Raw genomic sequence first — 144179 nt, 5'->3', positions numbered from 1 at the left:
CTGCACACAAAAACAACGACATTTAGATCATATTTATAAAAAGAAAGTCAAGATTTAATGTGGACAAGTTGACAACAATATACCGTCAAGCAAGACAACTCAAGTGTTTTAGTAAAGGCTAGCAGCTTACGTAATGCATAAATCAAGTGCACAATGACAGTTATTACAATGATAACTTTATTTGACTGAGTACAACAAGTTGTAACAACTTTATTGCATTAATTGAGCTCGTATGACAAAGTCTAGTACATTAATACATTAAACACATGGGAACGAAAAAGGTATATTAACGGGAAAGTGACTTCAGAGGCTTACCTCGATGTATCTGGTGTCTCCTTTCAGAAATGACAGACATAACACAAGGAAGAAAAGCTGCTCTCGGAAAGTCCCCTCCATATTGCTCAGTATCTTTGTATGGAGTCTCTATCGCACCTCAAGAACAGAACAGGGGAAAGTCTGGTCCTGCGCTCCAAGCCGCACTCCTCTTTTATAGGTGGACACACCGCGCGCGTCTCAATAAAAACGTACCCGGTACAGATCAATGGATACACTGTCCCTCATATAGGCTCTACCAACCAGATTGCGTATTTGTGGCGAGAGCAAATCAGGAATCACCGTGAGCCTGTGACTCTGTGTCAGATGAGCAGAGAGAGAGAGATGAGCAGAGAGAGAGGGGGGGGGCTTCACTTCCTAACCTCCTGCTAGAGACACATATTTCCCTCAGATTACACAGACCAATAAAGAATTTGAGATCCAATTTTGATAAACTCTCCTATCTATTAAGTTAAATACCAGTGTGTCATCACAACAGCAAGATGTGTGACCTGTTGCCACAAGAAAAGGGCAACCAGTGAAGCACAAACACCATTGTAGATACAACCCATATTTATCTGTTCATTTATTTTCCCTGTTGTACTACAACTACACAATTTGCACATTGTTACAACACTGTACATTTGAAATGTCTCTATAATTAAAAAAAAATGTGTGTGTTGTGCTTACAATTTCTCATTGTTTATTTCACTTGTGTTTATTATCTATTTCACTTGCTTTGGCAATGTAAACATAGGTTTCCATGCCAATATATCCCTTTAAAATAAATTGAATTCAGAGAGAGAGAGAGAAAAAGAAAGAGATAGAGAGCGAGAGAGACAAAGCGAGAAAGAGACAGAGAGAGAGAGAGAGAGAGAGAGAGAGAGAGAGAGAGAGAGCGAGAGAGAGAGAAAGGGGGGAGAAACACAGAGAGAGAGAGAGAGAGAGAGAGAGAGAAAGAGAGAGAGCACTTTGCACATCCTTTAGCTCAACTGTCCTGTGTTTTAAGCTGTCATCACAAGGTGTAAGGTACAGAACAATACCAGTTCAATACCAGTGTTGATCTAAAAATAGTCCTTCTGAACTGTAAAATAGTGTTACAGTTGGCAGTCATTTTGTAAGATGGCCGCTACGGCCCCTAAGGCCCATGTCTAGGGTGTCTCCACATCAGAATCTTTTCACAAAGTGAACGATTGAGTCAAATTTTACAACTTAGCCTTTCCACTTTTACCGGAAACCTCCACAGATGTATATTTTGCCATACCATTCACCTCCTTCACAGTTCTCCCTCTCATCACCTCCCTCCCTCCCACCTTCCTTCCCGACCCCCAAGCCACCAGGTCCTCCAGACGTTAAGAAAGGTCAGCTCCATCCCAGCATGGCATTTAGACCTTTCTGTACCTGTCCCTCCTGTCCTTTGTCACTCACCATCAAAACAGTGCCAGGGGGTTAAACAATGGCTGGAGGCCTTAGCCTACATCAGCTAGCTTAGCCTTGCACCATGAGTTGACCTCCGTGACTCATAGTGACTGATTTTCGAGAAGCTTGAACCTCACCGGGTTCCAACACACCGTTGCCGTGGTAAATCATTGTAGCTGATGTCTGGCTGGTTTAATTCTTCCCTCTATTGTTGTTTAAGCAGATTTCTTGGAGCACTGACGCACTTGGCAGGTCCTGGGTGTTGTCTTAGCATAAATCACTCCGTTCCCTGTGGTCTCCTCTCTCTGCCATACAGCGGGAGTGCCAGGCAGAGTACTGGATTGGGATGCTCTGTAAACAAAGACTGGCCTTGGTCCAAATGTAAATGTGTTCCTTATGGCGCTTTGAAAATGGAGAGAGTGCTATGTCTTGTTGGGTTTGTCGTTTAATTGCAACACAGGCTCAGTTTGGTTTGGTTTGGTTGGCTTTGATTTGGTGTTTGCTGAGCGTAAGTGGACACACTTGGGAAAACAAAAGGATTAATCCCACGTGGAGTTGTTTTCCCAATGTTGAAATGGAATTTATTTTTGAAAAGGTGCACAAATGCGTGTCCGTCCGTGTGCGCTCCCACGAGTGCTCTTTAAACAAGCCACCCCTGCCAAAATGCAATCGAGCTGATTACATCTAGTCCCATGTAAACACTGCATCCACCGCCTCTCTCTATCTGTAAAAACATGGTGCTCTGGCACTGGCCTACACGACATAACAGGCAGGGTCCTTGGTGGCCTTTCATTGAGAAATGTCAAGTGGGGCCTCAGGGGAGCTGATGATAGAGTAAACAATTGCTCTCCATAGTCACTGAATGGCCGTTTCAAGGTAAATGATGTTGTTAGCATCTATTAGCCATAATTGTTTCCTCTCTGTCTGCCTAGCATGTCCACAGAGAGGTAAAATACTGTAATTGCTAATGAGGTCACGTGTTCGACGGTGGACTTACACAACTCCTTGTATATTTTGGGATGCGAACACTCCGCGTGTTTGACCTGACGAAGATCCTTTTTGGATGGAAACGTCGCCAACGAAGCTATGAATTGGGAGCTTTAACAGTGTGCGGGTCTACTTGTTCTACACATTCACAGCTCCGTGAAAATAAATACGTGATTTTGTATCATCTGCATTCTATATATACATATATACATTTATGAATATGAAACATTAAGAGTCAAAGGTCCATTTCCATTAAATTTTAGGCCTTTTTAAACTGAAAAGGTAATGAACCACTTTGGAGCATTTGGAGTAAATCACTCTTCTTTGACAGTAATTTGTCCCATTTATTTACAGCAGCCATCACAGTGAAATGCTAAAGACAGGAAGACTTGTGTTAATCGTTAATTGGCCTGTTACCAAGTGTGTACATGTACGGTGCATTCAGAAAGTATTCAGACCCCTTTACTTTTTTCCAAATGTTGTGACCTTACAGCCTTATTCTACAATTGATTAAATAGCTTTTTTCCCCCTCATCAATCTACACACAATACCCCATAATCACAAAGCAAAAACAGGTTTTTAGAATGTTAGCAAATTGATTAATAATAAAAAATGAAAATTACACATAAGTATTCAGATCCTTTACTCAGTACCTTGTTGAAGCACCTTTGGCAGCGATTACAGCCTTGAGTCTTCTTGGGTATGACGCTACAAGTGTGGCACACCTGTATTTGGGAAGTTTCTCCAATTCTTCTCTGCATATCCTCTCAAGCTCTGTCAGATTGGATGGGGATCGTTGCTGCACAGCTATTTTCAGGTCTCTCCAGAGCTGTTTGATCGGGTTGAAATCCGGGCTCTGGCTGGGCCACTCAAGGACATTCAGAGACTTGTCTCGAACACACTCATGCGTTGTCTTGGCTGTGTCCTTAGAGTCGTTGTCCAGTTGGAAGGTGAACCTTTGCCCCAGTCTGAGGTCCTGAGCACTCTGGAGCAGGTTTTCATCAATGATCTCACTGTACTTTGCTCTGTTTATCTTTCCCACGATCCTGACTAGTCTCCCAGTCCCTGCTGCTGAAAAATATCTCCACAGCATGATGCTGCCACCACCATGCTTCACCGTAAGGATGGTGCCAGGTTTCATTCAGACATGATGCTTGGCATTCAGGCCAAAGAGTTCAATCTTGGTTTCATCAGACCAGAGAATATTGTTTCTCATGGTCAGAGAGTCCTCTAGGTGCCTTTTGGCAAACTCCAAGCGTGCTGTCATGTGCCTTTTACTGAGGAGTGGCTTCTGTCTGGACACCATAAAGGCCTGATTGGCGGAGTTCTGCAGAAATGGTTGCTCTTCTGGAAGGTTCTCCCTTCTCCACAGAGGAACTCTGGAGCTCTGTCAGAGTGACCATCTGGTTCTTGGTCACCTCCCTGACCAAGGCCCTTATCCCCCGATTGCTCAGTTAGGATGGGCGGCCAGCTCTTGGTGGTTCCAAACTTCTTCCATTTAAGATTGACGGAGTCCACTGTGTTCTTGGGGACATACAATGCTGCAGAAATGTTTTGGTACCCTTCCCCAGATCTGTGCCTCGACACAATCCTGTCTCGGGGGATTTGTGTCTGACAATTCCTTCGACCTCATGGCTTGGTTTTTGCGCAGTCAATTGTGGGACATACACAGTCAAATGTGGGACCTTATATAGACAGGTGTGTGCCTTTCCAAATAATGTCCAATTAATTGAATTTACCATAGGTACGTGGTAGAAATATCTCAGGGGTGATCAATGGAAACAGGATACACCTGAGCTCAATTTCGAGTCTAATACCAAAGGGTCTGAATACTTATGTAAATAATGTATTTCTGTTATTTATCTTTAATAAAGTTGCAAACATTTCTAAAAACTTGTTTTCACTTCGTCGTTATGGGGTATTGTGTGTAGATTGATAATTTGGTCAACTGTAGAATAAGGCTGTAACGTAACAAATTTTGGAAAAAGGGAAGGTGTTTGAATACTTTCCCAAAGCACTGTAATCAGAGTATGTTCAATGATAAGAAGTAGAACCTCAGTATTAAGTCAGAATAGAAACATAACTTGACCAGTCTTGATTAGTCGGCTCTGGAAGGTCATGGATCTTTACAAATGCTAATAACCGTAACACCTATTGTCCTCATATCACGCCCAAGTTCAGATCAGCAGGCAATCTACTCCAAACATTTATTTAGTAGGCCTATAACCTAGTTCATACATTTGAAAAACGCTCCCTCTAATTCTCTCTCTCTCCCTCTCCCTCCCAGAGGACCTGAGCTCTGGAACCATGCCTCAGCACTACCTGGCCTGGTGACTCTTGGCTGTCCCCAGTCCACCTGGTCTTGCTGCTGCTCCAGTTTCAACTGTTCTGCTTGCGGCTATGGAACCTTGACCTTTTTACGTGCTATGTGCTACCTTGTCCCAGACCTGCTGTTTTCGACTTTCTCTCGTTACCGCACCTGCTGTCTTGAACTCTGAATGCTTGGCTATGAAAAACCAACTGACATTTACTCCTGAGGTGTTGACCTGTTGCACCCTCTACAACCACTGTGATTATTATTATTTTATCCTGCTGGTCATCTATGAACGTTTGAACATCTTGGCCATGTACTGTTATAATCTCCACCCAGCACAGCCAGAAGAGGACTGGCCACCCCTCAGAGCCTGGTTCCTCTCTAAGTTTTCTTCTAGGTTCTTGCCTTTCTAGATAGTTTTTCCTAGCCACCGTGCTTCTACATCTGCACTGCTTGCTGTTTGGTGTTTTAGGCTGGGTTTCTGTATAGCACTTTCTGACATCGGCTGATGTACGAAGGGCTTTATAAATACATTTGTTTGATTGATCTTAATAAAAACGATAGACTATAAAGTTAATGGAGTCTATATTAATGCAATCATCCATTAAAGATGCAATATCAAATCAAACTTCAATTAAACATTTATTTGAAGTGCATTTAAAATAGCAACACATTTAAAGCAATCAAATGAAAAAACAAGCCCACAATAAAAGAGGTCAAATGTTATCAAAGAACATCAAACACAAAGGAGTGATTGATTAAAGGCCAAGCTAAAAAAAAAAAGGATTTTAACACATCAAGCAGTTTCACAGTACAATTGTTATGGTGCGTGAATGAGGACCCAAAAGCGAACTAACGTAAACAGGGCTTCTTTAATAACAAAACATACGTAGGCTCAGATGGACCGGCAGATTCCGACAGGACAGGACAAGGTTGCAGCAAACATGACGATAGTCTGGTTCAGGCATGAATAACACAAACAAGAATCCGACAAAGACAGAAACAGGAACAGAGAGAGATATAGAGGACTAATCAGAGGGAAAAAGGGAACAGGTGGGAAAAGGGGTGACGAGGTAGTTAGGAGGAGACAAGGAACAGCTGGGGGAAAGAGGGGGAGAAAAGGTAACCTAATAACGACCAGCAGAGGGAGACAGGGTGAAGGGAAAGGACAGAAACAAGACACAACATGACAATACATGACAGTACCCCCCCACTCACCGAGCGCCTCCTGGCGCACTCGAGGAGGAAACCTGGCGGCAACGGAGGAAATCATTGATCAGCGCACGGTCCAGCACGTCCCGAGAGGGAACCCAACTCCTCTCCTCAGGACCGTACCCCTCCCAATCTACTAGGTACTGATGACCACGGCCCCGAGGACGCATGTCCAAAATCCTACGGACCCTGTAGATGGGTGCGCCCTCGACAAGGATGGGGGGGGGGGGGGAAGACGAGCGGGGGCGCGAAGAACGGGCTTGACACAGGAGACATGGAAGACCGGGTGGACGCGACGAAGATATCGCGGAAGAAGAAGTCGAACTGCGACAGGATTAATGATCTGAGCAATACGGAACGGACCAATGAACCGCGGGGTCAACTTGCGAGAAGCGGTCTTAAGGGGAAGGTTCTGAGTGGAGAGCCAAACTCTCTGACCGCGACAATATCTAGGACTCTTAGTTCTGCGCTTATTAGCAGCCCTCACAGTCTGCGCCCTATAACGGCAAAGTGCAGACCTGACCCTCTTCCAGGTGCGCTCGCAACGTTGGACAAAAGCCTGAGCGGAGGGGACGCTGGACTCGGCGAACTGAGATGAGAACAGCGGAGGCTGGTACCCGAGGCTACTCTGAAAAGGAGATAGCCCGGTCGCAGACGAAGGAAGCGAGTTGTGGGCGTATTCTGCCCAGGGGAGCTGTTCTGACCAAGACGCAGGGTTGCGAAAAGAAAGACTGCGTAAGATGCGACCAATAGTCTGATTGGCCCGTTCTGCTTGACCGTTAGACTGGGGGTGAAAGCCGGAAGAGAGACTGACGGAAGCCCCAATCAAACGGCAAAACTCCCTCCAAAATTGAGACGTGAATTGCGGACCTCTGTCCGAAACGACGTCTGACGGAAGGCCATGAATTCTGAAAACATTCTCGATGATGATTTGTGCCGTCTCTTTAGCAGAAGGAAGCTTAGCAAGGGGAATAAAATGAGCCGCCTTAGAGAACCTGTCGACAACCGTAAGAATAACAGTCTTCCCCGCTGACGAAGGCAGTCCGGTGACAAAATCTAAGGCGATGTGAGACCACGGTCGAGAGGGAATGGGAAGCGGCCTGAGACGGCCGGCAGGAGGAGAGTTACCGGACTTAGTCTGCGCTCAGACCGAACAAGCAGCCACGAAGCGACGCGTGTCATGCTCCCGGGTGGGCCACCAAAAGCGCTGGCGAATGGAAGCAAGCGTACCCCGAACGCCAGGGTGGCCGGCTAACTTGGCAGAGTGAGCCCACTGAAGAACGGCCAGACGAGTAGGAACGGGAACGAAAAGAAGGTTCCTGGGACAAGCGCGCGGCGACGGAGTTTGAGTGAGTGCTTGCTTTACCTGCCTCTCAATTCCCCAGACAGTCAACCCGACAACACACCCCTCAGGGAGAATCCCCTCGGGGTCAGTGGAGGCTACTGAAGAACTGAAGAGACGAGATAAAGCATCAGGCTTGGTGTTCTTAGAGCCCGGACGATAAGAAATCACGAACTCGAAACGAGCGAAAAACAGCGCCCAGCGCGCCTGACGCGCATTAAGTCGTTTGGCAGAACGGATGTACTCAAGGTTCCTATGGTCAGTCCAAACGACAAAAGGAACGGTCGCCCCCTCCAACCACTGTCGCCATTCGCCTAGGGCTAAGCGGATGGCGAGCAGTTCGCGGTTTCCCACATCATAGTTACGTTCCGACGGCGACAGGCGATGAGAAAAATACGCGCAAGGATGGACCTTGTCGTCAGAGAAGGAGCGCTGAGAAAGAATGGCTCCCACGCCCACCTCTGACGCGTCAACCTCGACAATGAACTGTCTAGAGACGTCAGGTGTAACAAGGATAGGTGCGGATGTAAAACGATTCTTGAGGAGATCAAAAGCTCCCTGGGCGGAAACGGACCACTTAAAGCACGTCTTGACAGAAGTAAGGGCTGTGAGAGGGGCTGCCACCTGACCGAAATTACGGATGAAACGACGATAGAAGTTCGCGAAGCCGAGAAAGCGCTGCAACTCGACGCGTGACTTAGGGACGGGCCAATCAATGACAGCTTGGACCTTAGCGGGATCCATCTTAATGCCTTCAGCGGAAATAACAGAACCGAGAAATGTGACGGAGGAGGCATGAAAAGTGCACTTCTCAGCCTTCACAAAAAGACAATTCTCTAAAAGGCGCTGGAGGACACGTCGAACGTGCTGAACATGAATCTGGAGTGACGGTGAAAAAATCAGGATATCGTCAAGGTAAACGAAAACAAAGATGTTCAGCATGTCTCTCAGGACATCATTGACTAATGCCTGAAAGACAGCTGGAGCGTTAGCGAGGCCGAAAGGAAGAACCCGGTATTCAAAGTGCCCTAACGGAGTGTTAAACGCCGTCTTCCACTCGTCCCCCTCCCTGATGCGCACGAGATGGTAAGCGTTACGAAGGTCCAACTTAGTGAAAAAACCTGGCTCCCTGCAGGATCTCGAAGGCTGAAGACATAAGAGGAAGCGGATAACGATTCTTCACTGTTATGTCATTCAGCCCTCGATAATCTATGCAGGGGCGCAGGGACCCGTCCTTCTTCTTAACAAAAAAAAACCCCGCTCCGGCGGGAGAGGAGGAGGGGACTATGGTACCGGCGGCAAGAGCTACAGACAAATAATCTTCGAGAGCCTTACGTTCGGGAGCCGACAGAGAGTATAGTCTACCCCGGGGGGGAGTGGTTCCCGGAAGGAGATCAATACTACAATCATACGACCGGTGTGGAGGAAGAGAGGTGGCCCTGGACCGACTGAACACCGTGCGCAGATCGTGATATTCCTCCGGCACCCCTGTCAAATCGCCAGGCTCCTCCTGTGAAGAAGAGACAGAGGAAACAGGAGGGATAGCAGACATTAAACATTTCACATGACAAGAGACGTTCCAGGAGAGGATAGAATTACTAGACCAATTAATGGAAGGATTATGACAAACTAGCCAGGGATGGCCCAAAACAACAGGTGTAAAAGGTGAACGAAAAATTAAAAAAGAAATGGTTTCGCTATGATTACCAGAAACAGTGAGGGTTAAAGGTAGCGTCTCACGCTGAATCCTGGGGAGAGGACTACCATCCAGGGCGAACAAGGCCGTGGACTCCCTTAACTGTCTGAGAGGAATGTCATGTTCCCGAGCCCAGGTCTCGTCCATAAAACAGCCCTCCGCCCCAGAGTCTATTAAGGCACTGCAGGAAGCTGACGAACCGGTCCAGCGTAGATGGACCGACAAGGTAGTGCAGGATCTTGAAGGAGAGACAGGAGTAGTAGCGCTCACCAGTAGCCCTCCGCTTACTGATGAGCTCTGGCTTTTACTGGACATGAAGTGACAAAATGACCAGCAGAACCGCAATAGAGACAGAGGCGGTTGGTGATTCTCCGTTCCCTCTCCTTAGTCGAGATGCGGATACCTCCCAGCTGCATAGGCTCAGCACCCGAGCCGGCAGAGGAAGATGGTAGTGATGCGGAGAGGGGGGTAACGGAGAACGCGAGCTCCTTTCCACGAGCTCGGTGACGAAGATCAACCCGTCGCTCAATGCGAATAGCGAGTTCAATCAAGGAATCCACGCTGGAAGGAACCTCCCGGGAGAGAATCTCATCCTTTACCTCTGCGCGGAGACCCTCCAGAAAACGAGCGAGCAAAGCCGGCTCGTTCCAGCCACTGGAGGCAGCAAGAGTGCGAAACTCAATAGAGTAGTCTGTTATGGATCGATTACCTTGACATAGGGAAGACAGGACCCTGGAAGCCTCCTCCCCAAAAACAGATCGATCAAAAACCCGTATCATCTCCTCCTTAAAGTCCTGATACTGGTTAGTACACTCAGCCCTTGCCTCCCAGATTGCCGTGCCCCACTCACGAGCCCGTCCAGTAAGGAGAGAAATGACGTAGGCGACACGAGCAGTGCTCCTGGAGTAAGTGTTGGGCTGGAGAGAAAACACAATATCACACTGGGTGAGGAACGAGCGGCATTCAGTGGGCTCCCCAGAGTAACACGGCGGGTTATTGATTCTGGGCTCCGGAGATTCGAAAGCCCTGGAAGTGGCCGGTGGATTGAGGCGGAGATGGTGAACCTGTTCTGTGAGGTTGGAGACTTGGGTGGCCAGGGTCTCAACGGCATGTCGAGCAGCAGACAATTCCTGCTCGTGTCTGCCTAGCATCGCTCCCTGGATCTCGACGGCTGAGTGGAGAGGATCCGAAGTCGCTGGGTCCATTCTTGGTCGGATTCTTCTGTTATGGTGCGTGAATGAGGACCCAAAAGCGAACTAACGTAAACAGGGCTTCTTTAATAACAAAACATACGTAGGCTCAGATGGACCGGCAGATTCCGACAGGACAGGACAAGGTTGCAGCAAACATGACGATAGTCTGGTTCAGGCATGAATAACACAAACAAGAATCCGACAAAGACAGAAACAGGAACAGAGAGAGATATAGAGGACTAATCAGAGGGAAAAAGGGAACAGGTGGGAAAAGGGGTGACGAGGTAGTTAGGAGGAGACAAGGAACAGCTGGGGGAAAGAGGGGGAGAAAAGGTAACCTAATAACGACCAGCAGAGGGAGACAGGGTGAAGGGAAAGGACAGAAACAAGACACAACATGACAATACATGACAACAATGCAAAGTTGCATCTAAAAAATTGATAATAAAACTTTTTTTTAAAGTATGATACACGTTGTAAACCTGTTTGGGAATAGTTGGCAGCATTTTCACTTTCGGATGAAAAGCATGCCCAGAGTAAACGTCCTGCTACTCGGGCCCAGAAGCTAATATATGCATATTATTAGTAGTATTGGTTAGAAAAATTCATTAAACATTTTTTACCATTACAATTTAAGAAGTGAACAGTAGCTTTGCTCTCAAATTCCCAATGCTAGGCCCCTTGATTTCTCATAGTTTTTCCTCCAAGCAGCCTAATGCCTACAAAACAGTCCTGCGTTAAAAGGGTTACTACCACAGTCACTCTGTAGTTCTGGTAAACTGCACTTTATTCTGGCAAACTGCACTTTATCCTGGCAAACTGCACTTTATCCTGGCAAACTGCACTTTATCCTGGCAAACTGCACTTTATCTTGGCAAACTGCACTTTATCCTGGCAAACTGCACTTTATCCTGGCAAACTGCACTTTATCCTGGCAAACTGCACTTTATCCTGGCAAACTGCACTTTATCCTGGCAAACTGCACTTTATCCTGGCAAACTGCACTTTATCCTGGCAAACTGCACTTTATCCTGGCAAACTGCACTTTATCCTGGCAAACTGCACTTTATACTGGCAATATGCACAGCGGTTCATAATTCTCTGAACTGGAATACATTTTGCCTCTGAAACAGATTTCAATGCCTTGCCCCAAACCTCAACAGGGGGCTTGAAATGATATTGATTCGGATGTTTCTGGAACCAATTTACACGATCTATGATATGAGAAATTCATGTATTTTCATGTGCTGGACCAACAAGCACATCACAAGAGAACAACTGTGTTACTACGCCTGGTGTTAGTTCTGCATCTGGATGAATGTATGGTAGGCCCATCTGTCTGTCAGTGGCGAACCACTTTGCAAGTACACACCCGACAAATGGAAACTTTGACTTTGATCAGTGCTTAGAACCTCTCCCAGCATGTCTACCTCATCATGTTGTTCGGTCAGCTGTATGACGGTGAGATCTTGTTTGGATACATTCATCCGAAGACACTATTCAGATCATCGTTTTTTTCCCCACTTGTTATGACAAACAGCTCTTTACAGGGCAAATCAAATCAAATCAAATTTTATTTGTCACATACACATGGTTAGCAGATGTTAATGCGAGTGTAGCGAAATGCTTGTGCTTCTAGTTCCGACAATGCAGTAATAACAAGTAATCTAACTAACAATTCCAAAACTACTGTCTTGTACACAGTGTAAGGGGATAAAGAATATGTACATAAGGATATATGAATGAGTGATGGTACAGAGCAGCATAGGCAAGATACAGTAGATGGTATTGGGTACAGTATGTACAAATGAGATGAGTATGTAAACAAAGTGGCATAGTATAGTATAAAGTGGCTAGTGATACATGTATTACATAAGGATACCGTTGATGATATAGAGTACAGTATATACGTATGCATATGAGATGAATAATGTAGGGTAAGTAACATTTATATAAGGTAGCATTGTTTAAAGTGGCTAGTGATATATTTACATCATTTCCCATCAATTCCCATTATTAAAGTGGCTGGAGTTGAGTCAGTGTCAGTGTGTTGGCAGCAGCCACTCAGTGTTAGTGGTGGCTGTTTAACAGTCTGATGGCCTTGAGATAGAAGCTGTTTTTCAGTCTCTCGGTCCCAGCTTTGATGCACCTGTACTGACCTCGCCTTCTGGATGATAGCGGGGTGAACAGGCAGTGGCTCGGGTGGTTGATGTCCTTGATGATCTTTATGGCCTTCTTGTGACATCGGGTGGTGTAGGTGTCCTGGAGGGCAGGTAGTTTGCCCCCGGTGATGCGTTGTGCAGACCTCACTACCCTCTGGAGAGCCTTACGGTTGAGGGCGGTGCAGTTGCCATACCAGGCGGTGATACAGCCCGCCAGGATGCTCTCGATTGTGCATCTGTAGAAGTTTGTGAGTGCTTTTGGTGACAAGCCGAATTTCTTCAGCCTGAGGCGCTGCTGCGCCTTCTTCACGATGCTGTCTGTGTGAGTGGACCAATTCAGTTTGTCTGTGATGTGTATGCCAAGGAACTTAAAACTTGCTACCCTCTCCACTACTGTTCCATCGATGTGGATAGGGGGGTGTTCCCTCTGCTGTTTCCTGAAGTCCACAATCATCTCCTTAGTTTTGTTGACGTTGAGTGTGAGGTTATTTTCCTGACACCACACTCCGAGGGCCCTCACCTCCTCCCTGTAGGCCGTCTCATCGTTGTTGGTAATCAAGCCTACCACTGTTGTGTCGTCCGCAAACTTGATGATTGAGTTGGAGGCGTGCGTGGCCACGCAGTCGTGGGTGAACAGGGAGTACAGGAGAGGGCTCAGAACGCACCCTTGTGGGGCCCCAGTGTTGAGGATCAGCGGGGAGGAGATGTTGTTGCCTACCCTCACCACCTGGGGGCGGCCCGTCAGGAAGTCCAGTACCCAGTTGCACAGGGCGGGTTCGAGACCCAGGGTCTCGAGCTTGATGACGAGCTTGGAGGGTACTATGGTGTTGAATGCCGAGCTGTAGTCGATGAACAGCATTCTCACATAGGTATTCCTCTTGTCCAGATGGGTTAGGGCAGTGTGCAGTGTGGTTGAGATTGCATCGTCTGTGGACCTATTTGGGCGGTAAGCAAATTGGAGTGGGTCTAGGGTGTCAGGTAGGGTGGAGGTGATATGGTCCTTGACTAGTCTCTCAAAGCACTTCATGATGACGGATGTGAGTGCTACGGGGCGGTAGTCATTTAGCTCAGTTACCTTAGCTTTCTTGGGAACAGGAACAATGGTGGCCCTCTTGAAGCATGTGGGAACAGCAGACTGGTATAGGGATTGATTGAATATGTCCGTAAACACACCGGCCAGCTGGTCTGCGCATGCTCTGAGGGCGCGGCTGGGGATGCCATCTGGGCCTGCAGCCTTGCGAGGGTTAACACGTTTAAATGTCTTACTCACCTCGGCTGCAGTGAAAGTTGTCCGTCCAGCCCACGATGGAGTAACCTGCTTATTCACCTCATTTCCATAGGAAAGTGTCTTGTTGTCTTGCTGTTCAACTGTCCACTGATGAATGAATTTATCCTGGAACTTAGCTTCATGACAGAGTATGCTGTCTTTCCCAAAAGTCTGTGGCAGTGGATACAGTCTTTCATGGGCCAAGTCCTGGGTTTGAGATAATCTGCCTTGTGCTTTGACGTGATACTGACACTAAATCTATTTTTACAGCCAATCGTCAATAAATAATGTCAAACGTATGTAAAATGACGGTAGCACTTTACCTGACACCGAGGGACAGAACACGTTATGACATGGTCATAACCATGTCATAATATGTCACAATGGCTGACATCACCTGTCATAACCTGTTATAACACTGTCATGACACATATATTAAGACCTGTTGTGACATAAAATGCGTTATTTTATGGCTGGTTATGACACCTACATAAGAGTGTCAAAACCTACCACGGTAGTTCTTTTATTTAATGACACCCACATAAGAGTGTCAAAACCTACCAGGGTAGTTATTATATTTAATGACACCTACATAAGAGTGTCAAAACCTACCACGGTAGTTATTTTATTTAATGACACCCACATAAGAGTGTCAAAACCTACCAGGGTAGTTATTATATTTAATGACACCTACATAAGAGTGTCAAAACCTACCAGGGTAGTTATTATATTTAATGACACCTACATAAGAGTGTCAAAACCTACCACGGTAGTTATTATATTTAATGACACCTACATAAGAGTGTCAAAACCTACCAGGGTAGTTATTATATTTAATGACACCCACATAAGAGTGTCAAAACCTACCAGGGTAGTTATTATATTTAATGACACCTACATAAGAGTGTCAAAACCTACCACGGTAGTTATTTTATATAATGACACCTACATAAGAGTGTCAAAACCTACCAGGGTAGTTATTATATTTAATGACACCTACATAAGAGTGTCAAAACCTACCACGGTAGTTATTATATTTAATGACACCTACATAAGAGTGTCAAAACCTACCACGGTAGTTATTTTATTTAATGACACCCACATAAGAGTGTCAAAACCTACCACGGTAGTTATTATATTTAATGACACCTACATAAGAGTGTCAAAACCTACCAGGGTAGTTATTATATTTAATGACACCTACATAAGAGTGTCAATACCTACCACGGTAGTTATTATATTTAATGACACCTACATAAGAGTGTCAAAACCTACCACGGTAGTTATTTTATTTAATGACACCCACATAAGAGTGTCAAAACCTACCACGGTAGTTATTATATTTAATGACACCTACATAAGAGTGTCAAAACCTACCACACAAGGCAAAACATTCCATTACACCATAGCCTACGTGTCAACAGTATGTTTTTGTTATAGATATTTTAATTTTGATTTGCCATTTGAAATTATCATTGTAATTGTGCACACCAAAGCTCAGTTGCTGATGACTGGGATGAATGTAGGGGCTGATTTCAGGAGCAAGACGCCCTATTTTTGTCTAATGACTGATATAAGGGCATGTCCGTGAAAGGCTTATCTGGCTTATCCGATTATGATGGTCGTAATGCGTATTGACAATGTCATAAAGTGTATTGTTTTAGTCCAAGTGAAGTGACACAGGCTGGTCATAATGCTTCTTGACAGTGTCATACATTTGTATTTTCTGCAAGTTATTTAAAATATGGTGGGGAGAAAAATCATGAGTGTAAAGGATTCATCACAACAACAACAAAGAACATAAGAAACAAACTTTCAAACGAAAGGAAACTTCTTGGCAGTGAAAAAAATCATTTGAATGAATATGGGTTTTGACTCTCTTATGTAGGTGTTATAACCAGGCATAAAATAACGCGACATGTGTCACAACAGGTGTAAATATAGCGGTCATGAAAGTGTTTTGACCATCTTATGACAGGTTATGGCAAGTTACGTCAGCTGTTACGACATATATGGTTATGACGTGTTATAACACTTGGTGTTAAGTAAGGTGTTACCAAAATGACTGATACAGGCTTTGAGCAAAGTCTAGTGGATCTGTGCACCTAAAGCCAATGATGGTGGATAAATTAAGATGTCTTACTCAGGCTGTTTACTGTTCAAAAAATTGTCACAGTTCCGGTCCCATAGACACCAATGTGACAGCAGCTTGGTCTGGCGTACTTTTTTCATACCATAAACATTTTGCCAGTGAGATGTCTTTCTTCCTTTTCCATCTCTGCTGGGGCAGGCCATACACACAGTAATTGGGAGCAACACACACATATCACTGAATTATTTTGATAGGCCAGGAAATGTAGCTTCATGAAACACGGGCACAAACTAATCAGCCAATCAAATGCATGGGAATAGAAGGGAGGATGTCGTGATTGAAAGGTAAATAATCAAATCAAACGAAGGCGATTTTACAACTCCGCCAAGTTTTTTCAAGTTTCAAGTTTTAATGTCACATGCACAAAGAAGGTGAAATGCCTAATTTGCAAACTCAAAACCTAACAATGCAATAATCAATAACAATGTAATACTAGGGGGGAAAAACACAAGAAGTAAGAAGAAATATGAAGAACACAATAAGTGAGTAAGTAAGCATACTAGATACAGGATCAGTTCCAGTACCATATTAACAATGTGCAGGGATACGGGAGTGATGGAGGTAGATATGTATAGATGGTGTAGCCAGAGGTCAGCTTCTGTCCTCCTCTGGGTACATTGACTTCAATACAAAACCTAGGAGGCTCATGGTTCTCACCCCCTTCCATAGACTTACACAGCAATTATGACCACATCTGGCGGACGTCCTCCAACCTATCAGAGCTCTTGCACCATGAACTTGTCACACCCTGATCTGTTTCACCTGTCCTCGTGATTGTCTCCACCCCCTCCAGGTGTCGCTTGTTTTCCCCTGTGTATTTATCCCTGTGTTTCCTGTCTCTCTGTACCAGTTTGTCTTGTATGTTCAAGTCAACCAACTTGTTGTTCCTGTGCACCTGCTTTTTTCTATTCTCTTTTTGCTAGTCCTCCCCATTTTGACCCTTGCCTGTTTCTGGACTCTGTACCCGCCTGCCTGACCATTCTGCCTGCCCTGACCTCGAGCCTGCCTGCCACTCTGTACCTCCTGTACTCTAAACAGGCTTTACTTTTTGCCTGTCCACGACCATTCTCTTTCCTACTCCCTTATAGATCAATAAACATCTAAGACTCCAACCATTTGCCTCATGTGTCTGCTTCTGGGTCTCACCTTGTGCCCTGATAGAACTGACATGTAATCCACCCAATAAAGGGATCAGAGAATGTCTAGTACTGAATGCATAAGCTACAGCTAGCTAGCACTGCAGTGCATAAAATGTGATGAGTAGTTGACTCAAAGAGAGAGAAAGACAATAGTTGAACAGTTTTGAACAAATTCATTTATTCAAAACGTAAGAAGAAGCAAGAGTGAGAGCGAGAGAGAGAGCGAGAGAGTTATTTCAGCATTTTTTTAAAAACTTTCACTTACTTAGCCAGCAAATGCAGTAAGCTAGTTTAGCCTACTCAAACACCAGGCTCAAATAGAGGGATGCAATGTAGGCTAGCTGGCTATGACTATCCAACACTGGAATTCTTCCAAGTCAAGGTAAGCTTATGGTTTTACTAATTTATAACCACCGGTGCCTGCCGGTGTAACTGCGAAGCTGCTTACTGGCTGCATGATTGTAGAAGATTTACTAACTCAAATCAAATAACATTTTATTGGTCACATACACATGGTTAGCAGATGTTAATGCGAGTGTAGCAAAATGATTGTGCTTCTAGTTCTGACCATGCAGTAATATCTAACAAGTAATCTAACAATTTCACAACAACTACCTTATACACACAAGTGTAAAGGAATGAATAAGAATATGTACATATAAATATATGGATGAGTGATGGTTGAACAGCATAGGCAAGATGCAGCAGATGGTATAGAGTACAGTATATACATATGAGATGAGTAATGTATGGTATGTAAACATTATAAAGTGGCATTGTTTAAAGTGACTAGTGATACATTTATACATCCAATTTTTAATTATTAAAGTGGCTAGAGATTTGAGTAAGTATGTTGGCAGCAGCCACTCAATGTTAGTGATGGCTGTTTAACAGTCTGGTCATGAAATAGAAGCTGTTTTTCAGTCTCTTGGTCCCACCTTCGATGCACCTGTACTGATCTCACCTTCTGGATGATAGCAGGGTGACCAGACAGTGGCTCGGGTGGTTGTTGTCCTTGATGATCTTTTTGGCCTTCCTGTGACATCGGGTGGTGTAGGTGTCTTGGAGGGCAGGTAGTTTGCCCCCGGTGATGTGTTGTGCAGACCTCACTACCCTCTGGAGAGCCTTGCGGTTGTGGGCGGAGCAGTTGCCATACCAGGCGGTGATACAGCTTGACAGGATGTTCTCGATTGTGCATCTGTAAAAGTTTGAGTGTTTTGTGACCTCCTGAGGTTGAAGAGGCGCTGTTACGCCTTCTTCAACACGCTGTCTGTGTGGGTGGACCATTTCAGTTTGTCCGTGATGTGTAGGCCGAGGAACTTAAAACTTTCCACCTTCTCCACTACTGTCCCGTCGATGTGGATAGGGGGATGCTCCCTCTGCTGTTTCCTGAAGTCCACGATCATCTCCTTTGTTTTGTTGACGTTGAGTGTGAGGTTGTTTTCCTGACACCACACTCCGAGGGCCCTCACCTCCTCCCTGTAGGCTGTCTCATCGTTGTTGGTAATCAAGCCTACCAATGTAATGTTGTCTGCAAACTTGATGATTGAGTTGGAGGCGTGCATGGCCACGCGGTCATGGGTGAACAGGGAGTACAGGAGAGGGCTGAGAACGCACCCTTGTGGGGCCCCAGTGTTGAGGATCAGCGGGGTGGAGATGTTGTTTCCTACCCTCACCACCTGAGGGCGGCCCGTCAGAAAGTCCAGGACCAAGTTGTACAGGGCGGGGTCGCGACCCAGGGTTTTGAGAGCTTAATGATGAGTTTTGAGGGTACTATGATGTTAAATGCTGAGCTGTAGTCGATGAACAGCGTTCTTACATAGGTATTCCTCTTGTTCAGATGGGTTAGGGCTGTGTACAGTGTGATTGTGATTGCGTCGTCTGTGGACCTAATGAGGCGGTAAGCAAATTGGAGTGAGTCTAGGGTGTCAGGTAGGGTGGAGGTGATATGATACTTGACTAGTCTCTCAAAGCACTTCATGATGAAGAATGTGAGTGCTACGAGGTGATAATCGTTTAGCTCAGTTACCTTAGTTTTCTTGGGAACAGGAACAATGGTGGCCCTCTTGAAGCATGTGGGAACAGCAGACTGGGATAGGGATTGGTTGAATATGTCTGTAAACACACCAGACAGCTGCTCTGTGTATGCTCTGAGAACGAGGCTGGGGATGCCGTCTGGGCCGACAGCATTACGAGGGTTAACACGTTTAAATGTTTTACTCACATTGGCTGCAGTGAAGGAGAGTCCGCAGGTTTTGGTAGCAGGCCGTGTCGGTGGCACTGTATTGTCCTCAAAGCGAGGGAAGAAGTTGTTTAGTTTGTCTGGGAGCAAGACATCAGGGTCCAAGATGGGGCTGGTTTTCCTTTTGTAGTCCGTGATTGACTGTAGACCCTGCCACATTCCTCTCGTGTCTGAGCCGTTGAATTGCTACTCTACTTTGTCTCTATACTGGTGCTTAGCTTGTTTGATTGCCTTGCGGAGCGAATAGCTACACTGTTTGTATTCGGTCATGTTTCTGGTCGCCTTGCCATGATTAAAAGCAGGGGTTCGCGCTTTCAGTTTTGTGCGAATGCTGCCATCAATCCACGGTTTCTGGTTGAGGAAGGTTTTAATAGTCGCTGTTGGTACAACATCACCGATGCACTTACTAATAAACTCGCTCACCGAATCAGAGTATACATCAATGTTATTGTTCGACGCTATCCGGAACATATCCCAGTCCACGTGATCGAAGCAATCTTGAAGCGTGGAATCAGATTGGTCGGACTGGCATTGAACAGACCTGAGCACAGACGTTTCCTGTTTTAGTTTCTGTCCATATGCCCGGGAGCAACAAAATGGAGCCGTGGTCAGTTTTGCCGAAAGGAGGTCGAGGGAGGGCTTTGTATGCGTCGCGGAAGTTAGAGTAGCAATGATCCAGAATTTTCCCAGCCCGGGTCGCGCATTCGATATGCTGATAAAATTTAGGGAGCCTTGTTTTTCAAATTAGCCTTGTTAAAATCTCCAGCTACAATAAATGCAGCCTCAGGATATGTGGTTTCCAGTTTACATAGAGTCCAATGAAGTTCTTTCAGGGCCGTCGAGGTGTACACAACTGTGATTATACTCAAAGAGAATTCTCTTGGTAGATAATGCGGTCAGCATTTGATTGTAAGGAATTCTAGATCAGGTGAACAAAAGGACTTTAGTTCATGTATGTTGTTATGATCACACCACAATGTTTGTTTCTGTCGGCGCGATGCATGAAGAAACCAGGTGGCTGTAACAACTCTGATAACGTATCCCGAGTGAGCCATGTTTCTGTGAAATGGAGAATGTTGCAATCTCTGATGTCTCTCTGGAAGGCAACCCTTGTTCGAATTTTGACTACCTTGTTGTCAAGAGACTAGACGTTGGCTAGTAGTATACTCGGGAGAGGTGGGCGATGTGCCCGTCTACGGAGCCTGATCAGAAGGCTGCTCCTTCTGCGGCGCCGTTGTTTTGGGTTGCCTTTGGGATCCGATCCATTGTCCTGGGTGGTGGACCAAACAGAGGATCCGCTTCGGGAAAGTCGTATTACTGGTCGTAGTGTTGGTAAGTTGACGTTGTTCTTATGTCCAATAGTTCCTTCTGGCTGTATATAATGAGACTTAAGATTCCCTGGGGTAACAGTGTAAGAAATAATACATTAAAAAAAAAAAAATACTGCATAGTTTCCTAAGAACGCGAAGCGAGGCGGCCATCTCTGTTGGCGCCGGAATGACCTATATCGTTAGTTCTATTAGCTATTTTGACTAGGACATTAGTTTAGCTAAGATGGTGACAACGATGTAGGCTGTGTGTAGCTGCTAGAGGTTATGATATGTTTTGTCTTGGAAAGGTTTTTTCGCCTGGTCACATATAGTTGATGTGTTGTGCATTGAAGTCCACAAGCGAAGGGGAAAAGTGAGAGGAGGAGAGAGCTTAGATGCAAGAAGGACTATAACGTGGCTGAATTTGCAACTGTTGGACTAATGATTACACTCTAGATCAGCTAGATGCAGGTAAGCGTGTGCAAGGCAGTATTGAATGCGTCACTCTCTGTCATTTCAAATAAACGTTCATTCATAGGTTGTAGCATCCTCATGATGGATACAGAGAAAATGTAAGTATCATGTAGAAGCTTAAATCTATCGATGTTACATATGATTGTCCTCCCTCATCTTAAACAGCACCGACCGCCACAGATGTGTGTGCATGTTATGTCTGAGTGAGTGCAGCTATTTTGTTAGCTATTTAACAGTCTTATTGCTGGGGGATAGAAGCTGTTCAAGAGCCTGTTGGTGCCAGACTTGATGCCCCGGTACCACTTGCCGTGCGGAAGCAGAGAGAATGGTCTATTGCTTGGGTGGTTAGCGTATTTAACTATTTAACACCCCATGGTTTCCCTTATCCAACAGTCGCTGGGGAAACAAGCTTTTGAGTGTTCAGAAATAAAACAGTCTACGTGCTTCCGACTGGCATGGAAGTGGCTAGAGTCTTCAGAGGTGTAAGGATAATTAGAAGTCGGAAACTCGGGTATTTGGTGCAGTGGAAGTGAAGTGGGGGTAGGCGTGGCATTGTCACTTAGGTGATAGGCTTCATAATGTCCAGTGGGGTCCAGAATTGGCCTCTGGTATAATGGCCAGGGGCCTTTCTAGGATTTGAAGACATTGGGGGGGGGCTTAGCCCAAAGCTAGTAGTGGCCTCCGGGTGCATCCTCCCCCATCCCCCAAAAAGTAATTTCAATATCTAAATGCATGAATTCGGTGCACTTTGAGATAAGCATTGAGGATTGAAATCTTTTTCAGGTACCTTCACACCTGCCACAGCAGACACTGCCCGTACTCAATTACAGTAGATACTGTGGGTCTCTCAACTCTGGAACACTCTCTACTCCATATTCTTGAACACATACATCTACTGTACAGTGTATTGCCAAAAACCTCCATACAACTCAACCACTTCAAGCATGGACTCGGACCTGTCCAATGAGTCAAACTGATTAAAGAATCCCACAGTACCCAAAAGCCGTCTCTCTCGCTCACACACACACACACACACACACACACACACACACACACACACACACACACACACACACACACACACACACACACACACACACACACACACACACACACTTTAAGTGATACAGTCTACTGTGTGCTCACCCCATCTCTGCTTCTCTCCATCACTTTCTCTGTTTCGTCTGCTGCTGTCTCTCTTGTCTACCCTCTTCTGTTGCTGTCTCTTAGTCTTCTATGTTGCCGTCTCTTGTCTACCCTCCTCTCTCGCTCCTGTCCTGGTTGTATAAAGTGTAAAAGTAAACAATTGCTTTAATAGTCATTTCACAGGCCTTTTCACCTCAACAGCAAATTACTTTTCACAGTCTGTATTTCACCTCTTATAATTTGTGCAAATAAATGCAACTAATTAGAATCTATAGAGCAGCTAGAAGGGATACAGTCTACTGCTCAACCCACCTCTGTTCTCTCTCCATATGCCCTCTTCTGTCACTTTCTCTGTCTTGTATGTTGCTCTCTCAGGTTCTTGTTTGTTACTGTCTCCTTTGTCTATCCTCTTCTGTTATGGCCTGTTCTGTTCTTCTGGTGTCTCTCTCCATCATATCCTATTCTTCTGTTGCTGTCTTTGTCCTGTCTAGTGTGTCGATCTTCATGACCTCTTCTTCTGTTGCGGTCTCTGTGTCTTGTCTGGTGTGTCTCTCTCCATCATGTCCTACTCTTCTGTTGTAGTGTCTGTCTTGTATGGTGTCTCTCTTCGTCATCTACTCTTCTGTTGCTGTCTCTGTGTCTTGTCTGGGGTCTTAAATTTAGTTCTGCAATCCAAAACGGTCAAAGGGATATACTGGGGTAGCTTAATTTTTGGGGGGGATTGTGTCTCGGTCACCTAAATGATTATCTTCCCTTCCAGTTTCCAATGGCTGCTGCGGTTCTCATCTGGCGTCCTCCTTGGCTCATTGCAAGGTAACAAGGCGGAGGTGCAACATATCAATAGTTATTTTTAAAGTTACTGTATACTGACATGAACAGGGAAACTCAACTGTAAAGAGAAATGCAAGTGTCCGCAAAACATAGAAATACAATTCCAAACATGACAGATACAAAGCTGCGTACATAGTATGAATATAAAGACACTCTGAAATGAGCCAAAACAAAATGAGCTCTAGAATGGAATAAGTTAAAAGACCTCAATAATGAATTCAATTTTGTCAGTTCTACAAGCTAATGTGAGATTTTTAGATTACATAACATTTAAGGACACAACTTAAGGTCCTATGTCTTTTCAGTGTTTTGTTCACCTATATAATCGAACCACAAAGCTGGCCATCTTCTCCCCTTCTTTCTGGCTGCCCTCCCTCTTCCATTTAAAGTTCAAGTTTGTTTATTTGTCATATACTGTACACATGATATGCAGTGTCTTCAGAAAGTAGTCACACCCCTTGGCTTTTTCCACATTTTGTTGTGTTACAGCCTGCTTTTAAAATTGATTACATTCAGATTTTATGTCACTGATCTACACACAATACTCCATAATGTCAAAGTAGACTTGTTTTGGGATTTGTTTTTTAAATGTCTTCGGTCAATAAGCATTTGTTATGGCATGCCTAAATAACTCCAGGAGTACAAATCTGCTTAACAAGTCAGATAATAAGTTGCATGGACTCAGGGTGCAATAATGGTGTTTGACATGATTTTTGAATGACTACCCCATCACTGTACCCCACACAAACAATTATCTGTAAGGTCCTTCAGTTGAGCAGTGAATTTCAAGCACAGGTTTAACTATAAAAACTTACAGAGTCAATTTCTTTTTAAAGCTCACAGTTTATTCACTGTTAGTCAGCACCTCTACACTAAATCATTTTCTCTGTGTGCGCCAGCGCATGCTTTTATAAGCACAGGTTTAACAACAAAGCCCAAGGAGGTTTTCCAATGCCTCGCAAAGAAGGGAACTTACAGTATTGGTAGATGGGTAGAAATAAAAAAGCAGACATTGAATATCCCTTTGAGCATGGGGAAGATATTAATTGCACTTTGGATGGTGTATCAATACACCCAGTCACTACAAAGATACAGGTGTCCTTCCTAACTCAGGTGACGGAGAGGAAGGAAACTGCTCAGGGAGTTCACCATGAGGCAAATGGTGACTTTAAAACAGTTACAGAGTTTAAGGCTCTGGAGAAAACTGAGGATGGATCAACAACATTCTCAACATACTTCACAACAATAACCTAAATGACAGAATAAAAATATTCCAAAACATGAATCCTGTTGGCAATTGTAATACTGCAACAATTTGTCAGAGAAATTAACTTTTTGTCCTGAATACAAAGCATTATGTTTAGGGCAAATCTAACATAACACATCACTGAGTACCACTCTTCATATTTTCAAGCATTGTGATGGCTGCATCAGGTTATGGGTATGCTTGTCATCGGCAAGGACTAAGAAGTTTTTTTTAGGATAAAAAGAAAAGGAATAGAGCTAAGCACAGGCAAAGTCTTATAGGAAAACCTGGTTTAGTCTGTTTTGCAACAGACACTGGGAGATGAATCCACCTTTCAGCAGAACAATAACCTAAAATGCAAGGCCAAATATACACTGGAGTTACTTACCAAGACGACATTGAATGTTTCCGCCTTATTCTGAAATGGATTAAATGGTTATTTTCCCTCATCAATCTACACACAATACCCCATAATGACATCACAATACCCCATAATGACATCACAATACCCCATAATGACAAAGCAAAAACAGGTTTTTAGAAATGTTTGCAAATCTATAAAAAGTAATATACACTACCGTTCAAAAGTTTGGGGTCACTTAAAAATGTCCTTGTTTTTGAAAGAAAATACATTTTTTGTCCATTAAAATAACATCAAATTGATGAGTGTAGACATTGTTAATGTTGTAAATGACTATTATAGCTGGAAACGGCTGATTAAAATAAAATAAAAACATTTTTTAATGGAATATCTACATATAGGCCCATTATCAGCAAACATCACTCCTGTGTTCCAATGGCACGTTGTGTTAGCTAATCCAAGTTTATAATTTTAAAAGGCTAATTGATCATTAGAAAAGGATTTTGCAATTATGTTAGCACAGCTGAAAACTGTCATTTTGATTAAAGAAGCAATAAAACTGGCCTTCTTTAGTTGAGTATCTGGAGCATCGGCATTTGTGGGTTCAATTACAGGCTCAAAATGGCCAGAAACAAATAACTTTCTTCTGAAACTCGTCAGTCTATTCTTGTTCTGAGAAATGAAGGCTATTCCATGCAAGAAACTGCCAAGAAACTGAAGATCTCGTACAACGCTGTGTACTACTCCCTTCACAGAACAGCGCAAACTGTCTCTAACCAGAATTAATGAGGAGTGGGAGGCCCTGGTGCACAACTGAGCAAGAGGACAAGTAAATTAAAGTGTCTAGTTTGAGAAGCAGATGCCTCACAAGTACACAACTGGCAGCTTCATTAAATAGTAACCACAAAACACCAGACTCAACCTCAACAGTGAAAAGGCGACTCTTTTACCTATCTTAATCTTTTCATTTTATTGGGCAGTCTGATATATGGATTTTTATTTGCAACTCTGCCTAGAAGGCCAGCATCTCAGAGTTGCCTATTAAATGTTGACGTTGAGACTGGTGTTTTGCGGGTACTATTTAATGAAGCTGCCAGTTGAGGACTTGTGGGGCGTCTTTTTCTCAAACTAGACACTCTAATGTACTTGTCCTCTTAATTGAAAGACGAACTGTTGCCGGTTGTCGTGGTAATACTATGAAAGTTTAGATGCCAATCACCATATAAGTTAAAATATGAAAAAGCCTGGAAGGAGGAGAGATGACTAGAAACGATGCGGTTGACCGTTTTTATGTGTGGATTAACTGTCGGAGTAGAGGACCTTGTGCATTTCAGGTAAAATAACAACCTAATGTTTATATCCCAGGACAAATTAGCTAGCATATATTGTTGTAGCTTTTGTCACAGGGATAAACACTTTTTTTTTTTTATATGACCATCAAAAGGTTTGGGGCTGGACCAAAAACATCCCGGGCTGAAGCCCCAGAAGCCCAGGCCTAATGACGCCACTTATAATGGCTGTCATTAGCTTAGTGATTATGATGTCACTGGTTTATTACGGGAGAGATGCACATCCCACTGGGCACACACTGGCTGAATCAACTTTGTTTCCACATCATTTCAATTCAATTACGTTGAACCAACGTGGAATAGATCTGTGCCCAGGGAGATGTTTTCTCCAAAGAGGACGAGCCTCTTTTGTCTCCCTATTCCCCTTTCCTTCACAAATACGAGAAGGTACAGTTAGCAATGGGATGAGTTCTGATATCACAAACTCACTTTAATTCTTGACGTTTGTCCAACTGTCGCCAAGCGTCCAATTGCAAGGCTACGTTCAAACGTCAAATAATGCTGTCTGATGTGAGACCAGGTTCCAGCATGGGCACTTTATGAAGTTAGAGCAAAAACTATCATCTGGATGTGCAACTGTAATACTGTCACCACCAGGAAATGAAATGACAATAGCAGCTCTATGAATAGAGTTTGGTGGTCTGCACTTTGGTCACGCAAGCAGCATCTGGTTGATTTGCTCTCCACACCTACAGAATATTACCTGGCATTTCTGTTTGAGCCTAAATCACCCATGGTGTTCACAGAGACCTTGGTTTCTGGCTTGAAAACAACACTACAGTTCTCTTCAAACCAAGGCGATTGGAAAAGAAATGCAACAATCAAGTCTTGCAAAATCAACCAAAACAATAAAAAAAGCATCCACTACGATTCCAGACGCCACAATCCCTCAGAAGACTGTCTTCTCCTACACTCTCTACTCTCTCTACTATAATATACGTTTATCTATCTGATATTGTGTCTGAGTCCTGTCTCATACGATGAAGGAATAGTGGGAAAGCCTGGAGGCTAAAAGCACCGTTCAGGGATTTCATATGCACAATGTTTCTCTCTGTTGTCCAACTCACTGAAACAACAGGGTTTCAACAAGAGCTGGGAGCAGAGAGCTGCTCAGTCTCTTCGATGGAGAGAGACACACACAGAGAGTGTGTGTATTTGCGTAAAAATAGCAGATCTCCTCAGGGCATAGAGACCTGAGAGAAAGGTATTGTGACAGTTTGGATGGAGCACACAACAGCGTTGTGACATTGAACAAAGCTCAAGTCAGGATAGCTAGAACGTACAATGACTCGAACTGATTTGTTCACTCTCAAGGTAGACCAACAGCATAGATTTCATGCTGAATGTGTGTTGAGGAGCAATCAGGACAAATGGCTGTACAGTAGTTTAGTACATTTAGTACTCTTTACAGTGACATGTTCTGGTAAAAAATTATCCTATTATGTTCGATATTCACCCCCTCAATTCTAACTTTCTTAACACAAACAAATTCTGCCGTTTCACCCAACATTTCTGCATACGTTTATCTGTTTTAAACATCACCAAGCTGCCACTCATTGTCTCTGGAAATGACAGCCCCAGAGCTCAATTCAAGGTATATGGTCATACTATCTGTTGATAAGCAACCGTTTGCTAAGGTTAGGGTTAGGTTTAGAATAAGGGTTTAAATCAAAATCAATCACATTTTATTAGTTACATGCGCCGAATACAACTTTACCGTGAAATGCTTACTTACAAAGCCTTTCCCAACAATGCAGAGTTAAAAAGTACACTTTAAAAAAAAATAACAATAACGTGGCTATATACAAGGAGTACCAGCACTGAATCACTATCCTGCGGGAGTTAAATTAAGGGTTAAGGTTAGGGTAAATTAATTATAATAGATAATTCCTAAACGTAGGCGTTAGAAGGCCCAGCCAATGTCTGTGCCTTATCCTGCAGGCCAGATACAAAGCTGCTTCCAGCTGATGGTGTAGTCTACGGACAGGTTCGTTACCCATCCACATCTCTCCTTTAATCAACTCCTGTAGTTGTTTACCGACTCACTGTAATCTGACACATCACATTTACCCTCGCACAGTAAAACTTCACACCTTGCCACTACTGACACACACATACACACCCACACACCCACGGTGGGCCACTCAAACGTCACACCTTGCCTCTAATCTTCCCTAACCCAGCTGATACTCTGACGTCGTAGTGATGTGGAACACCACAGGGGATAATGGACACACACACACGCGCACACGCACACACAGATTCACACAAGGTCCACTCACATTATGCACTGATAAACTGTGATCATAGCTGTCTTTTATTAACATGGGAATATCACCACCAGTGTGCTAAAAACAGATTTAGACATAGCCCATCACACACACACAATGCAAACTCTTCTATAAGATGTAAGCTGTGTTAGTGAGTGGCCATCGGTCCTACCTATGCGTTAATATAGTAAAAGGAGAGTGAAAAACAGGGAGACGTTGCCTGGAAGACGTCTCTAACAAGGGGGGATGGCTTGAGCGTGCATGTGTGTGCGCGGCTGTGTGCGTGTGTGTAGGGCTCCCAGCTCTGATGGACAGGTCTAGTAATTGATCATAAGCAATCTGGTGCAAATACCCTCAGGTCCTTGTGGCTCTGGATGAGTCCTTCTAGATTACTGTAGGAGAAGGTCACATTATTACAGCACTGTAAAATTCACATCTGGTACTGTAGGTGCTCCGCCGATGTGCTGAAAGAAAACAGTTTACACTACAAGAAAGTCACTCCCACTCACTATGCATGCAAAACATAACTTATTTATTGTGCTGATGTTTCGACCTTTCCACCTTCGTCAGAACATTAGCATAATAAATAAGTGATGCTTTGTGAACTCCTGTGTGCCGGAGTTCCTAGTCGTTTTTTAAATTAGAGCATAACACAGAGAATAAAATAACACCAGGTTCAACATAGGGTTTTAAACATGGTTTTCTCCTGGATGCAAACACCTATTTTCGGGACTAAGGTGGGTAACTTGAGTCTGGCAATCCAAGACATCTACGTATACAGTATCTCTACTCGTACAGCTATTATGATATTAGAACTACAGTACTTTACAGTTCTATGGGCCAAATATCTATGCCACGTTTTTCTCCACCTCAGATATGTGAAACAGAACTAGTGAAAGGGAGCGTTATTCGGGTGGATTCTAGGATGGCGATGTTGTATAGGATAGGGATAGCGAGGATCCTCTGGTGAAGCTGCCATAATTCATCCTGCTGTGATGTCATTGTGCCACGTGGCGTCTGGGATTAAAAGCCAATCCCATCCATTATGTTGATATTCATTATTTAGCTGACTGACAGCTTATTCAGGGAGGATGACACCTCACCAAGATGAACTGCCTCAGGCGTCTGGAGAGCATAGGGCCAGACAGGAACTCAAGTCTCACCGACGCACGCACGCACGCAAGCACACACACCTCCCCTCAGACTCCACCCTCCCACAGCCCAGTTTCAATGCAGACGTCAGCCTCATGGCAAAGTCTCCTGACAGACAGAGCAGATTGATTTGACTCCAGCTCAGTGCCCTTCATCAGAGTACAGTCCAGTCCACTGGATACCCTTCCCAGGCTGGTTGGTAACATGGCATTCCCATCAGGGAGCTGCTGTTGTGTGTGTGTGTGTGAACTGTGAAGGACTTGTATTAAAACCTCTGTCTGACAGTTTTATCCAAGTGTCTGTTCTCATTTCAGTAATTCCTCTAGGCTACTTTTAACATTGTAGAACTAATGTAATACTTTCAAATGATCAGTACAACATAATTGGAGAGATTGGGTAAGCCAGACAGCCAAGTGGTAATCAGCATCGTTTTTGGCGGTGTGTGGGTGTAAATATGGGACAATCATCTTTTTTTACATCGGTGGTGTCCAATTCCACCACCTGGGGGTTTCATGGAATAAAATCCGATGTAATGACTTCTGAGGCCAGCATGCATCCCACACACTTGATCATGTAATGACACGCCAACAGCCTGGATTATCAGACATAAACCAAAGAGCAGAAAACCAGTTCAATATGATCCCCATCGTGTGGATCCCCAGTGACCTTCCCAATCGCTTCACACCGGGAGGACCGGAAAATACCCCTTCAAATTAGTGGATTCGGCTATTTCAGCTACACCTATTGCTGACAGGTGTAAAAAAAAATCAAGCACACAGCCATGCAATCTCCATAGACAAACATTGGCAGTAGAATGGCCTTACTGAAGAGCTCAGTCACTTTCAACGTGGCACCTTTATAGGATGCCACCTTTCCAACATGTCAGTTCGTCCAATTTATGCCCTGCTAGTACTGTATTCTGTGGAGTACTGCATTCTCACTAACGGGTGCAACAAATATAGCCTCTTACAAGGCATGCCTCAAAATGTGTTCATGAGATAGAGAGTCTTTCTCCGCCCACAACCTTTTCCCACAATGCACCATAATTCCCAGTATGCTGCTGTAAATATACAGCAACATTGCTGTAATTTTGCATCAGAGTAGTGGAATGCCATTGAGCCCCCATAATGCATTGCTCTTTACAGTACTGTAATAAAGAATTAGAGTAGCTAACAAATGTACAGCAATTTGTTACAGTGCAATGACGTACAGGATATCTCTTTTACCTCACAAAAATTTCAAAGGAGACTATTTCCAATTTTACACAGATCACATTGGGGATACTGTATTTTAAAATGTGAATATTATAATACCAACCAGCATTTTCACATTGTGGATTACCATTTCTCATTAGGAGGAGTTGTCCTACGCATGGAGAATGTCATCCACATGCAGATGCCTCCCTAAACACTGCTATTCTGGGAGATCCGGTTACAAGTATCAGCTCGAATCCCCAGCCCTCCACCCACCCTGACATCCTCTCTGTCAGCAGCGCCCACTTTACCTTTCCTCCACTCCCTACCACTATCCTCCCTTATTCCACTTCTCTCTATGGGCCAGGAGATCAGGGCCTTAATAACTAACAGGTTGATGCGAAACCTGACCAAACACTCACATGTTCCAATGTATGGAGCATGCAACACCCCCACCAGGGCCAAGTGTATCCGGACCGCTGTAGTAGTGTGGTGAATTCATTTTGACTAGGAACCAGCATGCAGAATCGGGGAAATGGGGTATCGAGTCAGTTGCACAACTGAATGCATTCAACCGAAATGGGTCTTCCTCATTTAACCCAACCCCTCTGAATCAGAGAGGTTCCCGGGGGAGGGGGGGCTGCCTTAATCAACTTCCACATCATCAGCATGCAGGGAGCTGTGTTTGTTGGGGGTTAACTGCCTTGCTCAAGGGCAGAACAACAGATTTCTCAACTTTGTCAGATCAGGGATTCAAACCAACGACTGGCCCCACTCTCTTAACCGTCAGGCTGCCTTGGGGAAACTGAAAACTGTTTGCAGGTCTACACACTTCAGTGGTCACAGCAAAAGAACTGAGGGATTAACATCTCATAGTGTGGATGACAGAAAGGGAGGGACAGGAGTCTGGAAGGAGGGAAAAGCCTAAAGACACAGGGATGGAGGAGTATGCGCTCATGTCTGTGTGTGTGTGAGAGAGAAAGAGTGGTTAAATACTACAACCACCTAAAAGAAAGCAATACCCAAACCTTCCATAACAAAGCCATCACCTACAGAGAAATAAACCTGGAGAAGAGCTCCCTAAGCAAGCTGATCCTGGGGCTCTGTTCACAAACACAAACACACCCCACAGAGCCCCAGGACAGCAACACAATTAGACCCAACCAAATCATGAGAAAACAAAAAGACAATTACTTGACATTTTGGAAATAATGAACAAAACTAATTAACACAAACTAAAATGCTATTTGGCCCTAAACAGAGAGTACACAGTGGCAGAATACCTGACCACTGTGACTGACCCAAACTTAAGGAAAGCTTTGACTATGTACAGACTCAGTGAGCATAGCCTTGCTATTGAGAAATGCCGCCGTAGGCAGACCTGGCTTTCAAGAGAAGACAGGCTATGTGCACAATGCCCACAAAATGAGGTGGAAACTGAGCTGCACTTCCTGACCTCCTGCCAAATGTATGACCATATTAGAGACACATATTTCCCTCAGATTACACAGACCCACAAAGAATTTCGAAAACAAATCCAATTTTGATAAACTCCCATATCTATTGGGTGAAATACCACAGGGGCCATCACAGCAGCAAGTTTTGTGACCTTTTGGCAAGACTTTTCCCATGACAAATAAAGCCCTTAAATTGAAATTGAGAGAGAGCGAGAGAGATGTGTGACCTGTTGCCACAAGAAAAGGGCAACCAATGAAGAACAAACACCATTGTAAATACAACCCATATTTACGTTTATTTATTTTCCCTTTTGTACTTTAACTATTTGCACATAATATGACATTTGCAGTGTCTTTATTCTTTTGGAACTTTTGTGAGTGTAATGTTTACTGTTCCTGTTTTATTGTTTATTACACTTTTGTTTATTATCTAGTTCACTTGCTTTGGCAATGTTAACATATGTTTCCCCATGCCAATAAAGCCCTTAAATTGAAGAGGGAGGTAGAGAGAGGCCCATGTGGTAGGTACTGTACTTGTCTGTATCTTGAATCCCCTTGAATGTTCAGCAGCAGCACAGTGAGGTCACGGATACGCATGGAACGCAAATACCTATTTTCTTTAACCTTGATTTAACTAGGCAAGTCAGTTAGGAACAAATTCCTATTTACAATGGCGGCCTACCTCGGCCAAACCAGGACACCACTGGGCCAATTGTATGCAGCCCTATGGGACTCCCAATCACGGCAGGATGTGATACAGCCAGGATTCGAACCAGGGACTGTAGTGACACCTCTTGCACTGAGATGCAGTGCCTTAGACCACTGCACCACTCAGGAGCCCCAATTAAGGGAGTTGGAGTGCATTAAATCTTAAAGGCTCGTGCATTACATAAATCACTCATCACACTTCCTGTGTGTGTGTGTATGTGCACACGTACCTGCACTGGGCTCCCGGGCCCTCTATGCTTCCTCCATTATCTATGCCTGTAAAATGAGTCAACTAATTAAGCCTGTATTTCCAGCCAATTAGTAGACGGCTGACATCCTCCTCTCAGTGAGTAACAGGAAGTCACATCCCTCTTCAGCACTCCGCTGTAACTCCCTTTTACATTACAATCTCTTTATTAATTTGCATGTGTGCAGTGGCGGTTCTAGCTTGTATGGCTCCCTTGGCGAACCCCCCTATATAAATATATATATACAAAAATTAAGAGTCATAAATATAAAAAAAGAAGTAACAAAGAAAAATAGAAACAAATTGTAGTATATAAATACAAATAAAAAAGAGAATGCAATTATTACACTATTACCCTATTGCTAACAAAAACACACAAATACAACTAAATTGCACAAATCCTATATCACACAAATAGAATAACACACTTTTAAAGAAGAGAACCTGATTATTACACTATTGCACTTCAAACAAGAAACGCACAACTAATTGCATTACTAATTGCATTAGTACGTGCGCTATTTGATAGATTCCCCCACTCCCGGGCTCACAAACTCAGGGCGCCCACTCCGACAAGGTTATCTGACCCACAGTCCCACACGGTGACATCACTGCCGTGACGTGCAAATCAGCAACAGAAAACTGATCGTGCAAATGTCACCATTCGGGATATATTTGATTTATTTATTCATTTGTGCGGGCGCCCCATGCCGCCCCCGGCAAGATGCCGCCCTGGGCGGCTGCCCATGTCGCCTATGCCTAAATCCGCCACTGCGTGTGTGTAAGACTCTGTGACTCTTCATTAGGACCCTGGCAGTATTCTGCTGCTGCCACTACTTGGTCTAGTAATAAAGAGGGAAAGTGTTCTACACAGGTGTTGAGAAAGAGAGGAGAGAGTGTCACTGTTAATGGAGTTTCTCACCTGTTTTTCATTTGTGTGATTTGTTGAAGTTGTTTGACTTCACTCCGGAGACGACATTTAACAGTTGTATTTCTTAATGTTTGGATTTGGAACGGTCAAAAGCTGGAAAACAAAGCTTGGCACATCATTTGATCATAACCTCAACATCAATACTTGTGATGACCCCTGCTGGTTTGTATGTGGAAGTATTTATTAAAAGAGCATTGAGTGCAGTGAGTATTTACATTTCTCCAGTCTAAATCAAATTAAGTCAAATCAAATCTAATGTTATTGGACACATACACATGGTTAGCAGATGTTAATGCGAGTGTAGCAAAATGCTTGTGCTTCTAGTTCCGACCGTGCAGTAATATCTAACATGTCATCTAACAATTTCACAACAACTACCTTATACACAAGTGTAAAGTAATGAACAAGAATATGTACATAAAAATATGGAATAACGATGGCCGAACGGCATAGGCGGATGGTATAGAGTACAGTATATGAGATGAGTAATGTAGGGTATGTAAACTATATATAAAGTGGCATTGTTTAAAGTTGCTAGTGATACATTTATTACATCCAATTTAGAATTATTAAAGTGGCTAAAGATTTGAGTCAGTATGTTGGCAGCAGCCACTCAATGTTAGTGATGGCTGTTTAACAGTCTGATGGCCTTGAGATAGAAGCTGTTTTTCAGTCTCTCGGTCCCAGCTTTGATGCACCTGTACTGACCTTGCCTTCTGGATGCCGAATTTCTTCAGTCTCCTGAGGTTGAAGATGCGCTTCTGCGCCTTGTTCACCATGCTGTCTGTGTGGGCGGACCATTTCAGTTCGTCCGTGATGTGTACGCCGAGGAACTTAAAACGTTCCACCTTCTCCACTACTGTCCCGTCGATGTGGATTGGGGGCTGCTCCCTCTCCTGTTTCCTGAAGTCCACGATCATCTTCTTTGTTTTGTTGACATTGAGTGTGAGGTCTAACAGAACGTTTTGAAAGTCGATGTGAATGATAATCGATAGCATCAGTTTTATTTGATTTTTTTTAATAGCACAAACCTCTGAGATAGCTGTGTATTTTTATTCAACCAGAGATAATCAGTTATTTCCAAACATGTAGCCTATTCTCATTCCAAACCACAGGTGGCGCCCTCTGCCAACGGTGTGCTGTTGTACCGTAGAAGAAGAAAGTGACGTAATACGTATAAAAAATAGAGGCCATGGTCGAAGTGGATTGTAAACACATCAACTGTACCAATTGTAACTCTCTTTATTATCAACAAAACATGTGGTCGGATGTGTCAGCAATGCAGGGTGGTTACAAGATGTTTATGTTCAACTTTCAGGTTGATATTCTCGGCGGAGAGAAAGGAGGGCGAGCGTCCAAGCGAGGAATACAAACGAATCGGTAAGACCATACAGCTAACTAGGCAGTTTAACCTTATCAATGAATGAAGGCGCAAACACTAATTTCAACTGTACTCTACTGATTATCCACTTAGTTCGGCCTTGGACATTTGACGAAATATATACAATTAACATTAATATACAATTACAAACAATTAATTAAACAGGCTTTTTTTTTATGCATACGTATATTCATTACGGAAACCGTTTAACGTTTAAGAACCAAACGGAAACAAACGTTGTAAACGAAACGGGAAGGGACCTACCTGAGTTTGTCAAATAGAATAGAAACACTTGTTTCCGTTTGGAGTAACGTTAAACAGTTTCAAAACATGTTGCAACAGAATCGGCGTAATGATTATCGTAAAAATACATATTATAGTAAACCCACTTCAATAAAAAAAAAATACAAATATCCCTACGGCAATCTCATGTTTTATTATTAAGTTATTGACTAGTGGCCAATTTCAAAGTTGCAAAAAAAACGTTGAGGCGACCATGGGATTAACACATTTTCCAGATATGTGTTTGTACTTTCTCAGATAATTTGACATAAAATATGATTACTTAAGAGATTAATGTGCTGGTATATGCACATGATAGCATATTTTATGTGTATTATTTGATATTTACAAATACAAATAATGTATGCTGTCAGTTGTGCCTGCATGTCACATTCACACAGTAGCAACCTGACTTGGTGAACTACAAGATAATAGATTTTGGCCATTCACAGTTCACATTAATTGAATGCATTTTGCCTCATTTTACTGTAAAATTAACCTTGCATTGTTATACATAGATGCCATTTTTGTAAATACAGAATGTAAATTACAGTAAATACATATTGTTCAAGATGATCATTACTAACGTTGCATAATATTGTAGTCTATAGTGTACATTTATACCCCAAACCATTGGTTTCCAAATATTTAATGAGTAGGCTTTGCCAGTCATTATTTTTCACGATAAATCACTGTTCCAATTAAACCCAGTTGGCTCCTATTAAGCCCACGTGGCATTGAAACACTTGGAGATGGTGTGTTGTTATCCCTAATATTCAATGAACATGAACATAAATATACTTAACAAAAATATAAACACAACATGCAACAATTTCAACAGTTTTACTGAGGTACAGTTCATATAAGGAAATCAGTCAATTTAATGTATAGATTTCACATGACTAGGCAGGAGCACAGACATGGGTGGGCCTGGGAGGGTATAGGCCCACCCACTGGGGAGCCAGGCCCAGCCAATTAATTGGTTGGCAAGAACAAAAGCCTAAGTCCATATTTGATCTCTGTGGATACTATTGGACCCCCCCTGTTATAAGTGCTACTTTCATGATGAATAGTATGGTTCAGTTTATTTTTAATATCTTTAGTGGTGATTGATATAATTAAAATTGATTATTTTAGAGGTGGGTTTATTTGGAACCCCCGCTGGGCTTAAAGGATACACTCGGTACCCATTAAGCCCAGTCTGGACTTTTCACTTGTTTTATCAAATATTTAAACATGTTATTAAAACATTTAAGTAAAGTCATAAAAATTCACGAGAGATTAATCTTTCATTTTAGTCTCCACTTTTCTTACAAAAATTAGGGCACTATATTATAGAAATGTCTAAACTTAGATTTTGTTTGGCTTATAGGTAAACTTACCCTGTGTGTCTGTGTGTGGCGCTGACACCGAACGCATGCGTACATGGTTTTGCGCATGGTCAGGTCAATTCAAAATACTTTTTTTTTTTTCAACATTCACTTTACCTGTGGCCCTGTGTGTCGATTCCAGCTGGGAGTATGGCGACAAATGGAGAGGAGGCGAGTGGAGGAGAGGATGGGTCGGAGTCCGATGTGGCTGAGCTTCGCCAGAAAGTAGAGTCGCTACAGAAGCAACTGAAAAACTGCAGAAAAGAACTGACCACATTACAGAAACAACTGACCACATTACAGAAACAACTGAGCAAGTCTGAGAGGCTTCAGAAGAACACAGAAGGCTACAACGAAGACTTGAGGAAACAGGTAGGCTAGCTGCTAAGAACAATCTAGCCATCATTGAACAAGTCTCTGAAATGCACAAATAAATGAATTTACAAATGACGCTTATGTTTTTTTCTTTGCCGTGAATTGATACAATAGGTCGACAGGCTGAGTACAGAGATTCATGAACGGAAGACAAAGGCGAAAGAGAAAGCTGAAGCTGAGACACAGACAGCAGAATATACCTGGTCAGAAACTGGTGAGCAATCATATTGTGTTTGGATGGTTGTAAAATGAACACATGATTATTTCCCAGGACCAGCAGTTTGTGAATGATTTAGTTGTTTTTTATGTTGCTCTGCTCACATACAGATACGTTGACCCTTGTCTGTGTGCGTTTCAGATTATTACAACTACTACTATGGAGGAGGCTACTACCACGGTGATGGTGTGGCAACAGACACCGAGGGGATTGTGGTAGCAGAGGGGCAGGAAGCCACTGATGCCTCAGAGATGACAGCTGCAGAATCAACCAATGACCCCGAAACATATATGATTACAGATACAATGACAGCCACAGAGACAGTTACAGAAGTGTCTCTGGAGGGTGGTGTTACTGCTGCTCAACCAGGGGTGAGTTTGGATACCGTCCCCCCCACTCATTCTGTTCTGACTGAGGACATTGAGGTCTCTTGTCTAACCAAAAATAATCTTTATTTAAAGAGCTCATTTCCCTAATACAGGACCACAATCTATTTGGCGGGGCACAAGAAATAAAGGTTTTAGGTTGATGACCGTGCAAAAACGAGTTGGGAACTTTACTTTCTTTACTTGTGTTTGTTCCAGCAAGAGGTGGATGCAGGCTCTATAGCTGACATGCTGAGAGCCACTGCTGAGCAGGCCATGACACAGACTGGCTTTGTGTTTGATGAGGCCACCGGGATGTACTACGACCACAGCACTGGCTTCTACTACGACTCGGTACTAAACCACACACGCCATTACTATGCCATTATGTAACAGTCTTTTTAATTGCGTCACTCTCTCCCTCACCTAGGCCAGTCAGTTGTACTATGATAACAACACAGGGATGTACTACTACTACGATGCAGAGAGTGGCAAGTACCAGTTCCACTCCAGGATAGAGGTCCCTACTGTACAGCCTGTCTCAGAGACCAGCCAGGAGAAAAGGAGCCTGGACAAGAAGGGCAGGAAGTGGAAGAAAGTTCCAGAGAGAGCCTCTCGTCAGGAGGATAAGGTAGGTGACTATCCTGGAGATGAAGCGCTACAGGAGAATTACAGCATATTCTGGATTTATGTTCCTTTGAAATAATGATTAAGAAGGGGTAATTGTTTTAACTAGCTACATATTTCTCATTGTTGTATATAACTGACCTGTTATCCCTACTGTTTTTGAATTGTGCTCATTGGCTGACATGAGGCTCCTGAGGCATCTCACCTTCAGAAGTTTAGTGATTGTAATGGACTTCTTTAAGATACATTTCAACTCTGATCTATGTGGTCTCAGTTTTTAGTTTTTATTTCCAGGAGTGGTTTTAGAATTTCTGCAGCTATAGCCTTGGTTATTTATCCTGCAGAGTCTACTACATTTTCGTCAGGTACAGAGTTTTAGCTATTGCTCGCTGCCATTTAGTCGACTGAATGCTATTCCTCTGGTCGTGGGTAGAAGATGTGATTCACTCACTGACTAACATGGACGATTTCCTATTTCTGGAACTCAGTTTCTCGTAGAGATACACTTTTTACACTCCTCACATCAAACTCTACTTTTTTAGCAGAAAGACCCCATGCAGACATGATGTATAGCTCCACCGCTCTAGTGCAATGAAAGGGCATGTTTCAGAGCTCAGGGATGTGGCTGCTTGGTCTGGTCAAGAGGATGCTTTTGAGGATCACTCTCATTGTGTTGCAGCTTGAGTCAATGAATTGACTGTGAAGGCAGTATAGGCCTACTGTCTTTGAAAACGGAGACCCATATATCCAAAAATGATCCCTAAACAATGCAGGGAGGTTCCGATGCGGAGCCCGCTGTCCAAATTCCTAGAAAGCCTCTTGTGTCCCGTGTCCACCTATTTAGTTCTCTGGAGATGCTTCAGGTGAATCCTCCCTTCTGATTGGTTGCATGTCTGCTCACAGGGCCTTGTAAAGGAGCTCGAGTTTGAGGAGTGGATCGAGCGGCGAATCCCCAAGAGGGGAGTGGCCTCGCGCAGGCAAAGGGGGCGGTCTGTCACTCCAGACACTCCTCCACAGAAGAAAAGCTCTTCAAAGACTCGCCGGGCAAAGAGCGCCGAACGCTTGCTGAAGAGGAAGAAGAGGAATGACTGGTCGCGCTCTGATGATGCGAGCAGCTCAAGGAGGAAGAAGGCTAAGTCGGACAGACTGGGCAGCAAGGAGGAGGCAGCTGCGTCAGGATGTGATGGCTTGCGTGGGAACAGCGAGCCTGAGGAGGGGGAGATCACCGAATCGGAGGGAGAATGGAAGTCTACTTCCTCCTCTTCTTCCCCCCCTCTTCGCACCAAATACAGCTCAGAGTCAGAGATGGAGAGTCAGGAAGGTGAGGAGAGGAGGGACACCGTTTAGGGTTATTCAGTCTGTCAACTTTTTCTCACTGTATAGCTTTCACTTTGTTAAACGTCTAACACCACCTGATTATTTGTTCATCGGTCTTCCTCAATATTTCCTGTAGTTAAAATCTTGCTCAGTATAATTGTCATGGGTATGTGATATTGTGTGCACATTCTGTCCCTAGTTGCTGAGGAGGTGTGGCCGCCCTGTGTGAGGGTGACAGTGGTCAGATCTCCTGTGTTACAGACAGGAACACTCTTCATCATCACAGCTGACTCTCCAGCCACCATTGGCAGGTCAGTACAGCACTACAGTCTCTGGGAGATTCTCAATTGGGAAAAGTCTGTCCTCAACTCCTCCGTCCTCTCTCCTCCGTGACACAGAAACTGTTAAGTGGTCGAGGAGAGTGTCAATTCGTTAGTAGGCGAACGAAGGAGTCTGATCCGCTCCTCGATTACCTACTTTGACAGAGGATAGTGTTTTAAAATACGTCACACCCACTTTGAAATAGGTGCACACGTTTAAAAATGATATGCCACTTATCCTTTAATCCAAGAGTTGTTATCACTTTACACATTTAGTTTGAGATTCCACCACTGTAAACGTCATTTGCCTGATGACCCGCGAGTGAAGGAGTCTCGTTTTTTTTCAGAGTTTCCTCCGCTCCTCGGTTACCTTTGACCTTTTTCAAAAAGGGGCGAGGACGGAGAAGAGGAGGCAAACAAAACTAGTTGGGATTCTCCCAATTATTTTGATTGAATAGGCCTATGAGTGGTCAGTTCATCAATTTCATCACAAGGGGGAGATGAGAGCTCAGATCAACACTTCTGACATAGAAGTTGAAACTACCTGTGGCATTTTGAATTACTGTTTTAACATAATTCTATATTTTCAGGGAAAAGGATATGAACCATGCCATCAGATTATCTGAAATGGGAGTCAGTAAGGTATGGCAACCTATTTCATTGATTTGTTTGATTCTGCTACATGCATTACAGGAAATCTACAGGGCTTCAAATTAGATGTGAATGGTATTGATGGGTTCTATATACAGTACCAGTCAAAGGTTTGGACACCTGCTCATTCCAGGGTTTTTCTACATTGTAGAAAAGTAGAGAAGACATCAAAACTTTGAAATAACACATAGGGAGTCATGTAGTAACCAGAAAAGTGTTAAACAAATCTAAATATATTTTATATTTGAGATTCTTCAAAGTAGCCACCCTTTGCACACTCTTGGAATTCTCTCAACCAGCTTCATGAGGAATGCTTTTCAAACAGTCTTGAAGGAGTTCCCACATGCTGAGCACTTGTTGGCTGCTTTTCCTTCACTCTGCGGTCCAACTCAACCCAAAGGGATTTTTTTTTGTTTTATGTAAAAATGTATTTAATTGAACCTTTATTTAACTAGGCACGTCAGTTAAGAACAAATTCTTATTTTACAATGACGGCCTACCCAGGCCAAACCCTCCCCTAACCCAGATGACCCTGGGCCAATTGTGCGCCACCCTAGGGGATTCCAGATCACAGCCGGTTGGGATACAGCTTGGGTTCAAACCAGGATCTGTGGTGACACCACTAGCACTGAGATGCAGTGCCTTAGATCGCTGCGCAAGGTCAGGTCATCTGATACAGCACTCCATCACTCTCCTTGGTCAAATAGCCCTTACACAGCCTAGAGGTATGTTTTGGGTCATTGTCCTGTTGAAAAATAAATGGTAGTCCCACTAAGCGCAAACCAGATGGGATGCCATATCGCTGCAGAATGTTGTGGTAGCCATGCTGGTTAAGTGTGCCTTGAATTCTAAATAAGTCACCAACCTTTTCACCAGCAAAACACCATCACACCTCCTCCTCCATGCTTCACAGTGGGAACCAAGCATGCGGAGATCATCCGTTCACCTACCAAAAATCTCAAATTTGGATTATCAGACCAAAGGACAGATTACCACCAGTCTAATGTCCATTGTTCATGTTTCTTTGCCCATGCAAGTCGTATCCTTTAGTAGTGATTTCTTTGCAGCAATTTGACCATGAAGGCCTGATTCACACAGTCTCCTCTGAACAGTTGATGTTGATGTGTCTGTTACTTGAACTCTGAAGCATTTATTTGGGCTGTAATCTGAGGTTACAGGTAACTAATGAATTTATCCTCTGCTGCAGAGGTGACTCTGGGTCTTCCTTTCCTGTGGTGGTCCTGATGATAGCCAGTTTCATCATAGCGCTTGATGGTTTTTGCAACTATGCTTGAAGAAACTTTCAAAGTTCTTGAAATGTTCTGCATTGACTGACCTTCATGTCTTAAAGTAATGATGGACTGTCATTTCGCTTTGCTTATTTGATCTGTTCTTGCCATAATATGGGCTTGGTCTTTTTCCAAATAGGGATATATTATGTATACCACCCCTTCCTTCTCACAACACAACTGATTGGCTCAAACGTGTTGAGAAGGAAAGAAATTCCACAAATTAACTTTTTAACAAGGCGCACACCTGTTAATTGAAGTGCATTCCAGGTGACTGACTACCTCATGAAGTGGGTTGAGAGAATGCCAAGAGTGTGCAAAGCTGTCAAGGCAAAGGGTGGCCACTTTGAATTATTATTATTTTTAACACTTTTTTGGTTACTACATGATTCCATGTGTCATTTCATTGTTTTGATGTCTTTACTATTATTCTACAATGTAGAAAATAGTAAAAAATAAAGAAAAATCCTGGAATGAGTAGGTGTCAACTTAAAAAAAAAAAAATGTTTAATCCCAGTTTCATGCAGAGGTGTACTTTGACCAGGACCAACAGTGCTACATGCTAGTGGACCAGGGAAGCCAGAATGGAACTGTCCTCAATGGCAACCGAATCCTTCAGGTGGGTCAGACCCACACACACACACACACCTTGGTTGGAAAGTGAGGTAGTAACAGTATTGTTTTCACTGCCCTCAGCCCAAAGCAAAGTGTGACCCTTGCCCTCTGACCCATGGGGATGAAGTGAAGATGGGAGAGACTGTTCTCTCCTTCCACATCCACTCTGGTACAGACACCTGTGACGGCTGTGAACCTGGACAGGTCATGGCTCACCTCGGCAAACACCAGAGAAACCAGCCTGAACAGACAGGTGCAGAACACAGCTGATGAATTTGCATCAATAAATGTGTTACATCCATCTCTGTATGTTGTCTGTATAAGCCTGATGCGATGCTCACACACCTAGCTACCCATGTCCCACACAGCATGATTATTAGTGTAACTAATGCTACAGCCCTGTTTATAACTTTCCGGGTGTGTCGTTCCTCAGGTCCAGCTCCAACCAAAGAGGACAAGGAGCTGCTCAGACAGAAAGAACTGAAACAGATGAAGGTCAAATATGGCCTGAAGGTAAGTGACTTGTTCATCCACTACAACTTCATCTGTTGTCCCCTTATGCTGTTATGTTAATCAGTGATGAGTGATTCCCATTTGTAATCCTTTGTTGAAAATGTCCTTGCCAATCAGATCCTGCCCTGCCTTCTCTGTGTACAAAGATGTTATCTTACAGAGGGTTTCGTCCAATTAAACGGTTCTGTTTTTGCTCGTCTCACATCTTGTTGACATGCACGTTGCAAGAGACTGAGCAGTCCCATAGCTTATGAACCTTCTTTCCTTGTCACTAACAGCAGGATATTACTATGTGTGTGTGTATATAACTGTGTTTAGTAAGTGTGTCTCCCTCTGTCCCAACAGAGCACTGAGTATGAGGAGACCAAAGCCCTGAGGAACCCCAGGTATGTTGACAGGGCCGAGTCTCGTCGTCAGACTGTGGGCAGCGAGGGAGCCTTCCAACGTGACGACGCACCCGCCTCCGTTCACATGTACGTGGTAATCTGATTGGTTCAGTTGATGGCAAGTGTGTGTGTGCACATAATGTGTGTGTGTAAGTAGAAAGACCAGGATGTGGTGACTCTGAGTCGTTGCAATGTGCCCGTTTCCCTCCTGGTACAGTGAGATCAGTGAAGTCAACAAGGGAAGGAAGATGCTGGAGAAGATGGGCTGGAAGAAAGGAGAAGGCCTGGGCAAAGATGGAGCTGGAATGAAAGACCCGGTAATCTTAACATTTTCCCTTTCTATTAGGATTTTCCTTTTTTCAGAGATGGGATTTTCCCTATTTTTAACTAGGAATTCATAAATGGCTATATTTAAATTGACCAAACCTCAGACCAATATCCTCCACTTCATTTGTCTGGTGTCATCCCAGTTCTTTCCCACTTTGCTCACACATCTGATCAGATTTTTCCCCACTATTCCGGTTTTCCCATAGATCCAGCTGAAGATCCGGAAGTCCCAGTCAGGTCTTGGGGCGGGAGCTGCTGTGTCGGTGGACGAGGCTGGGTCTCTGAGCAAGAACAAGACCCAGAGAAACTGGGAGAAGGCCAGAGAGAGGTTTAATGACACCTGCCAGCCAGATACACCCACAGTCAAGAAGGAGCAGGGCCTGGTAACCAAACCTTGGGTTAAAGGAGAAGTGACTGAATGACATCCTAGGCCAATGTTTCTCAACAGTTCTAATCTGTATCTCAGAAAGGCCGGTCACACAATCCACCATGGAGAAGTGAGTAGATGACTGGACACAGACACACAGGGTGGCCTAGTTCCAATATATTTACTGACTGAATACACTTCTTGGAATGAGAATGGTGCTGGTACTCACTTAGATGTTATTCCAACTTGCACTAAAGTGGGATATCTCTTATGTTTGCAGTCCCTTCAGAACTGTGCACTGTTAGGAATGGGCTGTTAGGAATGGGCTAAGGGCGGAAGCAGAATTGGGTATTGTATGTTAAATTGTAAAGAATTAACATGCTAAATAACCTCCTTGTAAAGCAACTGTTTGTGGGCTACCTGCGGAATCTATCAACTGTACAATCATGCCTAATAAATGTTGCTTTGATTTTGTCTGCAGTACAAGAGATGTCATTGTTGTAGGCCTGAATACGTTAGTTACATGTACATGCACTTTTCCATGGCCATAACAAGCACCCACGTAAAAACCCGATGGCATTAGGACTGCACGGATGGACTCCTGTTGCCCGCCTGAAGCGGAGCCGAAAAAGTTTCTCAGAAGTTATAACCAACCGTCTTTAAGTTCGCCAATATCTCGGGTCCTCCGCCATCCATCCGTTAACTCGATGGGCAGCACGACCGAGAACCGCGGATGCAGTTTCGCGCGTTTCTAGACAGGAATTATTCATCCCAACGTTTTACTACTCGTAAAGGACCTAACCCTGGTTCAAGACATGAGTCGGACTTCGACAGAAGAAAGTGAATTGTTCAATGGACCTCAAAAGGTAAGGCAACTGTAAACCGTTAATACTGATGAAGAGGAAACAAGGTCTCTCTTGCGCTTGAGTAGTAATCCAGAAAACGTACAGGGAAAATACGTGTAGGGATAGAGGTGCAGGCCAACTTGATTGTTATTTTTATTCAACCCATCAGGTATGCTGTGGAATTTTATACAGGTTTACCACGAATGGCTCTTGATAAGAAACGTTGCGGAATTGACCTATAAATACGTTTGGTGAATTTCAATGTGTACTGTTTTTATTATGTAAGGTAATTTATTTTACTATAGGTAGCCTAGAGCGTTGGGCCAGTAACCGTATGGGCACTGGTTCCAATCCCCGAGCCGAATAGGTGAACAATCTGTTGGTGTCCATAAGCAAGGCACTTCGACATGATCGCTCCGGTTAGTCGTTCTGAATAAAAAGCGTCTGCTAAATGACTCAACTGTAAACTGCCACTATATGCATCATTTACATAGGCTACTGGAAGCTCCATATAGATTTAATATTTTATAAGGGAAAGAAATGTTCCCCTTGAACTGATTTTGGTGACAGACATTTTGGCCTACTCACTCAATCGAGAGAGATGTATTTTATAACAGACTGTAGTCATTGGTGCAGAGAGGCGACCTTGCCGGCAGGGGGCAGCCTTCGGAGTAAGTAAGGTGAGCCTACTGAAATGTGAATTAGTATAGCAATACATACTGTATGTTTCTTCCTGTTTTGTGCATATGCACTCAGGATACATGGTTGTATTATAATTTAAGGACACATTTGAAGGTGTTAATGTGTGGATGTAACCCCACTGTTACTTTATAACCTGGTTATAATCAGATCATAAGACACAATTTGGTTCAAATCAGATTAAGGGAATCATGCAGTGTACAGCGTTTCCCCCACTGTGCCAAGAATTTGATTGTTTTGTCCTTGGTACTGTTTGATTTACACTATGTCTAAGCTAGTTGCCAGGCAATAGGCACTTCATGCCTCAAAAACATCCACAGTCCCCCCCCCCCCCCCCTCTTTCAACGACTCTCAAGTCCCTGAACACTAACCATGTGTACAAAACCAAACAAGTCAAGTCAGTAATTAATATCAAATGTGACCTTTGGACTTTAAAGGTGCAGGATATACTGTATCACCTACACACATATAGATAGCTTAGATTACCCAACACTTCCTCATCAATCAATTAATGATTGGATTTATGGAGTGTGTTTCCAGGAGCTCACAGTGGAAACTCTGTTTAGGTGGCCAACAGCTTTCCAGTAGTCCTAATTCGAATCAAATTTTATTGGTCACGTACACATATTTTGCAATGTTATTGCGGGTGTAGCGAAATGTGCAATGTCTGAGTCCGGAATATGAATGTATATGATGGTGTGTATAGACATTATGGGCAGTATATGAATAGAAAATGTGTGTACAGTAGTAATTACATAGGGTAAGACTTGACTAGAATACAGTGTATACATATGAAGTGAATTCCATTGCATTCGGCTTAGTACACACTGACGAGAGTCGCAAGTTGTTGCGTTTATCAGTACGGTGACAGTTTCAGTACAGTAGGAAGTATAACTGTACCACTGCTGTTCATGCTCTCATTTACATCGACGGGGCTGTAGAGGAGCAGGACGAGAGCTTTAAGTTCCTCCGTGTCCGCATCACTAAGGACCTATCATGGTCCAAACACGAAAGCACAGTCGTGAAGAGGGCACGACGACGCCTCTTCCCACGGAGGCTGTAAAGATTTGGCATAGCTCCCTCAGATCCTCAAAAAGTTCTACAGCTGCACCATTGAGAACATCTTGACGGGCTGCATCACCGCCTGGTACGGCAACTGCTCGCCATCCGACCACAAGGCGCTGCAGACAGTAGTGTGTACAGCCCAGTACATGTACTGGGCTCGATTTCCCAGCCATCCAGGACCTCTATACCAGGCTGTGTCAAAGACTCCAGCCACCCAGGTCATAGACTGTTCTCTCTGCTACCGCACCACAAGCGATACTGGAGCGCCAAGTCTGTGACAAAAAGGCTCCTGAACATCTACCCACAAGTTATAAGACTGCTGAACAGTTCATAAAATGGCCACCCAAACCATTTACATTGATCCCCTTTATTCTTCATTTTTTCGTATCTTTATTTTTTTGCACTGACTCTCTTGCACTGGCTCTATGCACACTCAGTAGACTACCCACACACTCACACATCCTACACTGACACTCCAACACACAGATACACACACTACGTACGCTCATACACACATGCATATTAACGCCACACACACTCGCACACAGACAACAGTTTCACACTCTTCACATGTGCTGCTGCTACTCTTATCTATCCTGATTGCCTAGTCACTTTTACCCCCGACCTACTTGGAGACGCTGTATTACCTCAATTACCTCAAACTATCTTGTACCCCTGCACATTGACTAGGCACTGGTACGCCGTTCTACTGCCAATGTTTGTCTATGGAGATCGCATGGCTGTGTGGTCAATTTGATTCACCTGTCAGCAACGGGTGTGGCTGAAATAGCTGAATCCGTTCATTTGAAGGGGTGTCCACATACTTTTTTATATATAGTGTATATAGTCTCGTTATTGTTATTTTATTGTGTTACTATTTTTCCTTCTGTATTTAGCAAATATTTGTCTTTTTAACTCTGCATTATTTGTAATGGGTTTGTAAGTAAGTATTTCATGGTAATGTCTGTTGTATTCAGCATATGTGACCAATACAATTTGACTTTATTTGACTAGGCCATCATACTTTCCTCTTGCATGTCACTGATGCGGGATACTATATGGGAGATGTAATGTAAACACCTGTTGCCATGGTGAGTGTCTACTCTGCATGATGGTTTGTGGTAGGCACACTGAGGGAAGCCACAACCTATAGAACAGACAGAATGTCAATCATACTAGCCTTGGATGTCTATTTGCTGTTATGGAAAAACAGTTTATTTTCTTGGTTTGCACCAATAGAATCAAGATATCAGATCAACTACGTTATGGACCTTGATTTACATATCACATCATCATTTCTCTGTTTTGCTCCTGTGATCCACCTACATGTGAGATGTGTGGACGTGACGTGTGACACGTGTTTGTGTGCGTGCGTGCGTGCAGCGGTGTAAAGTACTTAAGTAAAAATACTTTAAAGTACTACTTAAGTCGTTTTGGGGGTATCTATTCGAATGCTTAGTAGGATAGATTTTTTTATACAAATCACGCACTTATCAAGAGAACATCCCTGGTCATTCCTACTGCCTCTGATCTGGTAGACTCATTAAACAGAGAACATCCCTGGTCATCCCTACTGCCTCTGATCTGGAGGACTCACTAAACAGAGAACATCCCTGGTCATCCCTACTGCCTCTGATCTGGAGGACTCACTAAACAGAGAACATCCCTGGTCATCCCTACTGCCTCTGATCTGGAGGACTCACTAAACAGAGAACATCCCTGGTCATTCCTACTGCCTCTGATCTGGTAGACTCATTAAACAGAGAACATCCCTGGTCATTCCTACTGCCTCTGATCTGGCGGACTCACTAAACAGAGAACATCCCTGGTCATTCCTACTGCCTCTGATCTGGTAGACTCATTAAACAGAGAACATCCCTGGTCATCCCTACTGCCTCTGATCTGGAGGACTCACTAAACAGAGAACATCCCTGGTCATTCCTACTGCCTCTGATCTGGAGGACTCACTAAACAGAGAACATCCCTGGTCATTCCTACTGCCTCTGATCTGGTAGACTCATTAAACAGAGAACATCCCTGGTCATCCCTACTGCCTCTGATCTGGAGGACTCACTAAACAGAGAACATCCCTGGTCATTCCTACTGCCTCTGATCTGGAGGACTCACTAAACAGAGAACATCCCTGGTCATCCCTACTGCCTCTGATCTGGTGGACTCACTAAACAGAGAACATCCCTGGTCATCTCTACTGCCTCTGATCTGGAGGACTCATTAAACAGAGAACATCCCTGGTCATCCCTACTGCCTCTGATCTGGAGGACTCACTAAACAGAGAACATCCCTGGTCATCCCTACTGCCTCTGATCTGGAGGACTCATTAAACAGAGAACATCCCTGGTCATCTCTACTGCCTCTGATCTGGAGGACTCACTAAACAGAGAACATCCCTGGTCATTCCTACTGCCTCTGATCTGGTAGACTCATTAAACAGAGAACATCCCTGGTCATCCCTACTGCCTCTGATCTGGTAGACTCATTAAACAGAGAACATCCCTGGTCATCCCTACTGCCTCTGATCTGGAGGACTCATTAAACAGAGAACATCCCTGGTCATCCCTACTGCCTCTGATCTGGTAGACTCATTAAACACACAGGCTTTGTTTGTAAATTATGTCTGAGTGTTGGAGTGCGCCCCTGGCTCTCCATACATTTTAAAAACAAGAAAATTGTGCCGTCTGGTTTGCTAAATATATGGAATGTAAAATGATTTATACTTGTACTTTTTGTATTTAAGTATATTTCTGCAATTACATTTACTTTTGATACTTAAGTACATTTAAAACCAAATACTTTTCAACTTTTACTCATGTATGTCATTTACTGGGTGACTTTCACTTTTACTCGAGTCATTTTCTGTTAAGATATTTGTACTTTTACTCAAGAATGACAGTTGGGTACTTTTTCCACCACTGTGCGCATGAATGTTTGCGTGCTACGTACACTCTTAAGTAGTCTGAAGTGCTTTTTTTCATGTTATTCATTTGATGTTGAATACATGTTCTGTGTCCGTCAAGAACATTTCACAGATTTTTATGGGTTGGGACAGTTTTATTGCTTTTTTTGTAATTTGCATAAGTATTAGCCCTAAGCCCTACCTAGACACTAATCTAAGGTTATTTTTTATTTCATTTGTCCTGTAAATAGTTCAGGGTAGGATACTTAGGTAAGCTGGTCCAATATCTTTGTAAAAGGTCAGCTGCTGCCTGGAGAAGTTATTGTGGATTTATCATATGAAACACACACACACAATCTCTCTCACATGCACTCTCTCTCTCTCTCTCTCTCTCTCTCTCTCTCTCTCACCCACATTTTGTTTTATTCAAATGATTTGTCTCTTGTTATTTTCTGTGTTTGTGTATGTTTATGATTACAGTGGCAGGTGAAATTAGACAATAATTGATAGCCTAGAGACACATTTACAGATCATAAGTGCATGTGTTACTCACTACGTTTTGTCGGACGTCTACTTGACACCTATGGATATTGTTCCAGTCTTCCAATTGCTGACCAGTGGTGACCGGCTGTGATTGTGCGCACTGGAGAGGATGACAGCACAGCAGCCTATACAATCATTATTTTCCCTTTTGTGCCTTGCCTATTTGCACATCGTTACAACACTATCTAGCCCGAATATGACATTTGAAGTGTCTCTATTCCTTTTGAGCTTTTGTGAGTGTAATATTTACTGTACAATTGTTTTGTTTGTTTCACTTTTGTTTATTATCTATTTCACTTGCTTTTACCAATGTAAACATGTGTTTCCCATGCCGATAAAGCCGTTTAAAATTAATTGAATTGAAGAGTGAGAGAGAACAGAGAGAGAGAGAGAGAGAGAAGAGAAAGAGAAGACAGAGCGAGACCTCAGCCAACGAAATGCGATGGCCAGATAGTGAAGACATGAGCGAGTGTGATCCAGCGATTTCATGCGCGTTTGTCTTCTTCCAATCAAATATGATTTGGATAGGATGAGAATAGTAGCGTCTTTGTTGACATAATTTAAGGACAGCCTGGTGGTTACAGATGGTTACGTTCGCAGGCTGGGCTATAGCCTATAGGCTAGAGAAAATCATTTCATCAATCGACATTATTGCGAGCCATGATGGAATTACATAACGCCTATATGCTGCAGTCTATAATAACGTAAATTATGCTATTTTCTCACTGAACGACTGAATGTAAAACGCAGCGGCAGCTGGACAGATCACAGAGGAAATCACATTGAGCTCCACATAACGAATCGAGGAGCCGAGCGCATTGCATGAATTAACAGAGCAGAGGGCTCAGCGTCGATACTAGAGCGATGAAGGACCTTTCGTTCTCCCCTTGATGTGTTCAACCGGCCACTGGTGAGAGACAACCAGGAGCAGCCGATGCTCGGAGAGAACAGCGGCCGCAGCGCCAGACATCGGCGAGAGTGATAACTCAGCGCTGTTTACTGTCATTTGAGAGCTGGCACCGTACCCGCGGTGAGGCATGGGCTGCGCTCCCAGCATCCACGTCTCCCAGAGCGGTGTGATCTACTGCCGAGACTCGGACGAGTCCAATTCTCCGCACCAAACCACCACTATCTCGCAGGGCACCGCGGCCACCCTACATGGGCTGTTTATCAAGACGGACGCGGCCGATACCATCTCATCCGTCATCACCTACCAGAGCAGGCACTCCGGAACCAACTCTCAACGAGAGAGAAGAGAGAACAGCCGGGGACACATCTGCATCGAGGCTGAGACCCAGACCAGTCACACCAGTGTCAAGGTAGATAGATTCGCTCTTTCACAATCACAGGGAATGAATCAATCAGTTCACGTAGGCCTGTATTCTGTTCAGCCGAACTCCCGACCTATTCAGAAGGCCAAACATTGTAGTATCGTATCAATTAGCTGCTCCTAATTAAAACCAATTATCCATGAAGCTTATTCCGTCTTGCGTGGGGGTATAGCTAGACTGATATCATTCATGAATAACGTTTTGTGTTCATGGAATGTCTTATTATTGTTTGTTATCTATCTATGTGCAGTCAGTGTGTTGTGGTAGAATTAGCAAACGGGTTTTGTTTTGTTTTGGGGGCATACCCTATAGGTAGCTCGGGCATTCCTGGAGTGATTCATCGAATCATACATAAAATACAGAGATGGAAGTTGTAGTCTGGTAAGATTTGTCAGCTGGTGTCATCACAACAACTTTTCATTTCTGAAAGGTTAGGGTGAGTGAGTGAGTGAGTGAATGAGTGACACCATGGTGAAAGTACGATGCATGATAACGAACATTATAATGAACCCTAACCCTTTTGGGTAGTGTACGTTTTTTTTTAACATAACATCATTTTAGCATTATGTCATGATGAGCAAATGTTCAACTTAATAAAAAACATGTTTTCAATCTCAAGAAGTTAAATAAGAAAAATGACTATGATAAGTGCTTATTAACTGCCAAATCAAGTAACAGGGTTGATGATTTCATCTTAAATCAGCTCTTATGACAGGGTGTGTAGCTGTGTGCAACAGAGGGGCAATTGAACCTTTTACTGCAGTGGGCTAAATCAGGGTCACACAGTGTTTCTTGGTAGTCTTATACAAATCTACTTTGAAACCAAAATATACACCTCACACACATGATTATGGGCTTAAAAAAGAAGACACCTGTACCATGTCAGATATAGAGTTGAAATGTATTACATTTTGAGTTTGCGTCCCAATATTACACTTTATATACGTCACAGAAGACATACATATATATATATATATTTAAATGGACATATAAACACTAGATTTTTGGCTGTAAAAGAAAAGAAGAAAAAATAATATATATATATATATCAATAACAATCCACATTTGAGGCCACTAGTCATTTGACTGCAGGAAAGGGCCAGCTGCCAGCTTCACACAAAAAGGCATGTAGTTGTTAAAACATTTTTAGTCAGTCTATCTATGGGTAACAGGGTTTTTTACCACAAAACACCAGAAAATTGCCCCAAAAAAAGAGTAGAACCAGCTCACCCGCTCTTTCACTATAATTTGACAATTAGATGTTTGTAATGTTTCCTTTGAAAAAATATTTTAAAAGGATTCACAATATTAAAATGAGAATTCAAATATATAAGGGTAAAACGTTTTTTTTACCCCCTTTTCCTCCCAAATTTCGTGGTATCCAATTGTTCGTAGATTCTGTCTTGCCTCATCGCTACAACTCCCGTACGGGCTCAGGAGAGACGAAGGTCGAGAGCCACGCGTCCTCCGAAACACAACCCCACCAAGCCGCACTGCTTCTTAACATCCAACCCGGAAGCCAGCCGCACCAATGTGTTGGAGGAAACACCGTACACCTAGTGACCTTAATCTACTTCCCTGGAGTCAGATGAACTCATGGATACCATTTTAATGTATCTGCGTCCAGTATGACAGACGTAGAGGTAGTGTCGCAAGCCAATGCTAACTAACGTTAGTGCAATGTCCTCCAGTGAATGCGCTAACGCTAGTCGGCAATTGTGCAAACGTTAGATAGCAACTTCCTTCACACTGCACGCAGAGACGAAAATGGTCTCCAAGAGTTCACCTGACTCTGTGGACGTAGATAAAGGGCCCCATTGCCAAAATCCCGGAATGATCTCTTTAAGGATTCCAGCTTTAACATGAATCACTAATCACATTAAATAATCATCTTCCGAAATAACTTAGTCAAAGCAACAAAATAACTAGGGGCGTTATCATGAAGGTGAACACTTGTAGAAACGTTGGGGTTAAGGAGGTTTAAACCTCCCGAGAAGTCACATAGAGGTTGCACAGAGAGACATATCAAAATGCAGAATTTTGGCACAATAGCAAGTCTTTATTCAAAAAAAATAAATAAAAAAACAGATTTATTGAATTCTCCATGTGGTCTATATTAAAAGGCACTTTGTTTCATATAACAGGCTTTTAAAAACCAATATTGGTGTGCAACTTCTACTTAAAATACCTGAAGGATGAAAAAAAAGGACTCATTTCGTCAAACAACCGCTCTATGAACTCATTGCTCAAAACTGTTAAGTGACACTTTGAATCCTCTGAGGCGCAATCATGCGTAATAAAGCAGGCATAGGTTTGACATTGTTTGGTAGGTGTACTTTCTGCTCTCTGAGGGCATAGGCCTGGGTTGCTGTTATGGATTATGTGACAAATGTGTCAGGGTACAAACAGCATTATAACAATAAAACATTATTGACTAATTGATTGATAGACAAACTGACGGATTAATTAACTGACCAACTGACTGACATCTCTCATCTGTAATCAAATCAAATCAAATTGTATTTGTCACATACACATGGTTAGCAGATGTTAATGCGAGTGTAGCGAAATGCTTGTGCTTCTAGTTCCGACAATGCAGTAATAACCAACAAGTAATCTAACTAACAATTCCAAAACTACTGTCTTATACACAGTGTAAGGGGATAAAGAATATGTACATCTCCTTAGTTTTGTTGACGTTGAGTGTGAGGTTATTTTCCTGACACCACACTCCGAGGGCCCTCACCTCCACCCTGTAGGCCGTCTCGTCGTTGTTGGTAATCAAGCCTACCACTGTTGTGTCGTCCGCAAACTTGATGATTGAGTTGGAGGCGTGCGTGGCCACGCAGTCGTGGGTGAACAGGGAGTACAGGAGAGGGCTCAGAACGCACCCTTGTGGGGCCCCAGTGTTGAGGATCAGCGGGGAGGAGATGTTGTTGCCTACCCTCACCACCTGGGGGCGGCCCGTCAGGAAGTCCAGTACCCAGTTGCACAGGGCGGGGTCGAGACCCAGGGTCTCGAGCTTGATGACGAGCTTGGAGGGTACTATGGTGTTGAATGCCGAGCTGTAGTCGATGAACAGCATTCTCACATAGGTATTCCTCTTGTCCAGATGGGTTAGGGCAGTGTGCAGTGTGGTTGAGATTGCATCGTCTGTGGACCTATTTGGGTGGTAAGCAAATTGGAGTGGGTCTAGGGTGTCAGGTAGGGTGGAGGTGATATGGTCCTTGACTAGTCTCTCAAAGCACTTCATGATGACGGAAGTGAGTGCTACGGGGCGGTAGTCGTTTAGCTCAGTTACCTTAGCTTTCTTGGGAACAGGAACAATGGTGGCCCTCTTGAAGCATGTGGGAACAGCATACTGGTATAGGGATTGATTGAATATGTCCGTAAACACACCGGCCAGCTGGTCTGTGCATGCTCTGAGGGCGCGGCTGGGGATGCCGTCTGGGCCTGCAGCCTTGCGAGGGTTAACACGTTTAAATGTCTTACTCACCTCGGCTGCAGTGAAGGAGAGACCGCATGTTTTCGTTGCAGGCCGTGTCAGTGGCACTGTATTGTCCTCAAAGCGGGAAAAAAAGTTATTAAGTCTGCCTGGGAGCAGGACATCCTGGTCCGTGACTGGGCTGGATTTCTTCCTGTAGTCCGTGATTGACTGTAGACCCTGCCACATGCCTCTTGTGTCTGAGCCGTTGAATTGAGATTCTACTTTGTCTCTGTACTCACGCTTAGCTTGTTTGATAGCCTTGCGGAGGGAATAGCTGCACTGTTTGTATTCGGTCATGTTACCAGACACCTTGCCCTGATTAAAAGCAGTGGTTCGCGCTTTCAGTTTCACGCGAATGCTGCCATCAATCCACGGTTTCTGGTTAAGGAATGTTTTAATCGTTGCTATGGGAACGACATCTTCAACGCACGTTCTAATGAACTCGCACACCGAATCAGCGTATTCGTCAATGTTGTTGTCTGACGCAATACGAAACATGTCCCAGTCCACGTGATGGAAGCAGTCTTGGAGTGTGGAGTCAGCTTGGTCGGACCAGCGTTGGACAGACCTCAGCGTGGGAGCCTCTTGTTTTAGTTTCTGTCTGTAGGCAGGGATCAACAAAATGGAGTCGTGGTCAGCTTTTCCGAAAGGGGGGTGGGGCAGGGCCTTATATGCGTCGCGGAAGTTAGAGTAACAATGATCCAAGGTCTTTCCACCCCTGGTTGCGCAATCGATATGCTGATAAAATTTAGGGAGTCTTGTTTTCAGATTAGCCTTGTTAAAATCCCCAGCTACAATGGATGCAGCCTCCGGATAAATGGTTTCCAGTTTGCAAAGAGTCAAATAAAGTTCATTCAGAGCCATCGATGTGTCTGCTTGGGGGGGGATATATACGGCTGTGATTATAATCGAAGAGAATTCTCTTGGTAGATAATGCGGTCTACATTTGATTGTGAGGAATTCTAAATCAGGTGAACAGAAGGATTTGAGTTCCTGTATGTTTCTTTCATCACACCATGTCACGTTAGCCATAAGGCATACGCCCCCGCCCCTCTTCTTACCAGAAAGATGTTTGTTTCTGTCTGCGCGATGCGTGGAGAAACCCGTTGGCTGCACCGCCTCAGATAGCGTCTCTCCAGTGAGCCACGTTTCCGTGAAGCAAAGAACGTTACAGTCTCTGATGTCCCTCTGGAATGCTACCCTTGCTCAGATTTCATCAACCTTGTTGTCAAGAGACTGGACATTGGCAAGAAGAATGCTAGGGAGTGGTGCACGGTGTGCCCGTCTCCGGAGTCTGACCAGAAGACCGCCTCGTTTCCCTCTTTTTCTGAGTCGTTTTTTTGGGTCGCTGCATGGGATCCGCTCCGTTGTCCTGTTTGTAAGGCAGAACACAGGATCCGCGTTGCGAAAAACATATTCTTGGTCGTACTGATGGTGAGTTGACGCTGATCTTATATTCAGTAGTTCTTCTCGACTGTATGTAATGAAACCTAAGATGACCTGGGGTACTAATGTAAGAAATAACACGTAAAAAAACAAAAAACTGCATAGTTTCCTAGGAACGCGAAGCGAGGCGGCCATCTCTGTCGGCGCCGGAAGTAGTTGTCATCCGTCTGACACAGTGTCACGTGGGTCGTATAGAGTCTAGTGACAAAGTAACATGTGACGTGACAGGGCTGGCTGGGCTGGATGACATGTGGACATCTGAGAAACGGGTTGTAAATGTGAGGAGCATGTCAACACACGCTGTGTGTCTGTGTGTGTTTGTGATTAAAGCATGAGGGCGGACCGACGCAACGTCCTCACGTTATTGAACTCCTTTCGCCACTTCTAATGAGGCTGAGGTAACCGTTCACGTTCACATTGCGGATCGTCCTTTCCAATGGACATCAGGCCTGAATGGGGCCGATTCAGACCCACGTTTACGTAATTGTCTAGCACACTGGGAGGAAGACCTGTGAAGTGTAGTGATACACGATGGCTTATTGTCGTTACAGCCTAATAACTGAATGGCCTTTATAGATCTGTATCATGAGTTGAGGACAGGTGAGAGATAGAGAGAGGGAGACTCTTTCTCTCGCGTTCTCTCTCATGGTACGAGAAGGTATCATTGATGCTATTGAGCGTCAAAGCCCTGGTGATGAGCTCACTCTATTCCCTACAGGACCTCAGTCATGTTGTTGATAAGCCACCCAAACACTGGTGTGTACGTGTGTGCACGCATTTGTGCGTGCATGCGTGTGTGTCTGTGTAAGAACAGTTGTTGTTTACCCTTGTGGACAGAGCAACAGTGCAGTGTTGTGAAGTGAATAGTCACATGTGAGAGGGCTGATGATGTTGGGCTTTACTCTGTACACTCCAGGGCTTCTCACACAGCCTGTCCAGTAGGGAACCTCCACTCTGTGGATGCAGGGTTTTGTTACAGCCCAGCACTAACTTGAATCAAATAATCAATGGAAGATTAGTCTATTTTATTTTAAATAACAGGTGTGATATAGTGCTGTAGCTCCTTGAGCAAACTGTGTGTAACCTAACGTAGCAGGTGTAAAATAAATATATCTATTTCTGGTCCTGAGTAGGAAAAAAAACTGTTGAGGGAGGTTCTCTTCTGCACTGTTTTTTTATTTATTTTTTAAACAACATGTTTATAGATTTTTCTTCTTTAATAAGCAGAAATATGACATGAACAAAATGACAGCAAAACCACATCAAAAGTTAACAGCAACCCCAAAATAACTAATAAAGAAATAAAAATCTAAGACAGAACAAAAGTGTTACAGAAGCATAAAACCACAAAAAGGACATTTTATAGTGGTCTGATCCAATAGGATAGAACATATTTGGGACAAATTTCAGATGAAACACAGCGCCACAAGCCAATTGGATATCTCTCACCACCACCACCCTGCATGCACACAAAGCATAGTACACTACCCAGAGTTCCCTTCGTTAGCCAATATTTCACCCACCTGACTCTGCTCAACAAAATACCAAAATGGTCCCCAAACCTTTTCAAATGTGTCTTGTTTACACTTAATGTTATATTTTCCATTCTTAGGCAAGACGACATTCCCCTAAGCCATTGGGCAATACTAGGCCTGTTCACACTTTTCCAGGCAAGATCTATCAAGTGTTTTGCTTGCAACAAGCACAAGTGTTTGTACTTGGTTCTTTAGATGAGGATTGATTGGGTAGAACCCCAGGATAAACACTTTGGGATGGCGAGGCAATTTTACTGATACTATTTGGGATGTCATATGTGTTTTAAGGTTTTCTTCCGGTGAAAGAGAGGAGGACCAAAATGCAGCGTTGTTATCTCGATACATCTTTAATAAAGATAATAACGAACAATACAAAACACTAAACGTAACGTGACAAACCGAAACAGCCCTATCTGGTGCAAACAAACACAGAGACAGGAACAATCACCCACGAAACACTCAAAGAATATGGCTGCCTAAATATGGTTCCCAATCAGAGACAACGATAAACACCTGCCTCTGATTGAGAACCACTCCAGGCAACCATAGACTTTCCTAGACTACTATACCACAATCCCATAACCTACAAAAACCCCAAGACAAAACACACCACATAAATAATCCATGTCACACCCTGGCGCGGGACGTGGACCCCACTCCAACATAGTCTTAGTCCACTTACATCGCGTCCCTAGATTGGCGACCCTCGCCGCCGACCTTGGCCTAGTAACCCTAAACAAGGGCCCCACTGGACTGAGGGGCAGCTCCGGACTGAGGGACAGCTCGGGACTGAGGGGTAGCTCGGGACTGAGGGGTAGCTCGGGACTGAGAGGAAGCTCAGGACTGAGAGGAAGCTCAGGCAGGTTGATGACTCTGGTAGATCCTGGCTGACTGGCGGATCTGGCAGATCCTGGCTGACTGGCGGATCCTGGCTGAATGGCGGATCCTGGCTGACTGGCGGATCCTGGCAGATCCTGGCTGACTGGCGGATCCAGGCTGAATGGCGGATCCTGGCTGAATGGCGGATCTAGCGGATCCTGGCATACTGGCGGATCTGGCGGATCCTGGCTGACTGGCGGCTCTGGCTGCTCCATGCTGACTGGCGGCTCTGGCTGCTCCATGCTGACTGGCGGCTCCATGCATACTGGCAGCTCTGGCGGCTCCTTGCAGACTGGCAGCTCTGGCGGCTCCTTGCAGACTGGCAGCTCTGGCGGCTCCTTGCAGACTGGCAGCTCTGGCGGCTCCTTGCAGACTGGCAGCTCTGGCGGCTCCTTGCAGACTGGCAGCTCTGGCGGCTCCTTACAGACTGGCAGCTCTGGCGGCTCCTTGCAGACTGGCAGCTCTGGTGGCTCCTTGCAGACTGGCAGCTCTGGCGGCTCCTTGCAGACTGGCAGCTCTGGCTGCTCATTTGCAGACTGGCAGCTCTGGCAGCGCTGGACAGGCGGGAGACTCCGGCAGCGCTGGAGAGAAGGAAGGCTCTGGCAGCGCTGGACAGGCGTGAGACTCCGGCAGCGCTGGAGAGGAGGAAGGCTCTGGCAGCGCTGGAGAGGCGAGACGCACTGTAGGCCTGATGCGTGGTGCTGGCACTGGTGGTACTGGGCCGAGGACACGCACAGGAAGCCTGGTGCAGGGAGCTGCCACCGGAGGGCTGGTGCGTGGAGGTGGTACTGGATAGACAGGACCGTGCAGGCGCACTGGAGCTCTTAAGCACCGAGCCTGCCCAACCTTACCTGGTTGAATGCTCCCGGTCGCCCTGCCAGTGCGGCGAGGTGGAATAGCCCGCACTGGGCTATGCAGGCGAACCGGGGACACCGTGCGCAAGGCTGGTGCCATGTAAGCCGGCCCAAGGAGACGCACTGGAGACCAGATGCATAGAGCCGGCTTCATGACACTTGGCTCGATGCCCACTCTAGCCCGGCCGATACGAGGAGCTAGTATGTACCGCACCGGGCTATGCACCCGCACTGGAGACACCGTGCTCTCCACAGCATAACACGGTGCCTGCCCGGTCTTTCTAGCCCCCCGGTAAGCACAGGAAGTTGGCGCAGGTCTCCTACCTGGCTTCGCCATACTCCCTGTGTGCCCCCCCCAATACATTTATGGGGCTGACTCTCGGGCTTCCATCCACGCCGCCGTGCTCGTCTCTTCAATTCCATTCTCCTATAACCCTCCTCGCACTGCTCCAGCGAATCCTCCGGCACTCTCCCTGGGTCGACCGCCCACCTGTCTTTTTCCTCCCAAGTCGTATAGTCCATACTTCGCTGCTCCTGCTGCCGCTGCCTGTCACCACGCCGCTTGGTCCTGTTGTGGTGGGTGATTCTGTTAAGGTTTTCTTCCGGTGAAAGAGAGGAGGACCAAAATGCAGCGTTGTTATCTCGATACATCTTTAATAAAGATAATAACGAACAATACAAAACACTAAACGTAACGTGACAAACCGAAACAGCCCTATCTGGTGCAAACAAACACAGAGACAGGAACAATCACCCACGAAACACTCAAAGAATATGGCTGCCTAAATATGGTTCCCAATCAGAGACAACGATAAACACCTGCCTCTGATTGAGAACCACTCCAGGCAACCATAGACTTTCCTAGACTACTATACCACAATCCCATAACCTACAAATCCCCCAAGACAAAACACACCACATAAATCACCCATGTCACACCCTGGCCTGACCAAAATAATAAAGAAAACACAAAATACTAAGACCAGGGCGTGACAATTTTGATACCTCCTTCCAAAAATCTTGAATTTTCTCACAGCCCCACAGACAATGAACCAGAGTTCCTTTAGAGTGATTGCACTTGTAGCATATATGTGGAATTGTACTACTAAACGTATTTAACTTAGCATGGGTTACATATGTTCGTATCAACCAGTTGTATTGCAATAGTTTTAGCCGAGTATTCAGTCTGTCTGAGCCTTAATACATATACTACTCACATTCGTCCAAGACTATGTCCTCCCGAATATCTTCCTTCCAAGAGTTCAGTTTGTGCGCAGAGGATTCGGTTGAGCCAGACTCATATTGTATAGAGCGGAAATTCTACCCCTACCATTACAATGGGTTGAGATCGTATTTTCTAAAGTGGACAGAAGGGGATCTGTTAGATTTTGGTTTGGGCAGCCGTGAGGAAGCTCCTTAGCTGTAAATAAAACATTTAAAAAAATGTTTTCTAGGAATGTCATATTTTGCTATGAGTTCTTCAAATGACATAAAAATACCTTCTTTATACAGATCTTTCCTTGAACCCTTTCTGGCCCATAGTTGGAAACCCGGATCAGCTCTCCCAGGAGTGAAACTGTGGTTTCCCCAGATAGAACTAAACATGACAAAGAATGCGTTTCACCAAGGAAATTCTACATCTCATACCAAACGCTGATCGTATTAAAAACAAAGGGATTATTTTTTTGGTTTTGTCTTGATATCAGCTGAGTAAATGCAGAGGTTAAGGGGTGATTTGGGTACAACTGAAGACATTTCAATCCCCATCCACGAAGGGAGAGACTTGGAGGTAAAATAGTACATAGCAGTGCGAAGCTGAGCTGCCCAGTCGTACCACTGGATATTAGGCAAATTTCCTCCTCCTTTAGCGTCATAATTGAGGATTTTGCGTTATTTATGTTGTATCCTGAGAATGCCCCAAACGCTTTGATTAGGTCCATAAGTTTGGGTATGGAATTGCACAAGTCTGTAAGAAACAAATGTACATTGTCTGCATAAAGGGCAATTCGATGTTCCAGCTGATCTATTCTGATACCTGAACTATTGGGGTGGGACTTAACAGCTATGGCTAGAGGCTCAATGGCTAGGATAAACAGGAGAGGAGAATGAGGGTAGCCCTGCCTAGAACCCCTGCAGATGTCAAAAGGTTTAGATTTCTGAATTAGTAGTAAGGATCTCTGCAGTGGGATTTGTATATAGTATCTTCATCTATTTACAAAAGCTCTCACCACAACCACCACAAAACACTTCAAAAAGGTAGGGCCACTCAACCCTGTCGAAGGCCTTCTCTGGTCCAGCGACAGGATTGCAGTGTCTGACGAGCCAAATCTAGTATGTAGAACATTTATCACTCTCCTAACATTATGAAATCCTTCACGACCTTGAATAAAGCCATTTTGGTCTCTATCCAGCACATCCGGGAGAAAACCCTCCAACCTCCTCACAAGTGCTTTACTAAGAACCTTAGTGTCAGAATTCAAAAGTGAAATAGCACGATAGGAATCACATTTGGTATGCAGCGTTCCCGGGTTTTAGAAGCAGAGTGATCAGAGCTTCTCTTAAAGAAGGGGGCAGGAGACCATTTTCATAAGATTCCAAAAAACATCTCCAGGAGGGGAGTGCAGTTTGTTATTAAATCTCTTGTAGATGTCAATGGGCAGCCCACCTGGGCCAGATGCTCTCCCCAACTTCATACTGTCAATTGCATTGGACATTTCATCCACAGTCAGCTCAGCATTAAGAATGTCCTGAGATTCATCTGAAACATTGGGGAACTCCAATCTATCTAAAAAAATAAAAATAGCCTGGGTATCAGTTTCAGGAGGATATTCTGATGCATATCATTTTTCATAAAAGGATTTAAAGGTATTGTTCATCTCCCGAGGGTCTACCATCACAGCTCCCCCTGCATCCTGAATTGATTGCTCTCTCTGCTTGCTGCTGTTTGATTCGCCAGGCCAACAGCTTCCCAGCTTTTTCTCCCTTGTGATTTATATGATTTAATATGATTGGTTTAGTCTCAATAAGCTTGCTGCAGCTCTACCCGCAGGAATTCTGTTATATCAAACCCTGAGCAAGAGCAACACCTTGTGGAATTAGTGAGGAAAATTTCTCTCTCCACAGAGTTTTAATTTTGGTTTCGAGTAATTTCATTTTTTGTTGAGTATTTGTTGACTTGGAGCTGATGAAATTTATAATTTGACCCCTTATGAAAGCTTTACTGGCTTCCCATCTAGTACAAGTTGAAGTCTGTGTTGTATTAATTGAAAAGTATAGGTAAATTTGCTGTCCAATGTATTCTGTAAAACTTGTATCTTGCAGCCATTTAGGTTGGAAGTGCCATTTAGGTGGAACACCAACTAATTTAGAGTCTCAATATATAAGAGATGCTGGAGAGTGGTTAGAGATGACAATGCTATCATGGAAGCAATCTTCAATTTTAGAGCGTAATGCTGCAGAGATTTTTTTTTAAATAGTCAATTTGGGAACAGGTCTGGTGAGTGCAAGAGTAACAGGAGTATTCCACATCTCTGGTTTCATTTCTCTCCAAATCTCTATTAAGTTTAAATCCTTCATAAAGGATCAATTCTGGCTCCATCTCCAGAGTCTCGGGAAGCCACCGCTCTAGGAATGAGCAAGCATCGCTCCCCTCAGCGCCTCCGGGGAGATATACTATTCTCAAGTTTGATCTCCTGCTGCGGCCCTCCAAATCAACTAGTTTAGAGGTATGCGATTCAACCTTTTCCTCAAGAGAGGTGATCGTTGCCTGCAGGGGTATAATGTTGTCTTCGGCGCCAGAGATGCGTACCTCAGCCTGAGAGATTTGCCCAGCACATTCTTTGACTTCCTTAACGTTGTCTTCGGCTCCAGAGATGCGTACCTCAGCCTGAGAGATTTGAACAGCACATTCTTTGACTGCCTTTTTAACGTTGTCCACTGCAGACAGTACATTTTCAAATTTGTAGAGAATTCTGTATTCATATCTTTGATGGCTTTGAGGATATCTTTGGAGCTAATGGCACTGCACTTGTTTATCACCTCAGTCCTGCTTCCACCACTAGCACATGAAGCTAGCACGGCGCCTTTGTCCTCAGACTCTAAACTTTCACTCGTTAAGTATGGCTTTTTGGTGTGACTTTTCTTTGTCGGCATTGTGGGTTTCAGAAGCTAGTAAACTATTACTGCCTTTCCTGGCACATTAAGCTTAAGGGTGAACTTATTTCAGGATTTCTTTCAAATTTGTAGCGGAGCTAAAAAAATAGATGTGACTGATCAGTTCTGCTCCACACCAGAAGCCCTCTTCTGCACTGTTGAACAATCAAGTAAATGTGAAGGAGGAGTTAAACTGGAGTGTTGCTTTGTTAAAACTTCTTAGGGCTAGGCCCATTTTTTCTCCACTTCCTGTCTGAATGACGTGCCCAAAGTAAACTGCCTGTAGCTCAGGCCCTGAAAACACTTTGAAGTTTGTATAAATGTTACAATAATGTAGGAGAGGCCTCCCGGGTCGCGCAGTGGTCTAGGGCACTGCATCGCAGTGCTCTAGCTGTGCCACCAGAGACTCTGGGTTCGCGCCCAGGCTCTGTCGCAGCCGGCCGCGACCGGGAGGTCCGTGGTGCGATGCACAATTGGCCTAGCGTCGTCCGGGTTAGGGAGGGTTTAGCCGGTAGGGATATCCTTGTCTCATCACGCACTAGCGACTTCTGTAGTGGGCCGGGCGCAGTGCACGCTAACCATTTTAACAGGTGCACGGTGTTCCCTCCGACACATTGGTGCGGCTGGCTTCCAGGTTGGATGCACGCTGTGTTAAGAAGCAGTGCGGCTTGGTTGGGTTGGGTTGTGTTTCGGAGGACGCATGGCTTTCGACCTTCGTCTCTCCCGAGCCTGTACGGGAGTTGTAGCGAAAAGACAAGTAACTACTAACAATTGAATAACATGAAATTGGGGAGAAAAGGGAGTAAAATTTAAAAATAAAAAATATATATATAGGAGAATATACATATATATGTAGGAGAATATAAAACACAATAATTGAAAATATTGAAAATTAGGTCCCTGGATGCAATTCCTATGGCTTCCACAGGGTGTCAGCAGTCTATGTTCAAGGTTTCAGGCTTGTAACTTAAAAAACGAATAAGAAATATCAGTTATAGCAGAAGGACAGTCTTGTAAATTTGTGTTTGCTCACGACATGAAGACATTACACCTGCTAAAATCGGTTTCCTATTGAACATACTTATTTCCGTAAGAAATATTATAGTTTAATTGCATTTTAGGGTATCTGCGGAGTATATTTTGACTTGTTGAAACAAAGTTTAGGGGTAGATTTTCTGATTTCTTTCTCTGCATGTTGAACGAGTGGATTACTCAAATCGATGGTGCCAACTAAACAGACCTTTTGGGATATAAAGAAGGATTTTATCTAACAAAACGAAACTACATGTTATAGCTGGGACCCTTTGAATTAAAAATAAATAAATAAATACATTTTATTTAACCTTTATTTAAACAGGTAAGCTAGTTGAGAACAAGTTCTCATTTGCAACTGCGACCTGGCCAAGATAAAGCATAGCAGTTCGACACATACAACAACACAGAGTTACACATGGAATGAACAAAACATACAGTCAATAATACAGTAGAAAAAAGAGGGACAAAACAAAGTCTATATACAGTGAGTGCAAATTAAGTAAAATAAGGGAGTTAAGGCAATAAATAGGCCATGGTGGCGAAGTAATTACAATATGGCAATTAAACACTGGAATGGTAGATGTGCAAAAGATGGATGTGCAAGTAGAGATACTGTGGTGCAAAAGGAGGAAAATAAATAAATACAGCATGGGGATGAGGTAGATAGATGGGCTGTATACAGATGGGCTATGAACAGGTGCAGTGATCTGTGAGCTGCTCTGACAGCTGGTTCTTAAAGCTAGTGAGGGAGATGGGAATCTCCAGCTTCAGTGATTTTTGCAGTTCGTTCCAGTCAGTGGCAGCAGAGAACTGGAAGGAAAGATGACCAAAATTACAAATCAGAGTAAGATTTTCAAAAAGTAAGTGAATATTTAATTGTTATTTGTGAATGTATGAAACCTGTGGAAAAATATTTTGATGTGGGGTGCCATCATCAAACAATCGCATGGCATGTTTTCACTGTAATAGATACTGTAAATTGGAAAGTGCAGTTAGATTAACAAGAATTTAAGCTTTCAGCCGATATACCGGTAATACACTTATATGTACATAAATGTTTTATATTGTCACGTTCGTTGAATGGAGGAGACCAAAGCGCAGCGTACATCTTATTTTAATGATGACGAAGAAACACTTATACAATCTACAAAAACCACAAAACGAACGTGAAGCTAAATATAGTGCTGACACAGGCAACTAACACATAGACATAGATAATCACCCACAAAATACTCAAGGAATATGGCTGCCTAAATATGGTTCCCAATCAGAGACAACAATAAACAGCTTCCTCTAATTGAGAACCACTCTAGGCAACCATAGACATACAAAACCCCTAGACTGGTGACAACCCCATAAACATACAAAAACCCTAGACAGGGACCCATATAATCACTCATGTCACACCCTGACCTCACCAAAATAATAAAGAAAACAAAGAATACTAAGGTCAGGGCGTGACAAATATCAATAATATTTATGATTATTTATTTGAATTGCGGGCCCTCCAGCTTCACCGGAAGTTGTCCCGCTAGCGCGACTGTTATCCCTAAGAAAATCTGAAGTCGCATCATAGACTCTCTTTCCATTTCCCCTGAAATCCGGATGCATCCGGTTGTTTCCGACCCCGCAGTAAGTAATGGGTCTTGCAGGTCCATGGTCTCCAGGAGTGTTGACCTAATTTCTACCTGATATGTAACCTCTGTCACAAGCCCACAACTCATCTCTCACACAAACCCTCCATACAAGTCAGCTAGCTGCCCATCACTTTCCTGGCCCTCTCATGACTTTCTATCTCATGAATGATGTCGTTGTTGTTGTTTTTCTAAATTACTTGTCTTTTTTTTGTTGCTTTAAAACACTGCAATTATTGATGTAATGAATAGCGCGATTAAAGTTGAATAAATAATTATTTATTATTACTTCAGGAGGCTCTGTAATCGTTGCCTGACGATTCTTACATTTTAGTCGTTTTATCAGACGCTTTTATCCAGAGCTTGGGGTTAAGTGCCTTGCTCAAGGGCACATCGTCATATTTTTGTTCCTCCTAGACGTCTCGGGATTCGAACCAGTGATATTTCAATTAGTGGGAAAGTAGTGGAGGAAAAAGCAAGGGTACTTACTTTGGTCAGCGCATGCTCAGAGTACGTGCGCTGTATGTTGTGAATGTTGACCTGTTTAAAGATCTTACTCACATTGGCTACGGAGAGCGTGATCACACAGTCGTCTGCTCGTCTGTGAGGCTCGTGTCACTGGGCAGCTTGCGGCTGGGCTTCCCTTTGTAGTCCGTAATAGTTTGCAATCCCTGCCATGATCTGACGAGTGTCGGAACTGGTGTAGTACGATACAATCTTAGTCCTGTGTTGATGCTTTGCCTGTTTGATGGTTTGAAGACATCACATTTATATTTTTTTCTGAATAAACATAAAATAGCATTAAAAGTAAAAAATAATTGTAAAAAAAGTCACAAGAATTGACTTTCAAAAGTACATTTTCATAAAATAAAATAAAATAAAACAGATAAAAAGCCAGGGGTTACAGTTGTGTAAACTTATGATAGAGTTCTAAGAATACAGTGTTTTTTTGGTAATTGACTAGATCTACTAGAGAATGAAGAAATGAACAACTCATTCAGTGCTTTTGTTTTCATTTGACTAATAACATATGACGTCTTCCATCGTAAATATATGGGTCTTATTGATGAAATAAAAACTGTAAATACTTAACTCACTCCAAAATAATAGTTTCTCCTTTTTTATCACAGAAAATGCATATGTCCTTGAAATCCATGAATTTTGACAACAAGTTATTGCAAGGGTACATTTTGTGCAAGATTTTAAACCTTCTGGTTGGGCTATGTACGTACGGTCACTGTGGGTACGACATCATCGATGCACTTCTTGATGAAGCCAGTGAATGATGTGGTGTACTCCTCAATGCCATCGAAAGAATCCCAGAACATATTCCAGTCTGTGCAAGAAAAACAGTCCTGTATCTTAGCATCTGCATCATCTGACCACTTCCTTATTGAGCGAGTAACAAGTTCTTCCTGCTTTAGTTTTTGCTCGTAAGCAGGAATCAGGAGGATAGAGTCAGATTTGCCAAATAGAGGGTGAGGGAGAGCTTTGTACGTGTCTCTGTGTGTGGAGTAAAGGTGGTCCAGAGTTTTTTTCCCCTCTGGTTGCATATTTAACATGCTGATAGAAATTAGGTAAAAGAGATTTAAGTTTTCCTGCATTAAAGTCCCTGGCCTCTGGATGAGCATTTTCTACTTTGCGTAAACATGTGTTTATACTTCAATATGTTTATACTTCTGTGTACACAATTAAACAAAATCATTCATTTTAAGTATTGCAAAGGAGACATTGCGCCTGTCATTATTACTTGAGTTGGTATAGCCTAGAATTATAAATTAGGCTACAGACGGTAGGCTATGCAAGCCATTCAAAGGTAGTGTTCGTCCCTCTATAGGGCATAAGAATGAATGCCCGACACACCCAAGGTCTCTCCTGAGAGTTACTTTTAATGCGAGTAACAATGTAACGTGAGTTACCTTTAAGCGTAATGTTCCCCAACACTGTTGATGAGTGTGTTGTGTCATGCAGACCATGTAGAATCTTATCTATAACTTCACCATCTTAGATCACACTGCATGGTAAGAAGACATTGTATAATTAAAATACCATGACTACGGATAATCCTGAATTAATCCGGAATAATGATGAGTGAGAAAGTTACAGAGGGTCAAAGATCATACCTCCCCTGTTATTGGTCATGGTGAGAGGTTAGCATGTCTTGGGATTATTTGACCTGTAGCTTTGTCACTCATTATTATTCACATATCATTCAGGATGATCCGTCATCATGGTAGAATCCACATTAATGTAGAAGTGTTTAGAAACATATTATATTCTTATTTACAATAAAAGGGACTCAAAAATGACAGTACATTTTTTCCCATTCATTTCTATTGGGCCCAAAATGATTTGAAACACACCAAAACAAACAGCGAATGCATCCAAGAAGTTTGTAGAGTCACAAGCTTGATGTAGTCATTGTGTGATTAGGAATATGGGACCAAAAACTAAACTTTTGGGGACTTTTTTTATTAGACTCTTTAGTTGTGTCAATCATTTTGACCCCTGCCTTTAAAAAACAGTAAGTGAATGTCATTGTGAATGCAGTGAGAGATGTGTACCTGTCGTTATGATGCAGTAATGTGACCTTGATGGGTGCTTATGGCTTCATATTTCCTGTCATGAACACACACACACACACACACACACACACACACACACACACACACACACACACACACACACACAGGTAGATGGTGCTCTGTGTTCTCTGTTACAGTATAACACAGCCTGTTCTATATTCAGGACGGACAGACAGACAGACAGACAGACAGACAGACAGACAGACAGGCAGGCAGGCAGGCAGGCAGGCAGGCAGGCAGGCAGGGAGGCAGGGAGGGAGGCAGACAGACAGACAGGGAGGCAGACAGACAGGCAGGCTGGCAGGGAGGGAGGCAGACAGACAGGCAGGGAGGCAGACAGACAGACAGACAGACAGACAGACAGATAGACAGGGAGGCAGGCAGGCAGGTGTCAGCTACCAGGTGGTCTGATGAAAGGCTAGAAGAGATTTTAGAGTGGAGAGGATGCATCTGTTTTTTGTTTTTGTGTGAGAGAGTGTGCTAATGTATCTGAGAGCTTTCAGGGAACCATAGTGGGGTTTTTTTTTTATCTGGGCCAGCGCTACAACACACACACAGCACTGTGGACGCATATAGGCCAGAATAAGTGGCACTACATGAAAAGAGAGAGAAACAGAGAGAGAGAAACAGAGAGAGGGAAAGAGAGAGAGAGAAAAACAGAGAGAGAGGGAATTATGATCAAACCTGTCTCTGCTTGATAGTGCTGAGCTATTAGTGTTTTTTTTTTAGGTTGGTTCGGTTTCATTTAGATTATTACCAAATAATAACGTTTTTTTCGATTTCGGTTTTGATCTTTTTTTACGTGAAATGAAATAATGACACTACAATGATGTTAGAGCTTTTTAAGGGACATTTCAAAACAAAAAATTGTGAACATTCAAAACATTGAAAATATTCCATTGTCTCCGTCAGGTCCAGATTGAGTAGACATCAATTGAAAAATAGGAAATGACTATGAAATAATAAAATATTTAAGTTGTGTATATTACTTTGTTTTATTTGATGACTTTATTATTTTTAATTCCTTAAAGTCATCATCTCATCTCTGCTCAGGTAGAAGCAGTCAGCCAGCCAGACCGTCTAATGCTATCTATGTGCTCCCCATACTGTACTGTCTTTAGTCATCCTTTTTAGCTAGCCTGCCTAAGTATTCTGCAGAGCTGTCAACAACATCATTTTACTAGTTCTTCAAAGGGCTCCCAAGTGGCGCAGCAGTCTAAGGCACTGCATCTCAATGCTAGAGGTGTCACCACAGACCCTGGTTTGATTCTAGTGTTGTCCGGGTTAGGATTTGGCTGGGGTAGGCCGTCATTGTAAATAAGAAATTGTTCTTAAGGATCGGACCCTTTTTTAACCTTTTTGCCTAAAATAACAAACCCAAATCTAACTCCCTGTAGCTCAGGCCCTGAAGCAATGATATGCACATTCTTGGTCCAATTGAAAGGAAACACTTTGAAGTTTGTGGAAATGTGAAAGGAATGTAGGAGAATATAACACATTAGATCTGGTAAAGGATCATTTTTTGTTTTGTTTTGTACTATCATCTTTGAAATGCAAGAGAAAGGCCATAATGTATTATTCCAGCCCATGTGCAATTTCGATGTTGGCCACTAGATGGCAGCAGTGTATGTGCAAAGTTTCAGACTGATCCAATGAACCATTGCATTTCTGTTCAAAATGTTGTATCAAAACTACCCAAATGTGCCTAATTTGTTTATTAATAACTGTTCATGTTCAAAGCTGTGCACACACACTCAAACAATAGCATGGTCTTCTTTCACTGTAATAGCTACTGTAAATTGGACAGTGCAGTTAGATTAACAAGAATTTAAGCTTTCTGCCAATATCAGATATGTACAGTGCCTTGCGAAAGTATTCGGCCCCCTTGAACTCTGCGACCTTTTGCCACATTTCAGGCTTCAAACATAAAGATATAAAACTGTATTTTTTTGTGAAGAATCAACAACAAGTGGGACACAATCATGAAGTGGAACGACATTTATTGGATATTTCAAACCTTTTTAACAAATCAAAAACTGAAAAATTGGGCGTGCAAAATTATTCAGCCCCTTTACTTTCAGTGCAGCAAACTCTCTCCAGAAGTTCAGTGAGGATCTCTGAATGATCCAATGTTGACCTAAATGACTAATGATGATAAATACAATCCACCTGTGTGTAATCAAGTCTCCGTATAAATGCACCTGCACTGTGATAGTCTCAGAGGTCCGTTAAAAGCGCAGAGAGCATCATGAAGAACAAGGAACACACCAGGCAGGTCCGAGATACTGTTGTGAAGAAGTTTAAAGCCGGATTTGGATACAAAAATATTTCCCAAGCTTTAAACATCCCAAGGAGCACTGTGCAAGCGATAATATTGAAATGGAAGGAGTATCAGACCACTGCAAATCTACCAAGACCTGTCCGTCCCTCTAAACTTTCAGCTCATACAAGGAGAAGACTGATCAGAGATGCAGCCAAGAGGCCCATGATCACTCTGGATGAACTGCAGAGATCTACAGCTGAGGTGGGAGACTCTGTCCATAGGACAACAAGCAGTCGTATATTGCACAAATCTGGCCTTTATGGAAGAGTGGCAAGAAGAAAGCCATTTCTTAAAGATATCCATAAAAAAGTGTTGTTTAAAGTTTGCCACAAGCCACCTGGGAGACACACCAAACATGTGGAAGAAGGTGCTCTGGTCAGATGAAACCAAAATTGAACTTTTTGGCAACAATGCAAAACGTTATGTTTGGCGTAAAAGCAACACAACTGAACACACCATCCCCACTGTCAAACATGGTGGTGGCAGCATCATGGTTTGGGCCTGCTTTTCTTCAGCAGGGACAGGGAAGATGGTTAAAATTGATGGGAAGATGGATGGAGCCAAATACAGGACCATTCTGGAAGAAAACCTGATGGAGTCTGCAAAAGACCTGAGACTGGGACGGAGATTTGTCTTCCAACAAGACAATGATCCAAAACATAAAGCAAAATCTACAATGGAATGGTTCAAGAATAAACATATCCAGGTGTTAGAATGGCCAAGTCAAAGTCCAGACCTGAATCCAATCGAGAATCTGTGGAAAGAACTGAAAACTGCTGTTCACAAATGCTCTCCATCCAACCTCACTGAGCTCGAGCTGTTTTGCAAGGAGGAATGGGAAAAAAATGTCAGTCTCTCGATGTGCAAAACTGATAGAGACATACCCCAAGCGACTTACAGCTGTAATCACAGCAAAAGGTGGCGCTACAAAGTATTAACTTAAGGGGGCTGAATAATTTTGCACGCCCAATTTTTCAGTTTTTGATTTGTTAAAAAAGTTTGAAATATCCAATAAATGTATTTCCACTTCATGATTGTGTCCCACTTGTTGTTGATTTATATCTTTATGTTTGAAGCCTGAAATGTGGCAAAAGGTCGCAAAGTTCAAGGGTGCCGAATACTTTCGCAAGGCACTGTATATGGCCTGGGAAATGTTCTTGTTACTTACAACCTCATGCTAATCGCATTAGCCTACGTTAGCTCAACCGTCCCGCAGGTGACCCACCAATCCTGAAGAAGTTTTAACCTCTAAAGGTTCTAGAGTCCAGTCACTCTATGACAGTGGTTAGATGAGAGACTGCTGTGGTTTTGTCCACACACCCTCTAGTCTATACCCTTCAATACACTCTCTATACTCTCTATACACCCTTCTATACACTCTATACCCTCTCTATACACCCTTCTATACACTCTATACTCTCTATACTCTCTATACACCCTTCTATACACTCTCTATCCACTCTATGCACCCTTATATACACTCTATACACTCTTCTATACACTCTATGCACCCTTCTATACACTCTATACACCCTTTTCTGCACTCTATACACCCTTCTATGCACTCTATACACCCTTCTATGCACTCTATACACCATTCTATGCACTCTATACACCCTTCTATACACTCTCTGTACACTCTATACACTCTATACTCTCTATACACCCTTCTATACACTTTATATACACTCTATACACCCTTCTATACACTCTCTATACACTCTATACACCCTTCTATACACCCTTCAATACACTCTCTATACACTCTCAATACACTCTCTATACATGCTCTATACACTCTCTATACATTATTCTATTCCCCTCTCTGTCCTCCTACACAGACATGGTTCAGGAACCATAGGAGACACAGGGACAGGGCACAAGAGACCTGATGAGCTCATTGTTGGCACTAATCGCCATACATTGTTGGCCATACATCAGATCCTAACTGATGTCCCCACAAACAAACACAAACAGTCCCTTATCCATTGAATATGACTGCAGAGCTGGCCTCATTCAACTCTGTAAGGGAGGCCAAGAGGGACAATTAACACAGTACTGAGTCAATGAGCCGTGATGAGCTGTGATAAACAGATAATGACAGGTGTCCAGAGAGGCACAGAGACAGATATGGGTCAACGTGAAATACTGCATATGTGGAGACTTGGGTATTGGTCTGAGATGTCATTGCCACCGGTGTGGGTCGTTCAACGAAATTAGTTCCTTTTGCTTCCCTTTGGTATTTTAAGGATAAATTGTACACCAATATTGAATTTTAAGAGCCTGTTATATTAAATGAAGTGCCCTTTAATATAGGTCACATGGAGAAGTCAATACATCTGATTTTCAATATGAATAAAGACTTACTAAAGTGGCAAAATGCACCCTCGGTGACTTCTAGAAAGATTTTAAACCACTTAACTCCAGCATTTCTCCACGTGTTCACCATCATTGTAAACCCTAGTTACAGTATTTTGTTGTTTTGACAACGTCATTTCTGAAGATGGTTATTTATTCATTCACGTCTGTCCCTCATGTTTAATGTCAACCCTGTTACGTGAACTGAATTTTCATTTTAATATGATGAAACTATTCCTTTTAAAATATGTATTAAAAAAACAAACATTGAACATCAAATAGTCAAATCATAGTGTAAAAGCAGGTGAGCTGGTTCTTTTCGGCCATTTTCAAGCAGAACACGTCAACCCTCTTACCCATAGACAGACAGGCTAGGAATGGTTTTTTTTAAAGAAGAAAAAAAAGAGAGAAAAAAGCTTGCATTCAATTGCCCCTCTCTGTTGCACACAACTAGCTTCCATACCCCCTGTCACAAGGGGATTTATGGCTGATTTAAGGTGAAATGGTCAACCCTGTTACGGTCAACCCTGTTACTTTATTTGCCACTTAATAGGCACTTTTTATATTTTTTTTACCTCATGAGAGGACTAAGTGGAACATGTGTTCTTTATGACAGAATTTTAAAATGATGTGAAATCAAACATATTTTTTTTCACCAAGGCACAATTCTCAAAAGGCACCGAATTGGTGGAAGGACCCATGTGCATGTCATGTTTGAAGCTGCGTTAGCTCCAGTCTATCAACAGTGTCAGTACTGCTTCTCAACAAGGCATTACTCACATACACCTGTCTGTCTGTATCCCTTAATACTCTTTAAAGAGGCTTGTAACAGACCTGGTCTAGCTGCGTCACTAATAGTGTGAGTGTGAGCGTGGAACATCCTAAGCCGTTAGTCAATAGTCCAGTAGCCAGAAATCCTTCCTGCTATAGTTGATACAGTAACATTGTTCAGTGAGCTAACCAGCGTTTGCTCAGGAGTGTAGAGCTTCTGTTTTTTTTACTGAATACCTGCGTATGGAGTATTAGCTGGTTGAGACAGAGAGAGAAGGAAAGAGATAGAGAGAGGGGGAAAAGTGATAGCGAGAGAGAGGTTCAGGGCATGTATGGTACCTAAAATGGTAAGCAGTACTCTGTTTCCCCTGTTTCTATGTTTCATTTTTTACTCCTGCTCTCTCGTCTGTTTTTACTCTTGCTATTCATTGTTTTGTTGTTTTTGTTTGAGCTTGAACTCATTCCACCTCTCTCTCTCCGGTTGTGTTCCAGGTATCAGCTACAGAAGAATGCATAGGACCTATGAGACTGACCCAAGAACCTATTCAGGTACAACTGCACTCTTACATTCTTCTGTATTTCTCCTGATAACAGCATGCTCCAGTTTAGTGCCCACCGTCCATCAATTATCAGGAGTCTGCTATATTTTGTTATGCAATTCAGTGATGTTACATGTTGTGGTGGAGCACATCATGGGCAGTTTGTCTCTTCTTCAAGCTACTAGAGGCTTTGGAGTGGTGGCCATTTTGATTGGCCCAGAAGAGGATTTTAGGACATGATTAGAAAGCGTAATCAGAGAGATTTTGCGAAAATGACTTTTTGGGGCCTGTACATTTTATTTGCATTTCTGTTATTTAGCATGCTGTTAGCCAGAGCTGTGTAAAACCGGTGGATTCAAATAAGCAGGTTGAACAACAGCATAGAAACACATAGGAGGAATCAAATCATATCAAATCCAATTTTACTTCTCACGTGCGCCGAATACAACAGGTATTTCACCTTACCGTGAAATGCTTACTTACAAGCCCTTAACCAACAATGCAGTTCAATAAATAAAGTTGAGAAAATAATAAAGTAAAAAATGTAGTAAAAAGTAACACAATAAAATAACATTAATGATGCTACGTACAGGGGATACTGGTACTAGTCAATGTGCGGGGGTACAGGTTAGTTGAGGTCATTTGTACATGCAGGTTGGGGTAAAGGGACTCCACCAGTCATTTTTAGGGGTCATAATCCCAGAATAAAACAAATGCACAAGACAAGTACAGTGCATACGTTACAGCCTTATTCTAAAATTGTTTTGTTTTTTAAAGTCCTCATCAATCTACACACAATACAAAGCAAAGCAAAATGACAAAGCAAAAACAGGTTTTTAGAAATGTTTGCTAATTTGTTAAAAATTAAAATCAGAAATGCCTTATTTACACAAGTATTCAGACCCTTTGCTATGAGACTCGAAATTGAGCTCAGGTGCATCCATTTATCATCCTTGAGATGTTTCTACAACTTGATTGGAGTCCACCTGTGGTAAATTGTATTGATTGGACATGATTTGGAAAGGCACACAACTGTCTATATAAGGTCCCACAGTTGACAGTGCATGTCAGAGAAAATACCAAGCCATGAGGTCGAAGGAGACAGCATTGTGTTGAGGCATAGATCTGGGGAAGGGTACCAAAACATTTCTGAAGTGTTGAAGGTCCCCAAGAACACAGTGGCCTCCATCATTCTTAAATGGCAAAAGTTTGGAACCAACAAAATTCTTCCTAGAGCTGGCTGCCTGGCCAAACTGAGCAATCGGGGGAGAAGGGACTTGGTCAGAGAGCTGACCAAGAACGCGATGGTCTCTCTGACAGAACTCCAGAGTTCCTCTGTGGAGATGGGAAAACTTTCCAGAAGGACAACCATCTCTGCACCACTCCACCAATCAGGCCTTTATGGTAAAGTGGCCAGACGGAAGACACTCTTCAGTAAAAGGCACATGACAGCCAGCTTGGAGTTTGCCAAAAGGCACCAAAAGGACTCTCAGGCCATGAGAAACAAGATTCTCTGGTCTGATGAAACCAAGCTCGAACTCTTTGGCATGAATGCCAAGCGTCACATCTGGAGGAAACCTGGCACCACCCCTATGTTGAAGAAGGGTGGTGGCAGCATCATGTTGTGTGGATGTTTTTCAGTGGTCCAGCCAGAGCCCAAACTTGAACCCGATCTAACATCTCTGGAGAGACCTAAAAATAGCTGTGCAGTGACGCTCCCCATCCAACCTGACAGAGAACCTCCCCAAATACAGCTGTGCCAAGCTTGTAGCGTCATACCCAAGAAGACTCGAGGCTGTAATTGCTGCCAAAGGTGCTTCAACAAAGTACAGTAAAGGATCTGAATAAAAAAAAACTGTTTTTGCTTTGTCATTATGTGTTATTCTCTTGGCTGAGGTGGCTGCTTTTCCTTCACTCTGCGGTCCAACTCATCCCAAACCATCTCAATTGGGTTGAGGTCGGGTGATTGTGGAGGCCAGGTCATCTGATGCAGCACTCCATCACTCTCCTTCTTGGTCAAATATCTCTTACACAGCCTGGAGGAGTTGGGTCATTGTCCTGTTGAAAAACAAATAATAGTCCCACTAAGCGCAAACCAGACGGGATGGTGTATCGTTGCAGAATGCTGTGGTAGACATTCTGGTTAAGTGTGGCTTGAATCACACCTCTTCCTCCATGCTTCACGATGGGAACCACACATGCAGAGATCATCTGTTCACCTTCTCTGCGTCTCACAAAGACTCGTCGGTTGGAACCAAATATCTCAAAGTTGTACTAATCAGACCAAAGTACAGATTTCCACCGGTCTAATGTCCATTGCTCATGTTTCATGGCCTAAGCAAGTCTCTTCTTATTATTGGTGTGCTTTAGTTGTGGTTTCTTTGCAGCAATTTGACCATGAAGGTCTGATTCACACAGTCTCCTCTGAACAGTTGATGTTGAGATGTGTCTGTTACTTGAACTCGGTGAAGCATTTATTTGTGCTGCAATTTCTGAGGCTGGTAACTCTAATGAACTTGTCCTTTGCAGAAGAGGTAACTCTGGGTCTACCTTTCCTGTGGCGGTCCTCATGAGAGCCAGTTCCATCATAGCGCTTGATGGTTTTTGCGACTGCACTTGAAGAAACTTTCAAAGTTCTTGAAATTGACTGACCTTCATGTCTTCAAGTAATGATGGACTGTTGTTTCCCTTTGCTTATTTGAGCTGTTCTTGCCATAATATGGACTTCGTCTTTTTCCAAATAGGACTATCTTCTGTATACCAACCCTACCATGTCACTACACAACTGATTGGCTCAAACGCATTAAGAAGGGAAGAAATTCCACAAATTAACTTTTAACAAGGCACACCTGTTAATTGAAATGCATTCCAGGTGACTACCTCATGAAGCTGGTTGAGAGAATGCCAAGAGTATGCAAAGCTGTCATCAAGACAAAGGGTGGCTACTTTGAAGAATCTCAAATATAACATATATTTGGATATGTTTGACACTTTTTTGGTTACCACATTATTTCATAGTTTTGATATCTTCACTATTATTCTACAATGTAGAAAGTAGTCAAAAATAAAGAAAAACCCTGGAATGAGTAGGTGTGTCCAAATTTGTGACTGCTACTGTATATATTTTTTACTTGCGTCCAATTATTTGGTTTAAATGAATATAGGGGAAACACTGGAGATATCATTGCATGATAGAATGGTTTCAACATGGCGTAACAATGAGACACCACATGACACAACATGGCATGCGGCATACATGTACACTATATAACTTTTTTCACTAGGGGTTAGAACCAACAGTATTTTCCAATTGTTCCGTTCCGAACAGAAACCCTATTTCTTGGGTTCCGAACAGAAACCCTATTTCTTGGGTCCCAAACAGAAACCCTATTTCTTGGGTTCCGAACAGAAACCCTATTTCTTGGGTTCCGAACAGAAACCCTATTTCTTGGGTTCCGACCAGCATAATAAAGTTCTGAACCTGTTCAAACCCTCCAAAAAATGTATGGTTCATAAAAGTTCCATTTCATTTATATTTTAACCCGTGAAATGTACATAGTAATTACATGTAGCTTGTGAATTTACTCCACCAGTTAGTGCAGATAGAGCATTTTGGTATGGAACGGGTAAGCTAGATGTTAACATGTTTGATTGGTCAGATATGTGCAGGAACAAACAAAAAACATTATTATCCGGTTCTCAAGATTTTCAAATAACGGAGATCACTTTCGTTCGCAGTTCTGTTTCTGTTTCCTCTGAAAATGTAGTTTGTTTCCCCCCGGTTTTCAGTTGTGTTCCCTGAACTGGTTCCATCCCGGCTTTACACCCGATGGTGTGTGGGTTGGTGGTAGTTAAGTTTCCGGTAACCAGCTGTGAACAGCTGCTAGTTTGAGGTTAAGGTTGTGTCCTGTGGATTGGGATTAAGGCAGTGTGAGCCTTTGAGAAGGTCAGATTATCTCCCAGGCATTAACGCTGTTGTGTAATTTAGGGAAGGGAGTGTTAGTTACACAAGATCATAGGTGTTTTATGTTTCTTGTGCATCTAGACATCCAGGTCTCTGTCTTCTTACATCTCTGTCATTGTGCTTGATGGAGTAATGGAATAGTCCCAAAAGTGCAACCCCCCCCCCCACCATCTGGCAGGCTGAATCAAATGCTCAAAGTGTTTGAAGGAAAATACATACTGAAAGGCTCTACCCTTCATCCGTCCATCTTTATTGTGCTGAATAAAAACCTCATCCAAACCTCATATCCAGAACTCATCCATTCTTCGTTATCAGGCTGTGTGAAAGCCTCTGCTGGAGGTAGTGTCTGGCAATGTCTGGCTGAACCAGGTGGAAGGACTAGAGACTTTATTACAACCCCTCCTCCCCATACAGCCCTCAACACACGCTCCATTAAAATAACTACTCTCCTCAAGATGTGGAGCGCACCCAGACACACACACACACACTAAGAGTCACGCAAACACGCACACAAAGTCATACACACAAACAGACACACAAGGGAGCACACGCACAGAAACAGACACACACTCACACGTACAGTTGCATACACACTCACAGAGAGTCATGCACACGCACAAACAGACAGCGGAAGCGCACACACATCCGCACACACACACACACAAGTCTCGTACGCACACAGAGTCATGCACACACAAATTCTACTGTACCATGATCTAACTCCCCACTCCCTCTTTACCTCCCTCCCACTTGAACAGAGAGAACGAGATAGAAAAGAGAGAAGAAATGATAAAATGCTCCGGAGGAGAGAGTTGCGTGCTGAAAGTTCCCTCCTGACATTTATCGTTCCCTCTGAGCCCTGGAAAGACTAGGTAACTCCAAATCTACTTCTCTCCGCTCCTTCGTTTCTGCACCCTGTCACAGGACTCCTCCTCAATCAGAGGGATTATTTTCCTGAGGGCTCAGAGGGTGAACTGTTGTTGACTGTAGGCTGCAGAAGACAGTGTACAGGGTGCTCTGCTCTTACTTTGGACAGGGGACTTAGGATGGTCTCTTAACTTAAGAAACCATATGGAGAAACATGCTGTAGCCCCCACTTCAAAACACGGGAAAGCATTTACATGTTGTTCTGAGTGTGAGGAGTAAACCATGCTTATTAGGAATGATCCATCAGATTGATGACTACTAGTATGTCTCCTCCACACCGTACTCCTTGGCTCTACGCCAAGAGGAGTCCCACTGACAAGACTTGGTGTAAAGCCAGTCAGCTAGATGTCTCTCGCTATCGCTCTGAGAAACTATCTGTCTAGCTATCAGTCTAACTGTCTGTCTGTCTGTCTGTCTGTCTGTCTGTCTGTCTGTCTGTCTGTTCCATACCTTTGTTCCCCTATCTGTCTGCCTGGTCAAGGGTGTGCAGAGATGGAGGCTTAAAGGATTCTAGCTTTAACCTCTGAACTGTGATTGGCTGAGTCAGCGTAGCACAGCAGTCAGGGGTAGAGGCCCTTCTCTATGTCAGTCCTGCCTTGAGGGCCACACAGTGTGTAAACCACTTAGGGAAACCACTGGGGTTAATCACTATGAAGTGATTGTGTGTTCGAACACACTCCAACTATTTAGCACTTGGATGATAAAGATAATCATGAAAGACATCCACTCGGAGGAGGTACGATCAGTCACTTTAACTCTACCTACATGTACATATTACCTCAATTACCTCGGCTAACCGGTGCCCCCGCACATTGATTCTGTACTGGTACCGCCTCTATATAGCCTTGCTATTGTTATTTTTCTGCTGCTGTTTAATTATTTGTTACTTTTATTTTCTATGTTTTACTTATCTATTTTTTACTTAACACTTTTTTTTCTCTTAAAACTTCTTAAATCAAATCAAATTTTATTTGCCACATGCGCTAAGTACGTGTAGACCTTACAGTGAAATGCTTACTTACAAGCCCTTAACCAATAATGCAGTTTTAAGAAAAATACTTATATAATAATAAATAAATGTTAGAAATAATTAAAGAGCCGCATTAAAATAACAATAGTGAGGCTATATACAGGGGGTACCGGTACAGAGTCAATGTGGAGGCTATATACAGGGGTACCAGTACAGAGTCAATGTGGAGGCTATATACAGGGGGTACCGGTACAGAGTCAATGTGGAGGCTTTATACAGGGGGTACCGATACAGAGTCAATGTGGAGGCTATATACAGGGGGTACCGGTACAGAGTCAATGTGGAGGCTATATACAGGGGGTACCGGTACAGAGTCAATGTGGAGGCTATATACAGGGGGTACCGGTACAGAGTCAATGTGGAGGCTATATACAGGGGGTACCGGTACAGAGTCAATGTGGAGGCTATATACAGGGGTACCAGTACAGAGTCAATGTGGAGGCTATATACAGGGGGTACCGGTACAGAGTCAATGTGGAGGCTATATACAGGGGGTACCGGTACAGAGTCAATGTGGAGGCTATATACAGAGGGTACCGGTACAGAGTCAATGTGGAGGCTATATACAGGGGGTACCGGTATAGAGTCAATGTGGAGGCTATATACAGGGGGTACCGGTACAGAGTCAATGTGGAGGCTATATACAGGGGGTACCGGTACAGAGTCAATGTGGAGGCTATATACAGGGGGTACCGGTACAGAGTCAATGTGGAGGCTATATACAGGGGGTACCGGTACAGAGTCAATGTGGAGGCTATATACAGAGGGTACCGGTACAGAGTCAATGTGGAGGCTATATACAGGGGGTACCGATACAGAGTCAATGTGGAGGCTATATACAGGGGGTACCGGTACAGAGTCAATGTGGAGGCTATATACAGGGGGTACCGGTACAGAGTCAATGTGGAGGCTATATACAGGGGGTACCGGTACAGAGTCAATGTGAAGGCTATATACAGGGGGTACCGGTACAGAGTCAATGTGGAGGCTATATACAGGGGTTACCGGTACAGAGTCAATGTGGAGGCTATATACAGGGGTTACCGGTACAGAGTCAATGTGGAGGCTATATACAGAGGGTACCGGTACAGAGTCAATGTGGAGGCTATATACAGGGGGTACCGATACAGAGTCAATGTGGAGGCTATATACAGGGGGTACCGATACAGAGTCAATGTGGAGGCTATATACAGGGGGTACTGGTACAGAGTCAATGTGGAGGCTATATACAGGGGTACCAGTACAGAGTCAATGTGGAGGCTATATACAGGGGGTACCGATACAGAGTCAATGTGGAGGCTATATACAGGGGGTACCGATACAGAGTCAATGTGGAGGCTATATACAGGGGGTACCGGTACAGAGTCAATGTGGAGGCTATATACAGGGGGTACCGATACAGAGTCAATGTGGAGGCTATATACAGGGGATACCGGTACAGAGTCAATGTGGAGGCTATATACAGGGGATACCGGTACAGAGTCAATGTGGAGGCTATATACAGGGGTACCAGTACAGAGTCAATGTGGAGGCTATATACAGCGGGTACCGGTACAGAGTCAATGTGGAGGCTATATACAGGGGGTACCAGTATAGAGTCAATGTGGAGGCTATTTACAGGGGGTACCGGTATAGAGTCAATGTGGAGGCTATATACAGGGGGTACCGGTACAGAGTCAATGTGGAGGCTATATACAGGGGGTACCGGTACAGAGTCAATGTGGAGGCTATATACAGGGGGTACCGGTACAGAGTCAATGTGGAGGCTATATACAGGGGGTACCGGTACAGAGTCAATGTGGAGGCTATATACAGGGGGTACCGGTACAGAGTCAATGTGGAGGCTATATACAGGGGGTACCGGTACAGAGTCAATGTGGAGGCTATATACAGGATGTTACGGTACAGAGTCAATGTGCGGGGGCACCGGTTAGGTAATATGTACATGTAGGTAGAGTTATTAAAGTGACAATGCATATATAATAACAGAGAGTAGCAGCATCATAAAAGGGGGGGGGGGGGGCAATGCAAATAGTCTGGGTGGCCATTTGATTAGGTGTTCAGGAGTCTTATGGCGTGAGTGGTAGAAGCTGTTTAGAAGCCTCTTGGACCTAGCCTTGGGGCTAGAGCACAGTCTATGACTAGGGTGGCTGGAGTCTTTGACAATTTTTAGGGCCTTCCTCTGACACCGTCTGGTATAGAGGTCCTGGATGGCAGGAAGCTTGGCCCAAGTGATGTACTGGGCCGTACGCACTACCCTCTGTAGTGCCTTGCAGTCGGACGCCGAGCAGTTGCCTTTACTAGGCAGTGATGCAACCCGTCAGGATGCTCTCGGTGGTGCAGCTGTAGAACCTTTAGAAGATCTGAGGACCCATGCCAAATCTTTTCAGTCTCCTGAGGGGGAATAGGTTTTGTCGTGCCCTATTCACAACTGTCTTGGTGTGCTTGGACCATGTTAGTTTGTTGGTGATGTGGACACCAAGGAACTTAAAGCTCTCAACCTGCTCCACTACAGCCCTGTCGATGAGAATGGAGGCGTTCTCCTTTTCCACGTTGAGGGAGAGGTTTTTATCCTGGCACCACACTGCCAGGTCTCTGACCTCCTCCCTATAGGCTGTCTCATTGTTGTCGGTGATCAGGCCTAACACTGTTGCGTCATCGGCAAACTTAATGATGGTGTTGGAGTCGTGCCATGAAGCTGTTGTTGGTTAAGGGCTTGTAAGTAATGTGACAAATAAAATGTGATTTGATTTGATTATGTGTATGTACACGCACTCAAGCGGCAACACACACAGAACTGTGTACGTGTGGCGCCCCCTGTCTGGCCTGTGTGCGGGTGCAGGGCAGGTTGGCAGATTTTGGGACGGCGTCGCCTGAGATGTGTGTGTGTGTGTGGAATTTCACACGGCAGCTCCATGGTTACACAGCCCAGCTCGGGATCAAAGGGTGTAGACCTTTCACAGCCTCCTACCAATGCCAGCTCCTTTTCCCCCCCTTCCCTTTTCTCCTCTTCTTCTCATCCATCCTCTGCTCCCTTCGTTCCCTCATGCTCCTGCCAGTCTGTCCGGCATGACTGGCGAGACGGCTCGCTCTCTCTCATCTCCCTTCTCCTCTCTTCTTGGTCTCCCTCGGTCTGTTTCTCTTTCAATCAAATCAAAATCAAATCAAATTCTATTGGTCGGCCTACACATATTTAGCAGATGGTTTGTGCGGGCGTAGCGAAATGCTTGTGTTCCTAGCACCAACAGTGCAGTAATATCTAGCAATTAGAACACAAAGCTAAAAAGTGAAACGTAATTAAGAAATCTTTATAAATCTCTATCCCTACTTCCTTTCTCCCTGTGTTAGTTGTCCATTGGTGTATTGGTGTGTGTGTGTGTGCGTGCGTGCGTGCGTGTGTGCGTGCGTGCGTGCGTACACACACAAGTCCCTCCATTCTTGCCTCTTGTCTGTTACTGCTCTACTATAGGAGTCAAGTATTGGTAAAGTTCCCATACAGTATGAAGAACAACCGGTCGGTGTACAGTACAGGCCAGACAACTGTTGGTGTGAAATAAAGCTCTCATCAGCCATCATTAACCATCATCCACCTGGTTCCTGTTTACTCTTATACTGAACAAAAATATGAACGCAAAGCGCAACAAAAATATATAATATTTCAACTTTATTTAACCAGGTAGGCCAGTTGAGAACAAGTTCTCATTTACAACTGAGAAGATAAAGCAAAGCAGTGCGACAAAAAACAACAACACAGAGTTACACATAAACAAACATACAGTCAATAACACAAAAGAAAACATAGATTTTTCAATTTTTTCTATTACAGTTCATATGAGGAAATCAGGCAATTTAAATCAATTCATTAGGCCCTAATCTATGGATTTCACATGAATGGGCAGGGGCACAGACATGGGTGGGCTTGGGAGGGCACACTGTGCATTCGTAAACTATTCAGACCCCTTAACTTTTTTCCACATTTTGTAACATAACAAAATGTGTGAGTTGTCAAGGGGTCGGAATACTTTCCGAATGCACTGTGAGCCCACCCACTTGGGAGCCAGGCCCAGCCAATCAGAATGAGTTTTTCCCCACAAAAGGGCTTCATTACAGACCGAAATACTCCTCCGTTTCATCAGCTGTCCGGGTGGCCTGTCTCAGACCCTTCGGCAGGTGAAGAAGCCGCATGTGGAGGTCCTGGGCTGGCTTGGTTACACCTGGTACGTACATGCGGTTGTGAGAACGGTTAATCATACTGCCGAATTCTCTAATATGACGTTGGATGCGGCTTATGGTATAGAAATTAACATTAAATTATCTGGTAACAGCTGTGGTAGACATTCCTGCAGTTAGCATGCCAATTGCACGCTCCCTCAAAACTTGAGACATCTGTGGCATTGTGTTATGTAACAAAACTGCACATTTTAGAGTGGCCTTTTATTGTCCCCAGCACAAGGTGCACCTCTGTAATGATCATGCTGCTTCTTGATATGCCACACCTGTCAGGTGGATGGATTACCTTGGCAAAGGAGAAATGCTCACTAAAAGGGGTGTAAACAAATTTGTACACAACATTTTAGAGAAAAAAGCTTTTTATGTATATGAAACATTTCTGGGATCTTTTATTTCAGCTAATGAAAAATGGAACAAACATTTTACATGCTGCATTTATATTTTTGTTCTTTATAGATTAAGGAACAATAGCAGGCTTTCATCCCAGGAGATGCCTGGGAAAGTGGTGTGAAGTTGTGTGTTTGAACGGTTAATGTTGCAATATGTAACGTTTTGGGCGACCCGACCAAATTCACATAGAAATGTGAGTTACAGCTCTGTCATTCACATTAAAATCCGGTCTAAGAAGCGGTAGATATGTTCTATGTGAGCTATTTCTATGCTTCCCGTTCTCCTGTTTCGTTTTTGCATCTTTTATGTTCGGTTTTGTACACCAGCTTCAAACAGCTGAAAATTCAATATTTTTGATTATAGGAAAGATATTTCACAGCAGTTTTCTATGGTGCAATGATTATCTACGGTACAATATACATTGCTTGTTTTGTCACATAAACTGAAATTAGTCAAACTATTTGAATTTTAGCAACCAGGAAATGGCGGAGCGATTTATGCATATTGCACCTTTAATGTTTTACTATTTAATGTATTATTCTGTGTGATACTGTGCTGTATATCAACACTGATATGCTTATTAGTCTACCGGTCCTAGCTTCATGTTTGTATAAAACAACTTCAGAAAGATTATAACCACACACCATTGCTCCGACAAGCAAACAAATGATTTATTAACAAATTACTTATTAAAGTAACCAATGTTTTGGCAGCAAGCTGCCTCTGTTCAGGTAAGAGGTATTTCAGACCATCTGCTCTCTCTCTCTCTCTCTCTCTCTCTCTCTCTCTCTCTCTCTCTCTCTTCTCTCTCTTCTCTCTCTCTCTCTCTCTCTCTCTCTCTCTCTCTCTCTCTCTCTCTCTCTCTCTCTCTCTCTCTCTCCCAGGTCCTGCTGGTGTTTGCGAAGGAGGATGGTCAAAGCGATGCCTTCTGGTGGGCGTGTGACCGGGCGGGTTTCAGGTGTAACATCGCCCGAACGCCTGAGTCCGCCATCGAGTGTTTCCTGGACAAGAGCCACGAGATTGTAGTCATCGATGGACGCCACTCACGATACTTTGAGGCAGAAGCTGTCTGTCGGTAAACTCAAACTGTCTGTCTGTCTGTCTGTGATGGGCAACTTTGATGGGGCTGGGGGCCACAAAAAATCTTGCTCACAGGTCTGTGTACCCGAATCCATACCCTCACACACACACACATTGCATTGTGAGCAAAAAAAAATTGTGGTCACCATCTTGACAGTGGAGATAAAAAAAATGTTTTAAAAAGTAACTTTTGTGCAATTCCACACATTTTGCCATGGGGTGTAGAGAAAATTATGCAGTTTTATAGCACGTTTGCTGCAATTTTGCCATGGAGCAGAGTGAAGATTTTACAGTTTTAAAACTAATTTCATGCAATTCTCCACATTTTGCGATAGGGTGGAGAGAAATGTTTGCAATTTACAATATGATATCTGGGTGACACTGACGAACCAAATCAATGCCCCCCCCCCCCCACACACACAGCCGGTAATTCCACCTTGATAACAAGTTTAGATAGCTGGCCTCTAAACTAATTTAGCAATCTAAAAATGTTTAGCTGATCTATGGATTTCACATGACTTGGAATACAGATATGCATCACAGATACCTCATGATTTAAGGTATCTATTTAAACATTTAAGGGTGTGCATCATAAAACCAGTCAGTATCTGGTGTGACCACCATTTGCCTCATGCATCTCCTTTTGCATAGAGTTGATCAGGATGTTAATTGTTCATTGTTAATGTTGATTGTGGCCTGTGGAATGTTGTCCCACTGCTCTTCAATAGCTGTGCGAAGTTGCTAGATATTGGCGGGAACTGGAATACACTGTCGTACACGTCGATCCAGAGCATCCCAAACATGCTTAATGGGTGACATGTCAGGGGGGGTATACAGGCCATGGAATAACTGGGACATTTTCAGCTTGTGTACAGGTCCTTGCGACATGGTGCCGTATATTATCATGCTGAAACGTGAGGTGGCGGCGGCGGATTAATGGCAGGACAATGGGCCTCAGGAGCTTGTCACTGAACGTTCAAATTGCCTATCGATAAAATGCAATTGTGTTCATTGTCCGTAGCTTATGCCTGCTCATACAATTAACACCGCACCATGGGGCACTCTGTTCACAACATTAACATCAGCAAACCGCTCGCCCGCACTTCGCCATATACGTGGTCTGTGGTTGTTAGGCCGGTTGGAATAGTTCAATAATTATCTAACATTCAAGTCTCTGTCAACAGTTCTGGTGGACATTCCTGCAGTCAGCATGCCATTTGCATGCTCCCTCAAAACTTGAGACGTCTGTGTCATTGTGTTGTGTGACAAAACTGTACATTTTAGAGTGGCCTTTTATTGTCCCCCGCACAAGGTGCACCTGTGTAATGATTATGCTGATTAATCAGCTTCTTCATATGCCACACCTGTCAGGTAGATGGATTATCTTGGCAAAGGAGAACAGGGATATAAACAAATTTGTGCACAAAATATGAGAGAAATAAGATTTTTGTGCATATGGAAAATTTCTGCGATCATTTTTTTTGCAGCTCATGAAACATGTTGTGTTTATATTTTTGTTCAGATACACTAAAAACTCAAACTGTCCTAATAATCCCACCCAGTATTTATCATGTGGTCAGACCATCATATGCTTCTTTATACAGTATCTAGTGATTAGAGTTATTAGTCACGCATGGTAATATTTTCCCAGAAGCAGTGGCTTCTTTCTTTCTTTCTTCCTCTCTCTCGTCTCTCTCCTTACTTTCCTCCCTCCCTGCATGTCCCCTGCCAGCCAAGAGGCTTTTGCCATCACTCACATTTATCCTTTCCTCCCACTCTCTCTCCTTCTCTCTCTCTCCTTCCCTCTTTCTCCTTATCTCTCTCCTCTCTCCCTCCTTCCCTCTTTCTCCTCTCTCTAATCTCTCTCTCTCTCCTTCCCTCTCTCTCCTTCTCTCAAACTCCTTCCCTCTCCCTCTCTCCCTCCCTCCCTTCCTCCCTCCCATCCCTCCAGTACATTGTGTCCATGGTGAGCCTGTGTAAAGTAGAGAAATGTTCTCTCAAATGCCAATGACATCACTCCTCCACTGCCCACATGTTTATACTGGCAATCATTCTAAAGCCTCCTCTCGTGTTGTGTGTCTGTCAAATGAAGCGATCAACTCAATCACACTTATTGCTCTCAAACCTGCCTCGTGAGTTAGCGAGGGAATTTTTTTAAGGTAAAGCACAAAAGCACTCCAGGTCTTCGTATGTCGTCCAAAACATATATTTGATCATTTTGTGGTTGTGAAAATATATATTTTTCTTTGACCATCTGCGGGATTCCGAGCGCTTCTGTTTTTATCCGTCTCTTAGATGATCAATCTCTTGTGTTGTTGATCCAGGTTGATTCGTGCCACAAAGCGCTCAGAACACACAGTCATTCTGGCCGTTGTGCCACAGACGTAAGTACACACGTCTATCAAATCGGAATTGATTGATGGCGTTTATTGCCATTCAAGGGGATTATTTTTCTCACAACTGAAGTTACATACATATTCACACAAACACCAAATATAATGATACATGTTTTCACGTTGATGGTGATAATGACATGCAGTACATGTATGTGTATTCTATAATGATACAGTGCCTTCGTAAACTATTCACACCCCTTGACTTGTTCCACATTTTGTTCCAGCCTGTATTTAAAATGTATTACATTTACATTTTGGTTCACTGATCGACACACAATACCACATAATGTAGCCTAGTGATTAAGTTTGAATCCCCGAGCGGACTAGGTGAAAAATCTGCCGATGAGCCCTTGAGCAAGGCACTTAACCCTAATTGCTCCTGTAAGTCCCTCTGGATAAGCGTGTCTGCTCAATGACTGAAATGTATACGTCAAAGTGGAATTTTGTTTATAGAACATTTTTTAAATGAATACAAAATGAACAGCTGAAATATCTTGAGTCAATAAGTATTCAACATCTTTGTTATGACAAGCCTAAATAAGTTCAGGGGTAAAAAAATGTGCTTAGCAAATTGCATAATAAGTTGCATGGACTCATTGCATGTTCAATAACAGTGGTTAACAGGATATTTTAACAACTACCCCATCTCTGTATCCCACACATACAATTATCTGTAAGGTCTCTCAATTGAGTAGTGAAGCACAGATTCAGCCACAAAGACCAGGGAGGTTTATTCAATGCTTCGCAATGAGGGGCAACAATTGGTAGATGTGTAAAACAAACCCAGCTGAATAGCCCTTTGAGCACAGTGAAGTTATTAATTTCACTTTGGATGGTGTATCAATACACCCAATCACTACAAAGGTACAGGCATCCTACCTAACTCGGTTATCGGAGAGGAAGGAAACAGCTTAGGGATTTCACCTTGAGGCTAATGGTGATTTTAAAACAGTTACAGAGTTTAATGGCTCTGTAATGAGAAGGCTGAGGATGGATCAACAACATTGCTCCACAATACTAACCTGACTGCCTAGAGTGAAAAGAAGGAAGCCTAAAAAGAATACAAATATTCCAAAACATGCAACAAAGCACTTAAGTAATACTGCAAAATCTGTGTCAAAGAAATTCACTTTTTTCCTGAAATACAAAGCGTTATGTTTGGGGCAAATCCAACACAACACACTTCATATTTTCAAGCATGTTGGTGGCTGCATCATGTTGTGGGTATGCTTGTCATTGGCAAGGACTAGGGAGTTTTTTAGGATAAAAATAAACAGAATACAGCTATAAGCACAGGCAAAATACTAGACGAAAACCTGGTTCAGTTTGCTTTCCAACAGATACTGGGAGAGGAATTCACCTTTCAGCAGGACAATCTACACTACCAAAACAACATTGAATGTTTCTTAGTGGCCTAGTTACAGTTTTGACTTAAATCAGCTTGAAAATCTATGGCAAGACTTGAAAATGGCTGTCGAGCAATTCATTTTAAAAGAATAATGGCCACACAGCTGTAATCTTCTCCAAAGAGGCTTCTACAAAGTATTGACTTAGGGGTTTGAATACTTATGTAAATTAGATATTTATGTATTTCATTTTCAATAAATTTGCAACAATTTCTAAAAACATGTTTTCACTATGTAAATATGGGGTATTGTGTGTAGATGGGTGAGAAACAAAATATATTTATTACGTTTTGAATTCAGGCTGTAACACAACAAAATGTGAAATAAGTCAAGGGGTATGAATACTTTCTGAAGGCACTGTATATCTTATGTGAGCTGATGATGATAATGTCATAGTGTGTACTGCCTATGCTGTTCTCTCTACTCTATAGGCCTTCAGGTCAGGAGGAGCAGTCTGTTCTTCCTCTCCTCTGCGCTGGATTCAGCAGAGTATGCACTCTTCTCCTTCTACGTTCTCTATGTACTATAGGGGGAAGAGGGGATATGACTTTATATGGCATGACATCTGCCCCCACCATCTCCTCTGGAACTCTGTAAAGTGTACTGAGCCAGACAACTCAAAACACTCATCCTATCCTATCATCCATCTGCTGAGTCAGTCAGTCAGCCAGTCAGCTAGCTCATCTTATAAACACATCACAGTGTTTACCAACTGTTCTGTACTTTATTGTATGTGACCAGTCTATTTAACATGTCAGCAGGTCACAGCTCTCGTCACATGTCCTACCTCCAGGCTCATAGCTGACCTTGTTGGTCATATTTCACTTCATGTCTCTCTCTCTCTCTCTCTCTCTCTCTCTCTCTCTCTCTCTCTCTCTCTCTCTCTCTCTCTCTCTCTCTCTCTCTCTCTCTCTCTCTCTCTCTCTCTCTCACTCACTCACTCACTCACTCACTCACTCACTCACTCACTCACTCACTCACTCACTCACTCTCTCTCTGTCAGAGGTATGTGGAGAACAGCAGTGTCTCTGCCTGCTATAATGAGTTGCTCCAGATTGAACATGGAGAGGTGCGCTGCCAGTTCAAACTCAGGTACATTGGGCCTCACACACACACACACACACACATACACACACACACACACACACACACACACATACACACACACACTATGTATGACTAAACAGATCACTCTCTCTTATCTCCCTCAGGGCGTGTAACTCAGTGTTCACTGCTCTGGACCACTGTCAGGAGGCTGTGGAGATCACCAGTGAAGACCATGTGATACAGGTATACACACACACCATTGGCGTAGCGAAAACCCTGCAGCCTCCGCATGGAGGGGGCCCACAAGCTCTGGGGGCCCATGCACTGGTCATCTCATATTCACAGTTGAAGTTGGACGTTTACATGCACTTTAGCCAAGTACATTTAAACTCAGTCTTTCACAATTCCTGACATTTAATCCTAGTAAAAATTCCTTGTCTTAGGTCAGTTAGGATCAACACTTTATTTTAAGAATGTGAAATGTCAGAATAATAGTAGAGAGAATGATTTATTTCAGCTTTTATTTCTTTCATCACATTCCCAGTGGGTCAGAAGTTTACATACATTCAATTAGTATTTAGTAGGACTGCCTTTAAATTGTTTAACTTGAGTCAAACGTTTCAGGTAGCCTTCCACAAGCGTCCCACAATAAGTTGGGTGAATTTTGGCCCATTCCTCCTGACAGAACTGGTGTAACTGAGTCAGGTTTGTCGGCCTCCTGGCTCGCACACACTTTTTCAGTTCTGGCCACAAAGTTTCTATAGGATTGAGTTCAGGACTTTGTGATGGCCACTCCAACACATTGACTTTGTCATCCTTAAGCCATTTTGGCACCGGAGGAGATGGCCGCCGTTTTACGGTCTCCTAACCAATTGTGCTATTATGTGGGTTTTTTTGCGATATTTGTAGATTATTTTATACATAATGTTTCTACAACATCAGGACAGCGATCACTCACCTCGGATTAGACAAATACTTTTTTCAACAACAACAACAACAAGCAGGACTCACACGATATTCACCAAACACCCCACAGGGCAGACATCCCAATTATTCGCAAAAGGAAGCGATGCAGAGGAAGAAGAGCCGGATGCCTCGTCTGGTCCACAGAAGACGACTAGGAAAGCTGCCGTTACCGTCAATATTACTCGCCAATGTGCAATCATTGGACAATAAACTAGACGAGGTACGATCACGAATATCCTACCAACGGGACATCAAAAACTGTAATATCCTATGTTTCACGGAATCGTGGCTGAATGACGACATAGATATTCAGCTAGCGGGATACACGCTTCACCGGCAAGATAGAACAGCACACTCCGGGACGAGGGGGGGGGGCGGTCTGTGCATATTTGTGAACAACAGCTGGTGCACGAAATCTAAGGAAGTCTCTAGATTTTGGTCGCCTGAAGTAGAGTATATTGTGATAAATTGCAGGCCACACTACTTGCCTAGAGAGTTCTCAGCTATACTTTTTGTGGCTGTTTATTTACCACCACAATCAGATGCTGGCACTATAAGACCGCACTCAGTCAGCTGTATAAGGAAATAAGCAAACAGGAAACCACTCACCCAGAGGCGGTGCTCCTAGTGGCCGGAGACTTTAATGCAGGGAAACTTAAATCAGTTCTACCAAATCTCTATCAACATGTTAAATGTGCAACCAGAGGGAGAAAAGGTTACGAGTTCAAAGCTCTCCCTCGCCCTCCATTTGGTAAATCCGACCACAACTCTATCCTCCTGATTCCTGCTTACAAGCAAACATTAAAGCAGGAAGCACCAGTGACTCGGTCTATAAAAAAATGGTTAGATGAAGCAGATGCTAAACTACAGGACTGTTTTGCTGTCACAGACTGGAACATGTTCCGGGATTCTTCTGATGACATTGAGGAATACACCACATCAGTCACTGGCTTTATCAATAAGTGCATTGAGGACATCGTCCCCCACAGTGACTGTACATACATACCCCAACCAGAAGCCATGGATTACAGGCAACATTCACACTGAGCTAAAGGGTAGAGCTGCCGCTTTCAGGGTGCGGGACTCTAACCCGGAAGCTTACAAGAAATACCGCTATGCCCTGCGACGAACCATCAAACAGGCAAAGCGTCAATACAGGGCTAAGATTGAATCATACTACACTGGCTCCGATGCTCGTCGGATGTGGCAGAGCTTGCAAACTATTACAGACTACAAAGGGAAGCACAGCTGCGAGCTGCCCAGTGACACGAGCCTACCAGACGAGTTAAATCACTTCTATGCTCGCTTCGAGGCAAGCAACACTGAGGCATGCATGAGAGCATCAGCTGTTCCAGATGACTGTGTGATCACGCTCTCCGTAGCCGACGTGAGTAAGACGTTTAAACAGGTCAACATACACAAGGCTGCAGGGCCAGACGGATTACCAGGACGTGTGCTCCGGGCATGTGCTGACCAACTGGCAGGTGTCTTGACTGACATTTTCAACATGTCCCTGATTGAGTCTGTAATACCAACATGCTTCAAGCAGACCACCATAGTCCCTGTGCCCAAGAACACAAAGGCAACCTGCCTAAATGACTACAGACCCGTAGCACTCACGTCTGTAGCCATAAGTGCTTTGAAAGGCTGGTAATGGCTCACATCAACAGCATTATCCCAGAAACCCTAGACCCACTCCAATTTGCATACCGCCCAAACAGATCCACAGATGATGCAATCTCTATTGCACTCCACACTGCCCTTTCCCAACTGGACAAAAGGAACACCTATGTGAGAATGTTATTCATTGACTACAGCTCAGCGTTCAACACCATAGTACCCTGAAAGCTCATCACTAAGCTAAAGAACCTGGGACTAAACACCTCCCTCTGGAACAGGATCCTGGACTTCCTGACGGGTCACCCCCAGGTGGTGAGGGTAGGTAGCAACACATCCACCACACTGATCCTAAACACTGGAGCTCCACAGGGGTGCGTGCTCAGTCCCCTCCTGTACTCCCTGTTCACCCACGACTGCATGGCCAGGCACAACACCATCATTAAGTTTGCAGACGACACAACAGTGGTAGGCCTGATCACTGACAACGACGAGACAGCCTATAGGGAGGAGGTCAGATACCTGGCCGGGTGGTGCCAGAATAACAACCAATCCCTCAACGTAACCAAGATTAAGGAGATGATTGTGGACTACAGGAAAAGAAGCACCGAGCACGTCCCCATTCTCATCGACGGGGCTGTAGTGGAGCAGGTTGAGAGCTTCAAATTCCTTGTTGTCCACATCAACAACAAACTAGATGGTCCAAACACACCAAGACAGTCATGAAGAGGGCACGACAAAGCCTATTCCCCCTCAGGAAACTAAGTTGGTACCTGGAGTGCCAAGTCTAGGACAAAAAGGCTTCTCAACAGTTTTTACCCCGAAGCCATAAGACTTCTGAACAGGTAACCAATGGTTACCCGGACTATTTACATTGTGTGCCACCCCAATCCCTCTTTTACGCTACTGCTACTCTCTGTTTATCTTATATGCATTGTCACTTTAACTACACATCCATGTACATACTCCCTCAATTGGCCCGACCAACCAGTGCTCCTGCACATTGGCTAACTGGGCTATCTGCATTGTGTCCCACCTCCTGCCAACTCCTCCTTTTACACTACTGCTACTCTCTGTTCATCATATATGCATAGTCACTTTAACTATACCTACATGTACTGTACATACTACCTCAATAAGCCTGACTAACCGGTGTCTGTATATAGCCTTGCTACTCATATTTTCAAATGTATTTTTACTGTTGTTTTATTTATTTACTTACTTACACACACACACACACACACACACATTTTTTTCGCACTATTGGTTAGAGCCTGTAAGTAAGCATTTCACTGTAAGGTCTACACCTGTTGTATTCGGCAAACGTGACAAATAAACTTTGATTTCATTTCATTTGATGCTTGGGGTCATTGTCCATTTGGAAGACCCATTTGCGACCAAGCTTTAACTTCCTGACTGATGTCTTGAGATGTTGCCTCAATATATCCACATAATTTTCCTGCCTCATGATGCCATCTAGTTTGTGAAGTGCACCAGTCCCTCCTGCAGCAAAGCACCCCCTCAACATGATGCTGCCACCCCCGTGCTTCACGGTTGGGATGGTGTTCTTCGGCTTGCAAGCCTCCCCCTTTTTCTTCCAAACATAACGATGGTCATTATGGCCAAACAGATCTATTTTTGTTTCATCAGACCAGAGGACATTTGATTTGCACTGAGTGGTATGATGGCTGCGTGGTCCCATGGTGTTTATACTCGCGTACTATTGTATGTACAGATGAACGTGGTACCTTCAGGCATTTAGAAATTGCTTCCAAGCATGTACTAGACTTGTGGAGGTCTACAATTATGTCAATTTGCCTATCAGAAGCTTCTAAAGCCATTATATAATTTTCTGGAATTTTCCAAGCTCTTTAAAAGCACAGTCAATTTAGTGTATGTAAACTTCTGACCCACTGGAATTGTGATACAGTGAATTAGAAGTGAACTAATCTGTCTGTAAACAATTGTTGGAAAAATGACTTGTGTCATGCACAAAGTAGATGTCCTAACCGACTTGCCAAAACTATAGTTTGTTAACAAGAATTTTGTGGAGTGGTTGAAAGATGAGTTTTAATGACTCCAACCAAAGTGTGTGTAAACTTCCTACTTCAACTGTGTATATAAAAAAATATATCAATAATTTTGACAGTAACTCCCCTTTTTAATTTGCACATGTAGCAAGCCAAGTGTTTGTGTTGACGAATCTACATTGGTATGGGTGAGTCAGGCAGACAATAGTCTTCATGCATCGTGCATCTAGTTAAAAAAAGTTAAGGGAAATCAGGTCAGACTCTTGATATGGATGGAGAGTGAGTATGTTCTTCAAGATGGATAAAGACAAGGCCAGATCAAGTGGTGCACGAAAACAACGCAAGAAAGCGTTACCTGATCAAGGTCGTGCCAAATTACCGAATTACCAACTCGTCCTCAACCAACGAAACACCATCGCAGGCAGAAGCTAGTAGGCTTAGTTATGTAGCAGCCTACCAGTCCCGACCACTGTCCCCCGTCCCGGCCATTAAAGTGGCCTTCCTCCTCCTCTTCGTCCTGCCCTCGAGAACAGTGGCAGTTCCTCTAGTGAGAGTGCCAGCCCTCCTCCTCTTCCTCTTCGTCCTGCCCTCGAGAACAGTGACAGTTCCTCTAGTGAGAGTGCCGGCCCACCTCCTCCTCCTCCTCTCCCAGAAAACTAAGCTGATGACTGCCGGAGACCCAGCGGCAGCTCATGAGAGCAACCCCCCTTCTGTGAACACTGGTAAGCCTACGAGTGATGAGACGGATGGCCCTGTAGGCCCTGTAGGCCTATAGCTTCATGAAACATAAACGTTAGGCTTAACATGAGATAATGACAACCACATCATCTGATAGCATATCGATAGGCAGCCGCGTAGACGTTGCAATTTCAGAACCATGGACAGCGATCGATAGTATATGCTTTGTGAGTGGCTGAAGCGTTTTTTTTTTTTAAATGTAGGGAGGGGAGGGCCCAAACTCTGACTTTGCGGTGGTCGAGAAACTACGCTACGCCAGTGACGCACGCGCACACACACACGCGCACACAAAACGCAGTCGGTCTTGACCTTTGCTGGGTCGTTTAGGTATTCAGTGAAATGATGGTGAAATAAATAAAGTTCAAATGGAAAAACCAATCCATCTCTCTCCCTCCTCCCCCAGTATGTGAACCCGGCATTTGAGTGTATGATGGGTTACCACAAGGGAGAGTTGATAGGGAAAGAGCTGACGGAACTCCCCAAGAGTGACAAGAACCGAGCAGATCTTCTAGACACCATCAACACCTGCATCAAGAAAGGAAAGGTGAGAGAGCATTAGACACTGAAAAACCTCGGGACCTCATTGAAGAACATCCAACTATTCATCTAGATTTTTTTCCTCCTGTGTTTTCTATTCAGTTGTCCGATTGTAATTCTCTAGGAGTGTTATGGTGTCGCCTGACTGTAGCTTTCTCTAAGTCTAGGAGTGGCAGGGGATCTACTATGCCAGGAGGAAGTCGGGTGACAGTATACAGCAGCATGTCAAGATCACGCCTGTGATTGGCCAGGGAGGGTAAGTCACTGCCTTCACCCCTTCCACTTAAATAACAGAGTTTATCAACTCTGGCAAGCCGCTGTCTTCCTCAGTAGATGTGCGTGGGTAAAATCACTGGGGAAGCCAAGCCAATAAAAAAGCCAAATTGTGTCGTTTCCTGTATAATCCATTCGTTCAGACTCCACCGTGACAACAAACAAACAGTCACACAGTGGCGGTATGAATTCAACTACACATACGTTTGTTTCATCACAAAACCAGAGAGAGCAACCATTCACCTTTCCGGTGAATTCCACAAAGCAAATATTGCACATTTTGTTACGTTACAGCCTTAAATGGTTATTTTCCCTCATCAATCTACACACAATACCCCATAATGACAAAGCAAAAACAGGTTTTTAGAAATGTTTGCAAATCTATAAAAAGTCATATACACTACCGTTCAAAAGTTTGGGGTCACTTAAAAATGTCCTTGTTTTTGAAAGAAAATACATTTTTTGTCCATTAAAATAACATCACATTGATCAGAAATAAAGTGTAGACATTGTTAATGTTGTGAATTACTTTTGTTGCTGGAAACGGCTGATTTTTAATGGAGTATCTACAGAGACCCATTATCAGCAACCATCACTCTTGTGTTCCAATGGCACGTTGTGTTAACTAATCCAGGTTTATCATTTAAAAGGCTAATTGATAATTAGAAAAGTATTTTGCAATTATGTTAGCACAGCTAGAAACTGTTGTCCTGATTAAAGAAGCAATAAAACTGGCCTTCAGACTAGTTGAGTATCTGGAGCATCAGCATTTGTGGGTTCGATTACAGGCTCAAAATGGCCAGAAACAAAGAACTTTCTTCTGAAACTCGTCAGTCTATTCTTGTTCTGATAAATGAAGGCTATTCCATGCGAGAAATTGCCAAGAAACTGAAGATCTCGTACAACGCTGTGTACTACTCCCTTCACAGAACAGCGAAACTGTCTCTAACCAGAATAGAAAGAGGAGTGGGAGGCCCCGGTGCACAATTGAGCAAGAGGACAAGTACATTAGAGTGTCTAGTTTGAGAAACAAACGTCCTCAACTGGCAAAGTCCTCAACTGGCAGCTTCATTAAATAGTACCCCCAAAACACCAGTCTCAACCTCAACAGTGAATAGGCAACTCCTGGATTATGGCATTCTAGGCAGAGTTGCATAGAAAATGCCATATCTCAGACTGGCCAATAAAAAGAAAAGATTAAGATGGGCAAAAGAACCCAGACACTGGACAGATGAACTCTGCCTAGAAGGCCAGCATCCCGGAGTCGCCTCTTATGTAAATAAGGTATTTCTGTTTTTGAATATTAATACACTTGCAACAATTATGGGGTTTTGTGTGCAGATTGATGAGTATTTGTTTTTCAATTTAATCAATGTTATAATAAGGATGTAATGTAACAAAATGTGGAAATAGTGAAGGGGTCTGAATACTTTCTGAATGCACTGTATATGCTTAGTTTAATACAGTGGAAACAAAGTTTAAGATAGCAAAAACAATTTAGTCCGATCAATGTTTCTAAATATCATGTGCTGTCTGTGTGTGTGTTTGCGCACAATTGAAAAAATGATAGGCTTTTGTAGACTAGTTGAATGCCAATGCCATCCTCTTCTCTTTCATGTTGGCAAAATGGTCTATGGCTCTGTCATACAGTATGCTTTTAGTTTTCTTTTCATTGGCTACTTAGCTGAAATGCTTGCGAGCCTAACTTCCTCTCATGGGCAGCAATGAACCAGCTAAGCTAGCTAGTTAACGTGATGGTACTTGCTACATCTAGGCTACATATTGAACTTCAATCGTCTCAGGCCAGTGTCACAACATATTCATTTATGATAAGATCAGAACTGCTGTCTTAATCGTTTGGCGTATAAAGAGAATTAAGTCAAAACCACAAGTCCAAATCCACATCTCCGTCCATGGCTTAGGAACGGGCCGGTTTTGCAAGCTAATTACTGCAGGACATCAACACAAGCAGACAAGAAAGATTACATTTTGCTTAGGATGTGATTTGATTGGTGCGAAGCCAAATCCAAACAGGTCTCCCTTGGGGGGTGTTTTTCTGCGCCAGGACAACCCACAGTTGAGCTCAACGCTGATTGGCTAATTATTTTTAAATCGTTTTTTCAAGGGAGGCCAAATGCTTGCTGGCATCAATCAATCAAATGCTACAGGCGGACACATGTCATACTCTTTTGTTCCAGACAGAATCAGATACATGGGCTACACATACTGAGACAGAAGGGCGCTGTTTCCCTCGCTCGGATGATTTCTCCGGTGAGATTCAGCCACTTGCGAATTGACAGAAAACGATCATTTTTATTTTTGGGGGTCAAATATTTGTGGAAGCCTGGCTTCTCTTGGCATCCATGAATACACGCCACTGGTCTTCCTTCTAGGAGGACCGCTTACAGTTAATTGGTTGTTAACTGGTTATTAACTGGTTGTTTAAATGGTTAACTGGTGGTTGATAGGTTGTTAACTGGTAAATGGCTACATATGGTTCCCAATCTAATATGCTTTTCTTTCAATCTCTTTACAGAAAGATCCGCCATTTTGTGTCCATCAAGAGGCCCCACAGTGACAACAACAAACAGGTGAGCCATGCAGCCAGTAGTTAGATAAACAGGCATGAAAGTTTATTTTTATGTTTCATGTAACCAGAGCAGTCAAAGTGGTCTTAATCGTTGGTAGATAGCTACATTACCTATTCTTCAACTATGTGTACATAAGAGAAATATATACCCCGTCAAGTATAACTCATATGGCCTCAAGGTTTTGTGGAGCAATGGCAGCTCTATGCTGTATGGAAGGCAGGTGGTGTTTCCTGTGATTTTCCCTTATATGCTAGCATTGTAGCTAAATGGTACACATTCAACCTCAAGTGGTTCAGGGACAGCCCTATGGTAGCCATGTGAAGACCATTTTTCTACTACTGTATGATGCCTTTCATTGCAGTACAATGTGTATGGCAACTGCTCTGCATCCGACCGCAAGGCTCCCTGCCATCCAGAGGACCTCTATACCAGGCGGTGTCAGAGGAAAGACCTAAAAATTGGCAAAGACTCTAGCCACCCAAGTCACAGTCTGTTCTCTCTGCTACCACACGGCATGTGGTACCGTAGCAACAAGTCTGCGACCAAAAGGCTCCTGAACAGCTTCTATCCCAAAGCCATAAGACTGCTGAACAGTTCATTAAATAGCTACCCAGACTTTCTGCTTTTCACCCCCTACCTAAATGTACATAGTACTTCCATCAATCATCGAAACGACATGTACATATTACCTCAATCAATTACCCCAACTATCTTGTACCTCCTGCACTGACTCAGTGCTCCTTGTATACAACCAACTAGTTTATTTTGCTCTATTTGTTAATTTTCTACCTTTTTAACTGCATTGTTGGGAAATTGGCTCGTAAGTAAGCATTTCACGGTAAAGTCTACACTTGTACGTTACAAATTTCATTTAATTTGAATTTGTTGGCCTCACGTGTTCCGTACCAGTCTGACAGCCAGCACTATGCTATGTGGTAGTCATTGCTTGTCCACTCTACTGTGTATGTACAGTACCATGTGAGTAAGAGAAGGTGTCTAATGTCTGTGTAAGTTGCTTTGGCATGCTAGCATTGTTATGGCATTTATGGCATCTGTAGTCTATAGTGGCCTGTATTGTTTTGGCTTGCTCACGAGCACATGGTGCTCAGTAGGGTTGTAGGCTAAGAGCTAGTGTTCATGCTAAGCTAAGCTAGCGCTAAGCTACAATAACCATCCCCTGCTAAGGCCTTTGAGGGCTAGCAGCCAGACACCGCCAGAGCTATTAATACCTTAAGGCCAAGTTAGCTGTTCCCTGACCTGTGCTACGCTACGCTAGGCTAGCTAGCCGCTGCCTTTCATCTGCTGTCTCTGACTGGCGGTGAGTCCAATGTTTCCATCTGCATGCCAAAGCCGAGCACTGTTCTGTTCTCTCTCCTGACTCTTATCCTTGGGAATCACTAGGTTGTCTCCAGTCCTACATGTGACAGATCTCCTCATCCTATTTGTTTAGCATTATAACATTTAAAAGAGATTTGTTTTTCATCTCAATGGGGGACAGTTAGCAATTTTTTACATTCACCATCACTCTGTCAAAGGAAATATAGTATTCTTTCTAACAAAGATATCTACACTGAAAATATATACAAACGCAACATGCAACAATTTGAAAGATTTATCTGAGTTACAGTTCATATAAGGGAATCAGTCAATTGAAATACATGCATTAGGACCTGATCTATGGTTTTCACATCACTGGGAATACAGATGTGCATCTGTTGGTAACAGATACCTTAAAGATAGTGTGACCATGATTTGCCTCATGCAACGTAGCACATATCCTTCTCATAGAGTTGATCATGCTGCTGATTGTGGCCTGTGGAATGTTGTCCCACTCCCCTCCATTTGCTGTGTGAAGTTGCTAGATATTGGCCGGAACTAGAACACCCTCTCGCACACGTTGATCCAGAGCATCCCAAACAAGCTCAATGAGTGACATGTCTGAAGAGTATGCAGGCCATGGGACATTTTCAGCTTCCAGGAAATGTGTACAGATCCTTGCGACATGCGGCCGTGCATTATCATGCTGAAACATGAGGTGATGGCGGCGGATGAATGGCACGACAATGGACTTCAGGATCTCGTCACGGTATCTCTGTGCATTCAAATTGCCATCGATAAAATGCAGTTGTGTTCGTTCATTATTCCTGCCCTTACCATAAACCCACCACCACCATGGGACACTCGGTTCACAACGTTGACATCAGCAAACCGCTCGTCCACACGGCACTATACTGCCCGGTACAGTTGGAACCCAGGATTCATCAGTGAAGAGCACACTTCTCCAGTGAGCCAGTGGCCATCGAAGGTGAGCATTTGCCCACTGAAGTCGGTTATGACGCCAAATTACAGTCAGGTTAAGACTTTGGTGAGGATGACGAGCCCCCAGATGAGCATCCCTGAGACGGTTTCTGACAGTTTGTGCAGGAATTCTTTGGTTGTGCAAACCCACAGTTTCATCAGCTGTCCGGGGGGCTAGTCTCAGATGATCCTGCAGGTGAAGGCGTCAGATGTGGATGTCCTGGGCTGGTGTGGTTACACATGGTCTGCGTTTTTTTGAGGCAGGTTGGACGTAATGCCAAATTCTCTAAAATAACGTAGAGAAATTAACATTCAATTCTCTGGCAACAGCTCTGGTGAACATTCCTGCAGTCAGTGTGCTAATTGCATGCTCCCTCAAAACTTGAGACATACAGTGCATTCGGAAAGTATTCAGACCCCTTGACTTTTTCCACATTTTGTTACGTTACAGCCTTATTCTAAAATACATATTTTTTAATTACATCATCAATCTACACACAATACCTCATAATGCCAAAGCAAAAACTGATTTTAGACATTTTTGCAAATGTATATATAAAAAAACTGATATCACATTTACATAAGTATTCAGACCCTTTTCTCAGTACTTTGTTGAAACACCTTTGGCAGCGATTACAGCCACAAGTCTTCTTGGGTATGGTGCTACAAGCTTGGCACACCTTTATTTGGGGAGTTTCTCCCATTCTTCTCTGCAGATCCTCTCAAGCTCTGTCAGGTTGGATGCGGAGTGTCGCTGCACAGCTATTTCCAGGTCTCTCCAGAGATGTTCGATCGGGTTCAAGTCCGGGCTCTGGCTGGGCCACTCAAGGACATTCAAGCCACTCCTGCTTTGTCCTGGCTGTGTGCTTAGGGTCGTTGTCCTGTTGGAAGGTGAACCTTCGCTTCAGTCTGAGGTCCTGAGCGCTCTGGAGCAGGTTTTCATCAAGGACCACTCCGTTCATCTTTCCCTTGATCCTGACTAGTCTCCCAGTCCCTGCCGCTGAAAAACATTCCCACAGCATGATGTGGGAATTCCAGGTTGTAAGGCAACAAAATAGGAAAAATGCCAAAAGGGTGAATACTTCGCAAGCTACTGTACCTATATATATTTGAAACCATCATGAAACCTATACCACAATCATTTCATTTGACTTTGTGAAAATCCATTTTTTTTTGACCTAACTTTTTCCATGTGGTTTCTTCTTTCACAGACTCCATGAAATTATAAATATTTGGTCAAATTATGAATTTTGTGTATGTTTTCCTAGAAACACGTGTGGTTCAATTCACCCCTTTGGCTCAACTTACCCCACTCTCCCCAAAAGGTAAAGGATACATAGAAGTAGAAATCAAGTGATGTGCTGAGCACTGCTGACTAAGGGAAAAGTCAACTCTGGGAAAGAACTGAAAGTAGCACACCCATCTCTTCATTGCAGTGTGATTTATGACGTTGCCCTATCAGCCCTTACAGTACTTTTCTGATTTGGAATCCTTGCGGCCAACTGTTGTCAAGACAGCAGTGTTGTACTTCCAAAAACATTCCTTACCTCAGGACACTTCAACGGGAGACTATCCAGTAAAATAAAGAAAAAAAGGGAGCAGTCTGTTTCTGCGTAGACCTGGATAGATTTATTGACGACTCATCCTGAATGGAGAATTGTTAGTGGGCGTGGCGTTTGGCCAGAGCGATGTGGATGGGTAGCCAGGCAGAGTTGCTTTGAGCACGAATCAGAACAACTCCTCTTTCTGGTCTTTCCCAGCGGGACACTTGGCCGATGTCCCAAGTCTGCATGTTATAGTCTAGTTGTTGAGTAGACAGCAGGGTCTGTAAGTAGACCTTCACCATGTAGGACCTATTTCTATTTAACTGCCCCCCTCTGCTCTCACTGTCTATCATTCTCATCACATGCACCGCCCCTCCCCCTTCATTGCCAAAGCAAGTGAAGTAGATAATATACAAAAGTGAAATAAACAATATAAAATTATCAGGTAACATTACACTCACGGAAGTTCCAAAATAATAAAGACGTTACAAATGTCATATTATGTATATTTACAGTGTTGTAACGATGTGCAAATGATTAAAGTACAAAAGGGAAAGTCAACATAAATATGGGTTGTATTTACAATGGTGTTTGTTCTTCACTGGTTGCCCTTTTCTTGTGACAGCAGGTCACAAGCTGTTGTGATGGCACACTGTGGTATTTCCCCCAGTAGATATGGGAGTTTATCAAAATGGGGTTTGTTTTTTATTTCTGTGTGGATCTGTGTAATCTTTAGGGAAATATGTGTCTCTAATATGGTCATACATTTGGCACACGGTTTAGGAAGTGCAGCTCAGTTTCCACCTCATTTGTGGGCAGTGTGCACATATCCTGTCTTCTCTTGAGAACCACGGCTACCTTTCTCAATAGCAAGGCTATACTCACTAAGTCTGTACATAGTCAAAGCTTTCCTTAAGTTTGGGTCAGTCACAGTGGTCAGGTATTCTGCCACTGTGTACTCTCTGTTTAGGGCCAAATAGCATTTTAGTTCGTGTTAATTAGTTTTGTTCATTATTTCCAAAATGTCAAGTAATTGTCTTTTTGTTTTCTCATGATTTGGTTGGGTCTAATTGTGTTGCTGTCCTGGGGCTCTGTGGGGTCTGTTTGTGTTTGTGAACAGAGCCCCAGGACCAGCTTGCTTAGTGGACTCTTCTCCAGGCTCATCTCTCTGTAGGTGATGGCTTTGTTATGGAAGATTTTGGGAATCACTTCCTTTTAGGTGGTTGTAGAATATCGTCTCTTTTATGGATTTTGATAATTAGTGGGTATCGGCCTAATTCTGCTCTGCATGCATTATTTGGCGTTTTACGTTATACACGGAGGATATTTTTGCAGAATTCTGCATGCAGTCTCAATTTGGTGTTTGTCCCCTTTTGTGAATTCTTGGTTGGTGAGCAGACCCCAGACCTCACAACCATAAAGGGCAATGGGTTCCATAACTGATTCAAGTATTTTTTGCCAGATCCTAATTGGTATGTCAAATTTTGTGTTCCTTTTGATGGCATAGAATGCCCTTCTTGCCTTGTCTCTCAGATCTTTCACAGCTTTGTGGAAGTTACCTGTGGCGCTGATGTTTAGGTCGAGGTATGTATCGGTTTTTGTGTGCTCTAGGGCAACAGTGTCTAGATGGAATTTGTGTTTGTGGTCCTGGCAACTGGACCTTTTTTGGAAGAACATTATTTTTGTCTTACTGAGATTTACTGTCAGGGTCCAGGTCTGACAGAATCTGTGCAGAAGATCTAGGTGCTGCTGTAGGCCCCCCTTGGTTGGTGACAGAATCACCAGATCATCAGTAGACATTTCACTTCAGATTCTAGTATGGTGAGGCCAGGTGCTGCAGACTTTTCTAGTGCCCTCGCCAATTCGTTTATATATATGTTGAAGAGGGTGGGGATTAAGCTGGATCCCTGTCTCATCCCATGGGTCTGTGGGAAGAAATGTGTGTGTTTTTTGCCTATTTTAACCGCACACTTGTTGTTTGTGTACATGGATTTTATAATGTTGTATGTTTTTCCCCCAACACCACTTTCCATCAATTTGTATAGCAGACCCTCATGCCAAATTGAGTTGAAGGCTTTTTTGAAATCAACAAAGCATGAGAAGACTTTGCCTTTGTTTTGGTTTGTTTGTTTGTCAATTAGCGTTTGCAGGGTGAATACGTGGTCTGTTGTACAATAATTTGGTAAAAAGCCAATTTGACATTTGCTCAGTACATTGTTTTCACTGAGGAAATGTATGAGTCTGTTGTTAATGATAATGCAGAGGATTTTCCCAAGGTTGCTGTTGACGCATATCCCATGGTTGTTATTCTCTCTCTCTGTCTCTCGTTCTTTGTCTTTCTCTCTCTCCCATCTCCCTCTCGCTCTTTCTCGTTCTTTGTCTTTCTCTCTCTCCCATCTCTCTCTCTTTCTCTTTCTCACCTCTTCCTCTCTCTCCACTCACAGTCATCATCCATATTCCTGAATGTTTCCCATGCAGCCCCAGCCAGTGTAATGTACTGCGTTTTACTTCATATATGTTTGTGCATTCCAGCCCAAGGAGGCAATTAAGATGCAAGCCAGCTAAATCTGGCAACCTCGTGTGTCCTCAGCAGTGTTTAATCCTATTTCCCCTATTTGGTGCGCGCTGGAGAAAACGAGAGATGGAGAGATGGAGAAGGAGGGAGAGAGAAGAGAGAGATTGTTGAGAGTGAACTGGAAGCAGTTGTCTTGTGCCCTGATACATCCTGTTGTGCCTGATGACAGGAGCAAATTGCATTAGACCTAGAGCAAGCTAAGTTGTCGATAGAGAGAGAAAAAGTCTACTGCTCTTTTGAAAGACCAGTGCAGGAACATTAGAGTGTGTCTCACCGCCCAGCTGGCAAGCAGGTATCAGGCCACTGTTGACTCTGATCCAGCACACCACTGTAGACAAGCCCATATCAAACTATCAGACCTGTGTTGACAGCTAATGCAGCTAGCAGCCCAACAGAACTGACTGTAGCCAACAGACAGTCTGCATGCTGCTGTTAGCAGTGCTGGCTACCAGGGTTGGTGTCAATTCCAATTGAATTTGAAATTCCAATTCAATTCTTGAATTTACTCATGAAGTAAAGAATGTACGTTCAATTCAATTTGAATTTCACCAGTCTGTCAGTCTGTAAGTTATGGAATTGGATTTTAATTGGAATTAGACTCTTTGGACTGTTTGGAATTGAATTGGAGTTCAATATTTCTACATTTCCCAGTAAATTGAATTAATGCACTTAATATCAAACCTTGACTGCAGTCCTAAATAATTTATACTTGTATTTTTCCAGTAAAGCTATGATATTGAATTGGGAATTTAATTATTGGAATTGACCAAACATGGAAATGGGAGGGATTTAATTATCTCTAAATTCAAAGACTGCCCTGGAATTTTAATTGAATTCAATAGAATTTACAGGGAGATGGAATTTAATTAGAATTAACCCCAACCCTGCCGGCTACCTGCTGCCATTAGCCCCCTAAAGAGCCGATGTGTAACATAGGCAGTGACAGTACTGACTTTTCCTATGTAACGTCCTGTTTGAGTAGCATTGTGTGTCATGGCCAGAATTAATCCTGAGTCCGTGTGAGGATGCACTAAATGGATCAGAGGTCACTAGTCATCTCAATCCTAAGGGCACGAACACACCAATAGCGTCTGCCTGCCGAGAGTACCCTCTTAGAAAAAAAGGTGCTATGTAGAACCTTAAAGGGTTCTTCAGCTGTCCCCATGAAGAACCAATTTTGGTTCCAGGTGGAACCCTTTTGGGTTCAATGTAGAACCTTTCCACAGAGGTTTCTACCTGGAAACCTGGAAACAAAATGGTTCATACCGTTGTTGTAAGAATCGGACCAAAATGCAGCGTGGGTTGGGTTCATCATCTTTATTTAACGTGAACCTGCAAGAAAAACCAATAAAGAAACTAACGTGAAGCTATGCAGTGCTCAAGGCAACTATACACAAACAAGATCCCAAAACCAACAGGTGGGAAAAGGCTGCCTAAGTATGATTCCCAATCAGAGACAACGATAGACAGCTGCCTCTGATTGGGAACCATACCAGGCCAACCTAGAAATAAATAAACTAGAATGCCCACCCTAGTCACACAACGACCTAACCCAAAATAGAGAATAAAGGACCTCTAAGGTCAGGGCGTGACACAGCCAAAGAACCCTTTTTTCTAAGAGTCGACTTGCAAACTGATTTTGCATTTAGAATCACGGGAAAATGTCGGAAGTCAGACGTCAACAATGTGCTGAACGAACGATAAACAAATGGGAGATCTACATTTGGTGCGGTGTGTGCGACCCTTTACAGAACACTGGAGCCCTGCACGGGCATGAATTTGACGTCATACCCATGTCCCCGACGTTCAAGCCCTACCCGGGGCCGAATGCTGCTACCAAATTTAAAGACTGGCCCAGTTTGGAACCCGAAATAACTTTGTCAGTTCGTAAATCCATTAGCTCCATTGGCTGTCTGTCTGTCACTTGATCCCTGCGCGCAGGCAGCTCGCTCTGCATGCACCCTGCTCATGGCGCTCTGAGTCTGAGTGTCCATAGCAATGGCTCCTCTTGGGCTGCTCTGCTCAATGACGAGACATGAGAGAGCGGGGAGTGTTAGCTACTTTTCGTCATTCTAAACGACAAAACTCAAGGAACATTATTATTTCCTGTGACATAAAGTCTCCTGTCTTTATGTTTGACGTGGTTGAAGCACTTCTGACACCATGTTATGATCTTAGTCAGATACGACTGTACTGTGCAGCAGAGAACCAGCAAATTGCTCCGCATCAAAATGTTAGTGATGAATTTAGTGATACCCGAGCCACGCCCGTACCCTTGTTATTGATGAGTAAAGAGGCTCTATCCGGCCCTAACCCAATGTATAATGTCGGGGCCCGTCGGGCTCGGGTCGGGTACCAGAGCTCTACATCAAACATCACCTTCATCTCTCTCTTTCTCCTTCTCTCCATCTATCTTTCAGTCCCTCTCTCTCTTTGTCATTTTTCTCCATCTCACTCCTTCTTACTTTCTCTGTACTGTACTCCCTCTCATCCCTCTTTCTCTCTCTCATCTCTCTCTCTCTCTGAAGGGGAGCAGTAGAGGTAAACTAAGATGACTCACAGTATCACATCCCAAAAGTCGCCTATAGTTTTGGTTTGATCACCCCCCCCCCCACCCTGCTAATAGAAGTAAGGCCAAATACATTTTTTCATCATATATATATATATATATATATATATATATATATATATATATATATATATATATATATATATATATATATATATATATATATTACAGGTTATATATGTTTTTTATGACACTTCAAGGGGTCTTAAAGATCAAAATCAAATAACCAAATGATCCTTGATATGACCTTCTTAAAACAATTCCTTCTTAAAACAATTCCTTGTTGCTTAGTAGTTTCGTTATCCTAACCTGTAATTTACTTAACCTGCTACTGGGGCCGAAGGAACCGTTAGTAACAGTGGAGCCCAACCAAATCAGATAGACCGACCTCATTATATTTTCTGATCTGACCTTCCAGTGACTTTGAGCTCACAAAAGGAAACAATATTTTCAAATCGTAATTGTTTGTGTTGTGTTGTGCCTTTTTCTATTGCATTTGACAAGCGTTTAATTACATTTCTTACACATAAACTCAGCAAAAAAATGAAACGTCACCCCTCCCCACCTACCCTCACCCTTCCTCCTCCTCCTCCTCACCTCATCTCCCCTTACACCTCTCCCCTCATCCTCCTTACAGCCCATCAGCTCCCCCACCCGTCTTCACCTCACCTCACCTCACTTCTCATCCTGTGCCAGCTGGCAAATAGAAATCAATGGCTGTGGAAACAGTAAGAACCTATATTGACTGACACCTTCCCAAACATGAACCCAGTTGAACCCTACATGCGTCAGGCCTATAGATTGACCCTCCTGTGTGCAGTAATGTGTAGATCTATGGGCGCAGTAGTTGGGTAATGTTGAGTCCATGTTGAGACTGTCTTATTAGTATGTTATACGCGCTCACTGCAAGAGAGGAAAACTCACAGCAGCCAGACAGACCGTCGGGTCGAAGGATTGCACAATAAAACTGCAAAAGGAACTCTTTCTTACAAAACGCCAGCCAGATCTACTAATGCACTCATGCTCTCTCTTTCTCTCTCTCTCCCTTTCTCTCTCTCTCTCCCTCTCTCTCTCTCTCTCCCTTTCTCTCTCTCTCTCCCTTTCTCTCTCTCTCTCCCTTTCTCTCTCTCTCTCTCTCTCTCTCTCTCTCTCTCTCTCTCTCTCGCTCTCTCACTCTCTCTCTCTCTCTCTCTCTCTCCCTCTCTCTCTGTCTGTGATATGGTCCATATCAAACTGCATTTCTCCTGTTATTGTCTGTCTCAGGTCCATAAGATCAACAAAGATGGAGAACATTCCCAGTCAGGTAAGCTACACTCCCTCTCTCTTTAATATTTTAATTCATCATAAGGCCACTGATGTAACTTTCAGGGACTTGTTTCGTGTGACAAAATCCCTGAAACCCCCCCCCCCCCCCCCCCCCCCCGTCACGTAAGGATTTCAGACAATTTATCTAAACTGCAAAGTTGAACACTGAACCCTCATAGGCGACGAGAAGTGAGGCTGTTGTCTATCTTTAAGAATTTGTCTCAGTCCTAATCTGGGTCATATCGTCCGTCATCCTGATTTCTTTCTTTTCCCAGAGAGCCATTCCCTGCGTCACAGAGACAGGAGGAAAGAGTCGGTTGATACCAGGTCAATCAGCTCACGTGGCAGTGATGGTGAGTGTGTATGAACACCAGGGTACCGTGCGTGCGTCTGTGAGAAATGGTAAGAGAACACTGAGTGAGGGATCTCAATGGAGATAGGGGAAGACAAATATAGAGACAAGAATTTACATTTTTTGGTCATTTAGCAGAGACTCTCTACTGGTCCCCCTCCCCTGCGAATTGAACCCACAACCCGGGTGTTGCGAGCCACCCACTAAGCCACACAGGACCTAAGGAGAAGGACACAGAGAGAGGGGGAAGATAGAGAGAGGAAGGAGGTAAAGAGAAAGGGGGATGAGGAGAGAGGGAGGATCAGAGAACAATGTGAATCAGATTACAGTACATTATGGAAGGCAGTTGAGCTGTTGGCCTCTGATGACATCCCCCTCACTATGACGCAGCTGTTGCTATTTTCATTAGCTGGGCTAAAGTTGTCCTTCTCTTGTCCTCCAACCTCTCTTTCTCTTTCTTTCTCTTTCTCTCTCTCGTCTGAATTGACGAGGGAAGTCCACAACAGCAGACAAAGGATATCAAGGATCTGGAAAGATTCTGAATGGTGGAAGGGTAGAAGATCCCTCCCAACGTGTTCTCCAATCTCATAAAACATTTCAGAAGAAGACTCAGTGTCATTATCCTCGCAAGAGGAGGGTGCTAGACCCTTGAAAACAGGTTCAAAATTATTGGCACGCCTATCTGTTTTCCCCCAGTTGTTTTTATTACTTGTTAAACAAAATCTCTTTCTCTGAGCAATTGTATTAGTATAAAATAATATAATTCCCCAATTTTTTGGAGTGTACAATTATAGCTCACTGTTTGTATAATTTATTTTATACCGTCCTTTTTTTGCTCGCATTTATCAAGGGTGCCAATCATTTGGGACCCAACTGTACATAATACATCATTGTACAGAGCAGCCTGCCACCACAGGTCCAGTGGTCTGATGTGCCAGTCCGTTGTACGTGGTTCAGTTCACAAGCTCATATAATATCAGCTAGAATGAAATGTTTGACTGGACGAAGAGCATGTTATAGTACTAGTAGTCCTGGTAACTTGTGTCTTGTTGTCTCCAGCACCCAGTCTGCAAAACCGCCGGTACTCATCTGTAGCCAGAATCCACTCTATGACCATAGAGGCCCCCATCACCAAGGTACAGTGCACACAGACGCCACACACGCGCGCACACTCACATGCGCACGTTATCCTCGCGGGGGACCTAAAAATGAATTTCCATTCAAAGTCCTATTTTCCCTAGACCCTTACCCTTACTTACCCTTAACGTAACCCTGACCTTAACCCTAATCCTAAATTTAACACGTAACCCTAATCCAAACCCCAAACTTAACTCCTAACTCTAAACCTAACCACTAAACCATTACCATAACAGTCATTTTAACCCTATTTGTAACCCTAAACCTAACCGCTAATCTGAAAATAACCTCGATCCTCGTGGGGACGTGGGAAATGTCCCCGTGACAGAGAATTTTCCTTGTTCTACTATCCATGTGGGGAATTTTGGGGGATTTTAGGTCGCCACAAGGATAGAAGAACCAACCAACCCACACACACACACATTCCCCTCTCCTTTCCCACTCTGTGCTCCTTCCAAACCAATAGAGGATGTTCCTAGAACCATACCTGACACTCCCCGAAGCAAGCGTGAGGATGAGGACCTATCAGAGGCAGTAGAAAGCTCAACAGATCTTCTCAGAGCCCTCTCAACCACACCACATCGGCGAGGATCTGGGACACAACAAGTGTGGTTTGAAGTTCCCATATTGTTGGGACATAACGTCTAGACGACCCAACTGACTATTGATGGTTCTCAGAATGTCACAGGAATGTTCCCGGAATAGTGCTCTGAGAATCCGAAGGAAATCCGAAGGAAAATTGTTCTCTGAACATCTGCCGACATTCTTGGAATGTTATGCAATTTCAAGCTGTTTGCAGTTCTGTGGCCAGTGAAACTCGAAGTCGGTCCATCTGACTGAACAGTGTCCAATAAACCTGATTGGCAAGCATCAGCCTTGATTAAAACGTCAGGTTTGACCTGACGATTCTAATGATTGTGACAACAGAGTTGAAAGATCTGTCAGTCTAATCTGACTCTAGTGCCAGTCTAAGTTTTTTTTAAATATATCTAATTCACTGATGAGAGTTCAACAGGAATGGATGGTGATTTGATGGGATAGGTGAAGGCCTTATTTAATTGCACAGATCTGGGATCAGCCTATGACTGAAAGCCTCTCCAGAGACCAGAGTGTAACTCTAGGCTTTAGGATGTTCCTATCTTCTCTGACTAGCTGCTTCATTTGTCCATTTGGTTCCCGACATGATTTCTACGGCATCACATGCAGAGCTCCCTGAAACAGGCTCAAAGAAAGGCACTTTCTGTCTGAAGAGTGAAGTTTCTCTTAGGGCTGTGTGTGTGTGTGTGTGTGTGTGTGTGTGTGTGTGTGTGTGTGTGTGTGTGTGTGTGTGTGTGTGTGTGTGTGTGTGTGTGTGTGTGTGTGTGTGTGTGTGTGTGTGTGTGTGTGTGTGTGTGTGTGTGTGTGTGTGTGTGTGTGTGTGTTAAATCAAATGTAACTGTGTGCTACATCTCCCTCCTCCAGGTGATCAACATCATCAACGCGGCCCAGGAGTCCAGTCCGGTGTCCGTAGCAGAGGCGCTGGACCGAGTCCTGGAGATCCTGAGGACCACAGAGCTCTACTCTCCTCAGTTGGCCTCCAAGGAGGACGACCCACACACCAACGACCTTGTAGGCGGTCTCATGAGCGTGAGTCAGGGGCTACACACACGCTCTCACACACACACACACACACACATGCACACGCACACTCAAACATACTTACACACACATACACACACACACACAGATCTATTAAACCAAGTTAAGGGATCATTCACAGTGATCAACGTCCTGAAACAGAGAGTTATAGACTGTTTGTCGTACAGGGAATGTATCTCTCCTCACCTCTCCTCATAATCTCTCCTCACCTCTCCTCATAATCTCTCCTCATCTCTCCTCACCTCTCCTCACCTCTCCTCTCCTCACCACTCCTTTCTCCTTACCTCTCCTGTCTTCAACTCTCCTCACCTCTCCTCTCTTCACCTCTCCTCACCTCTCTTCACCTCTCCTCACCTCTCTTCATCTCCCCTCACCTCTCCTCAACTCCCCTCCCCTCCTATTCTCACAAACACAATACTCAAACACAAGAGTTCCTGAGTTATGTGGGATGTGTCTCGTTGGGTGAATTAGAATGCCGAAGTCATTGTATAATGTCAAATAAGTTGTAATTAGCCAGACTTGGGATATACAGTACCAAAAGAGAGTGATTTGTCGTCTTTTTGCTTCTGCAGGACGGCTTACGGAGACTGTCTGGCAACGAGTATGTCTTCTCCAAAAGTACTTTTCCAAGTAAGCACCAGTCTGTTTCATCATAAAACATCACATAGATGTGATATTTATTCATTATCCTACCAGAATACTTCTGCTACTTACATCTAGGACCCTGGAGTTCACTCTAATCACACAAACTGAGTCTAATCATGTGTAGTTTTAGTGGTATATTTGGGTTGCATAATGTCTTTTTTTTTATATTTCATAAAATGTAATAACACTGGAAGCATTCACAGTACTACACATGATGGGGGACATTTAGTGTATGGACCTCTGTCTGTCTGCAGAGTGATCGAAAATAGAAAATGTCTCAGATCATTTATTTAATCAGTTGGAGTCTAGTCCATCGGCAGTCACTGGCAGTCGTTGCGTAATCCACTTATATTTGTTTAAGTCATGATGGGAGAGATAATTACGTACGTCTTCTTTCTGAGAAATGGAAGGGCACTGCTGAGAAGTCCAGAAAAGTCCTCTCCTGCTAATCTTAAGGAAACAGCATGTGCTTTTTTCCCCTTGCACTTCTTAATAGACCTTAGTAGACTTCTTAGTAGACCTGTATTTGACCCTTTACCATGAGGCAGTGCTGCTAAGTAACTTAGGGACACAGCTACATTGGAAATTGTTGTTGTTGCGTATTGCTCTTAAATGTCCCAAATGCAATCAATCAATTGATCAATCAATAAATCAATGTTTGTGCGTGCGCGTCAATGAATGGGTGCGTGCATGTGTGTCTACAGATTTGAGCCAGAGTCAGCTGGCCATCCCAGTAACACTGAATGACATCCCTCCGGCCATCGCTGAAATGCTGGATGACGAAGACCAATGGGAGTTTAACATCCTGGAGCTGGAAGCTGCCACCTGTAAGAGGTACGGAGGGAGAGGGAATAGATGAGAGAGAGAGGGGGGGAGAGAGAGAGAGAGAGGGGGAATAGATAGGAGAGAGAGAGAGAGGGAGGGATATATGAGAGAGAGAGAGAGGGAATAGATGCGAGAGAGAGGGGGGGAGAGAGAGAGAGAGAGAGGGGGAATAGATAGGAGAGAGAGAGAGAGAGAGGGAATAGATGAGAGAGAGAGGGAGGGATAGATGAGAGAGAGAGAGAGGGAATAGATGAGAGAGAGAGAGAGAGAGAATAGCTGAGATGCTGGATGACGAAGACCAATGGGAGTTTAACATCCTGGAGCTGGAAGCTGCCACCTGGAAGAGGTACGGAGGGAGAGGGAATAGATGAGAGAGAGAGAGAGAGAGAGAGAGGGGGAGAGGGAATAGATGGGAGAGAGGGGGGGGGGAGAGAGGGAGAGAGAGAGAGAGAGGGAGAGGGAATAGATGAGAGAGAGAGAGAATAGATGAGAGAGAGAGAATAGATGAGAGAGAGGGAGAGAGAGAGAGAGAGAGAGAGAGGGGGGTAGAGATAGAGCTGCATTTCCTATTACACTGTGACAAATACTCAGACCTAAGAGAATATTTATTTCCCAAAATTATAACTCAATACAAAGAATTTGAAACTACAAAAGATGAAAAGCCAAAATGTGCAATTTTGGCAGCCAAATATAGTGGGGCAAAAAAGTATTTAGTCAGCCACCAATTGTGCAAGTTCTCCCACTTAAAAAGATGAGAGAGGCCTGTAATTTTCATCATAGGTACTCTTCAACTATGACAGACAAAATGAGAAGAAAGAAAATCCAGAAAATCACATTTTAGGATTTTTTATGAATTATTTGCAAATTATGGTGGGAAATAAGTATTTGGTCAATAACAAAAGTTTATCTCAATACTTTGTTATATACCCTTTGTTGGCAATGACAGAGGTCAAACGTTTTCTGTAAGTCTTCACAAGGTTTTCACACACTGTTGCTGGTATTTTGGCCCATTCCTCCATGCAGATCTACTCTAGAGCAGTGATGTTTTGGGGCTGTTGCTGGGCAACACGGACTTTCAACTCCCTCCAAAGATTTTCTATGGGGTTGAGATCTGGAGACTGGCTAGGCCACTCCAGGACCTTCTTACGAAGCCACTCCTTCATTGCCCGGGCGGTGTGTTTGGGATCATTGTCATGCTGAAAGACCCAGCCACGTTTCATCTTCAATGTCCTTGCTGATGGAAGGAGGTTTTCACTCAAAATCTCACAATACATGGCCCCATTCATTCTTTCCTTTACACGAATCAGTCGTCCTGGTCCCTTTGCAGAAAAACAGCCCCAAAGCATGATATTTCCACCCCCATGCTTCACAGTAGGTATGGTGTTCTTTGGATGCAACTCAGCATTCTTTGTCCTCCAAACACGACGAGTTGAGTTTTTACCAAAAAGTTCTATTTTGGTTTCATCTGACCATATGACATTCTCCCAATCTTCTTCTGGATCATCCAAATGTTCTCTAGCAAACTTCAGACGGGCCTGGACATGTACTGGCTTACAGTGCCTTGCGAAAGTATTCGGCCCCCTTGAACTTTGCGACCTTTTGCCACATTTCAGGCTTCAAACATAAAGATATAAAACTGTATTTTTTTGTGAAGAATCAACAACAAGTGGGACACAATCATGAAGTGGAACGACATTTATTGGATATTTCAAACTTTTCTAACAAATCAAAAACTGAAAAATTGGGCGTTTATTTATATACAAATATTTTTTAGATCTAAATATATATTTTCATTTTATTTATATTTTTGATATGTATACTTTGACAATGTAAGTAATAATGAACTTGCCATGTCAATAAAGTTACTTGAATTGAGAGAGAGAGAGAGAGAGAGAGAGAGAGAGAGAGAGAGAATAGATGAGAGAGAGAGATAATAGATGAGAGAGAGAGGGAATAGATGAGAGAGAGAGATAGAATAGATGAGAGAGAGAGGGGGAATAGATGAGAGAGAGAGAGGGAGGGAATAGATGAGAGAGAGGTAGAGGGGGAGAGGTAGAGACAGAACTGCATTTCCTATTACACTGTGACAAATACTCAGACCTAAGAGGATATATCTTTCCCAAAATTATAACACAATACAAAGAATTTGAAACTGTAAAAGATGAAGAAAAAATCAAATATTTATTGGGTGAAAAGCCAAAATGTGCAATTTTGGCAGCCAAATATGTGTCCTCCTGCCACAACCTGAGGGACAGCCAGTGAAAAGTGCAAAGTAATGTCGATAATATTTCCCATCTTGTTTTGTTTTATCTTTGACAATGTAAGTAATAATGAACTTGCCATGTCAATAAAGTCAATTGAATTGAATTGAATTGACAGAGAGAGAGAGAGGGAGAGAGAGAGGGGGGGGGGGATAGATAAGAGAGAGAGGGGGAATAGATGAGAGAGAGAGAAAGAGTGAGAGACCAATACAGAAGGGACTTGGAACGAACGCCCTCTCTCTCTATATCACTCATCTATCTCCCCTGTCCTCTCTCTGTCATCCCCGCAGACCTCTGACCTACCTGGGCTTGAAGATCTTTGCTCGGTTCGGGGTGTGTGAGTTCCTGAGCTGCAGTGAGGCTACGCTACGCTGCTGGCTCCAAATCATAGAGGCTAATTACCACGCCTCCAACTCCTACCACAACTCCACCCATGCCGCTGACGTCCTCCACGCTACAGCCTACTTCCTACGCAAGGAGAAGGTCAAGGTAGGCCAAACACACACACACACAGAGATAAAGACTCTCCTCACGGGCCTGATGAAGACCTTTCGGTCACACCTGCAATATGCTATGGAAGCATACAACAGTGCACTGTACCTAGAGATTGGTTGAATGTGCACACGTAAACTACTTTCACAAGTGAAATGACTACTGACACCAGCTAGCTTGAATGTATCACCGCAACATCATCATGGCCTGACATCTCAGTGTGTTGACTGATGAGTTGATCTATGTAATTCCCTGCCATGTGTTTTCAACAGCGTGTAGAGTATCAGTTTGCTTTGCTTGGCAGGAGATGAATGTATGTCAGTGACCAGTGAGAGTTGGAGTGGGGATGTTTTTATTGTTTTCATATTGGACTCAGTCAATACGTGTTTTGCCTTGCCGGCAATGAGATCCTAATACATTGCCTTTCTTTTCTCCCCACTTATCCCCTCCAATAAATATCTCCTCTTCTTGTCATAAAGTGAACATTTGCTAGTGATTATTATTATTAGTTGTGCTCGCATTGCGTGCATTTTTTTAGGTATTATTCCTTTGTTGAGTATGAGGTTATGCTGAGAGAGACTTACACAGTATTTATAGTTTATGCACGATCTCAGACATTTGGGCACGAGTAATCGAGCCCTCAAACGGGCGTCAAAACGTGATCTTTAACCAGCGATCGAAATGTTTTCTTGGAGACAACGTTCGTTTGCTTTGACTCCAGTGTTCCATTTGTACATGTGCATTTGCGGTGCACAAAAAAAAAGAAACCAAGCCAAGCGTCACACAGTTCTTCTCACTAAATCCGCCCCGTGTCTCAATCCCTCAATTGCGTTCCGACCGCTGTCTCTACACACGCGTGCTGAGTGCGCATACAAGCTTTCATTAGGCCTACAGATGTAAATGCCAAAAAGTGTATCCAACTGATGGGATACACAAGCTGCACTTCTTGCCAAATGATGACAGTTTTATCACAAATTCAAAATGGACTGGTTGATTGAAATAGGGAAATATGTGTTCTAACAACGACCGCTGCAGGTTTGGAATAATTGCTTCCCGTCTATTTTCCGGTTTAGGCTACTTTGCGAACTACCTAGTGCCATTTAGAATTGGTTAGTTTAGGCTATAACCAGAGATAGCAGTATTTCTGTTACATGTATTTTAAATACGTATTTTTAATTTCTTCTGAGTATTTTGAATTTCACTGGGCTGAACTACTTATTTTGCCAACTTCCTCTGATAAACTAGGTTCACGACAGAGGACTTTGTTTAGACTTGCCCTTAAAAAGGATTAATGATTTGCATCTCTCAATGTATTTTCTGTTTTGTATGAACAATTGCAAAGCATGCTGAGTATATTCTAATGAGCTCCACCCCAAAACAAGGCCAATAATACCCAGTGTGCTTTGCAGTTCATTTTGATATGTTCATTTTCACATATACATTTACATTTTTTATCCAGAGTGACTTGCCCAACTAAGGTAGATAAACAACATATCATAGTCATAGCGAAAACAACTTTTTTTGTAAACCGTTATTGAAAATGTTGTTGCAGTTCTGTATTTTGATTAAATACATTGATATTTATTGTATTTTGTCATTGTGTTTTGTCATTTTTGCCATCCCTGGCTGTAACCCCCCCCCCTAAACATAGTCATGAAAATATGCAAAAACACTGGTTTAATCAAGACAAAGAGCATATTTTAAGCATTGGCCTACACACCAAACTGATGCCATGGCTGTAGTTAATCACCATGCAGTTTTCAATGTGGAATTGTGATTCCATTTTTAGAAAATTCCAAAGAACAGGAAGAATAAACTAAATTGAACGTCTGTACATAGAAGAAGACGTTTTGGTTTGTAACCTAAAATGTTTTCTTTTAACTCACCAAATTCAGCCCCGTTTCAAATGATCACTCTTTGAAAATAACTGTTCCAGACACAAGATGCACATCACTTCGCACTGGCATAAAATAGTTGTGTCTTAACTGGTATAAGGGCTTGGGAAATAGGAACGCTTTGTCTGCTAAATGAACAAAACAGTGCTATGCCATTGCACAACCTTCTACAAGCAAGCTTTTTGGAGATTGTGATCCACAATATAATCCGTTTATGTTACTTTTTATTTGTATTTAACCAGGCAAGTCAGTTAAAGAACAAATTCTTATTTTCAATGACAGCCTAGGAACAGTGGGTTAACTGCCTTATTCAGGGGCAGAACCACAGATTTCTACCTTGTCAGCTCGTTCAATCTAGCAACCTTTCAGTTACTGGCCCAACGCTCTAACCACTAGACTACCTGCTGGTTGCAATAAATTAATCTTAAATGGCACTTGTTTTGTTATTGACTGAATATATACAGGGACATTTTGCAATTAGTATTTGTTATCTGTAATGGTTATGATAAATTATGCATTGTTGCGTACTGTTGGCATATACAGTGCCTTCAGAAAGTACTCAGACCCCTTGACTTTTTCCACATTCTGTTATATTACAGTCTTATTCTAAAATTAATTAAATACAACATTTTCCTCATCAATCTACACACAATACCCCATAATGACAAATTGAAAACAGGTTTTTAAAAATGTTTGCAAATAGAAATACCTTATTTAAGTAATTATTCAGACCCTTTGCTATGAGACTCGAAATTGAGCTCAGGTCCATCCTGTTTCCATTGATCATCCTTGAGATGATCCTTGAGATGTGGTAAATTCAATTGATTAGACATGATTTGGAAAGGCACACACCTGTCTATATAAGGTCCCACAGTTGACAGTGCATGTCAGAGCAAAAACCAAGCCATGAGGTTGAAGGAATTGTCCGTAGATCTCCGAGACAGGATTGTGTCGAGGCACAGATCTGGGGAAGGACACCAAAACATTTCTGCAGCATTGAAGGTCCCCAAGAACCCAGTGGTTTCCATCATTCTTAAATGGAAAAGTTTGGAACCACCAAGACTCTTCCTAGAGTTGGACGCCCGGCCAAACTGAGCAATCGGGGGAGAAGGGCCTTGGTCAGGGAAGTGGCCAAGAACCCAATGGTCACTCTGACAGAGCTCCAGTGTTCCTCTGTGGAGATGGTAGAATCTTCCAGAAGGACAACCATCTCTGTAGTACTCCACCAATCAGGCCTTTATGGTAAAGTGGCCAGATGGAAGCCACTTCTCAGTAAAAGGCACGTGACAGCCCACTTGGAGTTTGCCAAAAGGCACCTAAAGAAACAAGATTCTCTGGTCTGATGAAACCAAGCTCGAACTCTTTGGCATGAATGCCAAGCGTCACATCTGGAGGAAACCTGGCACCATTCCTATGGTGAAGCATGGTGGGAGCAGCAGCATGCTGTGGGGAAAGATAAACGGAGAGAGAGATCCTTGATGAAAACCTGCTCGAGAGCGCTCAGGACCTCAGACTGGGGGGAAGTTTCAACTTCCAACAGGACAACGACCCTAAGCACATAGCTAAGACAACACAGGAGTGGTCCCTGAATGTCCTTGAGTTGCCCAGCCAGAGCCCGGATTTGAACCAGATCGAACATCTCTGGAGAGACCTGAAAATAGCTGTGCAGCGACGCTCCCCATCCAACTTGACAGAGCTTGAGAGGATCTGCCGAGAAGACTGGGAGAAACTCCCCGAATACAGCTGTGCCAAGCTTGTAGCGTCATACCCAAGAAGACTTGAGGCTGTAATTGCTTTTTTTTCCCCAAGTACTCAAGTACAAAAACAAAAATCTGTCGAAAAATGTACAATTTCTATTCCTTGTAGTTAAGTACCATTACTTCCTGGTTGTATCCTTTTCTCAGGGCAGTCTAGAGCAACTGGACGAGGTGGCTGCATTGATCGCGGCGACGGTCCATGACGTGGACCACCCGGGGAGGACCAACAGCTTCCTGTGCAATGCAGGAAGTGAGCTGGCCATCCTGTACAATGACACGGCTGTGTTAGAGAGTCACCACGCCGCCCTCGCCTTCCAACTCACCGTCAGTGACAGCAAGAGCAACATCTTCAAGAACATCGACAGGTACAGTCACACAGAGTTTAGAGCAACATCTTCAAGAACATCGATAGCCTAGCCCAGTCCCATATCTGTTTGTGCTGTCTTCCATACCTTTGTGCTGTCTTGCCAACTCCTATGGTCAATGTCACTGGCATGTCAATGACCATAAGAGTTGGCAAGACAGCACAAACAGATCTGGGACCAGGCTAGAGTCACATAGAGTTTAGGAAAGTAAAAGGTGGTTTCCACCTGAAGCCTAAAGTGTTTCCACAGTAGAATTCCAAACCAGAGGCCATGTCCTTGTCAGAAGAATGAATTGGCATGCCTCTTCCTCTACGCCATAAGAGGGATCACGTAACCACTGGCGACAGATATGGAGCATGTTGGGTTATTACCCTGGAACAAATCATGTGATGTGATTCACTTCTAGATGTGTATGAACCCAGAACATTGAGGACAGTTGATTATCCTGGTCCTGTAACCCCCCTCTCTGTGTGTGTGTTTATATTAGGACTCAGTTCCGGACATTGAGGCAGGCCATCATTGACATGGTGCTGGCTACAGAGATGACCCGCCATTTTGAACATGTCAACAAGTTTGCCAACAGCATCAACAAACCAATGGCTGCCATCGAGGAGTCCAGCTCAAATGTAAGACACACACCCTTCTCTGTGTATGTGTGTGTTTGTGTGTGTTAGCGTCCGTGTGCAGTTTATTATTACATAACAAAGTCATTAACATCTGCTCATTGTGGTGTGGGAATGGAAAATACTAATATATATACGTATAAACTCAGCAAAAAAATAAACGTCCTCTCGCTGTCAACTGCATTTATTTTCAGCAAACCAAGTCCATGTGTAAATATTTGTATGAACATAACAAGATTCAACAACTGAGACGTAAACTGAACAAGTTCCACAGACATGTGACTAACAGAAATGAAATAATGTGTCCCTGAACAAAGGGGGTGTCAAAATTAATCAAAAGTAACAGTCAGTATCTGGTGTGGCCACCAGCTGCATTAAGTACTGCAGTGCATCTCCTCCTCATGGACTGCACCAGATTTGCCAGTTCTTGCTGTGAGATGTTACCCCACTCTTCCACCAAGGCACCTGCAAGTTCCTGGACATTTCTGGGGGGAATGGCCCTAGCCCTCACCCTCTGATCCAACAGGTCCCAGACGTACTCAATGGGTTTGAGATCCGGACTCTTTGCTGGCCATGGCAGAACACTGACATTCCTGTCTTGCAGGAAATCACGCACAGAACGAGCAGTATGGCTGGTGGCATTGTAATGCTGGAGGGTCATGTCAGGATGAACCTGCAGGAAGGGTACCACATGAGGGAGGAGGATGTCTTCCCTGTAACGCACAGCTTTGAGATTGCCTGCAATGACAACAAGCTCAGTCCGATGATGTTGTGACACACCGCCCCAGACCATGACGGACTCTCCACCTCCAAATCGATCCCGCTCCAGAGTACAGGCCTCGGTGTAACGCTCATTCCTTCGACGATAAATGCGAATCCAACCATCACGCCTGGTGAGACCAAACCGCGAATCGTCAGTGAAGAGCACTTTTTGCCAGTCCTGTCTGGTCCAGCGACGGTGGGTTTATGCTCATAGGCGACGTTGTTGCCGGTGATCTCTGGGGAGGACCTACCTTACAACAGGCCTACAAGCCCTCAGTCCAGCCTCTCTCAGCCTATTGTGGATAGACTGAGCGCTAATGGAAGGATTGTGCATTCCTGGTGTAACTCAGGCAGTTGTTGTTGCCATGCTGTACCGTCCTGCAGATGTGATGTTCGGATGTACCGATCCTGTGCAGGTGTTGTTACACATGGTCTGCCACTGCAAGGACGATCAGCTGTCCGTCCTGTCTCCCTGTAGCACTGTCTTAGGTGTCTCACAGCACGGACATTGCAATTTATTGCCCTGGCCACATCTGCAGTCCTCATGCCTCCTTGCAGCATGCCTAAGGCACGTTCACGCAGATGAGTAGAGACCCTGGGCATCTTTCTTTTGGTGTTTTTCAGAGTCATTAGAAAGGCCTCTTTAGTGTTCTAACTTTTCATAAATGTGACCTTAATTGCCTACCGTCTGTAAAAAGTTTGTGTATTAACAACCGTTCCACGGGTGCATGTTCATTAATTGTTTATGGTTCATTGAACAAGCATGGGAAACAGTGTTTAAACACTTTCCAATGAAGATCTGTGAAGTTATTTAGATTTTTACAAATGATCTTTGAAAGACAAGGTACTGAAAAGGGGTGTTTCTTTTTTTGCTGAGTTTGACGTATAGATAATATATATATATATATATATGGAAATTGTATGTATGTATGTATGTCCAGTTGGGCAAAAAAAGTATTTAGTCAGCCACCAATTGTGCAAGTTGTCCCACTTAAAAAGATGAGAGAGGCCTGTAATTTTCATCATATGTACACTTCAACTATGACAGACAAAATGAGAGAAGCAGTGATGTTTTGGGGCTGTTGCTGGGCAACACAGACTTTCAACTCCCTCCAAAGATTTTCTATGGGGTTGAGATCTGGAGACTGGCTAGGACACCCTAGGACTTTGAAATTATTCTTACGAATCCACTCCTTCGTTACACAGGCGGTGTGTTTGGGATCATTGTCATGCTGAAAGACCCAGCCACATTTCATCTTCAATGCCCTTGCTGATAGAAGGAGGTTTTCACTCAAAATCGCACAATACATGGCCCCATTCATTCTTTCCTTTACACGAATCAGTCGTCCTGGTCCCTTTCCTCCAAACACGACAAGTTGAGTTTTTACCAAAAAGTTCTATTTTGGTTTCATCTGACCATGACATTCTCCCAATCTTCTTCTGGATCATCCAAATGCTCTCTAGCAAACTTCAGACGGGCCTGGACATGTACTGGCTTAAGCAGGGGGACATGTCTGGCACTGCAGGATTTGAGTCCCTGGCGGCGTAGTGTGTTACTGATGGTAGGCTTTGTTACTTTGGTCCCAGCTCTCTGCAGGCCATTCACTAGGTCCCCCCGTGTGGTTCTGGGATTTTTGCTCACTGTTCTTGTGATCATTTTGACCCCACGGGGTGAGATCTTGCGTGGAGCCCCAGATCGAGGGAGATTATCAGTGGTCTTGAATGTCTTCCATTTCCTAATAATTGCTCCCACAGTTGATTTCTTCAAACCAAGCTGCTTACCTATTGCAGATTCAGTCTTCCCAGCCTGGTGCAGGTCTACAATTTTGTTTCTGGTGTCCTTTGACAGCTCTTTGGTCTTGGCCATAGTGGAGTTTGGAGTGTGACTGTTTGAGGTTGTGGACAGGTGTCTTTTATACTGATAACAAGTTCAAACAGGTGCCATTAATACAGGTAACGAGTAGAGGACAGAGGAGCCTCTTAAAGAAGAAGTTACAGGTCTGTGAGAGCCAGAAATCTTGCTTGTTTGTAGGTGACCAAATACTTATTTTCCACCATAATTTGCAAATAAATTCATAAAAAATCCTACAATGTGATTTTCTGGACATTTTTTCTCTCATTTTGTCTGTCATATTTGAATTGTACCTATGATGAAAATTACAGGCCTCTCTCATCTTTTTTAAGTGGGAGAACTTGCACAATTGGTGGCTGACTAAATATTTTTTTGCCCCACTGTATGTATGTATATAATTATATATATATATACACTACCATTCAAAAGTTTGGTGTCACTTAGAAATGTCCTTATTTTCCATGAAAACATACATGAAAACAGTTGCAAAATGAATAAGAAATATAGTCAAGACGTATAGATAATGATTTTTAATTGAAATAATAATTGTGTCCTTCAAGCTTCGCTTTTTTTCAAAGAATCCTCCATTTGCATCAATTACATCTTTGCAGACCTTTGGCATTCTAGTTGTTTATTTGGTAATCTGAAGAGATTTCACCCCATGCTTCCTGAAGCACCTTCCACAAGTTGGATTGGCTTGATGGGCACTTCTTACGTACCATACGGTCAAGCTGCTCCCACTACAGCTCAATAGGGTTGAGATCCGGTGACTGTGCTGGCCACTCCATTATAGACAGAATACCAGCTGACTGCTTCTTCCCTAAATAGTTATTGCATAGTTTGGAGCTCTGCTTTGGGTCATTGTCCTGTTGTAGGAGGAAATTGGCTCAAGTTAAGCACTGTCCACAGGGTATGGCATGGCGTTGCAAAATGGAGTGATAGCCTTCCTTCTTCAAGATCCCTTTTACCCTGTACAAATCCCTCACTTTACCACCACCAAAGCACCCCCAGACCATCACATTGCCTCCACCATGCTTGACAGATGGGGTCAAGCACTCCTTTCATTTTGTCTGCGTCTCACAAATGTTCTTCTTTGTGATCCGAACACCTCAAACTTTTTTTCCAATCTTCCTCTGTCCAGTGTCTGTGTTCTTTTGCCCATCTTAATCTTTTCTTTTTATTGGCCAGTCTGAGATATGGCCTTTTCTTTGTAACTCTGCCTAGAAGGCCAGCATCCTGGAGTCGCCTCTTCACTGCTGACGTTGAGACGGGTGTTTTATTTAATGAAGCTACCAGTTGAGGACTTGTGAGGCACTTTAATGTTTTTGTCCTCTTGCTCAGTTGTGCACCGGGCCTCCCACTCCTCTTTCTATTCTGGTTAGAGCCAGTTTGCGCTGTTCTGTGAAGGGAGTACACAGCGTTGTACAAGATCTTCACTTTCTTGGCAATTTCTCACATGGAATAGCCTTCATTTATCAGAACAAGAATAGACTGACGAGTTTCAGAAGAAAGTTCTTTGTTTCTGGCCATTTTGAGCCTGTAATCGAACCCACAAATGCTAATGTTCCAGATACTCAACTAGTCTAAAGAAGGCCAGTTTTATTGCTTCTTTAATCAGAACAACAGTTTTCAGCTGTGCTAACATAATTGCAAAAGGGTTTTCTAATGATCAATTAGCCTTTAAAATGATAAACTTGGTTAAGCTAACACAACATGTCAATGGAACACAGGAGTGATGGTTAATGATAATGGGCCTATGTAGATATTCCATAGAAAATCTGCCGTTTCCAGCTACATAGTCATTTACAACATTAACAATGTCTACACTGTATTTCTGATCAATCTGATGTTATTTTAATGGACAAATTTTTTTTGATTTTCTTTCAAAAACAAGGACATTTCTAAGTGACCCCAAACTTTTGAACGGTAGTGTATATATCATAATCATTAAGGAGAGAATGGGAATAACAGGCTAAGTATTTTTACATTTATCAATGAACTGTTCTAGTGGAAAATAGTTGTATTCAGAGCATGTGACTCCAATTTGAAGCCCTATCTGATATTAGTAACCATGGCCCTTGTGGGCAAGCAGCGTGTCTAGCCTGATTCTATCTCAGCTCTACCACTTACTTAAAATATTATATCATAAAGCAACAAAATCATTTGTGAGTTGAGCAACTTCAAGGCTCAGGCTATTGTTATGTATAACTATATACACTAGGTGTACAAAACATCAAGAAGGCCCTCCTCCCCCCTTTTGCCCTCAGAACATCCTCAATTCGTCGGGGCATGGACTCTACAAGGTGTCGAAAGCGCTCCACGGGGATGCTGGCCCATGTTGACTCCAATGCTTCCCACTGTTGTGTCAAGTTGGCTGGATGTCCTTTGGGTGGTGGACCATTCTTGACGCACACGGCAAACTGTTGAGCGTGAAATACCCAGCAGCTTTGCAGTTCTTGACACACTCAAACCGGTGTGCCTGGCACCTACTACCATACCCCGGTCAAAGGCACTTCAGTCTTTAGTCTTGCCCATTTACCCTCTGAATGGCACACATACACCATCTATGGCTCACTTGTCTAAAGGCTTAAAAATCCTTGTTTAGCCTGTCTCCGCTCCTTCATCTACACTAATTGAAGTGGATTTAACAGGTGACATCGATTGGGGATCATAGCTTTCACCCGGATTCACCTGATCAGTCTATGTCATGGAAAGAGCAGCTGTTCCTAATGTTTTGTACAATCAGTGGACATTCACACACACAGCCAGTTCCACGTAAATGGACCCATGTGCACCACCGTGTGAAGTTCATAGGAGCATATCAAATGTAGTGTCAAATGAAAGATAAGCGTCCATATGTGTGTGTTTGTGTCTCTGACCCTGTCTGTGTGCGTTTCTGACCTTGTCTGTGTGCATTTCTGACCTTGACTGTGTGCATTTCTCTGTAACAAGAGTGAAGGCAGTGATAGCGAGGGGCCAGCCAGTATCAGGAACAGCCCAGAGAACCGGCTGCTGATCAAGAGGATGATGATAAAGTGTGCTGACGTGGCCAACCCCTGCAGACCCCTGGAGCTCTGCATAGAATGGGCCGGACGCATATCAGAGGAGTACTTCGCACAGGTGAGTGGGCAGTGTGTGTATAAAAAAGTGTACAAAAAGATTTTCTATTCAAAATGGTTTTGGAGGCAGGTCGTAGTACTCCTAACCAAAACTTCAGCTAAAATCAGCTGTGTTCAGAGTGGTTTTAGCCCGGGAGAGTATGTCAAGCCTTGGTTTCATGCATGTCAACATCAGAAGCCTCCTCCCAAAGTTTGTTTTACTCACTGCTTTAGCACACTCTGCTAACCCTGATGTCCTTGCCGTGTCTGAATCCTGGCTTAGGAAGGCCACCAAAATTTGGAGATTTCCATACCCAACTATAACATTTTCCGTCAAGATAGAAATGCCAAAAGGGGTGGAGTTGCAGTCTACTGCAGAGATAGCCTGCAAAGTAATGTCATACTTTCCAGGTCCATACCCAAACAGTTTGAACTACTAATTTTTAAAATTACTCTCTCCAGAAATAAGTATCTCACTGTTGCCGCCTGCTACTGACCCCCCTCAGCTCCCAGCTGTGCCCTGGACACCATTTGTGAATTGATTGCCCCCCATCTAGCTTCAGAGTTTGTTCTGTTAGGTGACCTAAACTGGGATATGCTTAACACCCCGGCAGTCCTACAATCTAAGCTAGATGCCCTCAATCTCACACAAATCATCAAGGAACCCACCAGGTACAACCCTAAATCTGTAAACAAGGGCACCCTCATAGACGTCATCCTGACCAACTGGCCCTCCAAATACACCTCTGCTGTCTTCAACCAGGATCTCAGCGATCACTGCCTCATTGCCTGTATCCTCTACGGGTCCGCAGTCAAACGACCACCCCTCATCACTGTCAAACGCTCCCTAAAACACTTCTGCGAGCAGGCCTTTCTAATCGACCTGGCCCGGGTATCCTGGAAGGATATTGACCTCATCCCGTCAGTTGAGGATGCCTGGTCATTCTTTAAAAGTCACCATTCTTTAAAACTCACCATTTTAGATAAGCATGCTCCGTTCAAAAAATGCAGAACTAAGAACAGATATAGCCCTTGGTTCACTCCAGACCTGACTGCCCTCGACCAGCATAAAAGCATCCTATGGCGGACTGCAATAGCATTGAATAGTCCCCGCGATATGCAACTGTTCAGGGAAGTCAGGAACCAATACACGCAGTCAGTCAGGAAAGCAAAGGCCAGCTTCTTCAGGCAGAAATTTGCATCCTGTAGCTCTAACTCCAAAAAGTTCTGGGACACTGTAAAGTCCATGGAGAACAAGAGCACCTCCTCCCAGCTGCCCACTGCACTGAGGCTAGGTAACACGGTCACCACCGATAAATCCATGATTATCGAAAACTTCAACAAGCATTTCTCAATGACTGGCCATGCCTTCCTCCTGGCTACTCCAACCTCGGCCAACAGCTCCCCCCCCCCCCTTCCCCGCAGCTACTCGCCCAAGCCTCTCCAGCTTCTCCTTTACCCAAATCCAGATAGCAGATGTTCTGAAAGAGCTGCAAAAACCTGGACCCGTACAAATCAGCTGGGCTTGTCAATCTGGACCCTCTATTTCTGAAACTATCCGCCGCCATTGTCGCAACCCCTATTACCAGTCTGTTCAACCTCTCTTTCATATCGTCTGAGATCCCCAAGGATTGGAAAGCTGCCGCAGTCATCCCCCTCTTCAAAGGGGGAGACACCCTGGACCCAAACTGTTACAGACCTATATCCATCCTGCCCTTTCTATCTAAGGTCTTCGCAAGCCAAGTCAACAAACAGGTCACTGACCATCTCGAATCCCACCGTACTTTCTCCGCTGTGCAATCTGGTTTCCGAGCCGGTCACGGGTGCACCTCAGCCACGCTCAAGGTACTAAACGATATCATAACCGCCATCGATAAAAGACAGTACTGTGCAGCCGTCTTCATCGACCTGGCCAAGGCTTTCGACTCTGTCAATCACCATATTCTTATCGGCAGACTCAGTAGCCTCGGTTTTTCTAATGACTGCCTTGCCTGGTTCACCAACTACTTTGCAGACAGAGTTCAGTGTGTCAAATCGGAGGGCATGTTGTCCGGTCCTCTGGCAGTCTCAATGGGGGTGCCACAGGGTTCAATTCTCGGGTCGACTCTTTTCTCTGTATATATCAATGATGTTGCTCTTGCTGCGGGCGATTCCCTGATCCACCTCTACGCAGACGACACCATTCTGTATACTTCTGGCCCTTCCTTGGACACTGTGCTATCTAACCTCCAAACGAGCTTCAATGCCATACAACACTCCTTCCGTGGCCTCCAACTGCTCTTAAACACTAGTAAAACCAAATGCATGCTTTTCAACCGTTCACTGCCTGCACCCGCACGCCCGACTAGCATCACCACCCTGGATGGTTCCGACCCAGAATATGTGGACATCTATAAGTACCTAGGTGTCTGGCTAGACTGTAAACTCTCCTTCCAGACTTATATCAAACATCTCCAATCTAAAATCAAATCTAGAGTTGGCTATCTATTCCGCAACAAAGCCTCCTTCACTCACGCCGCCAAACTTACCCTAGTAAAACTGACTATCCTACCGATCCTCGACTTCGGCGATGTCATCTACAAAATAGCTTCCAATACTCTACTCAGCAAACTGGATGCAGTTTATCACAGTGCCATCCGTTTTGTTACTAAAGCACCTTATACCACCCACCACTGCGACCTGTATGCTCTAGTCGGCTGGCCTTCGCTACATATTCGTCGCCAGACCCACTGGCTCCAGGTCATCTACAAGTCCATGCTAGGTAAAGCTCCGCCTTATCTCAGTTCACTGGTCACGATGGCAACACCCACCCGTAGCACCTTGCTCCAGCAGGTGTATCTCACTGATCATCCGTAAAGCCAACACCTCATTTGGCCTCCTTTCATTCCAGTTCTCTGCTGCCTGTGACTGGAACGAATTGCAAAAATCGCTGAAGTTGGAAACTTTTATTTCCCTCACCAACTTCAAACATCTGCTATCTGAGCAGCTAATCGATCCCTGCAGCTGTACATAGTCTATCGGTAAATAGCCCACCCAATTTACCTACCTCATCCCCATACTGTTTATATTTACTTACTTTTCTGCTCTTTTGCACACCAGTACCTCTACCTGTACATGACCATCTGATCATTTATCACTCCAGTGTTAATCTGCAAAATTGTAATTATTCGCCTACCTCCTCATGCCTTTTGCACACAACGTATATAGACTCTTTTTATTTTATTTTTTTCTACTGTGTTATTGACTTGTTAATTGTTTACTCCATGTGTAACTCTGTGTTGTTGTCTGTTCACACTGCTTTGCTTTATCTTGGCCAGGTCGCAGTTGTAAATGAGAACTTGTTCTCAACTAACCTACCTGGTTAAATAAAGGTGAAATAAAAAAATATATAAAAAAATTAGCAGCTTTGACCTTTCTCCTGCTGTAGGACAGTGTCTGCAGCTGGCAATCCTGACCTTAACAACTGTCTACTTAGCTATCTGTGTGCACCAATAGATCTGTTCCCGACCTTTTCTCCCTTTCTCTTTCTGCCTCTATCACTGTTTGTCTGTCTGGTTGTATACAGTACAGTGTGGGAAATTCATTTGTGTTGTCCCGTACATTATATATTTTTTTGTAATATATTTTAGATTAAAAAAATAAAAATTGGCCAAATAATGTATTTTATATAGTTTTTTTTAAATACATTCAACATGTATTACAGAATGTATTTAAAATGTATATATAATCGTATGTAAAATGTTTTTCACAATATATGTTAAATGCTTTGGAAAATCTAATGAATGTATTTTTTTTTAAATACATTATTTTTACAAGTATTTATTGATATATTTTTTAATGTCATTGGAAATGTTTTGTTAAATATATTCCAACATACATTTAAATGTATTTGTAAGAGATATATTTTTTGATTTAAATGTATGGCAAATAGCTCAAGACCCAAATGTGAAATGTATTGTCCTCAAATGACCCAAACTAAGAAGAAATAGTGCGTCATTATAAATGTTTTACTCATAACTCCCGATCCACTGTTCACATGCTCAGGGCTCACTTTGGGTCCCCAAACTATAGTTTAACAAACCCTGTTCTAATAGGCTGCGGCCGCTACAATATATTTTGTCAAAATATATGTATTGTACTTAACGCATACCAAAAGCATACTAAAATCACTAACGTGCATTTAAATGACTACGGAAATGACAACAAACATGATACATGATCCATCATGTAAGTGACTCCACGTCTTTCATTGTCCATATGACAGATCAACAAACAAAGTTTAGGAGAGCGCTCCAACCAATGTCCAATGAGCAGAACTTAATATGTATTGGGTCATTCCACAAAATGAGGGTGTTAAGTGGAAATTGAGCGCAATATGTCATATGAAATGAAGTGCCCTTTAACGTAGACCACGTCGAGAATTCATTAACTTGACTTGACTTTGTGACTTCTAGGGAAGATTTTAACACACTAATCCCCCCCCCCCCCCCCCCCCAAAAAAAAAAGACTCCCAAGTGTTCGCCACCATTGTAAAGACCTAGTTATTTTGTTGCTTTGACCAAGTCATTTACGAAGATGATTATCTATTTCATGTGATTAGTGAATCATTTATGTCTGTCCCTCATTTTAAGGTTCACTCTGTTACGTGAATTGAACTCTATTTATTTATAAAGAAACATTGAGCATCTAACAGTCCAATCATTGTGTAAAGAAAGGTGGTTGTGCTCTTTTTGGCCATTTTCAGATTTTTTGGTGTTGAAAAACTGAGCGGGTCGAGCATAACACATCCATCCTGTTACCCCTAGATAGACAAGCTAGGAATGCTTTACCAACCGAAAAATGTGTGTGAATCTTACATTAAATTGCCCCTCCCTGTTGCACACAACAAGCTTCCATTCCCTGTCACAAGGGGATTCATGGCTGATTTAACTAGTAATTACCAGTTGGAGGACCGTTCAAGTGGATTTTTCCCAGATGTGGCAAATTCACTTTTACGCAACATAACACCGCTAACCATCCACTCTAGAGCCATATAATACCACTCATTGGAAGCACAGGTCCTAGACCTACACTTGGACATATTCCGGAGCGTTGTAGGATGTATCGTTTTTGTTTAAATAAGAACAGTAATAATAAAAGCAGCTCAGTGCCCGACCGTGGGCACTAGATTTGTTTCATTATTTAATTAAGCAGAAGAGAGGCACTTACTTTTTTGAGATGGGAAAACTTGTTTTTTTGTTTTGTTTTTAATGGAGTTGAACGTGTGCTCTTCATGACAGAATGTAACATTTTTGTCAAATCCTTAGTTTGACATTTTTTACTCACCATCACAATTTAAATTATATCACAGTATATCACAATCTCCGTCAATCAATATGTAAAGTTTATTAATTTAAGGAGCCAAATTAGGAAACACATTGGCCACGCTGTAGACTAGATGTCATGCCATGCCTTTCTGGAACATTGTCAGGTATTACATCCATTTTTAGCAAACATGCAAATGTATCCACAAGTATTTGGAGAAATACGTCCGTATGCGCTGCGACTGTGTACATATATCTCTTGTATACTGCAGTATATGTGTGGGTGTTAACCTGTGTGTGAATCTATCCTTATATTTCAGACTGATGAGGAGAAGAGACAGGGTCTACCGGTGGTCATGCCTGTCTTTGACAGGAACACCTGTAGTATCCCCAAGTCTCAGATCTCCTTCATAGACTACTTCATCACAGACATGTTTGACGCTTGGGATGGTAAGAACACACACACACACACACACACACACACACACACACACACACACACACACAAACAGAGGACCCACAGGGAGGGGGGAGGAAATATGGAATAGAACTTTCCCATGCCTTCCCTCCTCTCCTCTCCTCCTCTCTTCTATTCCCTCCATCCCTGTAAAAGAGGTAGAGTCTTCCTTCTCACGTCACAGTGGAGCACAGTAGCCCAGAGGAAGGAGAGAGGGAGGAAGAAGGGGAGGGGTCAAAAGAGGATAGTATACAGTTATTCCCCATTTCACCGTTCCCTCTGACGTTGGGGTGTTGCTGGAGGTTACCCCCCCCCCCCCCTCCACCAGAGAAGAGAACACGTGTTTAAATTCAATAAAACTGCTGATGTCACGGAAAAGTTCCTAGAGGCCACTGGGACTGGGGGGGGGGGGGGGGGGGGGGGGGGGTATCCGGAGGCCGGAGGGGTTAAGTCAAGACGCAGTGAAGCAGGACCTACTGTACACACACTCACTAGCACAGACACACACACAAGTACACATAAAGTGCAAACCAAAGCACACACATTCACCAATTAGTGGGAAAAATATCAGAATTGGACTGCCTGTCTAAACGCAGCCTTTGTGTTTCAGTTTTGTGACACACACACACACACAATCATATCGCACATATGCACTCACACAGCAGGTTTTAATGAATCAGGGTCAGGCCTGGGCTATTGCCGGGTGGTTGCCAGGTCAGGCTCATGCAGAAGGGTAACAAATGAGTCGGGAACTAGGAAGTAAACAACAGACACACACGCTGCCTGAGACCCAGCTGTCATTTCCGCTGGCTCATGTGTTTGTGTGCGTTAACCTCAAACTCTCCTCTGCCCCCCCAGCCTTCGCCAGTCTACCTGGCCTCATGGAGCACCTGTCAGAGAACTACAAATACTGGAAGGGTCTGGACGACATGAAGTGTAAGAGCCTGCGGCCGGCCCCTCCTCCGTGACCCCTCCATCCCTCCCTCTCTCTCCCTTTATCCCTCCATCCCTCCCTCTCATTGGGCTGGGGGAGACAGCGAATGTAGCCTGGCGCTGGTATTAAGCCCATCCCACGATGATTCTACCCAGCTCCACACACAATGGACTGTAGACCTCAAGAGTCTGTAGACCTCGGAGTCTGCAGCTTGGAGCCCTCAGAAGAGACCAGGGGACTGACATACCGGCTGACAAATGACACCCCAACTCCCCATATAGTGCTCTCCTTCTGTGCAGACATCTTTCCCATCCCTAGTTATCGGATGTTACTTCAAACTGATTTCAAACAGAGAATCATTACGATGCCCCATGGCAAATTTAGCATGGGGGGGGGCCTCTGGTCATAAGTAGTGCACTACATAGCGAATAGGGGGACATTTGAGAATTGCCCACTGAGACTCTCCAGCCTCTTCAGACCCCTCTGTGGTTCCTCTTGGGCCCCTAATGTGACTCTACAGCCCTCCTGACAATCTATCCCAACCAACCGCACTTTAGCAGCTCAAAAAAACGTGTCACTTTCTCACATCTTTTATTTTTTTCCCTGTGATGTTGTCTGTGTTCTATATCCGTTTCTTTTGTCTCAGGCAAGTGTCTGCTGTTGTTTGTCGTACCTCTGATTTCTGTCCGTCCTTGCTTAGTCCCTACGGTAGTGTGTGGTGATGTGGGTACCAAAGGTTTGCTGACACATGAACTACTTCTACTGTACCAGGAATAAAAGAGGAGAGAGCACAGAACTAAAGTATGTAGAGAGAAACCTGTTCCCTGAATCACACACACACACAGCCAACTTATAAAACTGTAACTTAGCTCTCCTTGTTCTCTCTCCAGATGGAAGTATTAGGTAATATTGAGCTCTGATAAGCCCAGTAAGGCGGAGTAGAACAGAGGTGTGTGTGTGTGTGTGTGTGTGTGTGTGTGTGTGTGTGTGTGTGTGTGTGTGTGTGTGTGTGTGTGTGTGTGTGTGTGTGTGTGTGTGTGTGTGTGTGTGTGTGTGTGTGTGTGTGTGTGTGTGTGTGTGTGTGTGTGTGTGTGTGTGTGTGTGTGTGTGTGTGTGTGTGTGTGTGTGTGTGTGTGTGTGTGTGTGTGTATTTGGCAGCAGACCCAGAGCGGTCTGTGTTCGCTCCATACCTGGGAGGTTTACAGAGCAGAGTCCAGCTGAACTGACTGCTGTAATATCTCTCTCTACGGGGGAAAACCAGAGCTTTGCTCAGAGAGCCAGGCCTCACGGGCAGCTCGCCCACCACCATGCTCCCCCCCCTGGGGCTAGAACCAGCCCTCACTCTGCCCCCTCTGGAACTCAGCTCCAGACATGGCTCTTAAAAGAGAACACTGGGGCTTAGTGGGAACAGCATTAGAACAGTATTCTAACTCTATTAGCAACAAGTGGGGGAAAAAAACAGCAGTATATATTAAGTACAGTTGATCTTTACAATTTAGAAGCCACAGCAGTGAATTATCTGAGCGACAGTAGGCTAGTGTACTGTTTTATGACAGCTTGTATTGAAGCTAGTCCTAATTCATTACTTAAATGGGTCATAAAGCTCCAGTGAAACAGTACATTCATTTAAACATGAAAGGCACATTGAAGTGGACACATACTGTAGCTAATTGCAATCTCCAAATACGAAGGGAACTAATTAGCGTTGGCTAAGCAAAATGCTATTCCAAAGCACAACTCTGTGATTTCTAACATTTCAGTTGTGCTGTGGTGTGCGGTGCAGTAGTAGGAGTGCGTTTCATTTTCCAACTGCTTTTTGTCCCTCCTGCCTCCCGGTAATGTGTTGCTGGTCCGTTGTGAAGTAGCATGGTAGTGTGGTCTGAGCAGAGAGCCGCCTCACAAGAGCCTGATGAAACCACCATGGGACAGACAGCATGAAATACTTGGCTGGTCCTGGCTCGAATTACACCCTATTCCCTATGTAGTGCCCTACTTTTGGGACAGATATTTATGTGGTGAAAGACTGGCACACTTAGCTCTTGGGGCTTAAACAGTTGCATCTTAAATACACTTGATTGCCTATATAGTGCACTGTGTTTCACTACTCTTATCAAAAGTAGTGCACTATCAAGGGTATATGGGGTTATTTTAGATTGACCCTGTCTTTGGATCCTCTCTGGGAAAATAGCACTTTCAGCTCCCAGCACACTCTACTGCTACTTGGTTCGGTTTGGTTCAGTTTTCAACTCAGGCTAGACTGCTATTAAAATATGATTTCAAAAGTCACTATCATAAAACATGCTGTCCATCCATTTCTTTCTCTTGTCATCCAGAATCACATTACTGTGTAGTTGTCTCCCTCCAGTGGTTGGCAGTGGGGAATGCAGTTTCAGTTCATTTCCTTGTGCAACAGCAGCGGCCATACAAGACAGGCTTCGTCAGAGGTGTTGTGAATGGATGATACGCTTTGAGTTTAAAGTATGTGTTTGCGTGTGCGTGCATATTCAACCAACAAAACTGGAGTACGTATTTAACCAAAGCCACAGGGATCTTCTTTAAGGTGCCTTACTTTGACCCTCTCCTCTAAAACAGGGTTCAGAGTTCAGGCTTCAAATGGTTTGTTTGGCTTCATGTGGTTCGTTTGTGTTCGCGAGCAGCTGAACAAAGACACCGGACTAAGCCATAGAGTACTTAACCTTACTATTTTAACCTGTATTTTATTGTTCCAAATGGCACCATATTCCCTATGTAGTGACAAAGAAGTGTGCTATGTGGGAATAGGGTGTCATTTGATACTGGTGAATACTACAAGTATTATGGAGATAAACTTGTGTTTGATGATGACTGTGTGCTAGTTTCAGAACATGGTAAGACAAACGCCTTAACTCACTCAGTCAAGGCTATGCTAGTTTCACTGCTATAGGACACTGTAAACTACCTAGCTTCTGCTAACGTAAACAACCCACTATCTAGTCTCCCATGGACTGTTTTCTATTGAGCCTGATCTATTTTTAATGAATTATGTTTCTGTTTGTTGTCAAGCGAGTTTTGGTCAGATCTGATGTCACACCCACATGCTTGTCATCCTTTCCTTTCTTTGAACTCTCAAAGACGAACCGTTTCTGCTGTGAGAGCAGGGCGTGGCATCTACTGTGATGTCATTTTAACCCGGCTCTGTCATTGGTCAGAGACTCTGGGTATGGAGAACGTGCCAATCCCTTTATTTTCTATTGTTTCCAAGCAGAACAACCAACAGATATTCTGCAAGCATTAATGTATATAAGCTTTATTTTGTGGTTATTGGCTGTGAAAAGGCAAACGTAAAATATTGTAGAAATGTTTTATGTATTTCTGAAGGACTTGATGGTTTGATGCTTTAGTTGTGTATCAACCCACCGGGCAGAAACTGATTGCATCAACGTTGTTTCCACATCATCAGATAGATTTAAAAAAATATATGATGTTGAATCAACGTGGAAAATTGATTGGATTTGCAAAAAGTCATCAACGTAAGGGAATTATATTCGTTTTTTTTTGGGGGGGGGGGGACCTAAATTCAATGACATGGTGACATTTTTTTATTTTTTTAATTATTACGTTGAATTCACTACAGGTGACGTCACAATCAAAGTGGAAATCCAAACTAGATGTTGAAATTACATCTGTGCCCAATGAGAAGCTATTCTGCTTGGATCCTAGAAGGGGTTGGGTGGATATAATTTCAGTTTTTTTTGGCCTGTGTCAAAGGATGTCTTCTTTTGTTGTTGATTGTCGACACTTATTTTAAAATGTATATGTGAGAAACAATAAAAGTATTTTAAAAAATACAGTTGTTTCTTTCATTTGTGACATTCATTTGAGGCTTTAAAAAATAAGCCAGTGAGGGTTTACAAGTTGTTAAAATAAGCATACAGACATTTGGCAAATAAATGTGGCCAACTTGATGACGATGCAGGCTTTGAGGACATCAGATTAAACAAGCACATCAGATTCAAATTGGAGACTTGGAATGCACACAATTTCAGTTGAAAAAATCACTGAGCCAACAAACATGTGTAAGAAATATCAGTCACATCACACAGTCACTAGACTGATCAAACAGGCATTACACATCCATTTACGTCAGAGACAGTGATCGGATGACTACACTAGAAACCAACAACATAAGAACACTTATGGAAATTTAAATACAATCCACCCCTCTTTAAAACCTTAACACCTGTTTCATTACATTATGGACATGATACCTGCACAGCATTTATCTTAATACGGATAATGAAAAAGGCCATAAAAATCCAAAAAGGACCAAAACAGTATTTTGGGGTCTCCTTGGGGTAAGTTGAGCCAATGATTGAGCCAATGTCTAGTTGAGCAAATGGAAGTGCTTTCTTCCCCGGCGCAATGCAAGACATTATCGCTGGGATATGCGTTAACGACAGGGCCTTGCCCATGTTACACGTGTTTGTTAGGTGTCTAGCCTGTCTTAAAAGACGCGTAAAATTATTAAAAGACAAAAAAGTTATTGTGATTGTGTTGTTTTCTGTTTGGGAAATAGAGACAGTACAGACATTTGTAGGCAGCTTAACTTACCTGTCCTGTGGCTCAACTACCCCATACCCAGGGTAAATTGTGCCAAGAGACCACGTTTTGGGGGGACATGTTTTCAAAACTGTCATGTTTACATGAATTCTGATTATTTCCAGGGATACAAAAATCCTGAAATATATGTAGATATCTTTGTTAGAAAGAATAATATGTTTCCCTTGACGGAGTGACGCTGAATGTAAACTATAGCTCAACTTACCCCACTCTCCCCTAAATTAGAGTGGAAGTGCAAAAAGAAAAGCCAACTCAGGAAATGTGATTTGGCTGAGAGCGTGAATGTGAGTGTTTAAACTGTGTGCGTGTGTTGACTGATGAGAGCGCTTCAAGAAGGAGGCATCACAATGACGGACTCTGAGCTGTGGTGAGGTGATGGATGAAAAAAACAAGAAAGAGAGGCAAAGAGATAAATAAAGAGAGAAAGAGAAAGAGAGCGAGAGAAAGAGAGTGAGATCAAGAGTAAGAGTGAGAGAGTCTACAGCCCAGGCACAGAGGAGAGTTTCAATCCCCTTCAAAGCCAGGAAACAGCTGTGTAGCATTAGTAGAAGCCTAGCGACGTCACTGCTGTAATCTGTCTCACCAAGAGCCCCTCTGATCACACCACTGACATACACTGACTCCTGTACTGCTCTGAGTCACCTGAACTACACTGACTCACCTGAACTACACTGACCCATGTACTGCACGCACTCCTGTACTGCTCTGACTCACCTGAATTCCACTGACTCACCTGAACTACACTGACTCACCTGAACTACACTGACTCACCTGAACTACACTTACTAACCTGAACTACACTGACTCCTGTACTGCACTTACTAACCTGAACTACACTGACTCCTGAACTACACTTACTAACCTGAACTACACTGACTCCTGTACTGCACTGACTCAACTGAACTACACTGACTCCTGTACTGCACTGACTCACCTGAACTACACTGACTCACCTGAACTACACTGACTCACCTGAACTACACTGACTCCTGTACTGCACTGACTCACCTGAACTACACGGACTCACCTGAACTACACTGACTCACCTGAACTACACTGACTCAAATCAAATCAAATGCTTCTGCTTCTAGCTCTGACAGTGCAGTAATATCAAACAAATTCCACAACATATACACAATACACACACATCTATGTAGGAATGAATTTAGACTATATACACATGGACAAGTGATGTCAGAGCGGAACGGACTAAGATACAGTAGGATAGTATAGAAAACAGTATATGCATATGAGATGAGTAATGCAAGATATGTAAACATTATTAAGTGACTAAGATTACGTAGAATAGTATAGAATACAGTATATGCATATGAGATGTGTAATGCCAGATATGTAAACATTATTAAAGTGACTGGTGTTCCATTCCTTAAAGTGGCCAGTGATTTCTAGTCTATGACTATAGGCAGCAACCTCTAACGTGCTAGTGATGGCTGTTTAACAGTCTCATGGCCTTGAGATAGAAGCTGTTTTTCTGTCTCTCGGTCCCAGCTTTGATGCAGCTGTACCGACTTCACCTTCTGGATGACAATGGGGTGAACAGGCAGTGGCTCGGGTGGTTGATGTCCTTGATGATCTTTTTGGCCTTCCTGTGACATCGGGTGCTGTAGGTGTCCTGGAGGGCAGGTAGTTTGCCCCCGGTAATGCATTGGGCAGTCCACACCACCCTCTGGAGAGCCTTGCGGTTGCGGGCGGTGCAGTTGCCGTACCAGGCGGTGATACAGTCCGACAGTATACTTTCTATTGTGCATCTGTAAAAGTTTGTGAGTGTTTTAGGTGACAAGTCAAATTTCTTTAGCCTCCTGAGGTTGTAGAGGTTCTGCTGCGCCTTCTTCACCACACTGTCTGTGTGGGTGGACCATTTCAGTTTGTCAATGATGTGTACGCCAAGGAACTTGAAGCTTTCCACCTTCTCCACTGCGGTCCCGTCGATGTAGATAGGGGGATGCACTCTGCTGTTTCAATCATCTCCACGATCATCTCCTTTGTTTTGGTGACGTTGAGTGAGAGGTTGTTTTCCAGGCACCACAATCCCAGAGCCCACACCTCCTCCCTGTAGGCTGTCTCATCATCGTAATCAAGCCTACCACTGTTGTGTCTTCTGCAAACTTGATGATTGAGTTGGAGGCGTGCTTGGCTATGTAGTCATAGGTGAACAGGGAGTACAAGAGGGGGCTGAGCACACACCCTTGTGGGGCCCCAGTGTTGAGGATCAGCGGAGGTGATGTGATGTTTCCTACCTTCACCACCTGGGGGCGGCCCGTCAGGAAGTCCAGGACCCAGTTGCACAGAGCGGGGTTCAGACCCTGAGCTTGGAGGGCACTATGGTGTTGAATGTTGAGCTATAGTCAATAAACAGCATTCTTCCATAGGTATTCTTCTTGTCCAGATAGAATAGGGCAGTGTGCAGAGTGATGGAGATTGCATCGTCTGTGGATCTATTGGGGCGGTAAGCAAATTGAAGTGGGTCTAGGGTGGCAGGTAAGGTAGAGGTGATATGATCCTTGACTAGTCTCTCAAAGCACTTCATGATGACAGAGGTAAGTCATTAAGTTCAGTTACCTTTGCCTTCTTGGGTACAGGAACAATGGTGGTCATCTTGAAGCATGTGGGGACAGCAGCCTGGGATAGGGAGAGATTGAATATGCCCGTAAACACACCAGCCAGCTGGTCTGCGTATGCTCTGAGGACGCGGCTACAGTAGGGACACTGTCTGGGCCGGCAGCCCTGCCAGGGTTAACACGTGTTAATGTTTTACTGACGTCGGCCGCAGAGAAGGAGAGCCCACAGTCCTTGGTAGAGGGCCATGTCGGTGGCACTGTGTTATCCTCAAAGCGTGCAAAGAATGTTTTTAGCCTGTCTGGAAGAAAAACATCGGTCTCGGCAACATGTCTGTAGGGCTGGGCGGTATACCGTATTTTACTATATAACGTTATTTATGCCCAGACCGGTTGGGTTTTAATTTACCTTCTATAAAGGTATTTGAATGTTGGGTTTGTTAAATGTGATACGTGTGTAACATCCATTTTCATAGTTTACCCCGCTACTTGAGCTATCCGTCTCCGCTCTCTCTCTCTCCATGCCGCTTTCCACATAGACCTAGTCCCACCCCCTGTCCCTCGAAGAGCGCATTTGTTGTTGCTTGACCACGAGACACTTTCGTTCAGTCTGCATGGTCAATGCAGCACATGCAACAATGGTGATGACAATGATGTTGTTTCCACTTTGATCTTAATATAAATCCACAAGCGTTCTATAATTACAATATTAGTTTGTGTTTCTTACATCTGCAAACAGCTAGTTTGCATTTCCTTAGCAAGTTAAGCAAAATCGTGTTAGCCACTAATGCTAATCGCTAGTTAGCTGGCTAGTCAGCTGAGTCAGAGCAAACGTAGCTAGCTAATACAACCTGATACCAGTACTGGTGGAGGCTTAAATCAGCTAGTTCTTTGCGCAATAGTATCTTCTAAATCAAAGAGGAATAGGCGAAGCATGAATATGTTGGCTATGCTAGCAGTTGATGTTATTCTTCAATAACACAAACCCCAAAGCAAATCAGGGGGCAAAAAATATATTTATTTGAAAATGACAAATAATAGATGTTATGCTGGGAGGTAGATGTTCAGTCTCCCCTGTCCTCAGCTTTTCTCCACAGAACAAAGCAACAGGATCTAATTTATAACCCCCCACCCTAGCCTGTGGTTGACCAATCAGAAGTCCTTGGCCAAATAACAAGTATCCTGCTCCAGACTCATTGTACAGAACGTAGCACACGTAGCTCTGAGTTCAGGACTGACATTCCACAGATTCTAAACAGCTGTTGAACTGAAAACAAACTCCTATTTACATTGACAATTCCCTATTGACCATTAGTACACTATTTAGTTTTTAGTACTCTCGTCCTCTGCGTTGTGTATTTATCTTCAAATATTCTTATGCCTCCCGGGTGGTGCAGTGGTCTAGGGCACTGCAACGCAGCGCTAGCTGTGCCACCAGAGACTCTGGGTTCGTGCCCAGACTCTGGGAGGTCCGTGGGGCGACGCACAATTGGCCTAGCGTCGTCTGGGTTAGGGAGGGTTTGGCCGGATGGGATATCCTTGTCTCATTGCGCACCAGCGACTCCTGTGGCGGGCTGGGCACAGTG

The 144179-nt window shown here is 43.5% G+C and overlaps 3 protein-coding genes across 6 annotated transcripts in view; 2 read left to right on the top strand and 1 right to left on the bottom strand.

Annotated features, from left to right (window-relative positions):
• The window catches only part of crf-bp (corticotropin releasing factor binding protein precursor), an 18974-nt gene extending 18516 nt beyond the window's left edge, over window positions 1-458 (bottom strand). The window contains 1 exon segment of the mRNA NM_001124631.1: window positions 316-458. Coding sequence (NP_001118103.1) covers window positions 316-396 — 81 coding nt within the window. The 5' untranslated portion in view covers window positions 397-458.
• Window positions 459-35251: 34793 nt separating this feature from the next.
• Window positions 35252-44994, top strand: LOC110509672 (angiogenic factor with G patch and FHA domains 1). 3 transcript variants are annotated; one of them, XM_021590695.2, is made up of 16 exons: window positions 35252-35344; window positions 35431-35492; window positions 37288-37517; window positions 37635-37734; window positions 37879-38108; window positions 38322-38456; window positions 38533-38733; window positions 39633-40050; window positions 40246-40357; window positions 40957-41008; window positions 42824-42925; window positions 43003-43174; window positions 43355-43434; window positions 43780-43907; window positions 44038-44137; window positions 44354-44994. In XM_021590695.2, exons 3-16 carry the CDS (start codon window positions 37296-37298, stop codon window positions 44567-44569), a joined length of 2268 nt encoding a protein of 755 aa, XP_021446370.1. In that variant the 5' UTR covers window positions 35252-35344; window positions 35431-35492; window positions 37288-37295; the 3' UTR covers window positions 44570-44994. The 3 variants fall into 3 exon arrangements, with proteins under 3 accessions (XP_021446370.1, XP_021446369.1, XP_021446368.1); XM_021590694.2 differs by having other exon boundaries at window positions 35279-35492; window positions 42851-42925; XM_021590693.2 differs by having other exon boundaries at window positions 35279-35492.
• A 137-nt stretch (window positions 44995-45131) lies between these two features.
• On the top strand, window positions 45132-139233 carry LOC110509326 (high affinity cAMP-specific and IBMX-insensitive 3',5'-cyclic phosphodiesterase 8B). 2 transcript variants are annotated; one of them, XM_036967466.1, is made up of 22 exons: window positions 45132-45380; window positions 75463-75519; window positions 86935-87125; window positions 89455-89514; window positions 91364-91421; window positions 91936-92024; window positions 92144-92222; window positions 97734-97874; window positions 98035-98123; window positions 100677-100731; window positions 110981-111020; window positions 111298-111375; window positions 112434-112510; window positions 113973-114137; window positions 114722-114779; window positions 115499-115628; window positions 118171-118369; window positions 122172-122389; window positions 122877-123015; window positions 128579-128746; window positions 134348-134477; window positions 135343-139233. In XM_036967466.1, the coding sequence occupies exons 1-22, from the start codon at window positions 45330-45332 to the stop codon at window positions 135450-135452; spliced, it is 2382 nt and encodes a 793-aa protein (XP_036823361.1). In that variant the 5' UTR covers window positions 45132-45329; the 3' UTR covers window positions 135453-139233. The 2 variants fall into 2 exon arrangements, with proteins under 2 accessions (XP_036823361.1, XP_036823360.1); XM_036967465.1 differs by lacking the exon at window positions 45132-45380 and adding an exon at window positions 50992-51899.
• Window positions 139234-144179: the final 4946 nt, after the last annotated feature.

This window comes from Oncorhynchus mykiss, chromosome Y, assembly GCF_013265735.2.
Source record: "Oncorhynchus mykiss isolate Arlee chromosome Y, USDA_OmykA_1.1, whole genome shotgun sequence".
NCBI lineage: Eukaryota > Metazoa > Chordata > Actinopteri > Salmoniformes > Salmonidae > Oncorhynchus > Oncorhynchus mykiss.
The sequence above is the reverse complement of the archived record's forward strand: the minus strand, read 5'-3'. Positions and strand labels throughout refer to the sequence as shown.

Excerpts from the sequence above, each read along its gene's own strand:
- LOC110509672 (XM_021590693.2), top strand. The coding sequence starts at position 35,381 with ATGTGTCAGCAATGCAGGGTGGTTACAAGATGTTTATGTTCAACTTTC. Across the intron at positions 43,175-43,354 it reads AAACCAGCCTGAACAGACAG|GTCCAGCTCCAACCAAAGAG; the intron begins GTGCAGAACACA and ends GTCGTTCCTCAG. Across the intron at positions 43,908-44,037 it reads GCACCCGCCTCCGTTCACAT|TGAGATCAGTGAAGTCAACA; the intron begins GTACGTGGTAAT and ends CTCCTGGTACAG.
- LOC110509326 (XM_036967465.1), top strand. The coding sequence starts at position 51,618 with ATGGGCTGCGCTCCCAGCATCCACGTCTCCCAGAGCGGTGTGATCTAC. Across the intron at positions 118,370-122,171 it reads TACGCAAGGAGAAGGTCAAG|GGCAGTCTAGAGCAACTGGA; the intron begins GTAGGCCAAACA and ends TCCTTTTCTCAG. Across the intron at positions 134,478-135,342 it reads CATGTTTGACGCTTGGGATG|CCTTCGCCAGTCTACCTGGC; the intron begins GTAAGAACACAC and ends CTGCCCCCCCAG.